This window comes from Labrus mixtus, chromosome 5 (genome assembly GCF_963584025.1).
Source record: "Labrus mixtus chromosome 5, fLabMix1.1, whole genome shotgun sequence".
In the NCBI taxonomy this organism is placed as follows: Eukaryota; Metazoa; Chordata; class Actinopteri; order Labriformes; family Labridae; genus Labrus; species Labrus mixtus.
The window spans coordinates 16,225,294-16,365,500 of NC_083616.1; the positions used below are offsets into that span (position 1 = coordinate 16,225,294).

Here is a 140,207-nt window from a genome sequence, read left to right on the forward strand (position 1 = left end):
CTCTCTCCTCCTCATTTATAACTGTCTCTCTGTTTGGAGCTGACGCCCATCCTGATGATCTCGTCTTCTCCTTCTCTTCTCTGTCTCCACAAGGCTTGACATCTGACCTCACTGTTTCCTCTACAACAAAATGGATCTGCATCATTTTGGAGGTGATATCTTCAGGATCCCTGACACCTAAACACTCTGACCTCTGGCTGGGCAGGACCATCTCCACCTTGCCGCCAGATAGTCTGAACCCTAAGTCACTTCCTGTCCTGTCCTCTTCGCCACTATCCACCATGTCGGAGGGGCTGCTGCAGGTGGAGATCCCAGACTTTGGCAGCAGCGTGCTTGGCAGCTTGAACGAGCAGCGGCTGCTGGGTCACTACTGTGACGTCTCTATTCTGGTGCAGGGTCAGGCCTTCAAGGCACACCGGGCCGTCCTCGCCGCTTCATCGCTCTACTTCAGAGACCTGTTCAGCTCTGCAGCAGATTCCTCTTCTTCATCCTCTTCATCATCATCCTCGTCCCAGGCAGTGTTTGAGCTGCCGTCTTCAGTCACGCCAGCATGTTTCCAGCAGATTCTATCGTTCTGCTACACTGGGCGTCTCAGTATGGCTGCAAGTGAGCAGCTGGTGCTCATGTATACCGCCGGGTACCTGCAGATCCAGAACATCGTGGAGCGAGGCATGGAGCTTATGATGATGAAGGCATCCTCCTCTTCCTCACCTCTCTGCTGTGATTCACAGGTGGGTTATGCCACGCCCACAGTGGTATATAAAAATATATAGAACACATAATGCAAGTTGAGATGTTACTTAAACACAGTAATGCATTGCAGACCACGTCAGCAGACGAGCTTGGGGGCTTCGACACACAGATGGTTCAACAGCAGAACAGCGCCCCCCAGTTGCAGGAGGCCAGTCCAGACCAGCCAGCTCTGAGCCCAGAGGAACTGCTGCTGGCTGTCAGCAGGATCAAACAGGAGAGAGCTGACACTCCTCCTGCTGAGGACAATGGGAGAAGAGCAGCAGCAGGAGGTGGAGGAGGAGAGGAGGGCAGGTGAGGACAAAACAACCTGATATATGCAAATATACAGTATGATAAAGAAATGTATTACAGAGAACAATATTGTTGAACCACAACATGTATAATTGAATTCTAATTGTACTGCCCTCAGAGTGGACAATGCTGGGGACCTCCAGTCCTCCAGGAGCAGTGCTCTGTGTTACTTGGGTGCAGGTGCAGGTTTAGTTCCAGGGCTGCAGTCTTATCTACTGGCAGGAGGGGGGCGATCCAGTCCAGGAGGCTCCAGCCTTCCCACAGACTCCCCACCCTCTCACCCAGCCACCGAGGAGGAGCTGGAGGAGGATTACTATGGGAGCAGTGTCCATCCTGGACTATACCAACACATCTACGGACATCCTGGAAACCCCTACAGTAAGTTACATCATGGTACAATCCAATCAATTTGTGTTTGCATAATGGGGCTTAATTTACAACAAACTACAAATTAAGTAACTAAGTTATCTCAGTGATAAGAACTCTTTACATCCAGGTCCAACACAGGATGGATTCATCTATTCGGAGAACTTTCTAAAAACCTTTTCGCATACAAACTCCTGAAAATTTCAAGATAATTGCAGGCAGACTGCCCCTGAAATCTTCCTGATTTGCTTGTCCACACATGAACTTCACAGCGGGAGACTATCCCTGTCGGCAGGAGTTGGAGGACTCAGGTCTCAGGAGGCGGTATATGACGTAAAAAGAACAATGTGGATGAAACAACACAGTCTGACACTAGGATGACAAATTTTGCCTTTATATCCAAGTTCAACATTTTCACTGCAAAAAGGACAAAGAAGAAAATACTGAAAAACAGAAAACATAATGTGCAGAAAATTCAGCTGTTGGCGTTCACGTTCACAAAGTTTTATGATTTTTGTGCATGTGTGAAAGCGCAATATAATAATATTTTCTCCACCCACTGAGGTCTTTTTGAAAATATAATGTCAGGAACTGTGGTATCAGAGCAACTAAAATTAAAACCAAGCTGTGTGTTAAGTCCACTACAGGCATTTCCATCTGTAGAACCACAAAGATTAATCGAATAAATCAAATGTTGTGCTTAAAAATCAAACAAGAAAAATAAGGAATATTTCAGTCTATTTTATTTGTAGGATGAAATAAACACTTGCTTGTATAGCTGACTTTTCTTTTTTTTTTAGACCTTTTCATATTCGCTCTGGTACAAATAATCTCACAGCTGAAGCAGAAACTGACTTCATGAATAAAAAATGTGGGAAAACCTCGGCACTCAGGACCTATCGTAAACTTTTCTGTGACTGTCGAGATCTGTGTGCAGGTGTGGGTAGATCACCAGAGTTTTCTTTGAGCAGTGTGAAGTCTATAACAATTCCTGAAATCACACTACTTTGTTCAATAGCTTTGTTATTATTGCTACCTGGTAATGGCAAACTTGTTACTGTTTTTTATTGATCCAGTCCAAGAGAAGATGGAGATGCTGTCCCTCCCATTGGCTAATGAGCGTCGGCCCTGCGTACTGGTTGGTCGAGACAACATGGCCCTCCCTGCCAGTCTGATTAGTCAGATTGGGTATCGCTGTCACCCATCGCTTTACACTGAAGGAGACCCAGGGGAGAAGGTGGAGCTGGTGGCTGGTAGGCACAGATGATCTGTGAATGTGTATTGATTAGTAAACAACATAAACAATTCAAGGTTAAACAACACATTTATTATTCAGTTAGCTTCAGTTAGACAACAGCTAATATAAGTATTTAGCCACTTCTCAGCCAACATTAAGAAACAACCTCCTTTCTACATCTACAGTTTACATCTTTTGTATAGTTTGATGCAGCCATTGACTGTAAATCGAAGCTTGAATTATGTCACCCATTGGTTTCTTTGTGGCTGTTTTGGAAGTCTATCCATGGCATTTGCCAAATTGGAAATGCTGACTCTATCAAACTTTTGGTCAACCTAATGAGGCTCAAAAAGCTGAACATGGCCCCATGCAGTCAGATCCGTCACACTCTTAATTATGCATAACTCATATCCTTCATAAAATCAAAACTAGTGAGTTATTTAAAAAATTCAACCCCCTGTACAGTGTGTGTCGATAAAGCCATTAAATATATTTTACTATTCACAGTTGCCAATGACAAACTCACAGTGTAAACTCCGTCATCAGTGACGCGCTTTGAGTGTGGGCTAGTGCACGCAAGGGGTAGAGAACGAGCAGGGAGACAGGGATTGGATGATTGGTTCATCAAATTGTCACGTCGTGGCAGACATTGGTCGAAATATTTACAGGCTTACTGCTGCTACAGATTAGTAATTTTCTTTGTTTCTTAAACAAAAGACAATTTCAACCAAAATCTTAAAAAGTGTATCTGGAGAAAATTACCAACCCTGCCTTAAATGTTTCACAACCAGGGTTGCTGCTTCAATGTAACGCTACCTTAATGAAATAGTAGCTTTCAGGCACTTCCTAGCTAACAGTAATTTTAACTAGAGCAGTAAGTGGCTAAATGCTAACTTTAGCTGTTATCTGAACACAGCAATAAAAATAGCATCATATGATGTGTTTTATTTTGCACATTGTGAAAGTGGTGAAATAATAATAATTTGTCATTAACATAAATGTATTGTTTGTTTTATGTATTAAATAGTAACTCATAGTGGTAATATTCCTGTGTTCGGTGTGTGTTTTTGTGTGTAGGTTCAGGTGTGTTCATGACACGAGGTCAGCTGATGAATTGTCACCTGTGTGCTGGAGTAAAACACAAGGTGCTGCTCAGGAGACTGCTGGCTACCTTCTTTGACAGGTGAGCTGTGTAACTGTACTGAAATGTTTTTCATTAGCTTGGGCAATTGCCTGACTCTCTTTAAAAAAACACACCTACCAACACCTGATAACTTGGGTTATGTTTGTGATTAAATAAAAAAACGTTATTCCTTTAATACAAAATAAATGATGAAATAAATACATCTCAGTTTTGAATACTTCTATGGAACGTATTTTCCAGTTAATGTATATCGCTTCCCCTTTCTTTTACCTTGACAATAAATATGAGTAACTTTTTTGAACTACTAAACATATAGCTTATAAATACCTCCAGAAAAGAGAGCTTCAGTGTTTGTTGACCTTTAATATACTTTTTCTTTACTTAGTTCTTGAAAGCATTTACCTCAGTTTTGCAGGTTTTTGTAAACTGCTAGGTAAGTTGTAACTCTTGGATACCTCAGCAATGACTTAAACCAACAATATGTAATTTTTCCAGTTTAAAATAGTAGTTTCAGGGGTCGATTTAATATCACAATAACTTTAAACAGCCCACAGCGCATATGGCTTTACATATCCGTTCACACAAGCCTTCAGATATTAAAAGAAGCCAGTTAGCCCATCTGCGTACTGTTCGATACAATGGCTGAGGCCTTTTTAAGTAATAATCAGAAGGTGGTGACATCATCGACCGTGTGTCAAACTCAGACAGTCTGACATCCTCAGACGTCATGTGCCATCATCATATGTCATGTGACATCATCAGACTGTGGTGGGATTGTTGAAATTTGGGAACATTCTGACACTGAGCCTCCTTCAGGATCCAGCTGCTGCTTTACATAACAGCTCTGTCACATTGTCTAAGGGTGGGGGTGAGCGAGGTAATCTAAAGCTTGGTATAGGTGCTGATTGGATTGTTATGGTATCCATAGAAACACTCTGGCCAATAGCTGTGGGACAGGAATCCGCTCCTCAACCAATGATCCGAGCCGAAAGCCCCTGGACAACCGAGTGTTAAACACTGTCAAACGTGAGACACACACACACACGCACACACACACACGCACACACACACACACACACGCACACACACACACACACACACACACACACACACACACACATATATTGTCTGACTCATTGATTTATGTCTTTTTACTTTATTTTGGAAATACTGAGATATTTTTTTCTCTCATTGTTCTTCCTCCCCCTCCTCCTCTTGGTCCTCCTACTCACTTTCCCGCACTTTCCTTTAACTTCTTCTAATCTTCCTCTTTCTCCTCCTCCTCTTCTTCTCTTTTTACCTCTTCTTCCTCCCCTACCTTTCCTTTCTTATCTTCCCCCATTTTTGGTCTCATTCTATTTTCTCCCTTCTTCCACCTATCATCTTCCTCCTTACCACTCCTTCTTATCCTTGTCTCCTTACTCACTTATATCCTTATCCTTATTTTTCCCTATCTTTGTGTTTTCATTTCCCTCCATCCCCTCCTCCTCTACCTCCTTTTCCTCATTTCTTTCCCTTCTCTTCCTTTTACCTTTCCTCCTCCTTTTCCTTCTTTGTCAATTCGGCACATCCACTATCTTGCTTACTTTTCTCCTCCTGTTCCGCCACACCACTTCTCTCCTACCTATTCATCCTTTGTTTGTCATGTTCCACCTCTGATTACCTGTCTCTTCTTTCCTCCTGTTATGCCTTCTCTTTTTCCTCCTAATTGTCTTCCTCCTACTCCTCCTCCTCAGTCTACTGTCAGAACTTTGCTCCTAACTTTAAGGAGAGCGAGATGAACGTCATCGCGGCGGACATGTGCACCAATGCCCGCAGGGTCCGTAAACGTTGGCTTCCGAAGATCCAGTCTCTGCTGCCTGATAGCCTCCCTGCCACCAACTCCTCACACCCACGCAGGGGTAAGAGGGGGGGAGGAGGTCAGGGTGGTGAAGCAGCAGTGCATCCCAGTGGCAGCCCCTTCGAGATGGACCTGCGGCAGCTCAGCGCCTCCTACCTCGGCTTGGAGGCTCCGCTGTATGCTGAGCGACGTGAGAGAGAGGCGGCAGGGGAGAGAGAAAGGGAGAAGGAGGCCCCAGCAGCCCTCCTGCCTCACCTGCAGTTCGCTGGGTCTCGTGGGGGAGGTGGAGGAGGCGCAGGTGGGGCGCAGGCAGAGGAGGGGCTTATGGGAGGCGAGGTAGATGGGGGAGGGAGATCACAGACTGAACAACCCCCAGACCTTCCCCTCCCCCTGTCCTCCTCCTCCTCTTCTTCCTCCTCCTCCTCACACCCTTCCCCCCAGCCTGCAGAGCCTGCCCCTCCACAAAGGGGATTGGCCGACACAGATGAGAGAGGGACGGAGCCTCTGGAAGACAGCCAATAAGCTTTTTATCGCATCTGCCTACCTGTATGTAAATAACACAAAAGCTACCTGTCCCCCCACCTACCTGGCTCTACCTGTCTGTCTCCAACTACCTGTCTTTCCCCACATACATTGTCTCCTATGCCTAACTGATTGTCTGTATCTGTCTTTCCACCTGTCTGTCTCACCTTACCTACCTGTCTCTACCTGTCTTTCCTCTACTTGCCTGTCCCCAACCTGTCTTTACCTGACTATCCTCCTGTATGCATCAGACTTTTCTCCTGACTGTCTCTCTCCATATACCAGTCTCTACTTTTTTGTCTGTCCTTCTCTCTGTCTGTCCCTTCCTATATGTCTCTACCTGTCTTTTCCCCTTTCTATCTCTGTCTATCTCTCTTTCTATCTCTCAGTTTGTCTTCACCTGTCTGTCCTCTGCTCTACCTGCCTCTCTGTATTTGGCTTCCTTCCTGTCTGCATATCTGTCTTTTCCCTGTCTGTCTGACTGCCACCACCTGTCTGCCTCTTTTTGTCTGTCCACCTGTCTTCCTCACTGCCTGCCCCAACCTGTATGTCCCCCTCTTCCAGTCAGTCTGTTCACTTACCTCACTACCTGACCACCCATCTACCTCTATCCCCTCAGTCTGTCTACCTATCTGTCTGACCTACCTCTGTCTGTCTACTCCTCTACCTGCTGTCCTCCAATCTGTCTGTCTGCTCGGCTCTGCTGCATGTTAACAGCCTCCTGCAGTCCGGCACACAGGCCCATAGCAACAGGACAAATGATGATGATTATAATACTCACTCTGATGACAACAATAAAGCTTCTTGATAATCAGACTGATGTGTGTCTTTTTTGTTTGAACTAAACTTCTATATTGAAAATATAAATAAAAAATAATAGTATTTTTTAATCATGTGGACCGCAATCTTTCCTGCAGCGCCCCCCTCAGGTCAAACCCTTAATGTTCAGCTCCAGTTCAGACTAGTTTTCTTCTGACTACAAAGGAAGATTTAGCAGTGGTGTGACTTTAAGTTTAACACAACCTCCGTAGGATGCCAGCTACCTTTCTCCTTACACAACTGCTGAGTGTCATAATCTGTGTCTGGTAAGTGGCAATTCGCTTTAGCTAGTAACATGTCAAATAGGAAATTTACGAGATATTTCTAAATTAATTGTGATACATTTTCATGCCAACATAACATCATAACATGTAAATTTCATATTGATTAAAAATCCTAATTCATGCTTTTTCAGGTATACAGTATATAGCCTATATATATATATATAAATATATATACAGTATATAGCCTATATATATATATATATATACAGTATATGTGTATATATATATATATATATATATAAATATATATATATATACTGTACATATACAGTATTTTATTTCCTTTTTAAAATTTTGTTATTTCCTTTTGGAAATTAAAGTTCAGTACAGTGTATCAATAGATATAGACATTTATATATAGATACTTTATTGCTTTAAATGTCTTAATCAAACAAACGTTCAGAGCACAGCAATCATTTTTGGCTCTCTGGTTCAGCTCTGCATGCTGGGAAATGTAGTTCAAATTGTTACGCTATTCTGTAAACTTAAACCTCTTCAGCCAATCATAGCAGCCCAGTCATTATATCAGCCAATCACTGAACTTTAACTAACTGACCGGCAAATCCCAGCGGTTCATATACCCCGGCAACAAATCATGGCCACGCAAATCCTAAGCAGCCAATCAAAGCGCCACAGCCAGCCAATCAGCCAATCCAATCACAACAACATCCATGACGCTGCTCGCTACTGCGCCTGCGCTAAAGGTAGACAGCTGATAACTCATCTATTATGCTACTTCGCTAAATAAAAATCTTCCTGAAAACTGAGCGGAGCTCGCCGTTGGAGGCACCGGAGGACCGAAAAACAAAGTAAACACCTTTCTGTGCACGGTAGCGTTGGGATGATGAGTTTAAAGGAGCGTAGTGTTGTAGTTGGAGGGTGCAGAATGTGTCGGAGCCTGGCTGGCCGCTCGGCGCCTTCAGACAAAGCTCAGCTAACAGGCTAACGGCTTATTAGCTAGCCTAACACCGAGCGGTAACATCTGCAAATATAGGATGTCTAACTGTGTTAGTATGATAGTTATTCGTGTCATTAATAAACAAATTTACAGATATAATCTCAAAAAATATGCTCAGATATCTCCACAACCGCCGTTAGTCGTGTAAATTATACTTTACGTCCTCGGTAAGTAGCCTAGCTCTGCTAGCTTGAAACCTAGCTCATATTTTGCATTTGCCTGCCCGCCATCTTTTTAAAGCAAGATAAATGGGATGTTTCGTTAGTCTGCAAAACACTCACACCTCTGCTGTATCAGTAGCTAGCTCGGGTTTGAGGCTGTAATTACGCAGTGTATATTAGTCCCTGTGTGTCTGACTGTGGATGGAGAGTCTGTTGACTGTATTTGTGAAGTTTGTTGGTCGCTGCGATGTCTGTTAACAGTTAGCTCGCCTGTTAGCCGCAGCATGCCGCCGGACTCCACATCTGTTGATCCGTGCGGGACTTGATTGTGATGCGGACTGTATAGAGAGGGATTAAGGTGTGTTTGCTGTTTGACAGGCTGGTTGGAAGCTCCGCTGTCTGTTACTGACTGTAAGTTAACATTGAACTGGGCTGTGTGTTTTTAGATAAACTTAGTGTCCTGTGTTTCAGTGTGGTTTGTAGTCCCAGTGTTCAGAGAGAACTAACACACATTAACTCTAGATTAAATCTTACTTTGAAAGAAGTTGTTTTCTGGGGAGAATAGATCAGTTACAATGAAAGCAGTGGAGACTGAGTAGGGTTCACTTTGTTTGGGTTGTGTTAAAGTAAATGTCATTATGATGTTCAAAAGTCTGCGGTAATAAGTCATACTTGTAAACCTTTATTAATGTAAATCTTAAAGTCCTAGACACGCGTTGTTTTAACAACCTTAGGACTTAGACTTTCTCATGTCATTCAAATTTGTACTTTAAAGTGCAGATAAGAACGAGATTTCGTTGCATTTGGCTTGTTGTAGTGCAGGATAAGTATTTACATAGAAAAATAAAGTGCAGATATAAGAAGAAAAGCTATGAGTAAAATTACTATACAGATAAATATATTGCACGTTTGTGATGTATGTTATATTGTATTTTACAGTCCTGTGAGGTAGTCCTGTGTGGGGGTTTGAGGGGGAATGGAGGGATTATCTTTTACCTGTTTACATTCCTAACATAACTTTATCTTTATCCAAAACTGTTACGTGTAGAAAGTACCTGTTGAATGTGGAGCTGAAAGAAGTGGATCAATCACTTAAATATTATTATTTATAAAATCAGGCGTGTTGTATTAATTGTTTGAGAAGTCGTGAAGGTCTAAGCTGAATCTAATATTTAATATGTTATTAATTTGAACACATTAAATTATGATACAACGAACCAAACTGCAGGCTGTGAGGAACTGCCTCAGAAAATAGTTGTTTCTTGTCTTTTAAAAATGTTTCAGTAAAGTTTCTGCAGAAAAAAAATCAACTGCGACATAAAAGAGAAAATGAAACAGGTGAAAACAAAGCTTCTGTACAGGTAGGTAGTTTTGAATGTGTTTACAGAAACTGATACTTAACCACAGGTTCTATAATTATTTGTTTTTACCTTTATTTAAACACTTGGATTAAAGGATTAAACAAACTGAATGACATACACATGTGGCAGTACTTTTAAACAATAATAATATTTTCATTGTCTTGCCTTCAATGTAATTTTATGGATTTGAGACTTTTAGAAAGTTACAACCACTTTAATAACATCTGGCGACTTGTATGCTTTAAATGCTGGGTGTTCAAAAAGTCCTTTAAAATGTCATGAAACAGTGACACATGTTCATTTCAGAGTCAGACATTTGAAAGTCTTTTGGCAGAGATAGTGAAGGCATTTTTTTCAGTTGCTGAAACTAAAGTTTATCAACAAAGTTGGCTAATTTGTGCTGAGATAAAAATCAAACAACCCCTAACTCTTAAAAAAAGAAAAATACTTGCCGGACAGCAGTTTGAGTTTGAAAGTTTAAAGACCTCCCGTGAAGGTTTATACTCCCTGAGTTGTGATAATACAGACAAGTCAGATTTATTAAAAAAGCACAGTATAGAATGGGATCAGGTTGTGTCTGAGGCTGGACCTTAGTTCTGATCCTAGAAGTTGATATTACATTCGTGTCTTGCTGTATGAAGAAGTCCACAACCACCATGGGATCTTTTAATAGTGCTCAGAAGAATTGAGTGCCACTGCCGATAAGATTTTGATTAAGTTTGTATTCTGCCATGAATCACACAACTGATATGTGACAATTTGTATCATTACACACGTTCCATACTGGTCTTAAATGTCGTTATTTTTGGGTTAAACTACTTGGTGAACTACATCTGCATCTTGGGTATAAGACACATCACCAACCCCAACATGGCCATATCCAGGTACATTTGACCTTCTTATTCAGGAGGATACAATCACAGCCAGTCTGGCTGAGTTTAGGGCTGCAGCTCAGTAAAGGTGCATTCAGATAGGTGATTTGACGATGATTGGCAGGTGACCCTGAGATGTTGGTAAAAACCAGAGAAACTTGTTAAACCAGGATGATTGTTCACATATTAGTTAACATGTGAGTAAGTTACTTGGAGAGAATACTAGTATGTGTCATTGTTGTAATTTGGATTACTCAGTTTACTGAAGGACATTTCTCCGTTTTGGCATTAGGTTCTTTGTGGTGTCCCAAAGGGAAATATTAAATACCAAATAAATACAAATGACAACAACATCTTAAGCATACACTGTATATTTGCACTAGTAACTTGTACACACATTAAATGCGAAAATAATAAAATGAATACTAATAATAAAAGCAATAACCCAAACTCGAGTTTGTAATATAAATAGCTGCATAATTTCAATGATGGTATTTGTTGTTTGACAAAATTTGCAGCTACAGACTACAGCAGGCTGTTACATTTCTGGTTGTTGTCACCCGTAAGCACTAGCTGATACCTGTATGACACAGACAAGGTGAGATGAAACAGAGAAAAGTCACATTTCTGCTAATGTGTTGGATCTCATACAAGACGCAGGAGAATTTTAATCAAATGTGTTCTTAAGGCCGAGATAGTGTAGGAATTTTTTTTTTTAAATTGCTGAAACTAATGTGTATCTATGTTTTTATTGTCAATGACTGAACAATTAAGAGATGTTAACAGCAAAAGCTAAGTAATGTTTTGTTTATCAACCAATAGATTAGGGCCGCTTGATTATAACAAAAATCCTAATCACGATTGATATTGAGATCACGATTATTAAAGATTCATTTTACAACTTCTGCATCAAATGCGCTAAACAAATTTAAACAGTCTTAACAACATTCCGAACTAGTGTTGTAGTCAAGACCAAGACATACCCGAGACAGAAACAAGACCATAAATATCACTGAAAAAATCCTCATCTTGTGTGTAGAGGGAGTTTCACTTACTTATACCGTAACACAAGGGAAGTGGGAATGAATTATAGTTATTTTTTCTTGAAATGGTCATTTTCCTTCCAAATAAAGTAATGTAGTGGAAAAATAGCCTTTCAGTGATGGTCTTGAATTAAAATTTGGAGCCCTCCCAGTCCAAGACCGAGACAAGACCCTAACTTCAAAAAGTGGTCTTCAGACCAAGACTGATTGCACTATTCTGAAGATTTTGAAAAACAAGCTGCAAATGAAACTAATAATGTAAAAAATATAATATGTGTAATAATAATAATAAATACAAATAAATTATGTTTTTGAGATAGTGGTGATGAACTCCTGTGGCCAGGATGCAATAACAAACACTTTGAAACATTTACCAAATATGGCAAAACCTATTATCAAAACCAGCGCAACATTGAGCCACAGAACTTTAATCACGATTTTCTTGTTTTCATGATTGTGGGAAGCCAATAATTGTGACTGAAATTGAAACTCAATTAATTTCCCAGCCCTACAATAGGAAGATCTATATGTTGCTTCTTTAATATATATTTCACGGTATCAGAATTTTAATTATTAGCTTGTATAGTTTGTGCTACACTTACATTTGTGTTGTGTATACTGAAGATTTTTGTACAAACATTTTATAGAGCTAAAATAATTAGTTGATAGATTGATGATGAGCCGATAACCTCCACTTTCAAGAATTGTCAGCTTTAAAGTTTGCTTTCAATGTTTCATTTTTCAGGTTGTTAGCAGCAAAGAGCGATAATGATGCTCATAGTTCTTCTGATCTATTTCTCTCTCCCAGGTCGTGCGATGGGAGTTTGTCTTATTGAAGGAAACATTGAGCTCCAGAATCAACATCAACAACTGAACTGATCACACACCAACCCACACCGTGTGCCCTCACACACACACACACACACACCCTCAGACCACAGGGGGAGTTGTTTTTTCACCTTAGGGTCAGACACTGCCGTCCCACAGTGTATTGCTGTGTCCCCGTCGTCCACCATGTCGGACGCCCCTGAGGCTGCACCCCCCAGCCCCCCTACCCCCACCAACCCGCCCCCACCTGAAGTCACAAATCCCACCAAACCTGGCAGGTAAGAACAGCTGGAGTAATGGCTTTACTGCTAAAAATCTAAGTTTTTTTCCCTCCATTTTTCCACATTTGAATTCATCACCTACTTAATTTAAACCTCCTTCTACACCTCTGAAATTTTCAAAACACTACAACTCCTATGTCCTCCACTCCTCATTCTTGTTTTACAACTTTTAAATACTCTATATTTTCATCATCCTGCGTTTCCACTATTTAAACCTATAACATCCTCTACCCCTTTTCATCCATCCTTACATCTCCTACTATATTCTAAGCTACATCTTCTAAAAATTTAGAAAAAAATCCCTGATGTTAACAGGAGACGGCAAGCATTAGAGTGCTAATGTTGTCTGGGTTTTTGTCCATCAGGAAGACCAACCAGCTGCAGTACATGCAGAACGTGGTGGTGAAGACTCTGTGGAAGCATCAGTTCGCCTGGCCTTTCTACCAACCTGTCGATGCCATCAAACTCTGCCTGGCGGTGAGTGGCCCTGCTCGTCACCCCAGTTTTTGAACACATTAAAACAAACTGGGGCAAAGCTAGATTTTTTTCCCCCTATCTTCTCTATTCCAAGCTAAGTTATTTTGTCCATGTTTCCAGGACTACCACAAGGTCATCAAGAACCCGATGGACATGGGAACCATCAAGAAACGTCTGGAGAACAATTATTATTGGAGCGCCAGTGAGGCCATGACAGACTTCAACACCATGTTCACCAACTGTTACATCTACAACAAGGTACATTTATGCAGTTACTGTTATGTAGTTTTTACTTTTTAAGATGCCCTCAGTTATATTTTACGGATACTTTGCCGTCTAACATGCAGCCTCCGGTGTGATCTCTGATCAGTTCACAGCTTAGCTCTCTATCAACTTGTGGACAAGTGTCATAACACTAGATGTTGTATCATTAAGATATCATTACAGTTACAAAAAGCATCTCAGGAAACATTGTATTTGTGTGTGCAGCCCACAGATGACATCGTCTTGATGGCACAGGCCTTGGAGAAAATCTTCCTGCAGAAAGTTGCTCAGATGCCTCAAGAAGAAGTCGCTCTGCTGCCTCCAGCTCCCAAAGGAAAGAACAAGAGCAAACAGCCTGCTGCTGCCACTACAGGTACTTCACTGCAGGACTAGATCTTATTCTTTAAGGTGCAATACTGTCATAATGTTAGGTTAAGTCACAAACGAGTCTGTTTTAGAGGGATACATTAAGCCTGGCCCAGACTGCTGGATAATTGGGCCGATTTGAGGTCAGATTCCTCTTTCCCGACAATCGAAAGGTCTTTTCCGACTCAAGGCTGCTCGAAACCTGTCATTTTACCAGACTATCCTGTTGTATCTAGTTGTGTGAGCGGCAGTGTTAAAGATCCAGTCTTTACGTCCCCAATCTGCTCTGCGATTGCAAGGGACGCCCCGATTTATTACAAACATGTTTGATATTTAGGATTTAAAATCTTTACGATTATGTCAAGAAAGGGTCTGGCAGAAGTTGTGTGTGACTACAATAACCGCGAGAGACAAAGGAGGACAGTGATAAGTGGACAGTAGTAGCGGCAGGATGCAACCCACACAGGTGCACCAGACAACTGTAATGCATATGACAGTTACAATTACCTCCACCTCTCACTGAAGACAACCCATGTTGTCTGCGCCTCCCCAGACATTTCTTCAATTAAAACTTGTTTGTTTTTTCCTCTCTGCAAAGAGCATTATAAATGCCAATTTAACTGATGCTCCATTGTTTACGTTAGGTCACTTGTGTGGTGCGTTCCTCTGTCGGGCACAATAGTCTTAATGAAATCCTGTGGTATGTGATGTGCCAGGATTTTCATATCTTGTAGTGTCAGCATGTTTGATTTTATGGAGAAGAATATCTTAGGATTCTAGTAAAGTGTGTGATGCTATCCGATTTAAAAATCGGGACGGATTTTAAAACTGCAGTGTGAGCCAGGCTTAACCCATGTAATGAAGTTAAAGTTCCACAAAGGTCTTGGTATGTCATTTTTTACACATTCTTATAGTTGTTTTCATTTTTGTCATATTCATGAAAAGAAAAATATGATGATTCATGTATTAACAATTTTCTCTTGATGTCTCAGTGAGTCAGCAGGCGGAATCTTCAGCCTCCCCTCCCCCCTCATATCCGTCCCCATCTCCCTCTCAGACTCCTGTCATCTCGACCACGCCCACACCTGTCCAGACAACGCCCCCTGTTTCTGCACCACAGCCCCCGACAACCATGATGCCATCTGCACAGCCTGTTGTCAAGGTAACAGTGTGTTCAGCGTAGGACAGCTTCATGTGGCCTATAATATATACATATATCAGAAAACACTAACTCATATGAACTTCTCGTCCATCTCTTCTCTTTGTATTGCTTTACCTCTCTGTCCCCACCTGGGTCTCTCTGTCGCTCTATCTCTCTGTCTCTGGTAACTTTACTCTAAACCGGTCTGTCTCTGTGTGCTTCTGACTGTCCACTCCTCTCTGCCTTTTTGGCTCTCTCTTTTTCTGTATGTTTCTGTCTTTTCACCTGTCTGTTGCTCTTATAGAAGAAAGGTGTGAAAAGGAAAGCCGACACCACCACTCCTACCACGTCGGCCATATCTGCTGGGCGTGCAGACTCTCCGTCCGCCCAGGACAACAAACCAGCCAAACTAGGCTCATCAAGACGCGAGGCTGCCGCCCGTCCAGCAAAGACCCGCAGAGAGACGGTTGAGGAGCTAGCAGGTGGTGAGGTGGGAGCTGGTGCAGGGGCAGTCGGGGGGAGGAAAGGCAGTAAGCTGGGTGAGCAGATGAAGCACTGCGACGCCATCCTGAAGGAGATGCTTTCTAAGAAACATGCAGCATACGCCTGGCCTTTCTACAAGCCAGTGGATGCAGAGGCGCTGGAGCTGCATGACTACCATGACATCATCAAACACCCCATGGACCTCAGCACTGTTCGGGTAACTAATGCATGACATCATTACTTATACCACACTTCAATCCTACATTGTTTACATCCATTATTGCTTATTTGTTGTCTTTACATTGCTAGGTGAGTAACTTTAAACAACTTTGAGGAGTTTGAGCAACAGCAAAAATGTGTATCATATCCCTACCATCTGGTGTCAGATCTATAACCCCCCAAAAAATAAACTGATAAGAACAGCGCAAAACATTGTTGCATTGATAAAAATCTCCAAAGGGCTCTTTTACGTTGAAGTAACTTGAGCCCTTTTTAGAGTGTGATACAGCAACAGGACGACTATTATTATGTCTTTATAGTGATTCTGCAATGGCGTAGTATTGTTTTCCCAGTCTGAATTCACATGGCCTTAAAGCGATGCTGTATCACTACATTTAGAGAAAAAGTGTGAGCGCCACATGCAAACACACACTCAGGCGTGTACATAAACTAAGTTCTGTTCTCCTGGCTGACACCGCCAATCTTGCCTCATCACTGTAATGCCTCTGCTACTACCTCAAAAGGCGGTACAGAAGAGGGAACATTTTGTCCCACAATTACGCCTCCTTCTCTAATTTATTTTGAACCGACATTGGTGCAAGTTACACTTTTTTCTTGTTTTTTTTATCTAGTGTTGTGTACTATTAATAGTTGCTCCAGCATGTCGTGTGTTAAATATTAAACAAAAAAGAGAGGAAAAGAAAACGATGCAAGATGAAAAGCAGCACAGTTTTTTAACCCATCTCTCCCCTCTCCCCCATCAGAAAAAAATGGACAAAGGAGAGTACAGTGACCCTCAAAGTTTTGCAACTGACGTCAGGTTAATGTTCTCCAACTGTTACAAGTACAACCCTCCAGATCACGAGGTGGTGGCAATGGCCCGCAAGCTGCAGGTATGTGTTGACTCGAGAATCCCTCAAAAATGATCAGAACCTCTTAGAACATACTTCTCGTAGATAACTTCTGTCCCATCATAATCAGTCCCTCTCTTGCTCCTCAGGATGTATTCGAGATGCGTTTTGCCAAGATCCCAGATGAAGGCTTGGAGGCATCAGTCCCATCTACAACCCCATTGGTCAGTAAAAGCACCGCCTCCTCTGACAGCAGCAACAACTCCTCCTCCGACGAATCATCAGACTCAGAGGAGGAGAGAGCCACGCGATTGGCTGAGCTACAGGAGCAGGTTGGTGCTGCCGACCAATCACAGGTCAAGAACATCCTGGTTTTCTTCTTTTTAATATGATTGTACATTTACTTAATGTGAAAATTCTGTTGATGTATTGAATTTCTATTCAAGGGTAATGTTGATACAATATATTTGATTTTTAGATATCAGTTTCTAGCATAATTCTCTTGCTGAAGGAGTTCCCCAATATTTTTAAGAGGTAAAGGTATTGATAATTAGTATATTTCATCAGTTGAAGGCAGTGCACGAGCAGCTGGCCGTCCTGTCCCAGGCTCCAGTCAGCAAGCCAAAGAAGAAGAAAGAGAAGAAAGACAAGGAGAAGAAGAAGGAGAAGGAAAAAGATAAAGGGAACAAAGGCAAGATGGAGGAAGAGAAGAAGCCCAAGGCTGCTGCTCAGCAGCCTAAACCAGCCAATCAGAAGAAAGCGCCAGCCAGGAAAGCAAACAGCACGGTGACCGCCACTAGGTACAAAAAACTAATTGGTTCCTTGTAGAATCTTAAGATAAAAAAAAGACCTATACATGAATACAACATTTCTCATAACTGTCTTTGGGACTGAATTTGAAGTAAGAGTTTGATCAGAGCAAATCACTGTGTTTCCAGGCAACCTAAGAAAGGTAGTAAAGCCTCTGGCTCGGCCAATGGAGACGATGGTGAGGAGTCATCCCTGCCGATGTCATATGACGAGAAACGCCAGCTGAGTTTGGATATAAACAGGTTGCCAGGGGAGAAGCTGGGCCGCGTCGTCCACATCATCCAGTCAAGAGAACCATCGCTGAGGGATTCCAACCCCGATGAGATCGAGATTGACTTTGAAACCCTAAAACCCTCCACACTCAGAGAGCTAGAGCGCTATGTCAAATCCTGCCTGCAGAAGAAGCAGAGGAAACTACTGCGTAAGTACTACTTGACTACTACATAAAGGCTCATCAAAACCCTTTGTGAAAACCAGTACGTCTTAGATGAATTTGAAAAGACGCAGTTCTTCATCCAGTCATATTTGAGGACTTTGGACATGAGTGTCTGCAACTTCCATCAACTTTTCTTGATTCTTGAAATGGCTTTAATTATACTTGGCAAGGGCTCAGTCTTGCCAGGATATGACCTTGGTTGCACTCTGGTATGGCCACAGTTTCATAAGCCAGTGAGTCATAACCTTTGTAGCTTGTAATATTCATGCATTTACAGCAGGGATCTTCAAACTTGGCCCTTGTTGCCTTTGTATATGACTTCTGTGGTGCTCTCATCCAGCTTGAGTTGTATATATATATGATCTTGAACTTCACGCAGTTACAGGGTTTTCCTGCATTCAAAATTGGAAACTGCCACCACAGCCTTGTTTCATACCGCCACTGGCTCTCTGTCTGTCTGACGGTTATTTTCATGGAGAACACAGATTTCCAAGTACAGCGCCTGGTGAAATTGTCATGTCTTATCCCAATTACGGCGTACACCAATATGGTGGCGCTGTTTTGAAGTCAATCCAGTGCACGCCAAACAACAATAGAGGAAGAAAAGTGAAAGTCGAGGAAGTAAATATATTTCTGCAATAGCGTTTATGTGCAATTCGCCACACTACTGTACAGACATGCCCAACACAAATATTGAGCTACTAAGAAATTGCCGCCAACGATGATTTTGTCCTAAAACACCTGCGCAGATCTTTAATTGTGCACTCAGTCTGCAGATAGTTTTGATGAGACAGCGGTAACCGTGAGAGAATCCAGACTGCAGCGTATTTAATTAACGTCACTGATAATCCTGAGAGTCACACCAAGTAACAGGGTGATTAAATGTTACGTTTTTGTTTGTATGCTCTCTTTTTCTCTACCCTTCTCTTCTCCGGCACCGTCAGAGTACAATACGTATAAATATTATTTATTTAATATTAAGTGCCATCATGTTAAAGCATTGTTGCATGTGATTAAAATGACTCGACATTCTAACATATTGTTGAAGTACCACTGTTAAAGCAAAATTGATAATAAACAAAGGAGAGAGAGTTTAAACTCATAGTTACAAATAACATTTACACTAAAGCATAAAGAGAGACAAAGAGTTCATAACCACACAGTCAGGATCAACAAGTCCTAAAAGTAGCTTGACATTTTTAAAACTGTTTTCTGCAGTAGAAATATAGAAAGTGAATTATGTTTAATTCTAGCTAATTTAAAATTCTGTAAGGTCAGAAAAGAGGTGAGGTTAAGAAGTACTCTTCCCTCTGTGTCTATCACGTTCAATATCGGACTACAGGTGAATGCCAACACTTTCAATCTTCTGAAATCGGACATTTGACATCCGTGCAGAAAGTACCACACATTTGTTATAAACATATTTTTAATTTTTCAAAAATAAAACAAACATTTGTCAAATTGAGCACAAAATCAATCTTTATTTGTAAAGTGCTAGTTTAAAACAAATGTTATCTTAACACACATTACAAAAGAGGAGCTAAAAGACCTGACATTAATCCAACATGAGCACAGCACTAAGCAATAGTTAGCAAAGTTACAGTAGCATGGAAATACTTCCTGTGTAGTAGTTAAATATTGAGCGTGTAATAGTTGGCACTTTTAAAATACATTCCTTGTCCTGCATTCTGATTAATTTTGATATAATAATTTGTGCCTACACAGATTTAAAAAAAAAAATTTTTTAAAAAGAGAGAGAAGGAAAATGCTTTGGGGCGTTCCAGGGTTTTTAAAAAAAGCATCAGAAATGTGTGTTGTGCTTGTGTAGCGGTCCTTTTAGAGCCACAACTCCTGGACGAGCCTAAACAAGAACACACAAGCTCTTTTTATTTGCTGCCCGTCTCCTCCTGAAACAAGAAAGGTTAGGGGCAGATACACTGGGCCTCATTCACTAATATGTGCGTAGAAATGTTCTTACTCTGCGCGTAAAATAAGTGCATACGCAAAATCAACGTCGGATTCATCAAACGTGCGTACCAGCCAATTTTGTTCTCACCAACACCAACGCCCCCATCTCTCCATGTAAGCACATCCGATTGGTGTATCAGGACGAGAGCGATGAAGTGGAGACACGTAGAAGTTTTTAGGAGATGGCCCCAAAAGGCAACTGACATTACATAGTTGCAGCAGTACACGCAATGGCAGTCGGAATCAGCTGATCAGTCCTCCGTCACACTCTTCAAACGTGTTTTGACGGGCTGATGCGCTCTCTGATTCACTGGCTGCTATTTGTTTCAGCAAGGCTGGATCTTTACACTTTCTTGGACGTAAATCACAATCATGAATGTTCCCTGCATGCTCTTAAATATTCTCAGATTAATCAACTGGTTTTGGTAACAGATGCGATCTTTCATGTGACTATTAGTGGGAGTGGTTGCGATTAGATTTTAGATTAAAGGATGATAAGGCGAACATTTCATGATTATTTAATACATTTAGTCAATGCATTAAGTTAATTCACGTTTTTTATGCTTGGCTTTTCAACTTTATTTATATATATATTTTTTTTTTATTGAATGTATTTTTAACATGTCATGCATTAGTGCTGGGCGATATATCGTGATGCTCGATTTGATCGATATTTAATTAATGCTCGATATGGAAAAGGGAACATCGATTTTATTTTTTAAACTACTTCAAAGTTTTCTCACAATATTTCGTTGCTCCGCGAGATTTCTGCGGCAGCGCTTGTTGAGCGGAGACGAAAGGGCGGAGGAGACTCCACTCCTGCCGCTGAGTAGCCTAGCTCTTATAAGCGACCAACACGGAGGAGAAAGATGCGAGCGAGTCCGAATTACTTTCAAAAAAAGGGCACATAACGCAGGGCTCGACATTATAACTGACCCGCTGGCCCGGATGAATGATTGACAGAGTCCGGGCCAGCTGAATCAACTGAAAAGTTGAGAGTGACAGCTGGAGGAGCTGGAACACGCTGCAGCTAAATTTCCTCTTAAAGTTAAAGACTAGATCTTGGTAAAGATGAAAGTTATTCACAAAGCATCTTAGCCCTTAAGAGAGCTCCTAAAGTAAAGATCTAAAGATGAAGAGTTTCTCACAGAGAAGAAAGAAGGAGAGATTCCAGCTCTATCACAGCCTCATATTATTATCAGATTAAGTAGACTCTTACAGTTACCATCATGGTGAATAAACATGAGCACATAAATATAAGAAAAATACACAATATTTTTTATAATTAGAGCTCAATTAATTAAATAAAAGTTGTAATTGACTTTTGCATCAGAATGGTTCAAGAGTAAATTGGTGACTGTTATTTTTCGAATCAAAAGTAATGTTCTTGGGACAGTGATATTTTTTTTATACAGTGGAGATTCAGTTTTATAGGCTACATTTATAAACTTCAATATGATAAATATCGAGTCATATCGAATATCAACATTAGACAAAAAAAAATTGTGATATCAAATTTAGCCCATATCGCCCAGCACTATCATGCATTTAGTTAAGAGTGTATGTTAACATTTTCTGAGAAAGCTGGTCAATCATTTGTGCGTACGCGTGGTCAGAGGAGGTTCCATTTTTGTTCCCAGAGTAAGAACAAATTCAAGTCAGAATATATTGATGAATCTCAGATTTGTGCTTCAAACGTTCGTACGCACAGTTTAAGTACATGTTAGTGAATGAGGCCCATTGTGAGTGGCAGAAGCTCTTCTTCCTGACTATCATTTTAGTTAGGCCTGGGCGACATGACAAAAAATGTTATCACAATGAAAAATGTCATATCAGCCAATATCGATAATTATCACGATAATTGTAAATCATTATTTCTTTCAAAGTTAAAAGCTGATTTTTGCTCCTGAGTGAATGTTGAAGAAACCAGATGGTTAATAATGGTTTAATTATTATTTTAAGAACAGGACGAACTATAATTTAACAGGAACATTTCACCATCATAAGCTCAATGCGCAGAGCTGGAAAACGCTAATATGACAATTTGCTGCTGGGCAGTCACACACTTACTGGCCCACTGCTTACTGTGGGTCCACACCACTGTTTATATTATTTACAATACAGTCTGCACTAACACTCGTTTGGGATGTTTGGTCATTTCTTTCCTTTGGTGTTTTCTAACGGGTCATATTGTTTCAAATTGGGGCTGTTTTGGCTGAAATTGTCTTCGGCACAGTTAACAGAGCACATTACTTTGTTTTTACCGGTCTGTAAACAGCCAAAATATCTCTAAACTCCGGAAGTTGAGTGGCCTTTCTTGTCGTCTTGTCGACGATGTTTTCTCTTGCCTTGAGCCCGTACACTCAGCGTTTTCTTCAGTGTCTCTATAGCTCATTTCGGCTGTGTTTCCATTCTTCTCCAAACGTCTGTAAGCCCGCCTACCCATATCCCTGCGACTTGATTGGCTGTTCGTCATCTTTTTCTTCTTCTCTTTAATATCGGATGGCTACTAGCATTCCAGGCACATTCGCGCCCCCGTTCCCCAGTGGTTGAATGGTGTAATTACAGGTTTAAATCTATCAAACTTTTATCAAACATTTTTAATATCTATATTGACAAAAATGATATCGCGATAATTATCGACCAGGCCTAATTTCGGTTACCTAGTAACTTGTGCCTTTGATTTTTGTGCTCCCCCTGCTCTGTGCCCTACCCCTGGGTAGGCCTGGGGGATATGAATAAAAATGTTGTCAAAAAAAAATTGTATATCAGTCAATATCGATAATTATCACGACAACTGTCAAATCATTATTTCTTCAAAATTTAACGTCTGATTTTTGCTCCTGAGTGAAAGTTGAAGAAACCAGATGGTTAATTGTGGTTTTACCTTTTTTATTGTCACAACATGACAAACTATACTTAAACAGAGGAACATTTCAGTATCATAAGCACAGCGCACGGTGCTGGAAGACACTGATATAACAGCTGGCTGCTTGGGCGTAACACCTACTGGTCTGGTGCTTACTGACTGTCCACTTACACTCATTTGAGATGTTTGCTCATTGCTTGCTCTCGGTGTGTTCTAACAGGTGATATTGTTTCAAACTGTGGAAAATGTCTGTGGTGTTGCCCGTTTTAGCTGCACTTGTCTTCGGCACAGTTAACAAAGCACGTTACTCAGTTTTTTGTCGTACTGTAAATTACTCCAAAGGTGACCTGTCTTGTCGACTGTCTTGTCGACTATGTTTTCTCCCAACTTTGAGCTGGCAGGCTCAGCGTTTTCTTCTGTGTCGTTATCACAAATTTTGGCAATGTTTCCATTCCGCTCTAAACATTTATAAGCCTGCCCAACTATATTCCCGCCAAATTATTGGCTGTTCATCGCCTTTTTCTTCTTCACTTTAACGTCGGGTGACAACTAGTGTATAAGGCGCATTAGCAGCACCCCCCCCCCCCTTTCCCCAGTGTTTGGGTGGTGTAATCACAGGTTTAAATCTATCAACTGTTAATATTTTTTTATATCTATATTGAGAACAATTGTAACCTGTAACCTTGTAATCTCGCAAACTCTGCGATCAATGTGTGAGTGGTTGTGAATGGGCAGGTGTGACATGCGGTGTAAAAGCGCTTTGAGTAGTCAGAGAAAACTAGAAAAGCGCTATACAAGCTCAAGTCCATTTGCCATTTACAGGTGACCCAGAAGTACATTACTGCACAATAATCTCAGTCTGCAGGTGGCAGAAAAGTTCTGCTGCAGGGCATGACCTCAGACTACTGTAAAGGAAAAATGTCTTGTTTTTATATATATATATATGAGTACATCCTCTCTGACAGTGTGTTTCTCTCTGTACTTGTCTTTCTCTTTCCAGAGAAGGCAGCAGGAGGTGGGGCCTCAGGAGGCGGGGCTAGTCGTTTGAGTGGCAGCTCTTCTTCCTCCTCTGATGACAGCTCCTCAACAGGAACCTCCTCTTCCTCCGACACGGACTGAACACGCATAAACACATACATGTTACTGAACACACACACAGAGGTTTATCCACTTGACATACACACAAACTCATCCATAGAGTTAACACATGCAGATACAGACTATCACACACATCTATGTAAACTTCCATGCTGAACAAACACCCACACAAGCAAAGACAGATTCACACTCTGAACTTCTGACAACACACCTCTACACCCATGCACACACACACACACACACACACACACACGCATACACATACACAGGCCCAGACTTGGAGACTGTATGTAAATAGGCTGACCTGTTTTTTAGCTCCTAGTGTTTTTTTTTTTCTTTTCTTTTCTTTACTTTCTCGAGAAATGCAAAATGATGGAAGAGAAGAAGAAGAAAGCAACAATTTTCCATGGAAGTGAAGAAGAATATAGGAGGAAGACATGGTAGAAAGACAGGCAACCTGTCTGTCTGGGAGAAGCTTTGATCTTTTCTGAATATATGTTGCTGTCATGAAGGCTTTCTTCTTCTCCTTTTTGTTGGACAGCTGGCTGTGACCCCATACCTCTAAAAACATTCCAGAAGCATCTAAAGAGCATCATTGGAGAGGAGTAGGTGATCTCATTGGGTTTTACTCCAAACTGTGCTTGCATATTAGTTGAACAGAAGTCGAGCATCCTCAAAGTTTTGTCTAAAGGTTGAAAACGCCTGTAAAGACCCATACTCATCATGGGACTCACAGTCAATGCTAAAACCTGGGAAGTAAAGGAAATTTCATGAACGAACCAGTTGCTTTTATATAATTTTCACCTGGTCCATAGTAAATCTGTCATGAGTAAAACTCTAAAACATCAGACTGGAAATAATACAACAATTTAAAAAATGTTAAAACATCAAGTTGTTACATGTCGTTATTTTCAGGACTCAACATATAAATTCAAAGCAAAGACGCGGATTTATGCAAAAGATACAAAAGAGACATAGATCAGTCACCTCATTGCATGGGTAGATTATTTTTAAATCTTTGTAACAATTTTAAGTTTCCTTCTTTTTTTTCATCTTTTTTTAATAGAAGAAAATCCTGGGGACTGTTTTAAGTATGATCTGCAGAGAAGGTAAAAGTTGTGTCTGTAGATTAAAAATCACCGGTTTGGGTCCTAAAGTTAGAAGGTTTAAGTATAAACCCTCTGAGAGCGAACCTGTCCTTCGCTGGTCCCACAACAAAAATTCACAACCTACTGTCTGTCCCTGGGGTCAACAGTGAGTGGGTGGGGGGGGGGGCCAGGAACCCCCCACCACCAAGCGCCAGCTCTGACAGCTTAGAGTGAGAATTTTTTTTTTTAACACTACATTTCCTTTATTTTTCAGTTTTATGATTTTTCAGGTTGTGTGCGGAACTTGTGTCTTCTAAGGTTCTCTATATAAAAATGTCTTTGTAGCGCTGTCCTGTCTTCTCCCCACCCCCAAACAAAACCACTCATACTGTGCAGCCCCCACCCAACCCCAGACCTCATTAAAACTGAGGACTAAGCAGACGTCATGTTTTTGGTGGTTTAGATGTCTTGGTTTAAATTAAAATTAAAATTGTTTGAGCCGACTTTTCTGGAAGAGTATGAAGGTTCGATCTTCAACAAAAGTTGAAACAAAAATAAAAGCTTTCAGAAATGTTTCTCCCAGAGAAGTTGCAACTGTGTGAAACGACACAAATCCATCACTGTTATATATTCTATGAGAAAAACAGCTATTTTATTTTTATAGTAACTTTACTCTTTGAAAGTCCTAAATAAAAACAAACTCTCATTACAAGAAGGCAAATTCTAGATTACATTTTTTTTCTCTGGTATGACAATGAAAAGAAATATTTCACAAAAAAAAGTGAAACAAAACTTGATGCAAACTTTTTAAAGCTGCAGAAGGTAGAAGGTTTTCAAATTAAAATATAATGTAATGAGGGAACTTTTTTTTAATGATCAAAATGTAATAAACTGTAATCCAGTTTACTGTATATTTAAGCACCAGTTCAACTTTGAGCTTTAATTTTAAGTCTTTTTACATGTTTATTGAAGCAGAAATATGTCCGCTCTGATTGAGCAATAGATTCAATTCAGTGTGACTGACGCTTTCTAAATTGGAGATGTTTGGGGTGAAATCAAACTGAACTGTCATGTGACTGCTGGATGGCAGATAGCCCATTTTTGGTTTTGACCCCTGATTTCTGGTTGTCCCTCTGATGGTATCAGACCAGCTGTAATCTCCAGAAATGGGTGATTTTTCTGACTTGTGTTGCAGTCTGTTTTCATTGGGTCTGGGGTCAAGATGTGTTAAAAATTAAATTAAAAGAAAAGTTAGTTGATAAAAAAACAAACATGACCGAAATCTACAACAACATGCCCTGCACTGATTGGTTTAGGTCTACGAGAGCTGTAGAATGACATCTTGTAAACCTTTATAATAGTGTCATAAAGCTGTGCCACTTGAAAGTTTCCTTTTGCAGGGAGTTTTATTTTTCCCACATTTTGAACCCATCATTGTCCAACTAACAGGGTGGGGGTGCTACAGTATTTTTCTTTTTCTTTCTGACCCCAGTTTCGTTTATGTGTTGATCTGGTTTTGCTGCAGTGCTGCTGATCAGATCAATCAGTCTGATCAAACCAATCAGATTAAATCATGTGACTTCTCTCAAACACACAGCTCACCTGTCAACCTGTCTGTCTCTCTGTCTGTCTGTTTACTGCTGTTTGTATCACAGCAAATTTATTAAACTCAAAAGTTTTTTTATGATCACCCTCTGTTTGACTTTGAACTCCTGCGTACAGTAACATTAGCAGTGATGTGCTGATTAACAAGACCCTTGTTGAAATAGATACAATCAAAATTCTGGATAACGCTGCTGGACAGGGACTCAGGCTTTGTTTGTTCATATTAAGTGGAGAAGATTGTTTTGCAGTCCAGGCTTCCTTCAGATCTTGCTTTCTCCTCTGAGATGAACAAAACCTCTCGTGTGCAGATTATTTGGGTTAAAGATTCACAATAATCCCACTCTTGGTTAGTGATGTATTCAGGAAAGAAAACTTTGAAGTGGAAATTTTGATTGATGGGATATTAATCTCATAATTCTAATAATAAATATGAATCCCTTTTTGTATAAAGTAAATCAATGGACTTTATTTTTTTAAATCTAATTTCAGACTGAATCTGCTTGTTTTTCTCAAAGCTTTCAACCAAATGTCATGGCCTTCCTCAGCTGATAGAACTGCTAAATTGTCATAAAGATGGTTTATTTGTTATCAAAACTAAAAAGTGTTTTCTTTTGGTGTGTGTGATTTTTTTAACTGTTGTGAGATTGAAGAAACATTTGGGAAAAGGAATGCTGAACTTTATTTTGGACATTTTAAAGGCTAATCTATAAATGATAAAAATGACAGAATCAATAATGAATGATGAGCGTACACATTTCCTCCAGGTGTGACTGACTGATGGACAGACAGACAGTCGGACAGCTTGTTGCCACGGTAACCCTCTGTTTGTTTTTAGTTGATGGTCGAGCTTTGATGCTAATAGTTAATTTTTGTATTTTAATAAGAAAAAGGAAAAAAGTGATTTTATGTATTTGCATGCACTCCGGCCGTATGTTCTTTCTTCCGTATGTTTGAGCACTGTATAGTAGCTGTATAGTAGCTGTCTGAGGTTTAGACCGAACTCCGCTCAATAGAGTAGAGACAGAGAGAGAGAGAGAGAGGACGAACCGACGAAAAACCAACAAGTGAATTATTTGATGTAATTACTGATATGGGATCCTTATTTTCTGAGTTCCTTTGTTTTCATAAATAAACATATAAACTGAAACGCTGAATGGACTCTTATTTACACACCACATCCTGTGAAATAAGTGGCACTCATCTGATTGATTGGCTTTAATATCTGACTAAAATATGAATCCATTTTGTAGATCAATTAATCTTTATTTCTATAGCGCCATAATTAATTATTTCAAGTATTAATCTTCTTCACAAGTTAATCTTCCATTGATGTTTTTCCTTGATGTAAGAAGTGGACTTAGAACCGCAGTTTAAAAAGTAAAAGTTTATGAAGAATAAGATTTGCCCCAACACGTTTTTAAAAAGCCAGCAGGAGGCGGTCAGATAGTATTTAATCAAATGGATGACATTACAAAAGCTTAGTCCACTCAATACATAGTCCATGACCTGAACCCTAGAATTTACTGACTATGGGGACCTGCGGAGTAAACCATGTGGGAGGCAGGTCCCATCAATATGAGTTTGTGAACATGTTTGAGTCCTCATAAGGACAGGTCTACCAGCACACGTGTGGTTCTCTTCGTATAGATGTAAGGAGTACTAGATAATAAATAGCTAGGATCTGCAAGAGGCTCTTAGTTTATGCTAATTTGCTCATCTATAACTCATAGACTTGTATCTAGCTATGTAGGCCTAATCCTATTTTGCCCCCTGAACTCAAGTTCTACAATTGAAGAAGATTATTCACACTGTGGCTTATGTGAAGTCTGTGTTCTAATGCATTAGCCAAAAGAGGAATCTGACAACAGATTGCCAGAAGAGTACTTTACAACGATTGTGTGAAAACTCACGTAGCATAAGGGTTCTCAAAATGTAAAAGATTTGCACTTTCAAACCAATTAATCTAAACAATCGACTTGATATCCTTCTCAACATTACATTTCTATACTGATATTAAGTGTTAATATCTGTACCAGCTAGTCAGCTAATTTCATGACAAAATGAATATCAAACTGACATGTTCTAATCACGGAGTAAAGGTGTATTTGAATGTGTAAAGAAACAGACACTCAAATCCAGTTTTTGACTCAAAACACAAAGTGGGACACTTTTGACTTGTTGATGTTCTGATGGATGTGCTGCTCCTGAGAAGGAACTTTAGAAAGTGACTTTTTGATGACTTTGGTTTATCTAGGCTACAACGTGTAAAGGACTTGCTGACTTGACATGAATTTGACTGTAATCTGAGCTCTGTAATTTAGTCCAAATTAGAATCATTCAGATATTATTATTGGGATTGTTTTGTTTGATATATTAATGATTTTTGGTTTGGACTTTTAAAAGAAAAGACCGTTTTAGACCGTGTAATTTCTTTTTTTTTGTAAGACTGCTTTTTCCTTCAAAATACTCAAGGGCCCGTGTCATTCCGTTATTCGGTTCCAACCATCGCGGCCCTCCAAGCGCCTCCCCGCTTCCGTTCGACTGGTGCGCACATTCCTGTCATTTAAGGCCCTGTTCACACTTGACTTCTTTTTTCAACTGCCAGTGTTTTTTACATACAAGCCTTTGGAAAAAGGAAAAAGGATGACGCCTTTTACAGTTGAATTATTTCAACTCTTCAGAAAAGTGCTGGGTGACGTCAAGCGCCTTTCTGACAGCTGACTAATCAGGACGAGTAGTAACCTACATCCCTAGTTACCGGAGCCAAAAAAGATGTCATGCACCCAAAAACGGCGAACTTCCACCAGATATGTGTGCATTGCGTGTCCGCTCCGGTCCGTTACGGGTCAGTGCACCCTCATCCGTCAACACCTCAGTCCGCAGCACGGAGAGCACAGCCGGACAGTTGGAGTACGGAGAAAAAGGAATTTCCGTGGTAATTTTACAGATTCACTCGCGACAGCACGAGATTATACGATGTAGGCCTACGTGGAATAAAACTCAATAAAAACCTCAAACAAACGGTGTTTTTTCTGAACCGTCAAAACGGAGGGTTTTATTCTGAAAATAATGTGTATATGTTTTAATGTTGTATCGGTGTCTGACTTCCCATCCCGTTTGTTGTTTTCTGTGCTAAATTGATGCGTCGTGCTCCGGCCGGCTCTGGCACGGTTGCACCGTAGGCTAGATCCCGTTGTTAAGGTTACAGAAAGCAGCTGCGTGCACCTGCAGCCCTTTCTGTCGGCGCACAGGTTAAAAGAAATCTGATGTGAATGAAGTTGCTCATGTGAGCCGCCTCCGTCTTTATCTTTATACTGACAGAATTTTTCATTATCCTGCGACTGCTGCCGGTATCCTGGAGGACGTTCCTCCCACCTCAGGACCATGATTGGCTGGGCAGGGCACTGTTCACCAAGGACGGCAGAGGGGTGACAGTGCTCACCAGCCAGCTGCGTCTGTGGTGGAACCCCTCAGAGGTGAGGCCCCTCTACACCCAGACGGCGTCCTCGCCCGATGGCTTCTTCCTCAGCCGGTTCTTCCTGTGGGCCCCCTACAGGATGTGGGCATACAGGCTTGTGTGTCCTAACTGTAGGCACAAGTTGACCGGCGCCGGTCTTTACAAGACCGTGAGGAGGGTGCTTGACTTGTGCAGCTGGTACTTCATGGGCACGGAGTACCTTGAATACTGCGCATGTCACAAAAAGTATGCGGCATGGGCGAAGGACATCGTGGATCAGCTGGACTTGTCCCACCAGCTGAAATTTCCAGCCGTCCTCACCTACAATTAAGCAGATAAATGACAGCCACAGACGCTTTGTTGACGGTGACTGTGAGTGTTTGACAGCTGTCGGTGCTTCTCTCCACAGGCTGTCCTGTGAAAAGTCGGTCATCTGCATGATGAAGGAGCGCACTATGGGGAACAGTGCGTCTCGCCTCCGCGCTGCCCTCCTTGAGCAGCACTCTGAGCTGTGGGCGACGTGCACTACTGACTACCTGTCAGTCCTCCGCAAGCTGAGAGTCTCGGGTGCAGCCCCGCCGCGGGATGTGACAGTCCCGCCCATGCACCCGATCCCCACCCGACACTGGCTGCTGTCGGTCCTCCCACGACTAGACGTGACAAAGGCCAGGATCACGTCAGTGTTTGGGGTTATCCTCAAGATGGACTCCACCAAGAAGGCAAGCTGCGATAATAAAAACCAGTAAAAGGAAATGTGGACACGGCAGGCGTTGTGTGACCATTTGTGTCTGTCTGTATTTTTACCGCAGATCACCAAGAAGCTTGCGGGGGAGGCCGCACGGACCGCCGCCTGGGCCACCAACGTGGGCAACGAGCACGGGCAGGTGCTGGTGTCCGTCCTCACCGACTCGGAGGGTGAGGGGCTCTTGCCCATGGCGGCCGGTCTGATGCGGCACTACAGGGAAGCAGGACAGCGCCTTCCTCGCGTCATCTACATCGACCGGGACTGCTGCGTCGCCTGTGAATAGTGGGCGACCACACTAGTTGCCTACTTACTCAGGGGACAGATCTTCTCCTTTCTCTGGGGAGATTATTTGTCATTATTGTCGAAAACCTGGTCACATAAAGTCACGTTGTCCAGCCCTACAAAGAAAGGGGCAGAACGGTTTGTGTTGTCACCCAATCACAAATGAAAATCCTTACAGATATGACTGCTAAGGTTGAGGAGGACACGGTAGCCAAAGCATCTAACCCAGAAAAAGTTTTCCCCGTTGACTTAGCAGATACAGTCTTTCCTAAATGGTGTGTGGATCAGCTGCCTGTGTTGAACAGAGAGACGTTGGTTACAGGGCAGAAACAGGACCCCACTCTGAGCTCTCTCAGGGAGACAGCTCTATCTTTGGAGGAGAGTGCAAACATGGCGGAGGGATTTTATTTACAAGATGATGTGCTGATGAGAAAGTGGAGACCCCCGAATCGACCTGCCACTGTGGAGTGGAGTGAGGTTAGGCAGGGTTATCGTAGCAGTGCTAGGTTTGGCCCATGAGACACCATTAGCTGGCCATTCAGGTATTCGAAAGACTCAGGCTAAAGTTATGAAGCATTTTTACTGGCCTAAACTCCATAAGGATGTGGTATCTTTTTGTTGTTCTTGCCACCCTTGCCAGCTGGTGGGGAAACCCAATCAGAAAGTCCATGTAGCTCCATTGACCCCTGTGCTGGTTGTCGAAGAGCCCTTTTCTAAAGTGGATATAGACTGTGTTGGCCATTTGCCTAAGACTAGGAAAGGCAATGAGTTCCTTTTGACCATAATGGATGTCACTACACGTTTCCCTGAGGCTGTCCCTTTAAGAAATATTAAAGCCAGAACCATCATAGAGGCCCTCTTAGGTTTCTTTTCCCGGTTTGGTTTGCCAAAGCAGGTGCAGCATGATCAGGGAACGAATTTTGTGTCTGGAGTTTTTCAGGATGTGATGTGTGAACTTGGTATTACACAAGCAGTTCCTCAGCTTATCATCTGCAATCTCAAGGTGCTCTTGAACAGGCTCATCAGACCCTTAAAACAATGTTGAAGACTTACGGCATTCAGTTTCCTGGGGATTTGGATGTTTCCCTTCCATTTTTGCTTTATTTCCATGAGAGATTCAGTGAGTGAGTCCACCGGATTTACGCCGTTTGAGCTAGTGTTCGGCCATGAGGTTAAAGGTCCCCTGAAGTTGTTCAAGGAGCAGTTGCTTCAACCTAAACCTGATACCACTATGCTGCAGTATGTGTCCGAATTTAAAGATTGGTTGTGGTCAGCCTGTTGGGTTGCCAGGGAGAATTTGCATCAGACTCAGATGTGTATGAAGGGTCAGTTTGACCTAAAGGCTGTTGACCGGCATTTTGCCATTGGGGACCAGGTTCTTGCGTTGGTGCTGCAGCGTGCATCTGGTCTAAGTGCATCATTTTGTGGTCCCTATACTGCTGTGAAGAGGGTAGGAGACAAAAACTATATTATCAGCACTCCTGAAGGCAGGAGAAAGACAAGACTGTGCCACATAAACCTGTTAAAGCTGTATCTGGGTCGTTCATGTGGTCCTGCTGTGGCCTGTGCAGTTATGGGGCTGGTTGCTGAAGATGACAGTGAGGAAGTGGAAACTGTTGGGTTCTGGCTGAGAAACTCTGAGGCTCTTAGGTCGCTTGATGACCAACTTGGGCATCTACCTGCAGAGTGTCAGAGTCAGATGAAAGCTCTGTTGGCCGAGTTCTCCCCCCTGTTCCAGGATGTCCCAGGGTGCACGTCTCTAGCGGTGCACGATGTGAATGTGGGCAGTGCGGCTCCAATCAAACAGCATCCGTACAGGTTAGCACCATCTAAACTGGATTGTTTGAGGGAAGAGTTGTCTTATATGATGAGCATTGGGGTGGTAGAGCATGGGCAGAGTGAGTGGAGTTCTCCAGTGGTACTTACCCAAAATCTGATAATACGTCAAGACCTTGTATTGACTACAGGAAAGTGAACCAGCAGACTAAGGCTGATGCCTTTCCAATTCCCAGACTTGAAGACTGCATAGACAGGATCGGAGGAGCAGAGGTTTAGTTAGACCTACTGAAAGGCTATTGGCAGGTGCCTCTGACTCCACAGGCTAGGGAGATTTCAGCCTTTGTGACACCGGATGGTCTGTATATTTGCAATGTTCTTCCGTTTGGCATGAAAAATGCTCCCGAGTTTGGGAAGGGACAAGTAACCTATCTTGGGCATCAGGTGGGTCAAGGGAAGGTAATGCCTCGTCGTGCAAAAGTGGAGGCGATCCTTGATCTTCCGGTAGCGAGAAACCGACGAGATGTCATGAGAGTGCTAGGCATGTGTGGGTTTTACAGAAGATTTGTTCCCAACTTTGCTGTGGTTGCTGAGCCATTGACTAACCTTTTGAAGAAAGATGTGAAGTTTGTGTGGACAGATGCCTGTGAGTGTTCCTTCGGAGGGTTGAAAGCCATCTTGGCATGTAAACCCGTGCTGCTTGCTCCGAATTTTGATGCACCTTTTAAACTTGCCATAGATGCTTGTGATATTGGGGTCGGAGCTGTGCTCCTACAAACAGATGAGGCTGGACAAGACCAACCAGTAGCTTATTTCTCTCGAAAGCTAAACAAACACCAGAATGCTTATTCAACTATTGAGAAGGAAGCTTTAGGTCTGGTTTTGGCAGTCAAGCATTTTGAAGTATATGTGTCTCATTCAGTCCGAGAGGTTGTGGTGTTCACGAACCACAATCCCCTCTCTTTTCTGGCAAAGTTCAAAACATCGAATCAGAGAGTGTTCAGGTGGGCGCTAGTGTTGCAGCCTTACAGTTTGGTTGTACGGCATGTGGCGGGTAAAGACAACATCTTGGCTGATGCGCTGTCTCGCATGCCAGTAGGAGAGCCCATTTGTCCAGTCAGTTGCCAGTTCAGTTTGTACACTAGTGTAGTGATTTCCTTCCTAAGAGGAAGATGAGGTAAACTGATAGTTCTGTTAAAATAGCTGAGGTTTGTGCCTTTTTAAAGGAAAGGAAGTGTATAAATGTGTGTGAGAGCTGAAAGGAAAATGGTTGGTGTCACAATTTAGTAGTGTTTTAAAAAAAAATTTTGGGGAGGGATGTTATGATAATGCGTTAGGAGGAGAAGCAGGGTCAGTACTGATGACACACCTGAGGGGGGTGTGGTGGCTCTGTCTCTGTAACCTTCATTAGCAGCACCTGCGGAGGAGCCGGCGGAAATTGGTTTTGAATCGAAGAGACACCACGAGGGAGACGCGAGGACGCAAGACACCTGAGAGGATGAATCTGAAGTAACGTTTCTTTTTGTTTCAACACTTCACGGGTTCTTTTTGCACATGAACTAAACTGATATGAAAGAGAGGGCTGGCGGAGGAGATTGTACCCAAGTGACTCCGTGGATTGGGCTGTCCGAGTGAGCTGGTCACGGCACGTACAAGGATCTTGGCGGTGAGTCACCTACACGCACCCCTCAAACAGACAGGACAGTTGCACACACATTCAGGTAAGGCAGGATATACCTTAACGTTTACTACGCAACACGTAAGGAGAGGCAATAAGTTACGGGCTCACTGGCCTTAGCGTCAGGCGCAAGGATAGCATTTAGCGGTGGGTTTGTGTAGCGGCGTTACACTCCTCCTCGTTGGAGTCGTTCCAACTCCACCTGTGCCACTTCATCCCTGGTGAGTGTGAAATGCCTTAACCCGTCAGCCAATGCCCTCCACCTCCAGGTGTACCTGCTGGAGGGCCTGGTGAGGTGGAACAAAAGCAGGGCCCGCGCAGGGGTGCGGGGTGCCCCTGCGCCTCTACGACGCCCGGTTGGTCAACGGTCTCAACCAGGCCGGGATCCTGAACAGCCTGATGGCACGGAGGACTTGGATGAGGAGGGGGAGGAGGAGGAGCAGCAGCAGGACGAGGGGATCCAGGAGGATGTGGGGGACATCAGGTTTGCCGAGCTTATTACCTGGCTCCTCTGGCATCCTGTGCCTGCCCCGCAGTCCCCAGCGCCGCCTCCGACCCTGTTGGGGTGGAGGCAATTTTTTTTGGAGCTGTGCCGCACACACTACAAGGGACGCACCCTCGCGGAGACCCCAGTGAACCACTGGGAGGCTGTCATGAGGGACTACAGCGTCATCCGGGACAATGTCATTAGTCACCGGAACCTCCTGGCAACCGCCCCCATCCAGCTGTACGAGGTCAACAAGCGGACGCTCATGCAGTGGTGAGACTTGTGTGTTTCTGCCTGTCGTGCTGTGATTTACCGATTGATTGATTGTGGGCTGATGATGACAACCCCTGTGTTTGAATGTGCTTCTGTCAGGTACAACCAGAGGTGCAAGGACCTGATGATGGACGCAGTGTGCGCGTCGGTGCCAGGGCCAAGCAGACCGCGGCAGCTGCCGCAAGCACGAGATCTGCTGGCGAAGCCTGTGCAGCCTGACCGGCCAAGCCCCTGGCACCCGAGCTGCACGAGCTCATCAGGTCCACCGCTGCCGCTGCCCCGTCCGCGTCCGCCGTGGCCTCGTCACCCGGGACACCCTCCACCTCCACAGCTGCTCCGCCCGCAGCCTCCTCTGTGCCCCGTACCACCGCTTGGCAGAGGAAGGTCAGGGAGGAGCAGCAGCGCCTGGCCGCGGAGACGGGAGCTCTCCTCAAGCCACTGTGACTGTGGCCAAGACCAAGGCGCATGGCCACAGTCGCTACCGGGGAGAGCACTTCTGCTCCAAGGCCGAGGGACACTCTGTGGAGGCCTGGCTGGCGGAAAAGCGGAGCAAGGACCCACTCCGGGTCATTGACCTGTTTCTTTAATCAGTAGCATCAACCTTTTATGATTGCTGCAAGTTTGTGACATGATGATGATTCTGACACAATTTCTCCTTCTTTTTTTCTTCAGCTCCAACCGCCCCAGCAGCCTGCCCAGCAACAGCAGCCTGCCGGTGTGCGGACTGCACACCAGCCTGCCCCTCACATCCTCACAAAGAGGAAGAAGTGAGAGAGTGAGGGGCCGTTTGTAAATAGAAGTTTTTTATAAATAGTGTAAATCAGGGGTGCCCAACCTTTTTTGAACCAAGATCTACTTTTAAAGTTGCCAGTCTGCCGAGATCTACCAGTCCACATAGTGAGCCATAGCCTTTATATATGCCTACAAGCGCATTTAATACGCACGCAACAAACAGAAAATAATTTCAGATATAATAAATGACAGTTCTGAGTCATAAAAAATAATACAATATCGACATACTTTTTTAAAAACTTTTATTTTAGGGTATTTTGTATTTATATCACATGTGTTTTTCCCTTAATTTAGTTTATAATAAACAACTTTAATCTGTGTGGAGATGTTCACAGACTACAGCAGGCTGCTGTGAGATGATGTTGCTTTTGTTAAATTAGCTGCAGACACGGTGAGAGTGCACGGAGTAAAGTCGAACCGACCGTTTGACCGGGTCACGTGTGTTCCCGCCTCGGTCTGTACGGATCAACTGTGTGCTGTAGCACTAAAAGTAAAAAGTAAAGTAGGTTCGCGTGGGGGCTTGCGCTCCAGTGCGTGTGTGCGTGTGCGTGTGTGTGTGTGTGTTTTGTATGTTGGTGTGTCTCGGCGTGCCCCGCGATGCTCACAGTCATGACAGCAGAGAGGAGCAGAGAAAAGTAACTGCAGCTACATCAAATGCGCTTAATACTCATAGCATTGTTTCTATATATGACTTTTTGGTAAAACTTTTACCTGCCCCGGTTTTACCTGCACGTCCTTGCGCGTGCCTGCACTCTCTTGAGCGCGCTCTCTCTCTCTCCCTTTCCCCCGCTCTCTCGCTCGCTCAATTTCATGAATAAATGAAAAATGAAATACAAACAGGTCGGAAGTATACTTGGGCTCCCCACCCAGGTATCGTCTATGTGTGGGAAACACTTCAATGAGATGAAATTGAAATCACGTTTCTATTTTACAATTGTATTTCATATTGACTAAACATCTCGCGATCGACTGAGAATCAGTCAGCGATCTACCTGTCGATCGCGATCGACTGTTTGGGAACCCCTGGTGTAAATAAAGTAAAAGTGTATTGTTTAAATAATGTAAAAAAATAAAATAAAATACCAAAAAAAATAAAAATGTAAATACTGTAAATGTGATGAATGTAAAAAGACCAGATATATAATGTACATATTGTATATAATGTATATACTGTGTATAGTTTATTTTCTCTCTTCAGTAACTGACTGTACAAAGTCTGTTTGCACTTTAAATCTGACTGTCTGTTTGCACTTCAGAGATGTGAGTAAATTGTTGAATTATAAGGGGAATCTAACCTGTAATTTGGCATTTTCTTAAATAAATTTGGTCATTAATTGATTGAAAATGTCTTTTTGTCTTTTCACTGATAATGACTTTCCTGAATATCAACATTGCTGCCTCACACTTTTATCATAAACTATGACATCTGTCGCACCCTGAGCAACCTCATGTGTCTTGACACATTGACACTTGACACATTCATGAGCTGTCAGATGCCATGACAGGTCACAACATGATAGATAGATAGATAGATAGATACTATCTAAAGACTAATTTCAAAACACGGCAGGGAGAAACCATGTTGCTGGTGACCGTGGGAAAATCCAATATAATTATAACAATTCTTAAATCTAACATGCCAAATCAAAGCTTTTTGATCTGCTGTCATGTCCTTGACCTCTGACAACCTTCAAAGGTGACCTTTGATAGGCTTGATCCCCCCCTCGAGACCAGGAAGCCTTGGAAGCTTTAGCCAATAGTAAAGTGTTGCTTTACATTTGCATCCATCTCCTGTACTTCTGACAGTAGGTGATCAATGGGGAGTGCTCACTGACGAGGCCCCCATTGTTTGCGGCACCTTCCTGTCTAGGTGAAAGAACTTGTTGAAAGCTGACCGTCCACCTCCTGCAGAGAAAGTAAGAAATAGACTTCAAATGTTCAGACATTTTAGGAAAAGCATAAATGCTGTCTTTTGTACATTTGTACTGAAATTTCAATGTCATGTTTTTTGGTAGACGTCACCGACGCCGACCAGGGTCCCAGCAAGAGGGACTCTGGAACCTCCTGGTCCGGGACCACCACTGCTGCCTCCAGCGAGGAGGAGTCCGGAGCGACCGCTGCTGCCTCCGCCACACAAAGTGCATCCACCTCTGGCTCCCGCACACCTACCCGCTGTACCCTGTATGTTATCCCAGAGGGATTATTACTAAAATTTGTGATTTTAGTGGCTATAATACGATTAGCAATTGAATAGGAGGGGAGAAAGCAAAAACCAAAATAGTTACAATCCAAATAAATAGGCTTTCTTCTCAAATTAGCTCTGAGATAAGTTGAAACTAAACCACCGCTGCCGAGCAGTTAATAAAAAACTAGATCAAAGGGCAGAACAAAGAAACTCACTAGAGCTGAGACACCAAGGCCACCAGGCCATGTTTATTGAGAAACCAAAAAGTCTGGGTCAAAAATGCCCAGCACCAACAAACTACACTTATAGAGCTGCTGGAAATAGTAAGCAAGGCAAGTGGTGCTTATGAAGAATCACAGAGTGCTGCAACTCAAGGGAATATATAAGTTTAACACACCTGGTCCAAATCAGGGCCAATCAGTCTCACACACACACACACACACACACACACACACACACACACACACACTCGACATGACACTGCACAGAGATGATTACCTCCCCACCGTCAGTGAGAGATCAGAGTGATCTCCCTCACAATAAAATTGGAACGATACAGAGAAGAACAAGCCCTCCCCTCAGTCATTAAGTTTCATAAAATTCACTCAATTTTACCTACATGTGGTCTATCATCTTATGTTAGCTTAATTGCTAATTCAGATCAAATACTAGCTTGCCACAGCTGCAAAATATTGTCCAGTTAATTATTCTGATGCCTGAGGCTGATTACCTATTTAGCTAACATTTGAAGATGGCTTTCTTGAGCTCCATAAGAGCTCTTGAACTGAATGCCATTATCCGATTATTGACTTCAACACAAGAACATTCAAACTTTAAAGAGGTCATATTATGCGTTCATATATTTAATCTATGTATCTACTAAAGTATGTTCACAATAGCTAAAGTTCGAAAAAAGTGTCTGTTTTCATGTACTGCCGCTCCATGCACCGGCTCGCTTCTGACTCTCTCTCTAAGGCTCTGAAGTGCCCACGTTCAGAGTCCCCACGTGTGCCAAGTCTGATCTAATTGGTCGGCCTGTCGGCTCTGCCGTAATTGGTCAGTCGCTCATCACGGTTCTCAGAAATGTCACACCCCTTTTACCATATTGGGAATGCAGCCACTTTGGCTCCGAGGGGAGCATAAACATTAGCACCTTAGCACTACTGTGCTACCGCAGACTGCGTCATATCGTGGGCGTGCTACAGAAGTTAACGGGCGTGCAACATGAGCTGCTGGGCTTGCCACAACGAGCCAATGGGCTTAGATCAGTGATCTCACACTGACAAGACGTCACACTGGCAAATTTTTTTTCAAGGGGGGCTAGAACCGAACGTTAGATGCAGCTAATGCTGCAGCTGACAGGAGGACGTAGGAGAAGCTGCGTTTCCGCGGACTTTGAATTTTTCCACATAGATGTGCCTAAACATGCACAGGACACATGGAAAACACACTAAAGAGCATATAAAACCAGAAAAAGCATAATATGGGACCTTTAAAGGAGACCTTTTGAAGGGATCTGTTTATTTGTTGTTTATGCTGGTTTAAAGGGAAACTGAATATTTTGTTTTCAATATATATATTTCATTTAAAGTATACTGTGGCTCCAGTTCTTATTGTGTCTGTCAAATTACTTTAAAAACCCCTCCTGAGAACCTAGACACTGGTCCATTATATATTTGAATATACTGTGATCCCAGGTTACATTTAGAACAGATTTCAACCATCATTTATGTACATGTACTATAGTACTAGGTCATAGCTCAATAACATGATGCAGTTGATAGGTCAGCAATACTTTTACATTTTCTGAAATCTCAAACATTCCTTTAATGTTCAGTAAAAACAAAGCTTAGCATCTAAAATTGAACACATGGACATTTGGCTGTGAATGAAATTATTTATTCCTAAAATAAAAGATTAATAGTTGTGCAAAATAATTGTTCTTGCCGTCAGCTCATTTTCCCAACCAAATATCAGAAAATCAATCCGACAATTGCCCATTTAGTAGTGGAGCTTTATGTTAAGGTGTGTAGGTTCCTGCAGATCAGCAGACACTCCAATAATGACTTGTTTAGGGCTCAAGAGGTAAAGTTTCAGAGTTTCATTAAGACTTGTTCATTTGGGACACTCTGCTCCTTGTATGGAACTTCCCTGTAACATGCAATTGACTTATTGGAAACTTAAACTTTAAACTTGACTCAGGACTCAGTAATAAAGACTTCACACTTTGTTCAGGCAACATTTCTCACAAGTAAATCATAATTTATTCCTACTGTTAAAAAAAGTTAAAATACTTTGACTTTGGATCCATTTGTAGGTCCTCTTTCAACCCAATTGCACAGGAACCACACAGGAACCAACCTCCCCAGGCTGTAATTTGATTTTAGTCTTAGTTTTCAGTCTGTTCAGCTTCATGTTTTCTTGTTTACATAATGCTGCAGATCTTGGACCTTCCTTCTGGGTCCTCCAGGCCCCTTTTGTCCCGAACCACCACGGCCTGGTTCCCGAAGCTGCTGTACCAGGCTGAATGGCTGCGATTCAGGTAGTTGGAGGGAGGGGCTGTCTGCAGGTCCTGTTGCTGCTGCTGCCAGATAAGCAGGGATGTGTCTCTATACCTCAGCCGGGCAAAGGCCTCGGACAGGGCTTTTTCTGCCAGAGGGGGGCGACCAGGACCAGGACACCTTTCTGCAGCTGTCTTCTCCTCTACAGCAGCTGAATCAGAGTCTGACATGATGGAGGTTTCAGGGCTCCATGAACCACCATGTTAACAGGAGAAATGTCTAAAAGACTAAGATCCAGGTCCATCTCACTCCTGATTGTACACCTCAGGTTGTCATCCTCTCCTGGGGGAGAACCTGATGGAACAAACCAGGTCAGACTTCAAAGCAGATTTATCTCAAAACATGTTTTATTCCAGACTAGTCCCTAGTAATGACAGAACAGAAACATTTAAGTCAACTCAATATCAGTGATATTGACAGGAAAATTATTATCAAGTTTTATTATGGTAAGCAGTGTTTCCCCTAGGTTTACAGCGTTGGGGGGGTGGGGACAAGCCGACATGCCGACACGGCGACACAAACACTTGAAGGAATCTTGGTGGTCATGTGTTACTTTTAATGACAGCTGTCCTTTTCTATCGGAAAGGGGGGTGGGGTGGGGGGGGGGCATTGGGGGGGCGGGCCGCCCCAACACTCACACACTCTATATCTCACTCTCTATATCTCTCTCTCTCACACTCTATATCTCACTCTATATATCTCTCTCACTCTCTCTCTCTCTGATGATGACAATATATACAGTAAACAAATATAACAAATATGAATAAAAGACATTAACAATAACATTAATTATTTTTACAGTGTATTTCTATGAAACATTAAGTGTATTTTGTCTCAGCATCTCTCTCTCTCTTTCTGTATAAACGAGGTTTGGACTATTTTTTACAGTCTGGTTTACCACCACGCTCACGTCAAGTCTTTCGTAAATTGAACAAATCTTTAAATTGGTTTCTTCTGTCGTTCTGCCCGTCACACTGTTCACTGTTGTAAGCCGCCTAGCAGCTGACAGCTAAGACTGCTGACCACCACTCAATTTAAAGACCTTACAACTTGTCCCGCTGCTAGCTCACGAAGTTGCCTAGAAAAAAAAAACGTAGCTTGTTTTTACCTCTGCGATGAGCCGCGTTAATCCATTAAAACGTCAACACGTAAAATGTCAATTTAGATAATTTGCCCTCTTTTCTCTGACGGTAAAGCACCATTAACAACTGCTGCATCCAATGGCAACGGTGTTTCTGTAAAGCGGGCCGGGTAGGAACACACAACATTATTACAAAGGTTCCTCTGAGATAGAGTTTACCGTTTTATACCTTAATATTTACAGTATATTGTTTTTTACTGAGTTGCACATTCACTGCCTTGAGTTCACATACAGTATGTGACTAAACTTTGCTTAATATTGTTTTGTATGAGGATAATTGTAGAATATCTGCTATATTAGTGAAGTGATTAGAGTGAAATAAATGTAGGCCTATCGATTAATTGTATTTTCATTATCAATCAAACCTCTGCCTTCCTGATGTCAGACTTACTGTTGAATTTTACAGTCTCAGTAAACTGAATGTTGCTTTTTAGAGAAATGTACAATCAGTTTAGCCAATATCTAGAAAAATCATTTAGCATACACAAATCTTAACTGTAGGCTACATAGTTATACATAGCCTACATTTATATTTATTTTGACATTTGTTTTGAAGTCAAACATTTTGTTGGGGGTGGTGGGGCGGGGTGCTGAATTTAGCCTGGACTGGGTCCAGTCTGGTCCCGTTTAGCAGCCAGATGATATTCCATATGACACTGAACCAGCAGACTCTCTGGACTGTTGGTAACAGAAAAAATCTGCAGAGTATTGAGGGACAAACTGGAGCCAGAAACAGATGATGGGATGCAGATGTTAAACAGCAGGTGCAGGCTACACAATTTACTACAGTGAGTGGAAAATGTCCTATTCAGAATACATTTGTACTAAAAGACTCACGGCCAACTTCCACCAGTTGCGCCCTTAAGCCTTGACCCAGGAACAGCCAGGAGCAGCTGGTCTGATGACCTGAGAGGTCTGGGAAGGGAGAGAGGGTGGAGGAGTACAGAGATGTGCAGGGTGGCCAGGCCATGTAACGCTTTAAAAAGAAATAAATGAATCTTAAACTCAATCCTGTACTTGACCGGGAGCCAGTGCTTAATGCAAGTACCGGAGATATGCTTTCTCTTTTATCGGTTCCAGTTAACATAGCTGCAGCGTTTTGTACCCTCTGCAAGCACAGGGAAGACTGACTGATGCCAAGGTAGAGGATTGACTAATAAAAACCTGAACAGCTCCACAAACATGTAATTTAACCACAACAGTTTGTGGCCGTATGCTGTTGCTTTGATTATTCACCGCCCATGCTATTTTTTTTCTATTTGTCTACTAAATCAGCATTTTTGCCATATGTGGGCAGGTCTAGCATGTCTGCAGATATATCAACATAAAGAATCTGCATCAGACACTTTTGCATAGGATGATAAGACAATGGGACAGGCAACAGCTCTCTACAGCAACATGCCTTAAAGTTTTCAAGTCCTTGAGGGTGCGACTGAGACTGGACCACTGACAGACATTTTTATATTGTTTGAAGACTGACAACTCTCTTCTTCTTGTCATAACTCTGTCTGATTGTATAGTGGTATCAATGACTTTGATGTTGCCTGAGCATGGCAAGCCCATGATACGTACACTGACCTTTGACATGTGAAACTGGAGGAGTGTTCCTTTAATATGACAGTCAGGTCTGTTGGCCTGTATTGTACGTTATGTGTGTATGTATCAGAGCAGTGTTTTTCCAGTCTCTCTCACTCTCTCTCTCTCTCTATCTGAACAGCTGACAGCAAAAGAAGAAGGCCAGCTGGTCTATTTATAGCAGAGTCCCTCAGAGTCTCCGACCTGATCCGTCACTATCCTGCAGGCAGTGCTGCACGCCGTTGCACTTCCAACACCTCTGGACAGTCCGCCATCATGCCTGGGAGTCAGACTCGAAGTCGGGCTAGAGAAAGGAACAACGTACTGAACCGGCCCGAATTTCTATCCCTGAACCAACCCCCCCGTAGGGACCAGGGGTCAGGAGAGGGACGGGGGAGCGGGGGTCCACGGAGGCCTGGGGTCAGACAGCAGAGTCAGCAGGAGGATCCAGGGCTGAGGTAAGTCGCTTGACCCGATGAAATCACATCTCACATTTAGAACCCAAACACATTGACTGATTCAAACTCTGATCCCAAATCAAAACACAGAGCTTCTTTATTTAAAACTCGCTCTGTCTGCCCCCTGAACTTCTTTTTTTGTGTTAATCTCAGTTTATCAGGACTTTAAAAAAACAAATTTCACGGGGACAGAATCATGAGTCAAGGTTAGCTATTCGTCCTCTCATTCATTTGCATGCTCTTCGTCGTAAAATTAGTCCACGTGTCGGTTTTTAAGTCACAAATTTCAAATGTGTATCCTTCATGTGTTGATTCTTGTCCAACTTTATATTGTTCAATACAACGGAAGTTATTTAGCTTTTTCTAGAGACAACACTGTCTAGAAAAAAAACTCTGTTAAACTCTTAAAAGTGAACTACAGGAGGATGTCACTTTCAGGGAGAGTTGCATTCAGGTTTTCTAACATTACTGTAGTTTAACTGCAGTTATGAATTGAAAATTAAAGGGTAATTCAATTTAAAAAAAACATTTTAATCATTAATTAAGTTTTGTAATTGCCTCAGTGCAATGTGTCAGCCAGCACTGTTAAATGGGTTGTAAATGGCTACAACCCAATCCTTGCAGGCTATAAAACAGTCAATACAATTAACTGAATGTGCTTATTTCTACACATTAAAGACTCTGATTCTGAGTCTGAGTCTGAAAATGCTACAAAAAGGATACTTACTGATTTATATTTTTTAGGTTAGATGTTTTTTTAAATTGAAACCAGAAAACAGCTGCAATATTTCATCTTTCAAAGCCACCAGACTGAACTGATAAAAAAATGTCCTTGTAGGAAATAGGAGTTGCTGGAATACTGCTTTATTGATCAGTTGGCTTGTGTTTTAGGTTTATTTGTATCCAACACAGTTTTTTGTGAAGCACACAATAAAACAAAAGAAGAAACTAATCATGGCTGAGGTTGAGAGCAACTTCTGTTTTCTCCAAGGCAAAATTACTCAGTTTAACAATAGAGTATACCCTTGAAGAGAACAACTTCACTGTTTTCTTGGTTTTGAAAATAAACTTAAGCTTTGGCTAAACCCAAGTTTTTAACTAAAGCTCAACCTACAGGGGTTCTTTCTGTAATGATACAGACACTTAACAAGGGTCTCTCCGTCCTCAGGGGATCGAGGGACTCCTCAGAGGGGGGCTCAGCAGCTGATGGGGCGGTGAAGGAGGACTGTATACAGCTCAATCCTTCATTTCGAGGAATCGCCATCAACTCTCTGCTTGCCATTGACATCAGCCTGTCAAAGCGTATGGGTGTGTATGCAGGGGTCCATGGCTCCAGAGCCCCGCTGCGCTCCATGATTTCACTGCTGGCCCTCACCGGACACGCTCTCCCCTGGCTCTTAGGAACTCTGATCTGTCTGTGGAGTAGCAACACAATGGCCGGACAGGAAGTCCTCGTCAACCTGCTGCTGGGTAAGAAACAAAACATTGCAGGTTTTCAAACATACGTTCCTCATGGGGGTTAAATCTTTATATGTGACCCACTTTACACTCCCTTGACTCAGATCAGGACAAAAAAAACAAGGAAGCTTTGCATGATGTACAGTAGTAGATGGCCCTTGAACTATCAGCTGTCTCTTTCTCCAACAGCTCTGATCTTGGATCTGATGACGGTTGCTGGGATGCAGAAGCTGGTCAAACGCAGAGGACCATGGGATTCCCCCCCAGGGTTTTTGGACTACATTGCCATGGACATATACTCTTTCCCAGCTGCCCACGCCAGCCGAGCCGTCATGGTTTCCAAGTTCCTGCTAAACCACCTGGTGCTGGCGGTCAGTTTGGAACAACTTCTTATCAATAAAGTTGATGGTGACCAGGCATCATTAGACATAATTAACACAGTTTAATTGTCCTCTAGGTGCCCCTCAGGATCCTGCTCTACCTGTGGGCCCTCCTGGTAGGCGTGTCTCGGGTGCTGCTGGGTAAACATCACCTGTCAGATGTTGGTTGTGGATTTGCCCTCGGCTTCCTGCATTTCAATCTGGTGGAGTCTGTTTGGTTGGACTCTGCCACCTGCCAAACCCTCATCTCCATAGGCACTCTGCGCTGGACTCCACTTGTATGAACTGGTTTGGACTGGTTCAGCTAGGTGTATAACTGTTCTGTCTGGACTCTGATGTCCACCAGATGCTTGTGTGAAATGGTGCACATGGGACATATTTTTTAAAGTGGCTGGAATTTTAGTTCTTAAAGAATTTGGACTGGTCTGATTGGATTCTCCAGTTTCAAATGCTGGATACTTTTTGCGAAGACCAGTTTTGGCTGGTTTCATCTGGTCCAGCTTGATTCTTTACCTGCCAGAAACCCTCTAACTTTAGAAGGTTGCATTAGTAATTGCTACAACTGCTTTAATTTGTACAACCACCTGAATATTTACAAGACTTACAAGTTGCTCTATCTCAACATCAATGCTATAAGAGTTAGCTCAAATGTAGCAGACTGCTGTGACAAATAACAAACAGTAGTTATAGTTAGCTAACAGCTTTAACGATTAGCTGACTTTACTGCTATGGACTGATGCAATGCTTAGCTACTGCTTAGCTCAAAGCTCTCACAGTATCAGACTAAAACTATGAGTTGGCTAAATGACAGTCATCACACCCATTAAAAGTTCACTAACAGTTTGCCCGCTGCAGTTACCTTAAAGCTCTAGCCTACTTAGCGTTTTGGATCGGTGCAGAAATCTTTTTAAGGAGTCAGGGGGACCAGGACCTGCCTGGTTTCATTGGTTGTTTACAGACCTGTTGCAGGAACCTTTGAGACATTTCGAGGTTTACCCAAAGGACTAGCTTTGATTATAAAAAATAAAAAAACACACACACTGTGTTATTCGGTGTGCAGCTGTTGTCTTTGTGTCTCAGGGATTTTAAGCTTTCTAACTCTGAGCAACTGCAGAAAACGAAGCGCTCAGTATTTCTCAGACCCAGTGTACAGTTTAGCCTACTCAGTAGGTTCTGTAGCATGCTGTTGGGACATAATGGATAAAAATGTATGCCCACTGCTGTTTTTTTTATTGTGGTTTTTTCCATTGGTACTTTACAAAGAGTTGCAACCTGTAACTTCTCACAGAAGAATTGTCGTCTGCTTTGTGTAAAATTTGCCAGTTTACATCGGACAGGGTATAATTTTACTTCACTCTTTACTTCACATTTGAATGTCAACATTATAGCACTATTGGAGCCGGATCTGTGGCATCACAAAGATATTTTACCAACATGGCACTTAAATTTAGGAACATGGATGCTGTCTTTTTTTTATTTACCCACTGGAAGAAACACGTTTAATGACTCTGTTAAGATATTGGTACGCAGTTGAAAGAATGAGATAGTGTACCTTGAGTAAAGATGTATTTTTTTTTATTGTCATCTCGTCAGTTTCAAACTGTATTTTGCCAAGATACATTTTGTGTTCGGCTGTTTAGTATAAAAATGTAAACCTTATCTTCAGGTTTAAAACTCAGGAATGGTTTGGGTGACTTGGAAGCACATAAAATGCCAACTCGTGAAACTGTCAGGAACAAAGATCATCTCCTCTGGTTCAGTCCGTTGTTAATGTTGTGTTCAGTTCAAGGTCAAATCAAAGTGTAGTGGATGGACTGATGGGCGTTTTACGAGACTAATTAGGACAACAGTCATGGTTTTCTGTTTCAAAGTTCAAGTGAAAAAGGGGAGAGGATACTTATGTTGACGGCAGATGAAGAATCAGAGAACAAAGTTCAAACTTTGAAACAGTTTTGTTAAATTGAATAAATGTGTTTTCGTGTCTCTACTTAACCATCTCATCTATTTTTACTAATTCACTGCAAACATCTGCATCTGAATAACAACCTGTAAGCAGATATGTATATGTAAAAACGTGTGATTAAAAAAAGTTATTTTATCACACGTTTTTAAACAGCTATACTGTACATGTACTTATAATCCGTGAAATGATTTATACATCAAAATTTAATTTTGAAAAACGTAACTTATCCCTCATTTATTTGATTATGTATATTCATTTTTGCAAGTTAAATGTTTTAATCATTTAAATACAGGGAATTCTGAAAACCTCATACATAAATAAGTTGAAAAACTAAAGTAAAAGTAGAAATAACACAATGTCAAAGAACTATTTCAAGTGTCAGTCATTCAGGAGTCTTTCTCAAAATTGTGTCTTGAAATACAGTCACACACGGCTCATAGTCAAAATCTTTATTTACAAATAACAGAAAAAAAATCGTTCAGCTGAATAAAGTTTGTGGGAACAGTATGAGGAGAGTGATGATTATTTTGATGAAGAGCTAGTGCTTATTGTTCAGTCAGATGATCCCACAGGACAGATAGCCATAAACACACACATAATTACTATAGCAACAGATCAGTCAGAGGGTAGACGGTGTGTCCCAAATTTATCGGCCAATAAATTGTTAACAACACAAATTAAATATATTATCTGATGACTCAATGATGACTTTTTAATATTTCTTTTAAATAAAAGGGTTTATTTGCTATGGAAAAATCATGACTTTTTGTTTAATCAAATACAGTTTTCTGGTACTGGTTAATTATCTTCTGTCTGAAAAAACATATATAGAGACTTTTTTGTCTAGTTTTTCTGGGATGGTATCACGTTGTAATAACTTGAGTTCTTTTTTAAAATGTTATTCTATCTTTCTCTTGAAAGAAGAAAAAAAAGAAACTTACAATGACTTATAATCAGGTTTAAGGACATCAGCTCAGTTTTTGTGTTAAAATTAACTTTTAAAGATTTGCTATAAATGAACATATTGGAAAATACTCCTCTGAGGAAATAAGATTTTAACTTTTGTCTATTAGCAAACTGCCCACTTTTAGTCACTCAAATGGATTTATTCTACTCTGTGGCTTTAAAAAATATAGCTCAGTAGCTGTTTTTTTTTGTTTTTTGGATTACATCATAAAACATTAAACCACATCAAAGTTTAATCTAAAAAAACAAAAATCTTTCCGGGCATTTTTTTATAATGAATGTCTTTTAGAGATGGTAAATAATTTTGTACCCAAGAGGTACTGAAGGTCTTTTCATTTGAAAGGGAGGACGTTCTGAATGTGGGACACTGTGGGGCCTGCTCTGACTGTGTGTTCATGACTGTGTGTTCACATCAGATTAAACTAAACTGTGTTTATGTGGATTATCAGTAATAATCTGTAGAGTTAAACAGGACAGTGGAGGATAGTTCAGACTCTCTCTGCTCTCCTTGAGTCTAACAGTCACTCCTCCACAGTTTGATGGTTTTGTCGTTTTCTAAAGCCGCTGAAGCGATGATGTTTTCTGTTGGATGACAGGCGGTCGAGATCACCACGTCTGCACACAAAGAACAAAGATAAACAAGTTAGTTTCATGTTTTCATCAAGTCTCGGGCCTGATCAGACAGAGTGTGGTTTATGAAATGAATGTAAAAGACAGAAGACAGAAAACTGAAGAGGCTAGAAGACAAAGGACAGGGACTAGTAGACACTGTCTTCTAATATCTGGCTCAAAGACTAATCTAGGAACAAGTGGGTGAAGGAAGTCCAAGAATAGTAAACAAAGTCATGGACTATAGACTAAGGCTAGTAGACAAATACATTGAAAAGCAGCCAACGGTTAGAAACCTAAATTAGGGACTAGGAGACAGAAGACACAGGCTAGTAGACATGGTCAGGACTACAAGACAAATCGAACATTGTAGGGTCAAAGTCTAAGTCAAAGACTAGTTAACAATGTCATGGAATAAAGGGCAAATGGTAGAAAATAAATTCAGGGAATAGAAGAAAACTCTAGAAGGTGAAGTGGAAGTGAAGACCGAAGACAAAGTCATAGACGGAGAAAGAAACTAGTGCACAAAGCGAGGGACTAGAGGACTAGGAGACAAAGATAAGTTGACATGGTAAGGGACTAGACGAGAAGGAATAGTACAGTCAGGGCCTGGGAGACAAAAACAACAAAAAAATCAGGGACTAGGAGACATAACAAAACCAAATCTGGGCCTAGGAAACAAGATAAGTAGACAAAGTAAGGACCTAGAATGCGAGGACAAGTAGACAGAGACACTGACTATGAACAAAATGGAGTACCAGTCTATTCAAAGACTTTATGACAAGGTCAAGGACTTGAAGAAAAAGACTAGTAGATCAAAACAGGGACTCAGACCTTTAAAAACAGAGTCGTGTTGGGGAGTTAAAAGTCAAACCTGTGTGTCCTTGTAGTTTCTGAACGATCTCTTTGGTCTGAAGGTTCCAGATGTAAACCATGCTGTCCTCAGAACCTGACACGATCCACTGAAACACACAAGTCCACCGTTAAACCACCTGACACTGACCTCCATGTTTAACAGATAGCTCATTAAACTAAACATGGGAGTCAGGGAGAGGGGGAACTAGAAATGAACTCTTAGAAAAAAAATCAGCCGTCTAAAAAAATCTTTAAAAAAAAAAAGGCTTTAGACTCTCACCTTCCCTCCTGTGACAGAGAAGTTGGCAAAGATGCAGTACTTCTCGTTTTTATGGCCGGTGTATGTCTTCAAACACTAAAACCAAAAAAAAGGGGAGAGACAGTATGTTGTAGTTCAGAGGACAGACAGACTGATACACTTACAGACAGACAGGACAGACACTCAGTACCTTTCCTTTGCTGTAGTCCCAAAGCTTCAATGTGCTGTAAACCAGAGAATACAGTGTTAGCTTTATGAAAAACACCATGAAGGAACATTCATTGTGAGAAACTCATTTGTTTTTATAAATTAGTGAACACAACACTTCAAGCCCTCTCAGCAACCCTGTTTTCTTTTTTTTCTTGTCAAAGTACAGGACAGAAAGATTGGTGAAATGTTTCTCAGGGTTAGCGATAGTATTTACAGTAAAAAAATAAAGAAGTTAATAAGGCTTGATAACAGATACACTTAAAATGCAACATAGTAATATAGTAACAGGTTATCAGCCAGTATGTACAGCAAGAAAGTTAAGTTACAAAGGCTAAAATAAATTTAAGGCTAGCCAAAGTTAGTTATCACAAGGCAAGGTCAAAGTTATGTAGGCTTCAATAACCCCAGCAAAGTGGTGGTTAGTTCATTATTGCTCTAGATAAATATAAGACATGTAACAACCCCCTCCCCCTTACGTTTTGAAAGTTCACTAGCTAGCAAGCTAAATTTCAGTCATGTTAAATTAATTAACTTTATTTTTATTTTTTTACTATTAATATGTGGTTATTCAGTCATTCTAAAATAAACTCTTGCTTAACTGTAGTAAGGTTATTATGTGTTTGTCTTGCTAAATGTAATTATTTTTAAAACTACCCTAAAATGACAACAGTTACATTTGTGCGAGGTTAAAATCAGTGTTAGTTTGGTTGAGATGAAAATTGACCAGGTAAAAATAAAGCTAAGTAAGAGTCAGGTAAGCTAACATGGGGAAGCAAAGTCAGGTTGGCATGAAGATGATAAGAGTAGGAGTAAGGTAGGCTGGTTGAATGAGTAAGTTAGCTAACTGGTATTAACACAAAGTCAAGCTAAAGCTAAAGAACTTGTTTTAAAAAAAAAAAAAAACCTTTAGACAAAAAGTTTACACAATGCCAACATGATGCTCTCTACAGCTGCTTATAGTGATAACAGATTTCTGCTGTTCAGATTGTCATACTGACTTGTCCAGTGTAGCAGCGAGGATGTATTTCCCATTTGGAGAAAACTTCACAAAAGAAACTGGTGGATTGTCATCATCTGAGGACAGAGACACCGATGACAGATCACAGGTCATATCTACAGATCACAGGACTGTTTAACATGCAGGTTATTATACATGAGTAGATGTCGCACTTACAGTAGCGTCTCAGACCAAAACAATGCTTTTCTTTGGCCATACCTCCACTGTCCTTCACTGCACCACTTCCCCTCCCGCATACCCCCCTGAGTGTTCTGATTTGTAGTATTGATCTCCATTCAAATATACAACCCAAAGGGGATTTGGTTCTTAATTATTTTAAGTATTTTAGACCAAAGTCTTTTTTTTCAGTTTGAGTGTCTCCTGGTTCTCCTTAAGATTAACTTTTTATTGATCCCCGCAAGGGGAAATTTCAGTTTTTACACTCTGTAAGTCATTAACACACACATAGGCTGAAATATACACACACATGCAGAAACAGGATCCTATGGACATGCACTAATGGAGAGACGCCCACAGCGGGTGCTCCTGAGCTGATGGTGGGGAGTTTGGTGCCTTGCTCAAGGGCACCTCGGCAGTGCTCAGCAGGTGATCTGGCACCTCTCCAGCTACCAGACCAACTTCCATATTTGGTCCGCACCAGGACTTGAACTGGCGACCCTCCGGTTCCCAACCCAAGTCCCTACAGACTGAGCTACTGCCGCTCCTTGAATTGTAGGAAGGTTCAGGATGTGTCGAAACAGAGCTGAGAACAACAAACCAAAAGAGAGTCTGACTTCACTCTTGAAGTCAAATTAATTTGGTTTACTTTAATCTTTTTTTTCTATTTATCCAAAAAAAAAAAAAAACGACAGTGTCCTTGTCTCACTACAACAATGGAAAGGGTTTTTTTTCTGAAGAAAAGGATCATGACTATACTGTATATTACACAGTAAAAAAATGGAGTTCCTATTTAGCACCAAAGGGGAGGAGAGCTGGTGTACAGGGACGTCTGCAGGAAAGTTAATATGCAGCAGATTAGATATCAAACCTGAGATTACAGGTGCAAATGTCCTGAATAATGTTTGTTTGTTCCCCTGTTCAACAAAGTAAGGAGCAGGATGAGATTTATTGGGACTCACCAATCAGAGTCTTCAGACACTGTCCTGAAGCTGTGTCCCAGATACGACTACAGACAGGAAAATATAATCATTATTCACTCACCAGGTGTTTCTCTGCTGTTTTCTGTGTGAAAATGTCTATGTGTAATTTATGTGAAGACGTACCACAGACCGTCGTAACTGCTGGAGACGATGAGCGAGCCATCTCTGTTGAAGTGAACCTGAAAACAGAAACATAGGGTCAGAGGTCAGATCCTGTGTCAGTACCACTAAACTTGATTATGCAAATAACAATTAGGTCAATGAAAAATCATACTTATAAGCATGTTAGCAAGAGCCTTAATGAAGGGGCAGAGGTCAGGACTTACAGCCGAGACCGGGTCCGAGTGAGCCGGCAGGGTCTTCAGACATTTCCCCGTCTTAACGTCCCAGATTCGAACGCTCTCGTCAAACTACACGTAAACACACACATTTACGTTTACTTCATAAAACGAGCAGTGTTCAGCAGAAACTCAGTGACATCATGAAGCAGCGTACCGATCCAGACACCACCAGGTTGGACTGAGGGTTGAAGTTGCAGCAGAAGACGTAGTTACTGTGACCTTTCAGAGTCTTCAGACACTTCCCCTGAAGAGACAGACAGAGGTTTAGAGTCACACATATAGTCACTATCATGCACACTAAAAGAGTTGTTAAATAATCTGTTGTCAATTTATAATACAATTGGTTAAAGGAGCAATATTTAACTCTGACACAAGGGGCCAGATTAACGTGTCTTAAAACGTGTGCAAACTTGACACCACCCGCAAAAAAAGTGCTATCTGATCTACTAATGGCGCGCAGTGAGCAAAACAACACACATTGTCCATTTAGTATGTTTGCCTTAATGAATATGCAATATAGGGCGTTTCTGCCCTAGCGTGCAAATTACTGGGAGGAGAAAATGCAAAGAACTGAAGTTAGTACACGCATTGCGATTTACCAAGCCTGGCAAAAACTGCGGTGATTATGAAGGTGTCTGTATTTAACACTTTTGAAAAGAACGTGCTAACCCAGAAGACCAGCGTTACGCACAAAAGGCTGATGTTATTGTAGATGAGGAGGAGACATAGGCACGATCAAAGAAGGCATAAAGATCGCGTTATTCCCCACACATGTTTGGAATGACAGCAGGAAACACCATGATTAAACTATATTGTTGCCTATTTATAGCCAACAAAATTGAACATTCACAGCCTCTGCATTCTAAAGAATTTCAACATTGACATTTATTTATTCATATTTCCCTCATTTCGCCAACATTACATTTTAAACTGGGGATTTCCTCTTTCTCGGGCTGTGCGTCTCTCCCCCAGCTCGCTCCCTCTGGTGCGCTCCTCTCCTTAATGCACTCGTCTCCTCCCTCTACAGCCCGCTGCTGCTACTCTGTAGGACGCTTGGATGGGGGGACCTCACCACTGCTTTTACCCCCGTCTTCGATACCTCTTTCCAGAGCATTTATGTCCGATCAGACACAGCGCTGGCCACCTATCTGGTGCGCAACAATGACCCGAGTGTCGTGCCTGAGCACCACAGAGGAGACAGCTCGCACCTCCTGCGCAATGTCTGACAATTCATCTTCAAAAGATGGAGGGAATAAAAGAGAGGCCCTGTTTAATGCCGAGGTTTTCTTATAAGCCAAATTTTCTTTTTGTAACATTCAGTTTTATCTGCTATAACTCAAAAACATTTTGCGTTTATTTGCCTCTTCCACTGATACCTATTTTGCGCTTGCAGTCATCTGCTTTCCGTCCAAACTATCCATGACGTAAACCAGTAGAACACGCAAAAACCTAACTTAAATACTACCGCCTCCACAAGGTTTGCACCTGGTGTCATTCACACAAATTTCCTTAGTAGATCACCCGCAAAACGCCCACCAACCAAACGTGCAATTTGTTGGAACGAACACGCAATTTAGTACTCTTTAATTGGGAGCTTAGTAAATCAGGCCCATAGCGTTTAAAATGTGTACTGCAGTACAAATTTAAAAAAATTGGAGAGAGCTGTCTCCGTCCTCCTTCTCCGTAGAGTAGAAGCACACAGGCTCAGTTTGTAAGCCTACATGTTTGTTTCTCTCTTACCGAGTTGTTGTCCCAGATCTTGAGTGTTTTGTCATCTGAGGCAGAAACCAGAAGGTTGGAGTCTGAAGACCAGGAGACATCAGAGATCCCCTAAAGACAGACAGACACACAAGTCCAGGATGAGAAACCGAACCAAATCCAGACGATTTTCAGAGCAAGTTCAGGACTGAGGCGTCTCACCAGTTTGTGTCCGACGATAGATTTCTCAAACTTTCCGTCAAATGCTCCCCAAATCTTTATCAGCTTATCAGCAGCTGCACAGAGATGTTACCATTGTTACTTCACCCTCACAGCATTGAAGTCAGTCAGCATAATTTAGAGTCACAATGTGTTATAAATTACCACAAATACACCTTATTTCCCCTGTCAGCATCTTTTATTTGATCTGTTCATGTAGTGTACAACTATTGTTTCCCCTAGGTTTAGCTGGGGGGGGACTCAACTTTCACCCAGTTAAAAGTCAGACAACTTTTCAACAATGTATGTTCATCAGTGTCATCCCCAGTGACCGACACTACTGATGTTGACGGAATCAGTCTGATTTCAAAGCTTTAAAGCATTTCCTATTGAGACTGACAAATCCCAGAAACAAAGAAAAAGCACTTGTGATGAAAGTTCCTGCCTCGTCTGATCACCTCTCTATTGTTTAAAAAGAACAAACAGACTGTTTCTGTTGAACATCAACAGAACTCAGTGTGCTGCTCTCTCTCTCTCTCTCTCATTAAAAATCAATGTTGGGGTGCCAGATAGCCTGGCGGTTGTGTCGTGCGCCCCACATGCAGAGGCTGTAGTCCTCGTCGTAGTGTGTCCATGGCTTCAAACCCAACCTCGTCCCTTTGCTGCATGTCAACCCTCACTCTGTTCTCCCAACATGTATTGTCTCTCAACGGCTGTCCTTTCAATAAAGGCAAAAAATAGCCCAAAAAATATATTTAAGAAAGTCAATGTAGATCTATCACCCTCTGCTATCACTCTAGTAACTAATAATCCATCCAGATATGCAAAAAAGAGGGGATTTTTTAACAGTTTTAATAACACATTTTTGTGAAATAAATGAAGTATTGGTCTACACACCATCCATAATATTGTTGAGCTATAAGACGATACTTGTTTTAAGAGTAGCATGCTTTACTCACGACGGTTAATTACAACATGCATGGTGAACCAATGCTGTAGTGGTATCATAAATGTTTCATGGCTTCTTTAAAAGATAGAATATTGTATAAGAAAAGGTTGGAACTTCTTCAGGTGAGAGGCTCAGTTAAAACGAATGTCCTGGCTCTCGACTGAGACAACCCATAAAGGAGATGTGTCAGTCAGTATGCTTTGCGCTCAAGACGAAAAAGTCGCCCTCAGCTGGAACACTTAAGCAGAGCGGAGACATTGCTCAGGGCAGTGAAACGCACAGAACCCATGCTCTGCTGAAATAAAACAAGGGCACATAAATGATGTAAATTCCATAACAAATTATTTCATTACTTTCTTTCGGAGTGGCCGGGGGTTGTGTTGGGAGGGTAGGCATCCCCTTCAAAATGAAAGGTATACGGGAAACACTGGTACAACCATACCTTCAGTTTTTAACTCTCTGATTGTTCCTGATGAAAACACCAAAATACTATTCTAGCAGTGTCTGGGTTTGCTTATATTACATTTTACATGTTTAGTCTCTGCAAAGTATATTTGTCTTGCTGCTGAACTCGCTTTTTTTTTTTTGATGAATCAAGTTTGATTAAGATCATTTGAAAAATCACCATAAAGACTTTTAAAATGAAATTCTGTCAACCTTTACTTTCATTGACTAGGTAGACTGCCCTGTACAACCAACCAGTTGAATGTTTTTTTTCTATTCTTCTTTAGTTGTGATATGGGATACTGTTGTTTTCCTGATCATTTACTTTTCTGAATTCTGATATCAACTTTCCTGTCGTACAAAACACGAATCAGTATCTGCTGACAGGAGGTGACATAGGTTTAAGTGTGCAAATGCATGTTTGCCTGTGTGTGTGTGTGTGTGTGTGTGTGTGTGTGTGTGTGTGTGTGTGTGTGTGTGTGTGTACTCACAGGAGCTGGCAAGCCATTCTCCATTAGGGCTGAACTTGACAGAAGAGACGGCCTTTGTGTGTCCGGCCAGCGTGAACTTGACTGTGTAGTTTGGTTTGGCCGGATTAGACTAAAAGAACAGAACACAAACTCACACTTAACACAGCTTTAATCTTTTATATGAGAGTTACAGCTGACAAACAAGAGATGGAGAAGCTTTAATACAGCAGTCAATGATCTGAAGAGTGTGCAACACCTGTAACCAACCAGAGCCATATTTCTATCCGAAAGAAGTGAACGTGATATCCTGATTTACCGAAAATTGGTTAAAGAAAATGCACAGGAATACATATTTCCATTCACAGAGACAAAACAGAAGATGGAGCAAATGCTACAACCAATGCTGAAACACTGACATGATGGAAAATTGACTTTTGCTGTACTCAAATGACCATGGCGTCATGATACTTGTGTTTTGTGGTACTGTGTGCATTTCATAAAACACTGATTTTACATGATAGTTCACCTAAAAATATGTGCGGTAGTGATTCATGGAACATGGTGTTTTAACTTCATAGTATCTACGAGCAGCTATTTAAACGCTTTGACACCACCGCAACAAGTCAACATATTGTTTACAATCACAGATCAACTTAATTGTTGCCTAGTTTTGTGTTACATGGAAGATTTCTGCTAGTACACAGCTCTAGTTTTACCTTGTAGTGAAGTCCTTCGATCATATGTTCTAATGATTGTGGGAAATGATAAATAATAATAATAATAATAATAATAATAATAATAAGGAAAACATGTTTTTTTCAGGACCTGCTTATATACTTCTTTGGATCAACATGACTTTATCATCTTGTAAACTGACTGAAAACATAAACAATACAGTACACTGTGCAGAGGGCTCTCAGGTAGTCAGGTCAGGTATGTTACAGCCAATGAAGACCAAATCCACGAGCTAACATGATCATACTGACTGTTCCGGGGTCTAGACTCTGGACCCCCTGTTAGTCGGGCGGACTAACCTTGCTGCCCGACCCTGAAGATGAAGAAGACTGTTTTATGTTTTCTGTCTCTGGTTTCTTCTCCTCTGTCGCCATGTTGTCCAGCTCTCAGCCTGATAGCCAGCGTTGGCTCCAGCTAGCTTCTGTAAGCTCTGTTTTGGTTTTCGGTTGCTGGAGCCAAGCTTAGGCTTAGGCTTAGGCCAGCACTGACTGTAACCTCTTCAGTAAGTGCAGATTCCTTATCAAACCAGTATCCTGTCAATGGACTGGATCGGCTCTTTCAATAAATAAACCCAGTGCTGGATCTGATAGTTACAGCTGCAGACCAAGTCTAGCCTGTTAGCTTGAGCTAAACTACACAACTGAATGTGATGCAGCTTGAGAGCACGACGCTGCTACTACGCATGCGTGTCGAAAAGTTAACAGTTACATGGCAAGGGGGTAATAAATAATAAAATACACATAGAAACAGATAATTACCTTGGACTGCAAATATTATTGTTATTATAAAATAAAAATAATAATAACAATAATATTGCAGTCTATGGTAATAATAATTATTATTATTTATAATAATAATTACACAGAACGGGTTAATTTGGTTTTGAAATATATTTATAATAAGACAAATTAAAATATTAAAATACAAATATTTATAAATAGATGTAGATAAATACAAAAAAAATATATAAACGAATGCATAATTTAAACTGTTTCAATTTCTGAATAGAATTGAGTTCATGTTTTCTAGTTGAAATGAATAGAAATAAAGCAGTCACAAAAACAGTCTATTTAGGCCTACACTAGAAAAAAAAGAGTTTATCAGGATTTGAATTATAGTGAAGGAGACTAGAGAGAAAAGATAAATCATGCACAAGAAATCCAACATTTACACCATCCTGTACCACCAAGATGATTATACCTGGAGCAAAGCCTGCAACAACCACTTACGTAATACATCTTATAGATATGCCTAATATCATTGATCTGTTATGATGGATCTGTTTTTGAACATGTTAATGAAATAAACAAAGACAAATAACCAATCACAAGTGGCAATACAAAAATAAATATAGACATAAAAAATGTGAGGTGCAATATTTAACACAAACCAAACAGTATACCTGCTTGAAAAGGAGTAGGATGGAGTTTTTTTTATCCCTCATTTACTTCTCAACAACTATAGCTCCAAATCAGATAGAAATGAGTAACAATGCATTTATATCTTTTCCACATGTCACACTGGGTCACTTTCATATTGGTTCTCTAACCTGCTCTATATTACATTCCTGTAAGAGATAACCGGAATAAACACAACTATCACTGTTAGCACAGATGTTCTTCCTCAGGCCCTGTGCAGCCCAGAAACAAAACTGGTGAACTGACAATAAAATCCCTGTGAAATAAAAAAAATGCTGCAGATGATCAAATGTGTTCTATCTTCAGTCGGGGCTCCAGTAGTTACTAATGATGATGTGCCCGAAGAGACAACATGGAGCTCATGATGCAGCTGACGATGATAGCACTGAATGATCCCACCCATCGCCATCCGCCATTACATAGTGACCAATCACAGCAAGCAACCGCAACGCCAGGAAGCTCTGTCTGCTGACAGTGACGAGATGTAGCACAGCCCCGTGACAAAACCAAGTCCAGAGACTCTGCAGATACAAACAAAGAAAAGTTCTGATAGTTTACTTCATTTTGATCTACATAGAGATGCACGTAATTAAAAAACGTCTGAAACCAATTATCAGAAATCAATAGGCTAGAGTAAAGCAGGCAAACACAAAAAGGTATCCTGCTCTGTTGAGCTGAAATGCATTGGTCTGCAACACATTTTTTACTTTACCCGTGGCCATGAATTAATAAAGGCTTTTTAACTTTTGCGAGGTACCAGAATGCCTTGGATACCTTGTTGTGTGTTGTGTTTGCCTACTTTACTCTTCAGAGGACTTTTTTTAATCAAGCAATAAACACATCTAGTTTATAATTTTCATCGTTTCATTCCACCCTCCCCAAAAGAGCACCTGTTTGCTGTTCAATTTTCTTGAGGACCCACGCAGAGCTCCTATCGTTGATGTTTTTTTAAATAGTCACATTTTTGATTCTCTTCAGCCTTATTCTGGCTGTACTGAAGTTTGTACCTATAAAACACTAACTAAAGATGGCTGACCTTTTACAAACAGCTTTTACATCGGATGTAAGTAAAAAGGGGGTTATACCAACACATATCTGTTTAGCTGCTGCTCTGTCTGTCATGTTTATGTGTTGTTGCTGATGGACTGGTTTGGGGGCCGAGGCTTGTCAGGGCTGTCTCTGTGGTTCTGGTCGGTGTGAACAGCAGCGTCAGAACTGCTCTGAGCTTGTCTACGGCTTTTTGCCTGATTCAACATGTAGAGTCGGCAGCAACCAGTCGGGGAGAGAAATTACTTTGATTGGCTCTCAGTCAGCAACTCGGGTCAGGAGAAGAAAAACACAAGTGATGAAGGAAAATATAAAAGTGAAGAGGGCATGCACAGATGTTGTTTTTCATGTAACGTCAGAACTGTCTCTTTAGCTTCAGACATTTTTTCAAGTCAATTGTTGCTATCAGTTTGTTGTGAACAGAGTGACTTTTCCCCCCCGACAGCTGAGGTCAGAACATGACGCAGCAGTTGGTTTTCGTCGCAGCTTGTTCTTTGTTGTCAATTTGGTTCGACCAGCCTTTACACAAGAGAACTGCAACAGAGCTTCAGGTAATATTCAGCTAACATTAAGGAAATATTCAACTACATACAACTAACTTTCAGCTTATAGTTGGATAATAGTCATAACTGGTAAATAATTCAAGCTGGTTAGAGGTTAGTTGGTTAGAGCGTGGTGCTAATAACGCCAAGGTCGTGGGTTCGATGTTTTGGGGCGGCAGTAGCTCAGTCTGTAGGGACTTGGGTTGGGAACCGGAGGGTCGCCGGCTCAAGTCCCGGTGCAGACCAAGCATTGAAGTTGGTCTGGTAGCTGGAGAGGTGCCAGATCACCTCCTGAGCACTGCTGAGGTGCCCTTGAGCAAGGCACCAAACCCCCCTCCCCACCACCAGCTCAGGAGCGCCCACTGTGGGCCGCCCCGTCACTCTGACATCTCTGCCTTAGTGCGTGTCCATAGGATCCTGTTTGTGTGCATGTGTGCATGTGTGTATATACTTCAGCCTATGTGTGTGTTGCATGACTACAGAGTGTAAAAACTGAAATTTCCCCTTGCAGGGATCAATAAAGGTAAATCTTAATCTCTAGTGGTGAGGACATAAACCTCTTGTTTTGTCACAAACTAAACACAGAATAAAGAGAATCACTTCAAGACTCTGTTATAATGAGAATTTTAGACAGAAAGACAGATTGTTAATGACAGATGGAACCGACACACAGAAAGATACTGACTGCTGTATGTTGTGAGGCAGAATCTCAGTTTGAATCCTCTCTCTGTTTGACTGCAGTTGATGACTTCTGGTTGGCTGCAGCCCAGCTCCACATGACCCCGGCCACGCCCTCCGCCAACATTACAACCAAAACACTGGAGACAGCCTCCTGACACACACACACACACACACACACAAATCTTTATCCATTCCTCATTCACTAATTTCTGCTGTTAGAATCGAGATAATGTAAAAATAAATAAATTTAAACATGTAATAAAATACATAATAATGATGTAAAGCTGTGGTAGAGGTTTGGTGGCACACAGGTCTGTAAAGGTCAAAGGTCGATGCCAGAAGCTGAGTTATCTGCTCATGCTAACCCTGCATAAAATTAACATTTAGACTGAGAACAGCTGCAGGTCACAAAGTAAAAATAAACACTGTGAAATAACAGTCGCATATGCACTGCAGAACACAGGCTGGGTTCACAAAAGTATGATCGTTACTTTGACTTATTATTGATGAACAGAAGTAGTGCACTGTTCTTAAAATAACAAGAGTTTATGAAACGGTCACCAATGCACACATTATTTGTGTAGAGACAGAACGATTAAGCAATTTGTCTGACATTTTAAAAGATAGCAGGCAAATATGAACATAAGTATACAGTATATGGTATAGTTCAAAGGTGTGTAATAACTGTGACTGTCTTACCTTGCAGACAGATGAGAGACAAAGCAGTGAGACAGCAGACGAGCAGCTGAGAGAGCAACATAATGAGACTTAGACTGAACTGTAGCCGCTCGCTCTCATCCTCAATCTTACCACAGTGCCTGATTGGTGGAGACACTGCTCAGGGTATTGTTGCTCCTTAAACACATATCTCAAGACTGCACATCGCTAACTGGGCAATTTATAGGATTATGTGACAACATTAGACATTTTAATGAACAACATATTGCAATACCTTAACAACTACATAATTACTGTAATATGTTGTATTTTATATTGGACCAACTGTTTTTTTGTGTTTTTTTCTATGATCTCCTCATAGTGAAGTGGTTGCCGGCTTGCGGTGGAGGCTAGGTACTCTAGGTTGTTCCCTGCACCATTTGAGAGTACTAACACACAATAGTTTGCGCCTGTTTGTTGTGGTTGCCGATTGCTGAGAGGTCACGAGTAGTGGGTAAGTTGCACTCCTGAAACACTCCAGATGAATGATTGGCTGCCTCCCCTCTGCTGGCATCCACTCATTTCCCCTCCCAGTTGGTGATTTTAAGCGTCTTCATAACCAAAGAGCCTTACTTTATTGTAATAAACGTCGGAAACATCTTTCCACTTGACTGATCTCATTGCAGCCATAACTAAATCTACTCTCTCCAAAGACGCTTCCAGTCTAATTATTAACTAATTATCAATTTATTTGCAATTCCTTTTAGAACCGCGTCTCTGTGTTGCTTCAGGTTTTGACCTTTGTATGGTTGAGGTGTTTATATTTTCTGGGGTGAAACTCCCCAGGTGGCGTTGTTGAGTCAATTGGATTCTTGCTGTTGATTAGACACCAACCAATAGTGCCTTTGCCATGCAATGCTGAATCAGTTAAATGAGCAACTATTGATTAATGTCATTTCAACACCACTAATTAACATTATTGTAATTCCAGGTGTAATCTGTTTTGTAATCAGAGGTGCCCAAAACTTTTAACAACTAAATTCCGAGAAAACAGAAGTGCTTCTTATTGGCCCTGAGAATATTCGGACCAAAATCCAGCCACTACTCGGCTCACTAATCCTAAATGTTCAAAGCCACATTAGAAACTTGGGGGTCATATTTGACGGTGAACTAAGTTTTAATCACAACACCAAGAAACTGGTTCAATCTTGCTTTTATCAATTTAGGAACATCTCAAAGATGAGGTCAATTTTATCTTTTAACAACACAGAAAAAATGATTTTGAATGACAGGGACAAAGCACCCCTCTCACATCACCCTGGTTTTAGCTTCACTGCACTGGTTGCCCTACATGGTCTTGCACCTGTATATTTAAATGAGCTTTTAACTCCCTACAGCCCAAGAAGACCATCTATCTGAGATCAGCTTCCTTAGGCCTGCTCACCGTACCTGAGTCCAGGTTGAGGTCAAAGGGTGATGGAGCTTTTTCTGTGATGGCACTCTGGAACAGTCTTCCATTTTCTATCTGTTCAGCTGACTCTATTTCTGCTTTTAAATCCTGTCTTAAAATAATTGCTTACAGACTTGCCTTTTTAGCTGACAGATCATTTTATAAGAGCTCTGGTGTGCATATTTTAAATCTCCTGTTTTATTGTTTTTACCTTAATTTGTCTTTGGCTCTTTTAACATGGTTTTGTTTTAACTATATGTCTGAATTTGTTTTTTTCTGTGTGATAGTGTTAATAGTGATTGTCTCTTTTAAGTTGCTTTTGTAAAGCACTTTGTGCTCCCATCTCCAAAAGTGCTCTACAAATAAAGTATTATTATTATTTATTTGTATTATTATTATTATTATTTGTATTATTATAACGATAACTTACAGTAAGTTGTAATGTAGTGTAAAATAACAACAGTGAAGTGGTGAAATCGTCAGCTACAAATACGGCAATATACCTGCTGCTTTTGCTCTACACACTGTGGATTTGTGCGCTTGAATTGAATCGCCTAAGTTTTGAAACAATCCAGCTGCAAGATATGTCGAAGCCAGACACACTTGTAGCAAATGAGGGCCCTGTTTCGATGTGTGTCACGTTGTATGCCTGCTGCGAGCAGGTCGCTGATCCGATCTCCGCTCGTAGAAAGCAAACGCAAGAGACCAAAAGGAGTGTAGCCACACTGGGAAACCAAAATGTGTCCTTCTGTGACCTGTACGAAGGCAAGAGAGAAGAACTGTGGCTGGCCCTGCAGGCAGGAGGAGGAAGACATTTTTGTTTTGTTTATGTAAATACTCTATGTATCTATGATTTACTATTTATAGTTAAACTTACTTATAGGCCTCCCTTGAATCCTGTCAAAGTCTCGTAGCTGAGAGTCACTGCAATTCCAGAGAGAAGGACAGAAAAACGGTGTAAGCCCTCAGCTCGATAAATCCATGAGATTAATGGATACAGATATGTTTAGATTTAAAAAAAACAGTAGAAGTCACTTAATCAAATCCTTACTTTAGAGTTTGTAACTTTCTCATCAAAATGAAGTTTAAATAGTGGAGAGGGCCTATTTATAATGCAGTGCAATAGTCCCTGTGAGTTTTTTTTCTAATAGGCCTAATATTTAGCCTACCACTGCTGCATAAATGTATTTGTTAAATTTTACGAATGGAGAGGTCCTAATTTGAATTTACTTGATATACTGCTGGCAGTTTCGATGCATCAGAAAGACATTGTAACAGAGCACTGGTGGTGCAGTGGTTAGTGTGTGCGCCCTGGTCCTCCAAGCGGACCAGGTTCGAATCTAGCCTGTGGCTCCTTTTCCCACATGTCATTCCCTACTCTCTCTCCCTGATTTCCGACTCTATCCCCTGTGCTATCTCTCCATTAAAGAGATAAAGATAAAGATAAACTTTATTGAGGCACAAATAGCCCAAAAATAAATCTTTAAACCCCTAACCCAAAAGGAAAAGAAATGCATTGTAACCCAGGAAATCGTCATCTGTTTGTGTTGCTGTCCAGTGAGAACCACACACTTCTCATGAGCCCAGAAATCACAGCCAGCAAATAAAACTTGGGGTTAAGTAGTTTACTTATTTGAACTTTATCAGCTCTTTAAACTGTGATCTGTAAGATAACTAAAGCTGACAGACAAATGCTGTGGAGTCAAAAGTAGTTTCTTCCAAGATGTAGTGGAGTAGAAATATTAAGTAGGCTACCATAACATGTAAAAACTCACACCTTGATTTGTTCAGTAAGAACAGTATTTTAGTAAATTAATTTTGTATTTTACACAATGAATTTATGATGGTAATCTTGTATAGCCTACTTAAATGTTTGAAATAATTTAAGATGATGAGGACCTCAACTTGTGCATGCTGTGCGGGGGGAATGACAACATTAGCATCAAGGAACCACCAAAATGTGGAAATAATATCAAGGTTCATAATGACTGACCGACGAGCCAACTTGATAAACTCATCAGTAGGCAGCATTAAACCTGTGGTGTTTTCCACTGCACATTTTTCATGTCTCCTCCCTCCCACCTCCCCCACATTACACAGACTCTCATCCAGCCCCACAGTCAGACAGCATTACAGTAATGTGAAGGCTCAAACTGTTTTTATGCATTACATTAATGCTCACTGGACTTTTAATACTGCACCTTTTATATTTCTTATACTCTATTATACCTGTAATTAATTATTATATTTTATTGTATTTAAGTTAGATCTATTTTTGCTTTATTTCCTTTGTTAACTGTTTTTTTTGCACCAATACACCAAGACAAATTCCTTGGATGTGTAAATGTAGGCAATAAAAAATGATTCTGATTCTGATAAGGGACCTCAGCTTTAGCTAACAACATTTGATCATATCGATGAAGATCCTCTACAAGACAACTTTTAGTTTACATGAAGCAAGAAACATGAAAAAGTTTATCCGTGAACGATTAACCATCAACGTTTAGAAACACAGTTTACCTGCAAAACAACACACGGACACGATGGTCAGCAGAGAGACATGATCCCTGTGTTTTTCAAACCGAAACGTCTACAGTGGTACATGAACGCTAATGGGTGTTTTCCAGACGACAATTCGGGAAAGTAGTGGTAAAAGTTACAAGTTTGAACGACATTTAATGCGAGAAACACGAGTTTTAGGCCGACCGTGCTATTGAAAGCAGGTCTCGTCGACTCGAAAGGCTTTCAGAAGAAGGAGGAACAAAAGAAAGACAGAAAAGACCGTTTTTGTTGGTTTTGTCTCGGTTTTAAAACAGTTCATGACAGAGTGTGAAACTCAGTGTCTGCTGCTCCAGCTGCGATGCGGCGCTGCTGCCGCGGGGGGCGCTGTTTCACCACAATCACAATCATTATTTTTTATGATAAATCACAACTTTATGATAAAAGAAGGAACGCTTCACGAATTTGCGTGTCATCCTTGCGCAGGGGCCATGCTAATCTTCTCTGTATCGTTCCAATTTTAATAGATGTGTTAGAGAACTAACACAATACTTCTAAAAACCTTGTCTGAATATATAGGGCTATGTCCCATCACCTCCCTGACTCATGGTGGCTGCTACAAACAGTTAAACTGCTTATTATTAATACAGGACAACACTAGAGAGCCGCCTGGGCTGGGTGCTGTACTTTGAGTTTTGTACCTGTAGGCCTATTGGCCCAGTGTGACCCACTGTTGTACGACCCAAGGTGGTTCTTTTGGACATCATCAGTGTTACGAGGGCATGATGGGAAAATTTAGGCACATTAGGTCTACGTCACACGATAGGGATTGGATGGCTGTGCAAGCGGGAACAAAAGGCTGACTAGGCCCCTCCTCTGGCAGTCCTCCAGGACACTCTCTGGCCCCTCAGGGGTCGGTGGGGGTTGCTTGGGGTCAGAGTGTGTTGGTAGAGAGACACTATGGGAGATCAGGGAGTGGGTAGAGAGAGGGAGTGAGAGAAAGACAGAGAGCGACATGAGATACAGAGCCAGTTTGGTCTGGTTTTGCTTACGTCATTCTTCAAAACCGGAAGAGTTGAGAAACACTTCTCGCAGCAGGTCCTGGATCCTGCTTATAAAAACAACAGAAAATACAACACAACAGGAACCAAGAAGACTCATCTAAACTTCAACCGGGAGCTGTGTTCACTTGAAATCCTCCCATGTGGCTTAAAACAACCAGCAGACGTGTCTTTTTGGTCTGCTGCTAAATGCCTCTGTAACAACAGAGGATCTGGACTGAATCAAACAATCTTATTCTATTCTTTTGGTCTGCTTGCTGCTTCTGAAAATGTAACATCTGTATCTGATTATATGTCGGTTAAAATCTGCCATTAATGCCATTATTTTGTGTTTATATTATTATTTTGAGAAACCGTTTCCTTGCTCTTTTGTGTTCAAAATAGTACCTGCAGTCCCATCAAACCGCCACTAGGTGTCGCTGTCTGATCAATCTTTAGGGGGGGATTATGGGACGTCCCACTCCGGGATAGTAGCCTAACAGATAGAAAAGCAAAAAGGCAGTTAATACAGAGAAAACAACACACAAAGTGGCGTACTAAATAAACTCATAGCCGTAGCCTAGTTTGTTGTACACTAACTAACACCAGAGCAGACATGGCTCTCTGACAGCCCGCTCAGTGGTTAGGGAAAAAGCCGACCCAGCATTTTCAGTGACAGGCTAAATGAATGTGCATAATACACAGCCGAGACGCGTTTACATCGTAACATCAATCCAGTTAGGCTAAAGCTGTTGTGGTGTTTTGAAAATCTCGGCATACACTTTGACTCAGGCTATTTAAGTTTCTCCTTTTTTCGGTTCACTTTTACGGCTAGTTGTCAGGGTTACAAAACAGCCGAATTACGCTACCAAAATATTACAATAGCCTAACTTTCTGAATCTACATTTAACCTGTTTTAACTGGCACAATTGACTTTCATAAAATCTTTGCATTTTGTAGCCTAGGGGGGGGGGGAAATGCATGTAGGCTACGCCAGCGAAAATATACCAAAACACTACTAAAGTCTTCAAACTGAGTCCAATGTCAAAGGAGCGACTATGTTGCGTTGACTCACCCGCTTCCGACTCCACTGATCTGTTCTCTGTTCAAGAAAAATATAGGCTACTATTGCTAGATAGGCTGTCACACTAATCCATATATGACTCTGTAACCAACCTCACGGAGACGGAGATATAGCCTATGCAGTCGTCCTCTCCATCTAAAAAAATCAATTGCGCGTCTACACCATAGGTCTACACCCTATATTTACGGTAGAGCGTTTAGGCAACGTCAAGGATTTTGCGGTTCATTAACCCTTTCACGCATACTGGTCACTACAGTGGACAGCTATTAAAAAGCTGGTTTCTCCTAAGTGCACAGGTTTTGATGGAATGGTTTCACATCAGCCACTCCAGTGAACTTTAGCAAGTCAGCCCATACACTGTCATCCATTGGCCAGCAGTAGTAAGTGTACCAAAAAAATGTCAAGGTGGCCGATGTAACTCACAAATGCCATGTGGTTCAGGAATTTCATGCAAATCTTGTTATTCTAGAAGAGCCTTGCAGGTGATATTATTTTTAAAAACATCAAGTAACTGCAGCCAAACAGAGAGAGGATTCAAACTCTGCCTCACAACCTATGCTCACAACATACAGCAATATATGGGGCGCCGATTGTAAAGTTGCGCACACTACAAATAACAACAACATTTCTCCACATTTAGCCCTAAAAAAAACAAAACACTTTTTATTCACATTTAGAGAAATATTTGTGAACTTTGTCATATTTACTTTTGTGAATAAAAATGTAAGATAATTTCATTGGCAAATATAAATGTTAAATATTATATCTAAATGTTGAATGTTTTATCTTAATGTTAAATGTTATATATGTTAAAAAATACATGTCCTGATTCTAAATATTAGTATAGATTAATTTAGTGTAGATTGTAGAGTTGTGAGTTTATAGTATTTACAAAGTTAGTTGGAGGTTGTAGGCAGTAGATTGGTTGTTAGATCTTATCAATATTAGTTAGCTAGTGGCTTAGCTTTAATTGTAGGTTAGCTTTAGCTCGTAGTTTAGCACAGTGACTTAGAAACTTAAGTTAGTTGTTTGATTTAGCATTTAGTTTTTAAGAGTATTTGTTAGATAGTGACCAGGATGGGTCGGCAGTGTCTGCCCTGGCTGCAGTAGCAGCTCCGGGTTGCACAGCTTTACAGCGGACCTGGAAATTAGGCGCCAGTGGCTGACTGCTTTGGGGCTACCAGACCGTGATCTTCCGCCTACAGCTTGGTAGTGCAACCATCACTTCTCCAAAGATTGTTTTTCCAACATCATGGAAGTGGAACTGGGATTTTCTAAATTGGCCAACAGGAGGACAGTCGCAGCAGCTGCAGGTCCTTTGAATATTGAGGTGAGGGAATACATAGTATGTTGGTAATAGGCATTTTATTAACATCACATGTCTGCTTGGCTAATTTTATGGGGAAATAAACTGCTTAAGGTAAATGACCTTGGCGAAGATTAAAAAAAAAAGAGACATAAAGACATATTGGTGGTTATGGTTAACAGCACTAACGCTGTTGTGTCTTCATGTTCGCTCTTTTCCCGCTGCCTGACATTATCCTGCGGTCCTATAGATTCTGTCTATAAGCTGGTAAAGTGATGAATATTGCAATAATTAGGCCGTACTGTAACATTTTTCAGGAGAGCTGGTTAGTATGCTTGGCTGGTAACATTCGCCTGTATCAGGGATGCGAGCACAATGCACACATCAGCTCTTGAGAAAGTTTACACTTGTGTTTCCCTGTTTTAAGGGATACGTTCGTTTACTATCATGGTCAGTAACATGTTTATCATACTTTGTGCAGGTCGTTTTTCATCTTTGCGCACACACAGAGGGGTTTGTGAGAGGTCTAGACTTAATCAAATAAATTGAAGTTCAACTAGAGACGCGCTGCCCAGCTCCTTTGCTCACAAATTAAAACTGCTCACCACCAGGTTTATTTACTAAACTGTATATCAGGGTTTTCTTGAAATGTACTTTTAAAAATATATATATAAATATAGCTGAAGTGCTCTGATAGCGCCGCAGATCCACTCGTCACCGGTCCCTCACTGCTCTGTTTATTAAAACTCATAAAGTGGTCGTAGGAAACTTGTGAACTTTATATTTGTTGTCTATTGAAGTGTAAAAAGGGTTAATACTCTAAGTGTTAATAATCCTGTTAATAAGCATGAGTATTATCCAAACAATAGCTGGGATAAAGTAGAATGGTGATATAGCACATGTTCTGTTTCAGCCTAAACTGACCAGAGGTGATCTGTTTGCTGCTCATTTGTAAAAAGTTTAATCTAGAACCCCCTCTCTCTCTCTGTGCACAGCTCCTCAGTCTCGGACTCCTAACAGAAGTGTGTCATGTGAGACTGGCACTTTCATGGCTGTTCCTGAGGCTCTGGCAATCCCCGATGGTCCAAGGGCGAGCTCCACCCCAGTCAAAAGAGTCTCAACTCAGATACTCTTATTGTGTATCCTAAATATAAACATGGGGACTTCACTGCCCACTGAAGAGTCATCCTACTTCAGGTAATTTGTTTTTTAGAAATATGACTGGCATCATTATTAATCTATGGAAAATTGTGTTATAACTCTAATTTATCTGTACACTGAAGGCTACATTTTTTGGCAGGCAGTAAGTTCCTGTCACCCCAAGTGAATACACTTCAGACTGCTGTGTACTGCCTGGTTGCAATCTTCACATGGACGACGGCGTCTGAGACATGAACAATTTGTCCTTCAAGCTGCACAAGCTGCACAACACCAACTCCAGGCGTTTGGTGTCTCTTCCCTAATGTGCTTATTCATTTTGCTGTTTTTATTTTTGATGGTTCTTATGAAATACTCCTGATCAATCACAGACATATTCAAAATCAATTGTAGTTTATAATTTAAACTGGGAAACGGAGCGGAGTATGTTTTACATCTTAAAAAGGGTATTCATTGAAGCCCCTCCCTGATTAAAAAAAAAAGCTATCTCTGACAGTGTTGTATTTCTGTCTCGTCTGATGCGGGTGACAACACAAGACGGGATGACCACCCTGATGTGCTGGCCCAGGTATTCCCAGCACCACTGCACAAAATTTGGGTATGCCAGGTGTCTGTAGGAACTGTGAAAAATGAATATAACAAAATAATGGTAAGAATTTTTGCAGTGCTTTGTCCTAAATGAGAATAATTTGATATACTCCAAAGCAAGGATAATGAATCACACATAACAGGTGTCGCAACACTTCTGATAATACTTTCTGACTTTGTAAACTACACGTTATGAATAAAAATATTTAGAAACTATTCTCTGTATTGATTTTGTAAAACTGACCTATTGCGATCTGGTGTCTGCATTTCACTTTAGAGCTGCATGTATGTCCCATACACAGCCTGCAGCACAGAGGGGTTTATTTGTGTGTGAGGGGCAAACATTATATCATGTTGCTGCAGAAGGAGTGAGTGGGCGTGTCTTACCCCCCCTCCCTCTCGAAGTTGATACATTGACATTTTAAAGGCATTTTTTTTTTAAATTCCAGGGTAGAGCAGTACACCTGAAAATGTGGTTACCCTTTAACAGGCCGGTCAGGACATCTGCATTATCATGAGAGGCCTTTGGGGGCGCAGCAGAGCAACAGAAGCCAATAACAAACACCTGAGACAGAACTGAGGAAGAAAGTCAGCTGTTTCTCTGTTTGTTGTTGTCTCTCGTCTAGTGATTGTTTCTTCCTTTAGCCCGTGTGGAACGACTCAGTTTCCATGGCGACTCGTCGGCTTGTTGAGGTCTATTTGGACCTCGTGTCGCAGCCCTGCCGAGCGATACACATCCTGCTCAACTGCAACAACATTCCGCACACGGTCCGCAGCGTGGCGTTGAGAAAAGGTGAGCAAGGATACTAACTGTCTACTAAGTCGTCGGATAACTAGTTAACTATTAATTTGTTTAGACAAATAAACCGATATGAAAGGTGGTCAGTAAGTCGCATAAGTTTACAGTTTTGTTACTTTCTGCTTTCCGCAACAAATCACCTCTGCCCTGAAGACCTTTGACCCAGATCACATATATGGTCACTGCAAAAAAAACCTTATTTACTTAAAATGCGGGTTTCTTTTAAGATTTACAAATATGTTATGTTCTTGATAATCAAACCAGGTACAAGTTAAATGTCCTTCTGACTATTTCGGCATATAAGGAACCTAAAAAGCAGTGTTGTGATTCAATAATATTTGCCTTTAACAAATTGTATTCGTCAAACAAGTGCGTGAAGTGGCAGACATTTTTAGTCGTATGATGACCAGCGTACAGGTAGGCTATTGCTAAATCTGGTTGACGTTTATTGACGCTGTAATTTATGCAGGAGAACAGAGGACTCCAGACTTTACGAAGTTGAACCCTATGCAGAAAGTTCCTGTCATGGAGGACAACGGCTTCGTCCTTACTGAGAGGTACAGACACGCACAGGGATTTGAGTATCCTATGTTGAAGATGTTTTAGTGGTTATTTTCCAAAGATTTTCAAATACCAACACCTTGCACTTCTTGTCCTGTTGTTCTGCTGGATCTGACTTTCTGTGTGTGTGTGTGTGTGCCGAAGTGATGCTATCATGAAGTACCTGGCCACCAAGTATGACATTCCGGAGCACTGGTACCCCCGTCAACCAGAGAGACGAGCCAGAGTGGACGAATACACAGCCTGGCATCACACTAACACACGACCCCACGCTGCCAGAGTCTTTATACTGGAGGTAAATGAATATATACTGTATATACACACACACACAATACTTGAGATGATCCAGATTCATGTATTCCATAACACTGCCCTTCAGTATTTCTCCTCCTCCCATTGTTTACCTTTTGGTGATTAGGTCATAACACCTCTTAAAGTTTCACAAAGCAGATCATCCATACCTTGTGTATGATTTATAATTTGGCTCCAACACCTTGAAAGAATGAACAACATGGATTAGAGAACTGATTAGTCAGTAGGTATTCATCAAAGATCGTACTCAATCAATTCCGATTCTCGATTCTGTTCAAGTCATGTGTATCTTTGTGAAAGTGTAAGCGCCACAATTTTTTTTGGGCGTTGCTGAAAGTGTAGCATGGGGTAAGGTAAAATGTATCGGTTACAAATAAATACAGTTTATTTGCTCTAGTCTGATTGCAGTCACAGTTTTTTGTTTTGACGTTTTAACTTTGAAATTTGTATTTTAAAGGCAGGCTTGGCAGGTTTATTTGTATAGCACATTTCAGAAAAAAGGCATTTCAAAGTGCTTCACACAAGACTTTAAAAGCATCACGACAAAGGGTAAATAAACGCATTATAAGACAAGGTTTGAAAATGTTTAAAAGAAGCCAATAAAAAGTCAAGAGACGACAGACTAAACACAGCTAACACTGTAGATTAAATACAATAAGTTATCAAACACGAGGGTAAAAGTCACAGTACAGTACCATATAATCAGAGAAAGGTGATGAGATCCAGCACACAAACATACCCACACAATAAATACATTACGTATTCACAATAAAAAAAATGCATTGACCAGTTTAAGTGAGAAACTCTCCATTCATTTGTCCCAGGTGCTCCTCCCAGCTCAGACAGGCTCTCATGTTGACGAGGTGCGTTTGAATCGTGCTCTCTCTCAGCTCCAAGACACTTTGGACAAACTGGAGTCCATGTTTCTCCGCCGACAGCCTTTTCTCTGCGGTGATGACATCACTGTGGCCGACCTCCTTGCCGTCTGTGAGCTCATGCAGGTCAGAGGCTCTGATTGGTCAAGACACTGATTGATGTAGTTTGCCAGTTGTTTGTCTATCTGAGCGTGATCCGTGTGTCCCTCTGCAGCCTATGGGAGGAGGAAGAGACGTCCTGCAGCAGCGTCCTCAGCTGCAGCACTGGAGGAGCAGAGTTCAGTCCGCCGTTGGAGAGTCCTTTGACAAAGCGCACGCTGTCCTGTACGCTGTCAGAGACCGCCGCGAATCCAAGCTGTGAAATCATCACAGGGGGACGGCTAACAGAAGTGACACAGGAAAGCAGGTCCTGATGAAGTAGAGTGACAGGGTGATTCGTTTGGAAACAAAGAGAGAAGGATGATGGTAATGAAGATTACAGGTGATGTTCAGGTGTTTGATCTCTCCTGTGGACTCACTTCTTCTTGATTCAACCTTTAATCAGTAATCGGAGAGTAAACCAGAGTCACAAGCACGTTTCCTGCATAATCAGATTATCAGATGGTGTGTTTTTAATCACTGACTTATTTTATTTTAAAAACATGCCCGACTCACTTAAATCTTTGAAGCCGTTGAAGAGTAAAAGAAAATCAAATACAAGATAAAACATAGGCTAAAATACAATAAGCCATATTGAACCGAATAAAAAATAACAGTGCAGTAAGAGAAGCATAGAGACTTTTTAATTTATCGTGTGAGTTAGAAGCTTTGATTGAGCAGAACCTGCTGTTTGTTTGAAGTCTTTGAATCATAAAAAAAGGAACGCTGGTTCTCCAGGTTTTGTCTGGACTTTGGAGGCAGAGAACAAAACTGAGCCAAGACCAGCTGAGGGGTCTGTGGCCTGTTGCACAGCTCTGTTTAAGTTTTGTGTTAAGATTGGGTGCAAAGTCTACATTAAACCCTACGTTCGGTTGAAACTAAATCAGTTAGTTTGTAACTTATGTTGTGTCATTGTTTGGTTGCACCACAGAGACGTAAAGCTCATCTTAACTAGTAGAGCGTAGCACCCAAACGAACCAAAATATTGTTGCAGAAATGATAAATTCTGTTTTTGGTTCATGTGACCAATCAGTTAAAAACCTTTCTCTCAATGCAGTGCTTATTGAAGGGTAACCTTTCGTGCCTAAGTATCTCTGCACTGACAAATGTCTGAAATTAACATCCGTTAACTGCCATTAATCAACAAAATGTCCGTAGAATAAAATGGCACATAATGATTTGATGAAAACCAATTTCGAAACCCTTCAGCATTAAAAAATAAAATGATTTTTATTGAGATTTACGGGGATTGAGTTTGCCAAAAAACAAATCATGATGCAGGTATGTAAAGAAGTAAATATGCAAGCTTTGTTAGGTGTCAAGAGAAGAAGACAAACACTTTTCAAATGCTTGTTTGATGGATGGAGGTCGGTTCATTTCATGTGCCTTTCAGGTAGTCAGTGAAACTAAACGCGAATTAGCTTAAACAACACGGCGTGAAGCTGATTCATGGCTCAAGTTGAAATGTTTGATCTGTATTATGGATTGTCAGCTGCACTTTTATCCATATGTGTTTATTGAGATCAATAAATCATCATTGGATTACCAGTGATGGGAGTTGGTATGTCCCACACGGACTGTTTCTCCTGCATACACCAAAGCCTGCTAATATGTGATTGGTCAATACAGCTCAGACTACAGTACAAATGCACTACAAACGTAAACCAGAGCACTTCCATTGTGGCAATCCAGACCCTGGTCTACAGACTCTACATGTCTATGTAGAATCTTTGTGTCAGTAGGGCATAAACTCCTAAATAAAAGATTAAATCAAACTAGGCTATGTTCAAATTTGAGCATAATCTCTTGCTGGATTCATTAGGAATGTAGAAATAGGATTGGAAAAAGTAACTTCTTTATAGAATCCCGGCAGAATTGTACATTGTTGGAGTAAAGATCTGCTAACTTGACTGGTGAGGTGAGGTTTCTTCTGGTCTTAGTGAGGCAACTGGTCCCATCAATTTACTGATCTGGTATTTAGCTAACGTGTTGTTTAACATTGTGAAGCAGGTCTTAGATCTGCAGTTCATCATGATTTCAAATCATCTTTGTAATGAAGAGAAATAAAGTTTATAACATTTTATCGAAGTTTTTCTCGTCTGTTTGATTTGTTTACCGGCCCCATCACGCCTGTGCAACACCACACAACCCGAAAGTGTGAAGTTGTATCTACAGGCCATACAGGTGAGCTATTGTCATGTGACCTGAAAGAAGATGTTGCATGTGTCACAGTTTGCTCACATAAATCACATGTACTTTAAGAGACACTGCCTGGGGCCCCAGGCCAGAAGGGCCCCCTTCAGGCTTTGTGTGGGCATGTCTGATTGTGAGTGTATGTGAAGCTCCCACTGTGTCTACACCTGGACTACTCGCTGTGCCTCTCACACCTCCACTATCTATAATGCAATGTAATCCTCACGTAGGGACACCTATATTTCTCCAGATGCAATAAGTGTAAGTGCAGGGCATAATGACACTGCTGGAACAATCACAATCTGTGAGACCGGGAAAAACTCTCAAATGTGCTTCTACAAACTTCTAAAGTACATAGAACATACTAAGAAGGAGATTTAAGGAGAATATGACTTTTTTTGTGGTGTTAGAAAGTATCTGCAGAACAATCAGGGTAAAGCAAGTTAAGCACACTGCACTGACAGAAGAAGTTGGGTTAACCTTGGGGGTACCTGTGGTTTGGATTTGTTCAACCAAGAAAGTGATGTCAACCTAAAATTAAAAGCATCAATCTGGATCCTTTTTTTTTCCAAGATTTATTTTTGGGGCAGTTTATGCCTATATTTGAGAGACAGGACAGTGGATATGTTTGAAACGGAGCTCATGATATTTAGTGAATGAAATCCTCTACCTTTCAGCTTAACTTGTGTTATTTAGGCATGTCATTACACCAGAAGACATGTGAAGCTACAAAGGCAACACCACAAAACGTGTTCACCTTTTGAAACAATATCACCCGTTAGAACACGTTGAAGGACAGAAATGACTAAAGGTCCCAAACGAGTGTGAGTGTTAACCTTTAGCAAGCACCGGGCCAGTAAGGGTTACTGTCCAGAAAAAACTGTCATATCAGCATTATCCATTACCGTGCACTGATCTTATATGATTGTGATATGTTCCTCTGTTCAAGTATAGTTTGTCATGCTCAGACAATAAAGTAAGGTTCAACCATCTGGTTTCTTCAACTTTCACTGAGGAGCAAAAAAATCTGCCTTTAAGAAAGATTGACTGACATTTGTAATGTTTAATCGTGATAACATTGTTTTGTCATATATAAAAACTCAGCGAAATATATAAAAGAGTCAAAGGCAAAAAGAGTGAAAAATACAAAAACCACATGGTCTTTACTGTGACTCACTGATCAGCTGCCTGATCTGTACGACAACAGAGTTGCGACAGAAACACGTCTCACTCAACTACTTCAAGTCAGCTACAGAAAGATTGAAGTTTTTTTTTAATACTTAAAACAATCACTTGTGGATGAGGTCTGTTCAGATAGCCCACATCATATGTGATTTAAATTGGGTTATTGATCTGATCTATGCAAATTCAATTATTACAATACTCTGCTTTCATTCAACAGCACATTATCCCTGTATCTTCTGGCATATATACTGAATTAAATTAAATTGTACTTTTCTCAATTGTGATATATTTATCAATGTATTTTTCTTATTATAATGTACATCATATTATGATGAATATATTCAAACTAATTATCAAAGTAGCTTAGAGTGAGATATCTTGCTTCCCCCTTATCTCTGATTAGCAGGATCATAGATATGGATGTAAATATGAAAGAGACACCAATGAATCCTGTTACAATGGAAAACTTTCATGTGACAATGCTAACAGTTATAACCTTTTTACATGAAATATTTGAAATTACATAAGATATAATAGACATTTTTATTACAAGAAAATAAAACGTTTTGTTTCATAATAAGATGAAAAACAATAGAACAATAAACTGTTTACTTAACGACCTGAGACCGCACTATTCTTGCTCCGCTGGCAGCAAAACTGGGTTCAGAACAGAACTGATTCTGATTGGTCCATTACAGCGGGGCAGGGGGTGGGGCTTGGCATCTTTTCGCTGGGTGTTCCTCACCCTCATCATCTCCTTCATCCCTTCCCCGTTTTCTCCCCGAGTGTCCTGACTTTGATGATTCGGGGTTCTGATGAGGGGAGGAGTCAGGGTTACTTATTTAAACGCCGTGGAGCAAGTAAACATTTGTATTCTGGTCAAAAGGGAACGACTGAATGTGTGTGTGCATGTGGTTACCATTGCAGCAGCAACCTCAGCAACAGTAGCATCATCAGCATTATAGTCAACAGCTGCATCACCTGCAGCAGCATCTGCGTTGAAGTCATCAGCTGCAGCAGCTGCAGCAGGGGGGTACATGAGTGTGGAAGCCAACTCAGTCATTTTGGTATCCTAACCACAATCAGAGAAAAAAAGTCAGTCTGAGCAGCAGAGACATGCTAAGCCTGAGTCTCCTATCATGCAACTGGGCCTTTCTCCCATAACCTCCACTTTGTAGCACCAATCTAATCTCATACTTTTACCGGGTAACATTTGATTTTAGTATCTTTTTGTTTTGAAGTGTTTAATATCCATTAATGTCAATGAAATTATAATTTAAAAAACTGTTTGCCTTGAACATATGAAAAAGGGCCCCAAAAGGTTTTTCAAGTCAACTGATTATGAGCAGGACTCTTTCTTGTGCTTCTGACTTAACAATGTAAATGAAGTACAAATACTGCAGGAACTTGTATAATTAAAGAAATAAGACTTGTGATGTGTAATATACAGTATTATTAACAAGAAGTATAATAGTATAATAAGTAGGTATATGATTGCTTTTTTTAAACGCTCTGCTCAACCACTTCATTTACTTTGTGTTTGTTGTTTAAAGTATCGTTAAGCATGTGGTATGTCAAAGAGAACCACAATAATGTTTTTTAAAAGAGTAATTAAAGCTAACCAGGTTTCTTTGGTAGCTTGCCTGTAGTATAAGAAATGCCCGTGTTGTGGCCGTGCTGTCAGAGACCTAACATGCTTCAGTTGTAATTAGAAGAGTCGTAGAATATCAACAGTTTGTCCCTGGATCAAAGAAAATTTCAATTCATAGTTAACAAAATCTACATTTGTACGAGTGTTTTACTGCTGTAGTAGTGTTGCAGATGTACCTTAGCAGTGTTGTGCATGAGCTTTAGTTACCTGTAGCCAGGGGTGTTTCAGAGCCTCCTCAATAGTCATCCTCTTACAAGGATCAACCACGAGAAGCTTCCTTACTACGTCCTTCGCTGTACACACACACACACACACACACACACACACACACACACACACACACACACACACACACACACACACACACACACACACACACACACACACACACACACACACACACACACACACACACACACACACACACACACACACACACACACACACACACACACACACACACACACACACACACACACACACACACACACACACACACACACACACACACACACACACACACACACACTGAGTACCAATAGTATAGTAGTAATAGTATCATACTTTAGTAGCAGCAGTACCTTGATCCGATATGCTTCTCCACTTTGCCTGCACCATTGTGAATTCTCCTCCAATTATTTGTTCCGTAATTGTTTTTTTGCTGAAGCTCTCGTGAAATGGAGGATAGCCCCCCAGACTAGAGACAGAGAGACAGGTTGAGAGAGAACTTTAAGTATAAAGTATGAGAACCAGACAGAAATTGAAAGGTAGAGAGAGAGAGAGAGAGACACGTGTAGAGACAGGTTTGGTCATAGAAAGGTAAAGAGAGAAACTAATACTTAAGTCACAGTAAGAGAGGGAGGGGGACAGGTCTGTGAGACGAGCAAGCCTACCAGACAAAGAGCAGGACTCCGAGGCTCCACGCGTCCACAGCTAGGCTGTAACCTGTGGTTGAGGCGTGAGTGAAGACTTCAGGAGCTAGGTAATTAGGAGTTCCACATAGAGTCCTCATCAACATCGCCTCCTCCAAGATCCTAGATTGGTTAAAGTCTGTCACCTGACGCACAAAGACCACACACATGCAAAAAAGATACAGCCAGGTGTTACTGTAGCTATGAGACGGTAAAGATGAGGATGATGATTTGATGATGAAGGTGTTTGTACCTTGATGAGACAGACGTCGTCCTGTGAGGACAGCAGGATGTTTTCTGGTTTCAGGTCTCGGTGGATGATCCCCTTACTGTGGAGGTACTGCAGAAACACACACGCACACGCACGTAGGCCATGTTTACAAAAGAATGATCCTTTGAAAACTGATTCATTTTCCGTTTTGGTTTTCAAAAAACTTCTGCGTTCAGGCAACAACGTTTTGCACAAAGATACAAAAAAAAAGGACTGAAAACGCTGTAGTATACATGTCAGGCTAGTGGGCCTATAACTATTTGTATTCATGTCATGGTTCAGTGCATACAATCACACGTAGCAGTATTCACACCCCAATATTTTAACAGTGATTAAACAACAAACGAAGAAGAAATAGACACAACAGAACACACAAAGAAGGAGAAGAAGAAGATACAGCGGCAACAGTAGCAACGGTTTCTTTCAAACAGTCGTGTGGGGACAGTTTGGGTTTGTAGTGCAGTCGAACACGTTGAACGTTTTAATTAAATTTAGACGGCATCACCAAGAGGAACGCTCTGCAGGGAAAGCAAAGGTTTTTTTTAGGACATGCCTGTCTATGCAGTAGTGGACAACCCCGGTCTGAAGTATGTACTGAAAGTGTTCATACACTTGTCCCAGCCTCTGTGCCAGTCCATGACCCCTTACTGTCACACACGAGTGGTCATATCAACTATGTGACTGCACACTTCATACATATTGTGAATTTGATTGATCTTGTTTTTGTGCTTGAATGTGTTCCTGGTTTCCACAGTAACTGTTTCTGTTTCTCACCTGAACGGCTTTAAGCATCTGGAAGAAGTAAAGTTTAGCGACATGCTCTTTAAGCTGCTGCTGTGACTTGACTCTATTGAACAACTCTCCACCCTCCATCCTGATAGACAGACAGGCAGAGAAACAGACAGCGGAGGGAGGTAAAGCAGGTCAGAGAGAGACAAAAATTAACTCTCCTATCCTTACTATTGGCCATCGACCACTTCTGTTTGTTGCTCTACTGTCTCTGTCTCTAAAATTGATTTGATCAAATGAAGCTGGATGTTACACAATAAAACAATAGACAATAAGATTATTTTTAAAAAATGTGTGATGGGGAAAATGGCTTATGTTACTCACAGCTCCAACACGATGTAGTAGCAGTCATCTGTCTGATAAAAGTCCTCCGTCTTAATGAGGCAAGGCTGCATGAGAGGAGAGGAGACAAACCATAAGAGGAGACAAGGAGAAGTGAGGAGAGTAGAGGGGCGGAGGAAAGGAGGATGGAGAGGGCCAAGGAGTAGCAGAGGAGACAAGAAGGGAGGTGAAGTTAAAAAACAGTTAAGAAGAGAAGACATGAATTGAAAAAAACATGAAACAAGAGAGGAGGAGGCAAAACCAGGGGAGAAGACAAGTAAAGATAGGGGGAGTAATAAGATAAAAATAGGAGAAACCAGGAGAACAGATGAGAAAATGATGAGACAATGGGAGGAGTAGAGGAAACAAGGAGATAACGAGGGGAAATAAGGTCAGAAAATAAGGAAAGGTGAGGAGAAAGACGGGTAGATGAAGGCAGGAGTTGGTGGATGAGTGAGAGGGAGGAGGAAGAAATAAGTAATGAAGAGAGATACTAAGACAAAAAGAACCAATGAGGAGAATACAAAAGAGAAGGAGGGGAAACAGGGAAAGGAATAAAAGGAGTAAAGGAAAGAAAGAAAAGGAAACAGGGCGAGAAATCAAGGAAAAGGGAAACAATGGAGAGAGAGGAGACGAGGAGAGGAAATATATAGAAGATAGAAAAGAAACAAATGAAAGAGATGAGAAGGGTGAAGGAGATTCGAGAAGGAAAGGAGGAAGGAGGAAAGGAAACAGGGAGATGAGAATACACTTAGAACTTGATGACAAAGGTTTGCCAGTAAATATCTCTTCTTTGGTTTCGGACTCACATGGTTGATTCTCTGCAGAATCTCGATTTCTGTTTGTGCGTTTCTTATCGCGGTCTGTCATTGGAAAAAAAACAGATCACATGATCACCATTGTTGTCTGCTATTGGCACTGGAAAAGGCAGGTATTTTTTTTTTTTGGCAATTTGACCACAGCCCAAATCTAATACATCCATTAAATGAAGCACAATGTTGAATGCCATGTTTGTAGATTTCTGAAGTTTTTCTCAGTTGTACCTTTTAACTGCCACATCCGGCAAAGGAATCAAAGAAGGAAGTGAGGGAAGGTAGAGGGGATGAAAGACGGACAGTTCTCATCCAATCAGAGAGCAGTTCAGATGACTCACCCCTTCAGACTGAAAGTTCTTCTTGTTTATTATTTTGACAGCAAATTTTTTGCAGGTGGATCTCTCGAAGGCCAGTTTGACTTCGCCACACACTCCTCTGAAACACACACAGAAACAAGCGCACACATTCTGGCGTGAGAAGCAGTGGTGCGGGGCAAAGGAAGTGACATCACAGAAGTACGTCCAGAGTCAGACTCACGTGCCAATCCGCCGTGTCAGCACATATTTCTCCTGAAGCGCTTTGGGTAAACTGGACTGATCATCCGTCATCAGATCGATGTAGACAAAGACTGAAGGCAGAAAGATAGACAGACGATGAAGTGACACTTGGTTATTAGAGCTCAGTAAAGGGTTGCACCAGCTCTGCGCACGTTTAAAAGTAAATTCTAACTTATGATGGAGTTTATGCACTGCTTCCATTTTAAGTGTTGCACCAGCTAAGATAGTTTTTAGTTACTTAAATCTTACACCTAACTCCTATAGACCAATTTGGAGTAGACATCATGTTTACATCACATCAGTTGCTGGTGGCACAAAATACAGCAAAAGCAACAGGCGAGAAACACAGAGATGCAGACTACATCTCTGGTTTAAGGGATAGAATGTCTTCAGAACAGGAATGCGAAAAACAGTACCAATTTCAAATTTCATCACCTCTATAATTGATAGAGGCAAAATGTAGACGTACAGCCGCTAGCTAAGCAATAAGTCGGTCCTCAATACAGCTGAACCATCTGACGCCGATGTCATCAATGTGCACAAACGTGAAAACGGGCTTTCAGGTGGAAAGTCCACTGTAAAATATGGTGGTCAAGGACGGTGTATCGTTTTAGAAGGTGGTGATAACTTGGAGGATGAGGAGAAACAGAAGATTTTACCGGCTGTTTGGCGTCGGTAATGTGTTCTCCGTGATAGATTACATCCCTCGGAGATGTACGGTGCCTTTTATTTGTACTCCTGCTCTCATTTTTGATGTGCAAAGAAAACGTCGAACAACCAGCAACAGAGTAGCTTTAAATTACCTTGTGATTAAGTTGAAGATTTTACCACTCAATGCCACTGTTGTTATTTTACACCAGCTGTAGATTAAGGTAATAGCTGTTGTTATTACTTAATCATGACACTTTGTCATAGTTTAAATACATTTTCGTTGATTAACTGCAGTTAATGGAAGTTATTTTTTATCTGTGAATGGTAGTTATTTAGTCTGTTCAGAGACAATTAAGCATGAGAGGCATCACTGTAATGAACACTGCATTGAAAAAACATCAATTGGCAGTAGGAACTATCTGCAACAACATTTTGGTTAGTTTGGACGTTACCCTCTACAAGCTAAGATGAACCTTACCTCTCTGTGGTGCAACCATACAATGACACAAATTACGTTAGAACGTATCTAGTTTTAACGTAGGGCTAAGTGTAGACTTAAACACCATATCTTAAGGAAGAACTTACACTTAGCTGGTGCAACAGGCCACAGGTGTGTATTGAAGTTTTTCAGTCTCTCTAACCTTTGTTGCGTATTTCAGACAGTGCGAGCACTGCGTTGTTAACAAGAGGTAACCTCTTGTCTTTGCCGATCAGGATCCCGTCAATAAATGTCCCGTTGTTACTGAAATCTTCCACAAACACCTCGCTGCCCTCCTGAGACACACAGAAGACATTTTTTTCCAGTCAGACATACAACAGTAATCAGGTAGTGAGTCAGGTAATCAGGTACTAGCCAACATGAAGTTATCTCACTCTGTAGATCCTGAAGTGTTTTTTGCTGTAGATTCTGAATTTTTTGGATCCTCTTTCATCCGGATCATCCAGAACATAGTTACACTTAGAGTCCCGTCCAAACAGGTACTGATCCTCGACACAGTCTGTACACAAACAAACAATAAATAAGTTAATCATTTAAACCTGGCTTCAGATACAGAACCGATCCCCACCATGGCTTCTTCACCCCCCCTCTCCAGTAAGCACTCGCTTCAAATCGTCTTGCTTCTGCAATTGCGCCGATACTCTCGCCATCTAAACAAGATATTCATACAGACATGCTAGAGCACTTCTGATATGAAGGCTGGATTTGCAGCATTTTTCTTTTGCTGTTTTCTGAGCATGTGTGTTTTTGACTCTGCATTGTGATTACACAAGCAGAGTGAATGCAGTTGTTTTATTTTTTGCAGCACTTTTTCTTTCATTCATTTTTGTTTCCGTCTGTTTCTGAATTGGCAACATATTTCCCCTAATGTAAATCATCTGGGCTGTTGCAGGTGTATCACATTATGAGCAGTATAATTAGTAGTATTGAATCTGTGCCAATTTAGCACTAATGTAAGGACTAATAGTAGTACTAGGAACCAGTGTAAACATCACTTAATCCTCTAAGCATTTAAGGATAAAAAGAGTGGACTCACCCTGGCTTCTGAAGCCTCGGGCCATGGGCAGCAGACGACCCCAGGGTTGTACTTCCGGCTCCTCCGGGACAGATGCCAGGGTGACAGGGATGGTGTCCACACTGCTCAGCGTCCCTGAGCCACTGGATGACTGGCTTGCTGAGGTAGGCCCACTGGAGGAACTGGAACCGGTCTGGGACTGGGATTTAGACTGGGCTTGGGATGGAGACAGGGTGGACTGGGTGGCCTGGGCCTGGGACGGGGACATAGAAGCAGACTGGGGCTGCTCCCCCTCCTGAGAAATCTCTTTGGACATCCTTCAGCTCTTTAGTTAGAAACATCAGATCATACTGGTTATACTGGGTTTCTGAACACCACTGATTTTCTTTTTCATCCAGCCTTAAGTTTTACTTATTAACCGCCAGAGGCACAACACAACAGCTACTCGCCAAACCACGTTTCGAAACCGTGCAATTTAAATTAACTTCCCCAATCTACTAGTAACACACACACGGAACATTTTTTAAAAATTGTATAATAATGAGTCATTAGCGACTCATTATTTCGGGACAAATCAAAACTTGGAATTATGAGCAAATTTCAAGCGTGCTCTCATAGAGTCACTTACAGCCTCATGTCACATCCATAAGGTGATAATCTGTGCAGGTGTCCGGCTGATGAGATTATATTAAAGGATTTGTAAATGCAGTTCTCTGTGGGATATGATGTTCTCATTTAACATTGAAGACCGAATCAAAAACATGTCAGATCTTGTTCGGGGATCTTCTAGTTCAATAACCCTGCCCCCAAGGAGACTATTACAGCCGAGCAGGAATTGAATTACTTTTCACTAGTTTTTCTCGGTAACGAAAATCATAAATAATTCACTTTAGCCGACTGCGACACACATATTACAACCACTCACCGGAACTCTGCGATCACACCTCCTAGTTTCTGTGTGTAAACAACCCGTACTGCAATAAATAAACAACATGTGTGGATTTTTTTATTTATTTTTTTTACCGGGATCACAGAGGAAACGTTTGTCGAATTTCTGCCTGTAGCGTCACGTGACTAACCCGGCCAATGAAAAGTGACCAAAAGTGGTCACGTGAGTTCGGGGGCTGACGGGTACACTTCCGGGTATGTTTTCGTCTTGCACGGAGACACTCAGCGGGACCCCCCCTAAGAGGACATGATGAATGTGATCAATAACTGACTGAGGCCCCTAGGAACACCCCGTATACCTGTGTATCCACCTGCCTGACGTCATGTCCAAACAGAAAGGTTCAGCTAAAACCCTGATCATCACAGACGGTCAGTGGAGAGTTTTTCTAAGTTTTTCTATTTGTTATTTATTCAGAATGTGTGAACCCTTGTCTTAAAGCTAGAAGTAATGTCATCCCTGCTGTATAGTTATTTTCAACTCATTATTTATCTGTTTACTAATCATTTTTTAAATCTATGTCCGGTATGATCAGCATCATGTAGGCACAAAGTCAGACACATAGGACTGTTTATCCTGAGCTGAAAGAGGCTGGATGTTGAGCTGTTATGCATTAGGTGATGGTTAAATGATCAATTTGCTATTACTTTAGACTGCATCTTAAAATTACATTTATCAACCAAAGTACCTCAAACCAGAACATGATGGTCCTGTTTACAGTTAAACTCTGTCCATCACTCACAGACTGAGGCTGAATCCCTCATTCACACTTTTTTTCTCCTTTGTCTGGATTATTGTAATGGTTGTCCTGTCTGGGGGAATCAAGCAAAGCCCTGGTCAGGTCCCAGTATGTGCAGAAATCAGCTGCTGGGGTTCTCACCTGCACTAAGCCCTAGCTGGCCTAGCAGGACATCACCCCCACCCTCACCCCCACCCACACCCCCACCCACCTGCACTGCCCCCAGACCAAGTCTTGAATCACATACAAAATCCTCCTCCTCACCGAAAACAAAAAATCACTGCACAACTCCTGAGAACCAACCTGTTCTACTAAGTGTATGGACTCCCAGACCCAGACAAACACTGTTGTGTGTTACTTGTTCTTCCCTGATGTGAAGCACTCTTTGGTACCTTGAGAGGAGCTGTATAAATTCAAGCTATCATTATTATTATTATTATTATTATTATTAGTAGTAGTAGTAGTAGTATCTCAATTATGTATTTTTCTTGTTGTTGTGTCTCTTGTGAGTGTCATGCAACTGTAACAAGAAAAGTTATTTTGTATGTATTCCTAATCAAATTTGACTGGTAATTAATTCAAGTTTGATTTATGAAAAGCCCACAAATTAGATTAATTATATATCTTTTATACAGGTGTGTATATTATTTTATCATAAAATATCACATTTCATGAATTTTAATATACTTCCACCACCATGATGGGAGGTATCCGCCATGTTACAGTCCCAAGAAGCTTTTACTTTGTAGGTAAACTGGAAATATGCACAATCAAATTGCACTATGTTTTGGTTGTTTCCTAGCAAATGTCAAAACCTTTTTGCAAACAAAATAGCATCATTTACATCACAGCTATTGTGAATTGGGTGCACCTTGGTAACAAGGCTGGTGTTAGTTGATAACTTTTCTTTGCTAACCCTTTGCTTTTCTCCAGCTCCACGCTGTTGTCCAAATAAGGAAAACAATAATATGAAAAAAGGCAACAGAGAAAATGCCAAAATCTAGGCTTAAAAATTGTGGCATTTTAACCAATGGGTTTCTTAATTGCTCCTTTTTTTCTCCTCTATATAGTCCCCTTTTTTCTGCTGAAAATTGGAAATGATCAGCTACTGCAGTTCTAAAATCTACTGCATAATCTCTCTGGAATAAACACGAACTGTTTACAATTTCTTGTGGAAGAACTTCCCTGTCTTGGTACAACAGGTGAAGTTCATCTCCCCTGAAACCTCTGCCAGATTCCCCCTGGAAGCTGATGATTTTTTTCCAGGTCAAATGAGATTTCAAAAAAGGCATTAAAACAGGACAACCTGAAGGCAGTATTATCTGGAGTCTTTCTACCAGAGTGAAGTCCATTAAAAAGCTTTTAACAGATTAAACATTACTTTAAAGAATCAACACTCTTTCATATTATGGTCACTTGTGTTATTTGAAGTGTTCTATTTTTAAATGTCTGTTATGTGAACATGATGTCAGAGGAAAATATTGACAGTTTCAATAAACTGAAGGTTCTTTTCAAGATTCTTGATGCATTAAATAGTTCTTTTAGTGGTGAAATTTACAGTCAAATGAATGAAATGACAAACTGCCTGCTCTGGAACCATCGGGCATTTAATGGGAGCTATAGAGTCTATACCTGAATCAGAATCAATTCTTGTAAGAACACAAGTATACATTTTAGACACATGATTGAATTAAAATGCCGCCAGAGCCTTTCCCTGTCTGAATGTCGTCTCTATTGGTGCTGTCATCTGTGATGTGATGTTTCCCCCTTCTGATCTGATATCCATTGCATCTAAATCCTTAAGCAGATGAGGAGGTCGATGCTGAGGAGCTGAATCCGTTCTCCTTCAAAGAGTTTTTACGCTGGAAGAACCAGGATCCAGATGAGGAGCCAGACCAAAACCAAGACCAACACCAATATGTAGACAATACGCTGACACAGAGCAAGGTATTTTAACTACACCTTTTTAAACAGGTGAAAAAATACATTACATTTATTGTATCTCTCTTTTTGTCTCCGTCTGTAGTCAAGTGGTTATCAGAGGTTGTTCGATGTCGGTAACGTGACTTTTGACCCTGAGATCAGGAGCTGTTTCTTCTCTGAGCCCTCACTGGCACAACAGGTACAGTGACATTGTCAATGAAATCATCTTGTAATCCCTCATACTCTCTCCGTAATAACCAATAAAATAACTGATAACAGTCAGCGATACATGTATCTCAGTCTAACCAGGGAGAGGAGGAGGAGGAATGGGGGCGGAGCTTCCTGTCAGGTGTAGACAGCACCTCCTCCCTTTGCACAGAGGGGGAGGAGGAGGAGGAAGAGGAGGATGGGGAGGAAGAGGAGACCAGGTAAGTGAATTCTGCCGCTTACTGAGTTGTTCTGCTGTAAACTGAGCTTAATGCTTCCCTGCCTGCTCCCACAAAATGAGACCTTTAGCTGTTATTGACTACATATATATTCTCTGTTGTAGTGGACTATCTGTGTAGCCGGTTGGAAGGGAGAAAGTATATGGATGTTGTATCTGGAATTAACTCTGCGATCTGTAGTAGGGAGTTTTTCTTGATTTATCTACACAAATGAAAGTGAGGTTTATTTGCTTGTATACAGACGATACTCTGATTTACATATAAACCGGGTATAAGAAGTATTGATTTTTTTTTGGAAGCCAGAAGTGATCATATATGGACAAGAGGTTGGAGTTGGCCAAGAATTATCCTTGAAGTTTTAAATGCGTTCTCACATTGGCACACCCCGACTTTATGTGGAAAGTTTACAAGTTTAATCAGTGTGCAATTTATTAGGACCCTCATTCCCGAAAACTAAATCTAACTAATCCTTCAGTGTTTTAATAACTCATCCTTATATTGAAACACAAACTTACCATTCAGCCTTTAAAATGTATTACAGTATTGTTGTATTAGGCCGACTTTGTTTTAGCAGTTGTTTCCAAAAAAAAAAGAGGACAGAGTTTTAATCACAGCAACCTTTAACCCCTTTTTCATCTCTGAATGAAACAGGTTCTCGTCAAAACTTGAAGTCCAGCAGAAAGGAGGGGTAGAGAACTATGAAGGAGACGATGAGACCTCTATTGCTGAACCGGTCACCTCCTGCAGACGGAAGAGCGGGAGGATCAGTCAAATACAACAGGTACCGTTCAACAGGTGTACTGCTTTCAAATGTTACATGGGGAGGTAAAGCTCTACATGAAACATTGCTTGAAAGTCCGAGATAAGGGGCCCAGTAATAAACAAATCGAATGGTTTATTATTGGGCAGCAGCAGACTTACAAAAATAGTTTCAGGCCCCTCAAATAGATTGGTGCAATGCAGAGGCGAAGTTATGTAAACTGTTATCACTCCCTGTGCTGATTACAACAAAACTCCCTATGATACCCATCATAATTTTCCTCCATTCCAGTAGTCAATCAATCAATATTTGTATAGCTCCAATTCATAACAAGTGTTATCTGGAGACGCTTTACAAAAGAGTATATGGGATAATATGCAGGAAGGATTTCTCCTTTGTATTGTAGTAAGTTCCACACTAAGGATTTGGATACAATTTAGACAGGCATTTAATCTTTCTGACCTTTTTATGTTAAGTCCCATACAAACAATCAAGACAAAACAATCTAGACAAAATATGAACAAGAGCTAGTGTCAGACATATCAGAAGTCACATGGGACAGGGCTGTTACCTGGGTTAATGGAACCTCTTCTTGTGCACATCTAAATTTGATACAATTTAAAATAGTTAGGTCAGACAGGCCAAAATATAACCTGACCTAGATGAGATGTGTGATAGTTTTAGAGTTGCTAAAGCGGACTTTACTCGCATGTTTTGGTTGTGTTCCAAGTTGAGAGTTTTGGATATCAATATTTGGGGCTTTTGGGCTGAATTTACAACCGAGCCCCACATTGGCCGTATTTGGGGTGCAAGATTATGACGCTATAATACCCAGGAATAAGGAAAAAACTATTGCTTTTGCAACCCTGATAGCTCGAAGGAGAATACTTTTAGAATGAAAATCTTTATTACCACCGAGGGCATCATTGTGGCTTAGACTTTGTCTAAAAGTAATGTAAACATTGTAAAATGCTGCAATTCAGCTTAAATTGAATAAAACAATAAAGCAAATATATATACAGTAGTTTGGTTTTACTGGGTAGTAATGTTAGACGTTGTCCTCTGAAGGGATTGAAATAGAATTTTTGTGGGTTGCAGTTGAAGGATGAGAACATGTCCTTAAGGAGAACCGTCAGGGAACTTCAAAAGAAATCAGATGCTAATGACCGCAGGTGAGAACGAAGTTATAGCTCAACTGTACCAACCCCACTAGTATGAGCATTTTCCCATCATGCCTCTGTGCTTGTCCTCGCTGTCAGGGTGTTGGACCTGTCTGAGGAGCTGCTCCAGAGGAGGCGTCAGGAGGAGAGGGAGGCTCAGGATCTGGAGAGCATGGTTCACTCTGTGGAGCAAAACCTCCACCTGATGACGGTACATTTCAGTGAACATATACAGCTCACATAAGCTGGTCACAGTTTTAGAAAAACGTCTGATATGAGCTCAATGTTAAAGTGTATTTTCTTCTTGGTTTATGTGGCACTCTTATCAGTGTTTATGGTCAACGTAGTCAATAAGAGCAATCATTTTATTTGGTTTCATTGTAAGAAATTAGCTGCAGCTTTGGCATTAGCTCCCTGCATTTTTAGCAGATATAAATAAAGGTAAATACCACTGTCATCCAAACACTCTAAAATGTATCCTCATCCATAAAGATAAATATATATTGTCGCTATAAGAGCAAAAAAAAGCACTAGAGAGTCTGTTCCACCAAAATTACACATTTTACTTGTGTAATTGTTTTTAATATGAACATCCAGCCAAGCATACTACTTGCTGCTCTGCCAGGAAAAATGTTAGTACTCTACCAATCAGAGATGTGTGCAAGGTCAACCCTGATATTGATTCATTTTTTTCTTGACCGGTATCTATATTTTAAATATGTTAATAAAATAATAGAACATAGTTAAAAACAATAAACAACAATAGCTGTTAACACATTCAACACAAAGCATATTTCCTCGAGTATACCTTTTGGGGGTAAGATAAAGCAACTGGAGCTTGATTATGAACCTGATCCCTGCAGTGGCAATGCATAGAGTAGTCTCCAGTTGTCTCCTGTCTGTGGCAAAAGTAGAAATGTAGCTTTATCCATTTGGGCCTACCTGAGAGACAGTCGTGTGTTCTTTGTATCCCTAAACTGAGAGTGTTTGTGTCTTTCATAGAAGCGAGCAGTGAAAGCAGAGAGCAGTGTTTCCAAACTGAAGGTGGAGCTGCAGCAGCTGCAGGTCGGTTTTGTAAAGATGTCATTTATTTTTACTGTTTCAACAGAGGTCTGATTAAGTACAATGGAACATTTAACAGAACTGTGTTTAAAGGGGTTAGGTATGTAAAAACATTTAGTCGTCGTCTCTCAGTCGGAAGGTCGAGGGTTCGATCCCCAGCTCCTCCAGCAACATGTCCGATTTGTCCATGGGCAAGACACTTAACCCTGTATTTCTCCTGCTGCTTCGTCGTCGTCGCCGGCGTATGAATGGGATTAGTTACTTCTGATTGTCTCACTACATAGCGACCACTGCCATCAGTGTGTGAATGTGTAGGTTTGACATGCGGCATAGAAGCGCTTTGAGTAGTCTGAAGACTAGAAAAGCGCTATAGCTCAAGTCCATTTACCATTTACACTGCAAAAATAAAACAATCGTTTAAATCCTGTTTGTGATTCTGTTGATGAATAAATGTGTGTTTCAGGCGGAGGTTGAATCTTTGCGGTTGGAGAATGACAGTCTGAAGGCAGCAGAGTCGGAAGTTGTCATGACGATGAGACACAATGCTCAGATGGCGTCTAAGTACCTTAACAAATCGGCGAGCCTTGCCCACTCATCCATCCGGTCAGTACCTTGTGAACTGTCATGCTAATGCTAATGTTACATTTCTGTCATATTACTGAGCTTACATGGGGTACAGTAAGCAGAAGGGGACAAACCTGATGAGATGTGGCTCATAAAGCTGCTATTGAAGAACTGTTTTGACTGATAACACATACTGTTCTCATATTTTAGTAACTTTGGGTTTAAAAGTAAAAAGGCAGCATATTAAAACACCCTGAAACAACTACTGTAATAATGCAGTCATTTTTATTTAGAACAAAATGCTAGCAAATGAAGATTTTCTGAATTTAATAAGAAAATGTTTATGAATTTTTAGGGTCCCTTTTGTTGAAAAAAGATGGGTAATTACATTTTCATGTCTGCAGGCAGCTGTTGGGGGAAGCGGAGACACTCCATTTGGTCTCTCAGCTGCTTCAGTCCATCGACAAGATTTCCAACATTCAGTCAGATTCCTGAAGTCCCCGAGACCCGCTTCAGACGTCCACTTGAACCTCATTTTTGAGACAGGAAGGAGATGGTATTTGTCATGGAGCGGCCCTGATATGATGAACTTTGTGGTCAGCAGGTCCAAGTCATTTCATATCCTCTCATTGTCCAGTGGAAATATCCTCGATTCTTAAATTCCGCCTCCTCTCCTGGCATCTTAGGCCATCCTATCTAAGAGCAAGCAGAGGAGGAGACGCAAGGAGAGAGATGTTCGAGACCAGAGGTGTCTAACAAAATGACACACCTGCTATATATATATATATATATATATATATATATATATATATATATACAGTACTGTGCAGGCATGTATGAAAAAATGTTGTAAAGTAAGAATGCTTTCACAAATACAAATTGTTTATTTTTTATCAATTTCCAAAATGCAAAGTGAGCTTACAGAAGAAAGATCTAAATCAAATCAATATTTGGTGTGACTACCCTTTGCCTTCAAAACAGCATCTTATAGGTATACTAGTCAGGGATTTTATAGAATTATAGTAATGGGTATGATTAACCAATTATAGCAAACAGGAGCTAATGATCATCATTTTCATATGTAGGTTGAAACGCAGTCATTAAGTGGAACAGAAACAGCTGTGTAGGAGGCTTAAAACTGGGTGAGGAAAAGCCTACTACCACGGTGAGGTTATGGAAGAGTTTCATGCCACAGGACATACACTTTGGCAAGACTGAGCACAGCAGCAAGTCAGAAGGTTGTTACACTACATCAACTAGGCCTCTCCGAGGTAAAGATTTCAAAGCAGACTGGGGTTTCAAGATGTCGCTGTTCAAGCTCGTTTGAAGAAGCACAAAGAAACAGGCAACGTTGAGGACTGTAGACGCAGTGGTCGGCCAAGGAAACTTAGTGCAGCAGATGAAAGACACATCAGCTTACTTCTCTTCGAAATCGGGAGATGTCCAGCAGTGCCATCAGCTCAGAACTGGCAGAAACCAGTGGGACCCAGGTACACCCATCTACTGTCCACAGAAGTCTGGTCGGCCAAAAAGCCATACTTCTGACGTGGAAACAAGTCCAAGCGACCCAACTTTGCACAGAAATGGACGAACTGGGGTGCAGAAAATTGGCAGAAGGTGCTCTGGACTGATGAGTCAAAATTTTAAATATTTAGCTGTAACAGAAAGTAGTTTGTTCGCCGAAGGGCTGGAGAGCGTTACAATAATGAGTGTCTGCAGGCAACAGTGAAGCATGGTGGAGGTTCCTGGCAAGTTTGGGGCTGCATTTCTGCAAATGGAGTTGGGGATTTGGTCAGGATTATTGGTATCCTCAATGCTGAGAAATACAAGCAGTTACTTATCCATCATGCACTACGATCAGGGAGGCGTCTGATTGGTCCCAAATTTATTCTGCAGTACAATGATCCCAAACATACAGACAATGTCATTAAGAACGTACTTCAGCATAAAGGCAAGTTTGGCAAGGCAAGTTTATTTATATAGCACATTTCAACAACAAGGCATTCAATATTCAAAGTGCTTCACACAAGACATCAAAAGCATCAGAGTACTGATCTCAACATTATCGAGTGTGTCTGGGATTACATAAAGAGACGGAAGGATTTGAGACAGCCTACATCCACAGAAGGTCTGTGGTTAGTTCTCCAAGATGTTTGGAACAACCTACTGTCGAGATCTTTAAAAAACTGCAAGTGTATCTAGAGGAATTGATGATGTTTTGAAGGCAAAGGGTGGTCACAACAAATATTTATTTGATTTAGATATTTCTTCTGTTCATTCACTTTGCATTTTGTAAAAATAATCTCACACTTCTATTTGTGAAAGCATTCTTATTTTACAGCATTTTTTTCACACCTGCCCAAAACGTTTGCACATTACTGTGTATATGAAAACAAGTGCCATTCCTCCCTTCAGTAACATTTGCCTGTGTGTCGGCTTAAATCAGAGAGAAGGATAATGAAAAGTGTCTTGCATCATTCTTTTGTGGGGGGTGGGAGTATTGTTTGAACTTTTTAATGCCTTTACTTTAGAGGACACAGCAGTGGATAGTAGGGAATTGTTAGGAAAGAGTGGGGTATATGAATGCACAGAAGAGGCAGGAGGACAGAGGAGAAAGGGTGAGAGAGAAAACCATTGAACATTTGAATAAAAAAAATCCTCATATCTCTTTGAAGGGTCTTTTATTTTGAAACATTTTAGCTGATTTTTACCATCCAAATTCAAACTGTGTGTTTTAACAGAAAACTTTCTATCTTGCCAAGAAAATACATGCGTTGAGTAAAGAAGCTCCCCCCAAATTATTCCCTTACACAGCTGCTGAAACCAAGAAAACTAATTTATATTCGTATAGTAAATTCATATTTAAAAAAAAAAAGTATATTGATGACACAGCAAACTTGTGTAATAATTGTGGTTCTTATCACACCTTTAAGGTCTTCTTTTGGCTATGCACGTCATGGTCAAGAGACCCATATGCAGGTCTATTTTATTATAGTCGATCAGGTCTTCGTCAAATGATGTCTGACTGTTAATAAGAAAGTCAATGGGATGTTTGTTTCGAAATTAAAACACTCAGTCCCACCTCGGAAGAAATCGGGAAATAAAGCAATTGAGCTAAGCAATAAAAAAAAAGGAAGAAACCGTAAGTAAACCCCAAAAATATTTGATAAAAAGTGAAAGATCAGGTGTGGAATCATTTTCAATTTATTCATTGAATTTTAACCACCAAGTGAAGTATCAGAATGGTACAATGAACCAGACAAATAATCAACAGTATCAACAATGATAGAAACTTTAAAAATATAAAATAAAATAATGTTTTATTATTAATACGTTTCTTTTTAATTGTACAAATTGTCAATTCTTTGTTAACCAAAGTGTTTTACATTCATGGATGATTGTATATTTTAGTTAATATAATTAAGGCATATTCATGTCAAACAAATCCTTTAGTGGACTTTCTATTTTATAATTTTTGTATGGTTTTAAAACAGTTGTGTGTGCTTGTCATTATAACCTTGAACAGGTTTATGCCTGTTCATCAATATCACCTCAAACAGTTGTGAAAGACACAGCTTATTCACAATAACATGTCACAACCTTTTCTCTGAAAAGATTTCTGCTCAAAAACAGAAGCAGAATCTGTTGGCATGTGACACGGTTCCAGGTGTCCAAGTTGTTCTGTTTTTCGATAAGTCAAAATAGTAAACTTGTATTTGAACAAGGTACACAACCTGTGAACAAAACATTTCAATGTTTTCTAGAGCTTCGTTTCAATTTCCAATTGCCCCATACAACTTGTCTTTGTGAGGCTTTTTTATTTTTTCACCGCCTTAAGCTTAAGTTTTGTACGGAGGCCGGGAGGGGACATGAACGTACATTTTTAATAAAGCGCGCGTGCGACTTTTAACTCACACGCGCTCTACTAAATCGTGCGCTTTAAAGGGATACTTTACCCATTTGCATTAAGCTTTGTATCATTAGAAACCTGGTAGTATTTTTGAATGGTCGTGTATCCCGCCCTACTTTTCCCCTGAGACAGGATATCTTTGTAGTTTTAAGTCCTACAAGGAGCCTCCGATGACGCAAAAATCGTCATTTTGCGTCATCGGCGGCTTTTGTGGTTAGCAGGGTGAAACTACATCGCTAGTTCCTCATATTTTCGATCACTGAAGCTACAGACCAATCACAGATCAGTGGGTGGGATCTCACTCTCTGAATCGAAACTTAACGTCCGCCATATTGCTTGGAAGCTATGCTAACAGGCTCTATGGAGAAAGCTGATATGGATGAAGGGGATTTTGAAGGTCTTGTGCTCGAATCGGATGTTCGTGGCTATCTCTATGAGCCGCACTATAGCGGCGAGATGGCTGCTGCCAACAGGCCGGTCTTGTGTCTCTGCTGCTGCTGCGCCAGCCGAGTGAGGACGAGGAGCTGGGGCGGTCTGGTAGTGTTGGTGCTCTCACTGTTTGCCTATGGACACAGACAAAGAGTCTGTTTTCTACCAGGAATTTCCAAGATGCTAATTCCTTCTGGAAGAAATCTCGGAATCAGTTGAGGAAACGGCTTTATGTGTAATGTCTGTAAATAGAGGACCTTAGTGGGAGTGGCCTGTGGTGCTGTGCATTCTGGGAGTTGGTGTCTTTCATCCACATGAGCCTAAAAGACACTTTCTGCCTTTTCTCGGTCAAGAAGGCACCAACTTCAAAAATATATTTCACATTTCTACTACATATATGACCCAATGTCAATACAGTTCATGTTTCAACTGGTGAAGTATCCCTTATACTTACAATAAAAACATCATATAGGAACAACGTTCTCCCGGTAGTCTAAGACTACAGCAGCATTACTAGGAGCTGGTCTACACCTGTGCCAGCCCTAACTATAAGATTTATCCCCGAGTGGAAGATGATTCCAGAGGAGAGGGGGGCTGATAACTGAAGGCTCTACCTGCCATAGTACATTTAAGAGACTGTAGGTACCACGAGCAGGCCTGCATTCTGGGAGCGTAATGTTCTCGAAAGGTAGTATGGCACTATTAGCGCTTTAAGGTAAGATGGTGCCTGACCATTTAGAGCTTTGAAAGCATGAAGAAGGATTTTAAATTCTATTCTGTGCGTCAAACGTTCGTACACACAGTTTAAGCACATATTTAGGGAATGAGGCCCATTGTCATGTTCAAGAAACCAGTTTGATATATGAGCTTTGTGACATGGTGCGTTATCCTGATTGAAGTAGCCATCAGAAAATGGGTACAATGTGATCATGAAGGGTTGGACATGCTCAGATAGGCTATAGGCTGTGGCGTTTAAATGATGCTCAATTAGTACACAGGGACCTCGGTATTGATATTTAAACCCTTGAGATGGTTGTGCCTGAAAATCCTAGTAGATTAGCAGTTGCTGAAATACTTAGACCAGCCCATCTGGCACCAACAACCATGCGACGTTCAAAGTCATTTAAAAACAACTTTTTTCCCCATTCTGGTGCTTGGTTTGAACTTCAAAAGATCGTCTTGACCATAAATGCATTGAGTTGCTGCCATGTGATAGGCTGATTATATATTTGACGACAGTTTTGATATTATTGATGATGATGGTAGTGATGCAGTGTTTCCCCTACCATTATATTAGGGGGGGGCCCGCCCCCCAATTGCCCCCCCCCCCGTTTTTTTTCATTGGTGTAGAGGGAGAAGAGCAGTGGGGAGAGAACACACCCCTGGGGGGCCCCAGTGCTGATTGTCCGGGTGCTGGATGTTGTGCTCCCCAGCCTCACCTGCTGTCTCCTGTCAGTCAGGAAGTTGGTAATCCACTGACAGGTGGAGTGAGTTTCTGGTACAGGATGTCCGGGATGATGGTGTTGAAAGCCGAGCTGAAGTCCACAAACAGGATCCTAGCATAGGTCCCCGGGGAGTCGAGGTGATGCAGGATGTAGTTCAGACCCATGTTGACTGCATCCTCCACAGACCTGTTGGCCCGGTAGACAAACTGCAGGGTGTCAAGCAGGGGGCCTGTGATGTCCTTCAGGTGGCTCAAAACCAGTCTCTCAAAGGACTTCAGGAAGAAGATCATAGTCTGAGTGTCGGGGTGGTGTTAATGGGCTGGGTGATCGTTGTGAAAACCTGCAATAGAAGCTGTTCAGGTCTTCAGCCAGTCTATTGTTACCTGCAGGGTGCAGGGTGGGTCTCCTGTAGCTTGTGACTTCTCCAAGCCTCTCCAAACCACCGAAGGATCGTTAGCTGAGAATTTTTTCCTCAGCTTCTCAGTGTAGCTCCTCTTAGCTACCCTGATGCCCCTCGTCAGCTTGTTCCTGGCCTGCTTGAACAGGTCCCAGTCCCAACTCCTGTAGGCCTCCTCCTTGGCCTGACGCAGCTTCCTAAGTTGAGGTGTAAACCAGGGCTTGTTGTTGTTGTTGTATAATAATAATGATATAATTTATCCTTTATTAATCCCACGAGGGGAAATTCAATTTTACACTCTGTCTAATGAACATGAACACACACATAGGCTGAAATACACACACATGCACAAACAGGATCCTAGAGTGGTCTCAGAGTGAGGGGGCTGCCCACAACGAGCGCTCCAGAGCAGTTTTGGGATTCAGTGCCTTGCTCAAGGGCACCTCAGCAGTGCTCAGGAGGTGGACTGGCACCTCTCCAGCTACCAGACCAACTTCCGGACTTGGTCCGTGCCGGGACTTGAGCCGGTGACCCTCCGATTCCCAACCCAAGTCCCTACAGACTGAGCTACTGCCGCCCCATGTGCGGAATGGTCTGTGCAGAGGGTCCTGGTCTGCACACACGTGTCCTCACAGAAGCTGATGTAAGATGTCACAGTGTCAGTGAGTTCATTGAGGTTTGCTGATGCAGCTTCAAAAACACTCCAATCAGTCCTTAGCAGTTTTTAACTTCTGCTTGTAGGTCGGGATGAGGTGAATTAGGCAGTGGTGAGAGAGTCCTAAAGCTGCACGGGGAACAGAGTGATATGAATCTTTTATTACTGTGTAGCAGTGGTCCAGTGTGTTAGCTCCTCTGGTGGGACACTTAATATGTTGTCTGTATTTTTGGAAGTTCGTGGGTCAGATTTGCTCTGTTAAAATCACCAAGAATAATGAGCAGAGAGTCAGGAAGTTTTTTCTCCACGTCTGTAATCTGGTCAGCCAGGTGCTGTACTGCCTCTGTTACACAGGCCTGAGGTGCATAGCAGTCTATTGCCAGCTGAAATCAAACTGCTGGATCAACAGATGACCAGCAAACACACTGACATTTATTTGGAGCTATCTACTTGTGTATGACAGTGGCATCTATGCCTAATCTTTAAGTTAATGCAAAAGCATCTCCTATGCTAGCAATGTGCAGATGCACATTCAGGTGATTTCTAATAAGCTGCACAATTTTATTAATTTTGTACCCATCATTGCAGAGATACACACATGAGGGATGTTCTTGGTATTATTTACAGAAAAATAGTGTTTTAGCTGTCAAGTAGGTTGGGTGGCTAGGCTTGGGGGAGCATTAAGTGTGTATGTGTGTATGTGTGTGTGTGTGTGTGTGTGTGTGTGGTGTGGGTGTCTCTGTGTTTAAATGTTTGGTATTATGTTTTGGATTTACCTTTCATTATGATTTTGTATTACAGATGATTGTATTTATGTTTTGTAAGGACCCTCTCTAAAATGAGATGACGCATCTCAAAGGATTATCCTCCAAATAAATTACAAAAATTACAAAAGTAGCATTTACGCATATTAAATGAATGATTAAATGAGATGTGTACAGGCTTATCAGAAATATGTTAACGTTATCGTTTCTTACAGTATTGCACCTCAGAATAGAAGTCATCTCGAAGACACAAACTGAAACAGCACGCTGACAAGTTCATTTATCAAGTGGAGCCTCTTTATTTGACTTAAAAAAAGAATAAACAAATGAAAAAAACAACCTCCAACTGATGGGGTTGGGTGATGCAAATCACGTCTGTTAAGGCCAGTGGTTACCAAACAGAAAAATCTTTTACACACATTTATCATGCTGTCTGCTGTTTTCTTTCTTTAGATAGTTAATCATGTCTGCTTTTTCCATCAGTTTGTACATCTTCAACACTCTGCTGTAACATAGGAGGCAAAAGTCTGACATCACATGTTTAGAATGTGTTGAAATACAAACCATGAAGAAGAAGCAATAGAAAATTGTTGTGCACTGTTTAATTGAAATACAATTCCCTCAAGAAATTCCTTATAAATGTCTTTCCTCTACTCACTTACTACTTGACAAATAAAACCTACACGAATGGGTTAAATATTTAGGAGTTTGTGAAAAACAATGACAATACCAGCACAAAAGAGCAAAAGAGGGTAAAAAACAAAACGATAAACAAGTCCTCTGATCGTGACAGTTCCAGGCTGGGCTTTAAACTGGACCAGCAGAGCCTGATTGCCATTCCTGACACATTCAGTTACTAAATAAATACTTGACCAACCTAGCATTTGAAAAAATAACTTTGGTTGGACAAAAACAAATTGCCAGTGAACACACTGATACCATATTGAACAGATATTGACCAGCCAGTGGACACACCAACCTGCCACTGGACAAAACTGGACAAAAAACATGCCAGAAACTCTAATCTTCTGATGGCTTACAAGGCCAATGCAGTGGGTAGACAACAACTGCTATAGGATGTACACCCCCATGATGATAGATGGAATTTTTTTAAGTTTTCCTTTTTTATTTCACATGTCCGAAATAAACTTCAAATTAAAAATAAAAGAAAAAAGAAAACCTGCCAATGGACTGACACTGGTGAGCTGACACACACAGACCAACCTGGTGGACAAAATGACTTGGTGGATATACACCAACATAATGGTGGACAAACACCAACTTGTCAGTTGACAGACAATGACATGCCAGTGAACCCTTCGATAAAAAAAAAAATCCTGTCTGCTGGGCAGAAGTTCCAGTGTACAGATGATTACTGCCAGAGGACATACAAAGCTGTTGACGGACAGATAAAAAACTTTAAATGGACAGCCAAGCAAACGATTGCCTTTGGACTTAACAACCTGATGATTGATAGACACAAACCTGCATGTGGACAGACATCAACCTGATGGTGGAGAAACCAACTTGCCAGTACAGACAATCTGCCAATGGAAGCTTCCAAAGAAAGTTTGCTTGCCTGTAGACAGACAATGACTGACAGAGGAGACATTAACCTTAAGGACAGACACAAACCTGCCGTTGAACAGACAACAACAGCCATTTTCTCACTAAAGTAAAATGCACCTGCTGATATAGATACTGACAGATACATCAACCTGCTGCTGGACACAGAGACAAAGCATTTGACAAATTAACTTCCCAGTGACACACTAACAGGCGCTGACCTATTGGTGGACTAAAACCAACAGAAAACAACAACCAGACAATGTACAGACGATGACTGTCAGAAAATACACCTAACTGACAACTGACAGACACAAATCAACTGTTGGCCAAACAACAATAGCCACTGGACAGTCAACCCTGCCGTTGGATTTACCAATCTGATGATGGACGGAACCACACTTGTCTGAAAAGATATCAACATCCCAGTAACAAACAGACATACTGATGGACAAAGGAACTTGCCAGCAATAATCCGATGGACAGACATCAACCTGCCAATAGACAGACATTGACTTGCCAGTATACACACTGTCAGAGGTTGACCTATTAATGGACCAATATTGAACTGCCAGTGGACAGACAGCCACCTGCTGGAGTACAGATGTGTAGATGGAGGCTCCTGAGCTAAAGAAGTAGGATTTCAGTGGCTTCTTGGCATTGAGGACTCCTACGTCACTTTGAAACATACCAGAAAACCAAAGGATTCTGAAGTTTTGTTAAGCCACGAAAAACTGGTTTAATATGTAGTTTGTGATTAACTGTCAGGACCCCAAACAAAATTCTAATAAAACACACCAGCACACACATCCTAGTCAATGGGTTGAATGCTTATTTTGTGGCTTCAGTTCAGTGATCTGACATAATTTTCAACTTGTTGTGAGGATGTGGTAGAGGCTAATAGCGGTACTAAAAACTGAAATATTGTCGGAAAATGTAACCCTTATAAATCTTTTGTATTACTTTTAATGCACAACAGTCATAAGGAACTTATTACTATTATTAGTATTGTTATTACTATCATTACTTCAGAGTCAGAACAGTACATTTGATTTCAGTGTCAGAAAAAGTCACCCGAAGAAAATGTCTTTGTAAAAAATGTGTCGCATTCTTCTGTGCACCATCAAATACTTAAAACATTTCAGTGTCTTTTATTGTGACAGAGTTCCATTGCTGTGATTGTATCATTGTGTTGTTCACATTTGAAGTGCATTTGTGTGAACCTTTTTTAATGACCTTAAAAAAACCTACCAGTCAAAATGTAACTTTATATTTATTTCATTATAGACCACAAAGAACCAAATTGATGAAAAACTTTAGTATAGAGAGTGTCGGGACGTGTTTAGCCTAGCTTTTAAAAAAAAACACCTGTATATGCTAAAGCCTAAGTAGCAGTTAGCATTGGAGCCATCTGTTCACCAGCTACCATACTGGGCATTAGCCTTGCGCTGTATCTGTAACACTCTGAATTATAGGTTGGGTTGTATGTTTAAACTGTTGATTGAACAACCTGACTACAGACCAGCTAGTCGAGTGATAAGATTATCACAACAGTGATAAGCTAGGCTAATAAACTTCTTTTTATCCTTAAGTAACAATATAACTCTATGTTCCTCTGACATCTGTCAAGTCAAAATGAGGATTTGGTTAAGGTTTGTATTTGCTCTTTTAGTTACTGTATTTTGTTTTACATAGCAATATTATGGCACCCAACAAAGTATTATTTTTTCTCTTTTTTTATTGGAAGTTAAGACAATAAAAGTACATGGGGCTTGTCTTTTATTGTGTTATTTTATCAAGTTTTAAAGATAACCTAAATTTATTCTTAACGTTTCTGTTTAACGTCTAGCAGACTAATATTATGGAACTTCTTTGTTCTTTATGTTACTGTATGATGTGATAGAGTGTAACATTATAAAGGACTTGGTGGCCGTTGTTCCAGGCGTACAGCGCTCTGTCCCGAGGGTTGTAGTCGAGCATGGACAGATGACTGTATTTATTGGTCAGAGGAATGTCGATGTACTCATAGGTGGAGGAGTTGGTGGAGTAGGCGTAGTACACTTTGGTTCCACCAGAGTATCCATTAGTCACGTACAGTGTTCCACAGATCATGAAGGCCTCGCCAGCACTGCGTTTTGGATGGTTGGTGGTCCAGCTGCGGATGATCTGTAGAGTGTTTGGATTTAACTGGCTGAGGACGATGTTTCCAGCATTCTGATTGGTAGCATAGACAGCCCAGAGCCCTCCCTCATCCACCATAAGGTCAATGTCAGAATGCCCTCCCCAGGAGTAATGGTACATGTTGTTGTAGCCGGCGAAGTCGAGCTGTCTGGAGCGGCTGATGAGCGATGTGCTGAAGTCGAATTTGATGATTGTGTGACTCTGAAACTTGTTGAAGTAAATGGATCCGTTATAGACCACCTGGCCTGTACCAGACCAGGGGTGAGGCAGGCGATGAGAGGTGAAGTTATCCGTTGTCATAAAGTCATACATCGACTGATACTCCCTAACAAAGCGGTTGTTATGATAACCATCCATGTACCACACCTATAAGGGAAGAAATCAAATGAATGAATGATTTTTAAAAAATCTAGAGTCAAACGTTTCCATAGAATACAAAGGCAATTATTGTCAAAGGGTTGTTGTTTGGTTGATATGTAAACATTTTTATCACTAAAGGTCTGAAAACTATTGTGAGCTTTCAAGTCTGAAAGCTTTCAATTTGTTGAAATGTATTTGAACCCTGATGACTAAGTGTTACGAATTTTCTTGTTGCTTATCTTGTCACAAACGTATATAAGTTGATTTCTCTAAAGATAAATCTAGTTTACGTTATGTACCACTCATTGTAAAACTTGGCTTGAGAAGAGATGAAAAAAACTATTTTGATCACAAAAGCCCCAAAAGCTCTGCAATTAAAAGCTTCTTCAGACACATGCCTTGGTAGTAGCATTGACTGGTGTTAAAAAAGATAATATTTAGTCAACAATCTTCGCTATGGTCGGGTTTCATTTTTTGTATGAAACAAAAAGGCCTTAGTATTTTTTAGTCTGTTTCATACCCAGTTGAACTTGTAAAAGCACATTAAAGATTTAGCTGAAGTGGACTTTCATGCTAAGAGCCATGCTAATAATTTCTTCCTGTTTCTGACTGGTCTGATCACTTCGACTCATCCCAAATATCATTCCCATTAATCCTGTTTCAATCCTGAATCATTGTTGACTAATAAGATTTTTTAAACTTAATAATATAGTAGTAGTAGTAGTAGTAGTATTAGACTTTTGTTGTTTCTGCTGAGACTTAATAGACTTACTCTATTGTCTCCAGCTGGGGCAAGCGGGTCAGTCATCCATGATCCAAATCTAGATCCAGAGGTCTTGATGGTGATTGGTTCAGAGATTCCTGTCAGCTTCCCACAGGCTGAAACATTAGCAAGGCATTATGGTACAGATTAGACAAATACATATGAATGCATAAAGGCGCAGATAAGAACAAAATAACATACAGTTTTTGTTTGTTTGTTTAACTGTCGTTCAAAAACCAACCTTCCTTTTTACCTATTAATATATCTGTTTCTTCACCAATCTGTTTTTTTTGTTTCCGTTTTTTATCTTGGAGGCTACAGTTTATTTGGGCAAACTGTAAATCACATTGAATGATTGTTGATATTTAGGCTAAGAGGAAGGTACAAGTCCCTTGTTGAAAAATAAAGCTGATGCACAAGTGCAAAAAACTCCAGCTTCTCAAGTATCTATTTTTGGCTGACTCCAAAAGACCTTGAAGTCCCATACACACCCATATTAAAATTTCCATTTTAACTTAACAAACTAATATGTTGACAGCTTGGTACACAAAAAAATTGGTCTTATTAGTTATTGTCACTATTGGCTACTGCCATGGATAGGCTTCAAACAAGACCATTTAGTAACCAATGGGTGATACTCAGGCTTCATCCTGTATTATTTACAGTCTATGGTTTAACCCCAGGTGAAGGGAGATCTCTTCCACCGGAACCAATTCAAATTGTGTTCATCTGAGAAATCAAAATCCTGCCTTCTCGTGCCCTCCTTGTACTACCACAGCCAAACATCTACAAGTACAACATGTTAACGTGTTTGCTCACCCAGCCTCTGCATGCAGGCCTTCAGCCGGTCCTCCAGGCTCATAACTCTGCTGTGGAGCTCCTGGTAGTCCAGACCCCCAAGTTGTTCCTGCAGGTTTCCCAGCATATCTGTCACATTAGCTGCCTCCTCCTTAAATTGTCGCACCAGCAGAGCGTCCGCCTTGTAGGCCTCCAGTACTGGGATCAGAGGACGTAACTCCTCCATCTTTTCTTTGATGGACTGATGGACAAACAGACAGCAGACATTAAGATAAATGTCTTGGTCAGACATTTCCACATGTCCTCTGACCAACTTCATCATGGTGGATCCCCCTTAGACTCCATATTAACTTTAGCAGATTTCAACATATCTACAGCCTGGAACAAAAGGTCTGTCTCCCCTCCCAACACAAAAATATGGACACTGAACTTTTACATCGCTCACCTCATAAAATTATATTAAACCTTAAATATATATTGTTAAAGCCCACATTGTCAAAGATGAAGATTCAAACAGGCATTGGACAAACCCTAAGTCACTTCTCAGTGTCTATTATTTATACAGTTCTGAAACTAACACTCATGTCTACACAAGATATTTTGTTGCAGCACATTTGCAGAAGCTGTAGCTCTCTGCCTGTGTAATAAGGAAAGCCATAAGGCACAGTATGGAGTGTAGGTCACCAGTAATCAGATCCTGACACACAATCAATAAAGTTGCATAAGTAAAACAAAGGAAATCACAAAATCCTGTGGGGGGTACACAGTGTGACATGGCTTACCGCATCTCACTGTAACAACAATCTGTACACTTTTAAACACTGTGCCAATTTCCTTTTAAAGGCAGAATATGCAATTTTTTGATCCAGCAGATGTCGCCCTTGAGCACCAGCATGAAACCAAAACAACTTGCGCTGCGTTGTTGTGTTAGCATGCTAATGCTAGCTATCTTTATTATGATCGTATCTTCACATTGTATGTAAATTTACCCAAAATGACGGTGATCTAGAAACGCTTACGTGACATTCAATTAATGAGTTAAGTACAGTATGTTATTCTTCTTTAGTCCCTCAAGCCAACCAACTTTTATACGCAAGGTGATGAGCCGGCTGACCGTCCGGGCGATGTAAACAAAGTGAAGCTAAGTCTCAGAAAGCTCGGAAAGCATCACAGACAGTGGGACTCGAGTGTTATACCCATTGTAGACAGTCATGACTCACAGAGTTATTATCAGAGGATATACTTGATTTCTATTACATTTAAGTGTGAAAAATCGCATATTCAGCCTTTAAGGGAAATATTATAAAACTTACAATGTTTGCACACATGAGGTTTTTGGACAACAATGTGAAGTTGTGTATCTCATTGTATCTCTTTTATGAAATATAATGCTTATGTAAATGTTTAATAGATTGCAAAAAGCTTTGCAAAGTCGTTGATGGCAGTTTAAAGCATGATGTCATGATGTAGGCTTTACCCTGTACTGTCGGGCGATGTTGCTCTCATGTCCATCTTCCACCTGTTTGAATTTATTCTCTAGACCCTTCAGCTGAATTTCCATTTTCTCCACAAACTGCAGATCTCTCTGAGTCCTTTGGTCCAGAACCTCGATGGACTGACTCATATTCTGAACCTGGAACATGGAAACAGATTTTATTTATTACTGCTTTGACAATCGCTTCACTTTTAATGCACCATTATAATAACAGTGGGTTAACAGATTAAACCAGGATCAGTGGTAAAGTAAGTTTCAGTGTATATTCTGCTGTATCATTTAATTTATAACATTACGATACTTCTACTCCAAAGACATAAACACTAAATACTTGTACCTTTGAATAAATATCCCTAAGTCAGGAACACCTGATGTCGCACTGAGCTGTATGCTTGTTGCCCAAGGCTAATTTCATCTTCAGGACAATAAATTCAAAATTTCATATCAAATGTAACTATAATCAGAGATGTCAGTATGGTTCTTAAACATATCTATGAGTAGTATTTGTATGCAGTGGTATAATAATCTGCTGTAATATATCATACCCTCTCCAGCAGCTGTCTTAGCTGTTTTGTTCGAGCATCTCTGGAGCAGACTGACTGCTGAGGAGCAACCACCGTACAAACACATCGACCCTCAGCATCCTGAGCTGAACTGTACACCTGCCAGCCTTCCTCAGGGGTAGAAGGACCTACCTGTTAGACAGGAAGTATGAGGACCATGTTAGAAAGAAGATAACTCGAGTGCAAGGTTAAATTACCAATAACGCCTCTTTCTTCTGCAGGCATGACTGATTAAATAACAAAAAAATAACAGGAGAAAGATTTGTCTTGTGTTGTTTGTATTTGATGTCATCTACAGGGTAAACTTGGTACAGTATATCTGTAATCTGTCAGACTATATATATGATCAAATATATAGATCTATGTATATTAGGCATTCAGGCATCAATGTTGTTAGAGGAGGAGCCAAGGAGTGGGAGAATTGTTTAAATAACAAAATGTGATTCAAAATGTGTGAAATTGTCAAAGATGTGTGAAAACCAGAGACTGTGTTATGTATTAAAATTCATTGTTTTCACTCTGTCTTTATTATTCAGTGTCCCTGCATATAGTCAAGAATTGAAACCTAAGTATGTACATTTACATCAAAAACATAATCTCAAAAGGGGCGCAGAGGTTAGAGCGCGCGCACCATGTATGGAGGCTATAGTCCTCCAAGTGGGCGGTCCAGGTTCAAATCCAGCCTGTGGCTACTTTCCCGCATGTCATTCCCTACTCTCTTTCTCCCTGATTTCCAAGTGTATCCACTGTCCTATCTCTCTAATAAAGGCACAAATTGCCCCAAAAAAAAACCCATAATCTCAAAGACATGAGTTTCTTTCTTATGGACAAGTAATTTAAATTATCTCAATCAATTTCAATGTGCAATCAAATTTAAAGAATCGAAATGACAAAACATTAATTAACAATTTACAATAAGATTTTCGTTTTTAAACCTTAAATAAATCTCTAGGCCATTAAATCAAACAGACAAACCAATAAAGTCTAGGACACCCTTAAAATAAGTATGTCCACTGCTAAACTAGCTCAGTAAAAACTCTAAAAGCTGAAAAAAGAAAAGAAAAAGCTTTAAGCAAAGCTTGGTGCAAAGATTTGAAACAGACACTTCAGTTTTTAAGAGACTTGAGGCAAAGTAAAACCTGGGTTAATAAGCACAGAGACCGGACACAGATTGATACTGTTAGAATAGAAAAGTGCAAAGACTGAAAGCAGAAAGTTCTTAGTGTAGCTTAGCACAACAACTTAAGGCAGAAGATCATTGTTAACATCATTCATCACAGAGAAGCAGAAAGAACCCTGTTAGCATCTATGTTAGTGAAGTTTAGCACACAGACTAGAAAGAGGGGGATACTGTTGACAAAGCTTAGCACAGAGTCAAAATAGACAAATTGCTGGTGTAGCTAAGAACACAAGCTGGAACCAGAGAGAAACTATTAGCTTTGCAATGAAACATATTATTGTTTAAATATTTCAGGTTATTCAATGCACACATATTCTTAATCAATTCATCTAGTGGTCTTAATTTTTTCTGGTCTTAAGACAAATTCGAAATTTTCAGTTTTGAAAATCCTGACTTTCCACAAATACGATTTATTGATCAAATCGATTTATCGCCCAGCCATAATTAGACCTGAAAGAGGAGCTTGTTTTTTAAGGTATTCAATTAAAGTTCTGCTGTTTACTAATTGACCATTGTGACCAGCAGCTCAAATACTCAGAGATATGTTTCTTGTTAAACATACAAATATTAAGCAATTTAGGGGAGACATTGGATTTTCCTTTTGTAAATTGCCTGAGGAAATTGGGAGAGCATTAGCTTAAGCAATATTTCTAGAATGAGCACTGGGAGGGGAACATAGGAGGATAAAGTCCACTTGTTGGAGCATCTGCAACTCAGTTCTTTGTTCCTGCAGACCACTTTAGATTCTAAACAAAATGACTCAGAAGGCTGAGCCTGATCCGTGTGTGAATGAGTGTGAGAGAGTGTATGATTATGTGTGTATGAATGTGTGTGAAACGACTCAATGACATGCTGAGTAAAGCGCTTTGAGTGGTCTGATGAGAGGAAAGCAATGTAAATATTCCCACTATTCGCTCTTAATCATGACGTTTAAAGGATCACCATGTTCACATTTAGGAACGACTTTTAGAGAAAGTGGAGCCAAAGAATAAAATTAGTTTATAGATGTTTAGTGAGACAGAAAAACACAACTTTAAGTTATTGTGATTCCATAAAACACCTGCACGATATGGGGGGGGGGCGGTATCTTTGCGATATCTTTTCTATCTGCGACATATATTGCAATATTAAAAATATAAAATAATAAACATAATAAAAGTCGCCTTTGATGTGTGATTATTTTGTTGAATATTTCATTAATAAAATGAAGTGCGGTTTAAAAATGTACATTAAACAATGGATATTATCTAAAACTCGTTTTTTATACCGCTCTGCTGTTCTTCAGGTTTTGCACTTGTGTTTGCAATATGACCCTCCTGAAGCAAATAAATACAAATAACTTTTTAAAACCACAAAATTAGCACTAATGAATCTGAGGATAGCTGGTAGTTTGCTGAAGCTTCCTCTGAATGCATCAACATGTGCACACGAGTGAGACCTAATTTCTTCTTTAATTTTATACTTTGTTATTTTATTGCGATAAATTCAGCCTTTTGCTGTGTGTTTATTGCTGAAGCTCATATTGCGATAATGATGCAATGGCGATATATTGTGAAGCCCTACACGCCACTATCTTATAACATTATCATTAGCAGCAGTGAAGGTGTATTTACCTGTTCAGCTGTAACAGTTATGGTAGCTGAAATATTGCTACTAACCCTCTCTGTTTTTGATCCTGATTTGCAGTAACCCATCTGGTAATCTAGATCATGTGCACATTTATTGGCATCCATTGGCCAAATTCTTATTCAAAAAACGACTACAAATAGAAGACCTTGATGAGGTATGTATCTATGTGAGGTTCAATTTCCTCTGAACCACTGAGCAAGGCATCCATATAGAGTGTGTGATGAAGAGGTGTAGGCTGGAATAAAATAGACAGTATGGATTAAATATAACTAATAACTTAATGTAAAGACAGATTCAAAAACATAACTTTGAACAAACTGTCCTGGCATCAGTAAAATCGTGTGTATCACATAAAATCATCAAGAGATGTAATTATTTTTACTTCCAGTCTTGATTTCTGTTCCTGTGCTCTGCTTATTTCATCTTCCGCCTAAATATATAGTAGTATTTTCTGCCAAATACGTTAAACATGACCAGAGAACTTGGTTTTACTCAGGCTGTGAGTAAAATAGAGCAGAACAGAATAAAAATTGAATAAAACCAGAGTGTAGCGTTATGGTTCTATTAGAATAGAATTGAGTGTTTGAGATATAGACGAATGAAACATTAAATATTGACCACAGATAAGCAGGACTGGAACATAATAGAGCACAGTGGAATATAAATAGACACATTATATATTTACCACAGTGAAGACTGCACTGAACAGCAGCAGCAGGAAAATGTTGACCAGATTCTCCTCCGACTCCATCTGTGTCAAAAGCACATTCACCTCCTGCTGGTTAAACCTCCTTTGCCTAATTATTAACCTGGTTATCTGTTAACCTGGTTAGCTCTGTTGTTATATATCTGGTTATTTGCTATCTGCCCCTCTGCTCCTCTCTCTTGTCTCTTCTTCCCTGCTCTTCCTTCCTCCTCCCACCGCTCTCTGGTCCCTCCATCCCTGCTCTTCCGCCTCCCTCCCTTCTCTCTTCCTCTCCCTCTCTCGTCTCCTGTACCTGCTCTTCCTCCTTCCTCCCTCCTCTTCTCCCCTCCCTCCTCTCTTTCCTTTTTCTACTTATTCCATCCTCGCTCTTCCTCCTCCCTCCCTCCTCTTTACCACATCCTTCATTGCTCACTCCTCCCCCTCATTTTTTCTCTCTCATCTGATGCTAGGAAGAAGCCAAGTGGAAACAAGATCCTCCAGCTCAGTGTGTTTCTATATGTGGGTTTATGATTGTGTGTATGTGACATCCAATGATTGGCCCATTTTACCACATATCTGTCATTATGTATAAATATGCTTATATTTCTGTATGTTTGTAAATTCACATTCATTTCAAGAGATATTAATATTGATGTGATGTTTCGGTTTATAATGTTTTACTATACAAATTGGTTAATGCTGTTTTGATGTTCAGTGTGATGATGTTTGAGGCTACATCTACAAGACGACAAATTCTGGCAAGATAGCTGACATTTGATTGGCTGAGGGGGAAGGGGCTCAAGGCTTATCTAATGTACTGATTTGATATTTGACAAATGAACCGCCAGACACGGGGGTGGTTAGAGCGCGTCTGTGTGACAGCATTTTCACTAAACATGTGTTTTATTTAGTAGACATCAGAAATATGGACAACAGTGATGGAGATGGAGAGAGACAGTGTGCCATCCAACCATTATCACAAGCCCTTATCTTGTTTACAGAGATACTAGCTGTTATTGGGTGAGTGCAGGATGAACCCTCAACAGCTTGCCAGTCAATCACGGGGCTCACACTATATAGATAAACAGCCAACACACTCACATTAACACCTACAGGCAATTGACCTAACAAGCGCCCTATGGGGGCTGTATAAACATATGTATTATCCCAGCACCATACCAAGGCTCTCTGGGTAGAGAAAACATTATATGGACACAAACATTCACATTGTTTTTATAGTTGTTTTTTCGTGTTTTTTGCATGGTTTAATCAGTTTGTTTTATAAAAACTCTGTAGCCTCTCTCTACTTCCCCCTTCGCCCCCAAACCAGCCAATCAAACTCTTTTTCCTTGCTCGCTAGCTCTACCTTCAAAGTCTTCAAATTTACTGCATTGCTTCCAGCGCATCTATGAGATGCACTGGAAGTGAGATGCCTTCATGCCCCCAGCCCTCTCTGCCCACTCTCAGCTCTCCTAGACCCTGCTGTCCAAGGCCTTCTGCTGCCTCCTCCTTGCCAGAGATCGTGATCTCCTGCAGACAGAGGCTGCTTTCCTATTGTAGGACTAAACCAGATTGATATATTGATTATTGCTGAGTCACTTTCCTTAACTCTGTACCTCGTGATGATGAAGGTGAAGATGATGATGTTTGATTAAAATAGAAACAAAGTGTGAACTTGCTCTGCTACTTCAACAAAAGGCGTCAAATTATTCAAATTTAACTTATTTATGTTCAGGCTGAAGACAATTTGAAACCTTCCTCTGACTGAACACCTACAGGTAACCCACCAGCTCACTGTCCAGTAGGGACGCTCACTGAGGTCAGATGGGTGGAAATGTATCAGTCTGAGCAAGACACAAAGAAAAGAACAGGACGCAGATGGAGGAGAAAAAATGTCCTTAAATTAATCATAATTTTCCTCATTTGGTCGTCATGGAAACAACATCACCATCTGCTGGCACATCAGAGAGAGAGGAGGCGTGTGTGAGCTTGTATGTGTGTGTGTAAACCCTGCTGAGGACCATCTGACACTCACACACAAACTCACACTTACACACAGTGTTTGGAAAGAAATCAACATTTCAGTAAGAGAAGAAGAAACAGGAGAGTCAGGATTTTTTTTTACACTAAATATAATAGAAATACAGTATCTTTCAAACAGTGGACGCAGAAAGCAACAATTTAAAGCGTATACATCAGATGTAATGAGACTTATATCAGACTAAAGTTTTATGACTTCTTGCTGATTTTGTAGTGAAATATTATCTCATCTCAAACATCTTCTTGATATGTTCAATGTAATTATTTTTCCTCTTGGCTACATTAATTTATATGTTATATTTATGATATTCATGATTTGTTAATTAAAAAATAAATCTCTTCTCACAGATACCATGCAAAATGTAGAATCTCTACTCAGGGAACATTTTATTATGGGAAGTGTTTTGGTTTCTATTTTTATACCTTTGTAGTCAGAACATTAACAAATCAAGTAGCAGCAGATTCATCAGTTCAGATATGTTTATTTTAACAGCAGTACAGTTAACAGCTGTTTCATCCCTTGTTTCCATCATAGCATTGATTTACACAGCGATGGTAGTAACGGAGGTCGACTCTGTTTTTCTGGGTTGAAGTGGAAATCGTCACCCTGGCCCTGTCAAGAGACACATTGAAGGCATCATCGCGGTACATCCCGCTGTGCAGCATAGCCTCTGAAAACTGACGAGAGGTCCCTTTAAACTGAGTCTGAAACACACAGACAGAAATATCTTACGTACTGGCCCTTTAAACACATTTAAACATTCTGTTTTACGACACATTTAATAGTTTGTATTTATGAAAAATCATATTCAGCTGCTCTGAATGGAACTTTATTTCAATTCTGCATTATTAATAATAAACATAGGACATGAATACTTTTTTCAAATTTGTAAGTTTACTTGTTTGCTGTCAAATAGTTTTACATATTTCTTATCTTAAATGTACCTATTTATGTTTGCAACTTTCTTTTTAAAATATTCCTGTATCTTTGTTTAAAGTGAAATAAAAAACATTACAAAAACAAGACCAACAGAGACACAACTGATTCCATCTGTCTCACACCTGTCTGTTTTTATCACTTGTATATCTCTCACCTGCATCTCGTGCACAGTTGGTTTCTTGCTGCCATAGGTTTGGTTTGATGTTCGATAAAGTGGGTGACTCTTTTTCTGACTGAAAAAGACACACAGCAGAGTTTTAGCTACAGTGTTATTTGTATTACAAACAATTGATTCTGATTCGTCAAAAATACCACAGTCCCAGTTGAGACCTGAAGGAGGGTTACTGCCCTTTGTGATGTCACAAAGGGAAACTCTCCATTCAGCCTGTCAGAGCACATATTTTCTGAAAAGTGGAGGGCAAAAGATGCTGGAGATGATTCAAAAGAGGAGGGTCGCTGGTTGATGCCGATAGAACTATCAAGAACAGCGGTCGATGTTGTTGTTGATGACTATATTAACTACAAAAAATAAAATAAGTGCTTTTCCTCTGTTCACTGCCTGTCAGCACCTGAGTCCAATAAGACTTACAGCTGTTCATTTGCACTTACTGATGTTGTTTCCTCCTTTCTATATTTGTGTGTTGTTTACTCTCTTATGCTTTGGATAAATATGTCTGCTAAATGAATTGTAGAATAATTTTGGGAGTTGGTACAATGCTAATTTGGCTTTACTAATAATGAAAATGATGAAACTTGTAATGTTCTGTATGCGCCACAATAGTGGTTCCCAGAGGTGTAAAGTAACGAATTACATTTACTCGCGTTACTGTAATTGAGTAGTTTTTTGGTGGACTTACTACTTTTTAAGTCGTTTTTAAAATCTGTACTTTTACTTTTACTTAAGAAGGTTTTCTGTTAAGTATTGTAATTCGCTACATTTTAAATCACATCCGTTACTGAGTAAAAAAATAGGCCTGCTATGAATGATTTTCTCTCATCGCACCGGAGCGACGAGAGAGAGAGAGAGAGAGAGAGAGAGAGACAGAGAGAAGGAGACAGAGAGAGAGAGAGAGAGAGAGAGAGAGAGAGAGAGAGAGAGAGAGACAGAGAGAGAGACAGAGAGAAGGAGAGAGAGAGAGACAGAGAGAGAGAGAGAGACAGAGAGAGAGAGAGATAGAGAGAGAGAGAGAGACAGAGAGAGAGAGACAGAGAGAAGGAGAGAGAGAGAGAGAGACCCTTTTCATGGCTCGTGCCACTTCAGTTAGTGCAGCACGGATAAGCACCTCCACTACAGCGGGTCTACCTGCTGAAGGTGTTAATAAACTGATGTCTCATTGTTTTAAGTCCAAGATGATTAAAATAAGTTGGCTGTGGTTCATACTCTTATCTTTGATGTGCTTTTATTTTGAAGCAGACGTATGAGGAAGTTGGGTATTATAAGCTACTGCAACTTAACACATCTCAGATGTGTGAAAATAAATACTTCAAACCAAACAGACTCAGTTAGAAGCTTCAGTAGCCTGCTAAAACACACAGTGACTAAAACATCTAATATTTAAGCTCATACAGGCTCATCTTAAAACAATAAATGGATTGTCTTTCATCTCAGGTTTAGTTGCAGCTAAATCAGCCTTTGAGGCTGTCTTTGAGACTAACCAGCCTCAGAATAACAAAACTAAAAACACTAAAATACTCTACACTGTTTATGATTGAGACAAAGATCATTTTAGTATTTTCTTAAATAGTTTAAACATTTCCCTTCATAAAACAGCTGATTACTTACTAAACATATAAGCCTTGATTATTTATCCATCAATATTTATATTTTGTTTTTGTCAGTGGGGTAGAAAAGAAAATGTTTATCTGAAAAGATAAACTTTGCAAAGATTGGCCTTTAATTAAAAAAACTTTGAGATTAACATCCTCTCATCCTTTTTTCACGACACACGAGAGTTGCGTTGTTAAAAAAAGTAACTAAGTAACTTTTACATTTTAAACAAGTTACTTTTTACTTTTACTTGAGTACATTTTTAAACTGGTACTATTACTTGTACTTAAGTAAAATTTCATGAAAGTAACAGTACTTCTACTTGAGTAGAATATATTAGTACTCTTTACACCAACCTCTTGATGTGTCCCTAATTTACTAAAAAAATATTCATGCACTAGTTCAGTTTTGCTAGGTGTGTTGCCTTTCACTACAGGTCCCAGCCAGCAAGAAAACAGCCAAATCCTGCCAGTCCATTTTACATTAAAACAGAAATTTAGCCGAATCTCAGCCTTCACCTCTTAGCCAATCCCAAACTTATCCTTACTAATCTATTGCAAAGCAGAAAGCACAGGGAAAGAGCAAAAGGCAAGAAAAGGCCATATGAAGAGGCAAATAGTAAAGAGGACTTACAGGGAACAGGAAAACACCCTTGTAAACTCAATTCAATGTGTCCTGTGCATTTCTAGATGAATTTTTTTTTATACTTAAACATTTTTTCCTTGGGCTTTGGACTTCTTTCTTTTTTTCACTTTGGGACTTATACTTTTCACTCAACTAAATGTGTAGAATGAAATGTGTTGTGTGTTGATGAAACATCATATGAAAAGGCAGCTTTCCTTTTGCTTTGTATGAACTGTGGATGGATTTTTAAACCTCAATGTTAAAACAAGTTCAATACAATATGACATTTTTAATGTCATGTGGAATAATTTGCTATAATCCACATTTGAAATATAGGCTATATGAAGTTTTTCACAAGTAAATAATGTAAACAGGTTGGCCTTTATTAGTCAACCTAGACATAATTGTAATTGTTTTAATTAATAAAATCTCAATGGAATGTATATCTGATTTTGTCCTTATGTAAATCAAGAAAACAGTCCAATGTGTCCTTCTATTTATTCCATTTTGATCTGACTCATCAATCTCTATCTTGAGTGTCAGCAGACATATAGCCTAGATTACTCCTGACCATCATTATCAGCTGACCAGATTGTGGACAGAAAGCTTGGATCTCCTTTTATTGCCTTTTTTTTAACCCCTTAACATATGCTATTTATAATGTGGCTGACTATTGTACTTTTCCAAAATATACTTAAGTAAAAGTAAAAATGACCGATTTAAGAAATTACTAAAAAAAAAAAAAAAAAGTAGGCTACAATAGGCCTATACAAAAACAGGTTACTCAAACAGTAACATTAGTAAATGTAATTAATTACTTTCCACTCCTGCTCAACCAACCGAAGGTCCTGACTCCTCAGAAAATAAAAGTTTTAGACGAAGTATAGGCCTCTTTAGAATATGACAAAATAGTCTTTCCTCCTCGAATCTATAAAATCTTCAGTGTTCTCATGTGTTGTGTTGTTTTGTGTTTTTTAATTCATGAAAAGAATGCTAAAACAAGTCACAAAATGTTCCAATATCCCTCAATTCACACTATATTGCCATGCAACAAGCAGGATAATGTGTCGTTAGCGGGTTGTTGGGGAAAAGTGTTCTTGTCTCTCTGTCTACTATGACCTCAACCCCCGGTTTGACTAGCCTAAATAAACCATACATATGACTTGAATAAGAGTAACCTATCTGTTTAAGACTTTAAAAATAATTTACCTGTAACCACTGAAACAGTCGGGGTTGTTGAACCTAGACGGCAGGTTCGGGTCGGTTCTGTAAACATCGCACGTCTGGACTCTCTGATCCGCCATGGCTGACCCGAGCTTTAGGACCGCAACAACACAGCGGTTACTAGGATACACGTGACGTCACCACGTCACTCACTGCTACTCTATAGAGTGTAAATAATAAGTCTGCGTGCTGTTAAAAGCATACAAAAAGACAAAGAATGAACATTTAATACTATGGCCTATACCCGGAAAAAGGATAGTAGAATAAACGTCCTGTAGGCTAGAGAAGAATAACAATTTGGTTTATCTGATCTCTAATCCACATTGTTAAATTTTCCAATTCAATATGGTTTATTGTTATGAATGTAGCCTACCAGTGACAAAAGTGCCAACTAAAATAATATTCTGAGTATAAAAAAGATAAATGATAGGCTATTTCATCATAGTTCAAAAACAACCAAATTATATTTGCATTCAATAAGATTGAGGCTAAATGATAATATTGAAGTTTCATTGACTAGACATTCCTTTACATTTCAAATGTTTAAAAAAAAAAAAAAACACATTTCATCAAATTTATACTTGCAAACATTATTTATTTTAACAATATGTCTGTTGTCAACCTACTTCTTTAAATTTATATAAGTGGTGTTTCTTTATACCACTTACTATATCTATTGTAAAAGTATTTGCTCTCAAGTCTTATCTGCACTTTAAGGATTAATCATATTGAATCATAACATTTCCGTCTAACCAACCTTCCATTACACCCGATGAAGGTCGGTTAGACCAAAACGTTTTTCTATTTTCTTTAGTACCAACATTTCAGGTCCTGCATGACAGTTCAATTGTGAGAGATAAGTGAATAAAGAAAATTATTTATTACAATAGATAACATGGAAATGTGACTTGACAGAAGGTGCTTGGTCTATATGTTTGGAGAATGTCAATTTTGAGCGGCAACAGAATAAATACCCCCCAGATGCAAGCCCTAGAACGGGACAGCCCATAGACAGCCCCCCCCCCCCAAAATGATTACTTACCAAGCAGGAGTTAATTGGTCGTGATTAATTAAACAAGATGGTGTAATTTGCTAAAGAAACAAAACATTAGACTTAAGCAACAAGAACAACAGTAAATGAAATGCCCTGCTGATAAATGAATACATGATCAAAAAAATCAGTAAACATACCGTATATGAACCAAAAGAAGCACAAACACAGATTCCAGCTATGTGCCCACTGGCTTGTTGTGAGATTGGTTTAATTTATTTAGATCATTATTATTATTATTTTATTTTTTTAGGGCGGCCATGCCCTCCTTGTGAAGGGAGACACAAAGCCCCAAATGTTTAGACAATTAACAAGAAACATATTAAGAACAGCTTAGTGGAGGCGAAGATGTACAAAGATATATTTGAGCTTCAATGATGGCAGTTGTTTCTGGACACACATAGGTGTATGTGGACCAACGGGCCAATTGTTGCAGAGAAGCTGTAGACAGGCCTTGTATTGCTGCAGAGGTAGCAGCACCTATACATTTTGAAGAGTCTGCTCTACATGAGAACTCAAGTCAACATAATGGTTGAGGCAGCCAGGCCCTTCCTCATGTAAAACCTGGCAGAATTGAAATAAGACTCCAGGGAAGGCTGATTGAATAAGACAGCTAATGATTCTTGGGGAAGAACTGCTACTGGTGAGGAGCTGGCGTCTGGGCTAAGACTCTTGAATACCTGCAAATTAAACTGGGGTAAAGAATCAGCAATGGTGTTGAAGTGACCTGGCACAAGGTGGGCAGTGATAAGGAAAGTTTTCTGTACAGATAGCCATGTTATGCATCTCATGAGGGTTAGGGTTAGGGTGGGTTATTTTGGGGCAAGAAGAGCATCCTTTATTCATAATTCCTGCTACTGCTTCATTGTCACACTGAACTCTGATGCATTTGTGGCTCCAGGAATTCCCCCATGAGTGGCATTCTACTGCACTAGGATAAATCTCAAACACATCCGATGAGAAATCTAGTTTGGGGAAGGAACATTTGCCTTTGGACCACAGGCCTTGAAAGGTGGGTTCTGCGTACATGAAAAACGTAATGGTGTCACAGGAATATACCAGATTGTCGTAGAAGAACGTTACTTCCATTCCAATGGGTTAGTAAACTACACCAGAAGATGAAGTCAGATGAAGTGAATAACACCAAAAAAAGGCTTTTTTTAAATCACAATTTCCATGGAAAAGACTCTCGATGACTGATACATATGATGCTTAAAAAGCAGGATAAGGTTTTTTCGTAAACAAAGAAAAAAGAGTTTGGATAAAAGAAGCTAAAAGATTCATTATTTGATTCACTGTGTAGTTTATTTTGAAAGTTTAACATACAGGAAATTGAAAAGATCGTGATCAGCCGTCTCATGTCTTAATAAAAAATCAACTAATCATATTTCACTATAAAATAAAAAAGTTTTGACATTTCACACAATCAATCAATAGCATGATCATTGATCAACAAGCAAAGGGAGGGGCCAGGGAGGCAGGGCTAATACAGGCAGGGTAAGCTGGGGGCGGGGTTAATGTTAACAGGTATACAGGGGGCGTGGCTACACCTGTGCAGCTACAATTTATTTACACACAGTCAACTTTTCAATGACTAAACTTAAGACTGTTTTAGCTTTTAACTTCACACAGTATAAACTTAACTTTACATTTTTTTTTACAGAGTACCCTCTCAACAGTTTTTATTTGTCCTACAAAGAATTACACTTCTGATCACGCCCACAGTGATGTCAGCGTGTACTTACACACCCTAGTACATTGTAACCTCGCTGCAGTGTGAGGTGTCCAGAGAAGGTGTACCCAGACTTTTGATTAATTCTTTAAACTCTGTGGCCAACAGGAAGGATCGTCCTCTCCACCATTTCACATTTTCTTTTCAATAAACGATTCCACAACCATTAAATAACTAATAATAAATATGATAATTTCTTCAGAGAATCAAAAAACTTTCAAATGTTTTCACATGAGAACAAATTTTTAAAGGACTGATTAAAAAAAAGATACATTTTTAATTTCTAGGCCCAAACATTATGGGGATATGGGAAATGGATATGGGAAAACCAGGATTTATTGGTTTTGCATCTACCATCATAAAACTTTGCTTTATGTAAGCCCAGAAGTGGATTTTTATTCATTGACAAATAAATAGGCAAACTGTCTGACTTTTTGATGAGTAATGATTGAAGTTAACATCTGGGTCTCGAGTAAATACGGATGGTATGGATCAGAGTGGGCAGGAGCTGTCTAATGTCTGATCTTTATTTTGATGTCTGCTCTGCATTCAAGACCTGTATAATAGCTGATTGATCTCTGATTGATTTCTCAGTCACCAGTAGAAGTTTTCCTCCATCTCGTATCAACAGCAGTTAAACTGTCCAATGAAAAGCTGTCACTGGACCTCCTCAGAGCTCTTTCCTTTACATCACTTCCTGTGGAGAGACGTCCTCACTGGTCGATAACTGTGCTAGACTAGCCGACTACTCTGCACAAAGCCTACAAGATAGACACAGACAGACAGACAGACAGACAGACAGAAAGAGAGGGAGGCAGGTAGACAGATGGAGAAACAGACAAGGAGATAGACAGAGGGACAGACAGGTAGATATGTTAGAGCTGGTAGAGTGAGACAAGAGGTCAAACTGCTGCCGTCTACAGCAAAACTTCACTAGAACTACACTCATTATGATCATAATGCTGCTGCTAAATGATATTACTTACTACAAGAGTACCCCTGTGAGAGTTTAAAGGTCTTACTGAAAAAGATGGGTACGACACTAAACAGTTTTCTGGGAGAAAGATTTGTTTGAAACATTTAGAGGTCAGAGGTTCATTGCTGTGATTTCACAAGTTTGCACTTACACTGTTCATCAGGCAGAAATCAGATCTCTGTTATCAAAATGACTCCTCAACATTGTTTATCCTTTAAATCACAGTGCACTGAATGTATCTGTACTTTGGAAACACAAGACATCAGAAAACATTGCATTGGACTTGAAGAAACTGAGATGGACATTTCTGACTTCTGAGAACAGATGATCCATTGATTAATTGAGAAATGAATCAGCAGATTAATCTAAACCAATCGAATCATTAGTAGTTGTGAATTGGAGTAAGAGTTAGTACATGATGACGTGAAGATAAAGAGTGAAGTGAATCGAACATGAGGTAAAAACACCTCAAAGAAGTTTCTGATAAGAACATGATTTATAGTATCGAAAACTGATGTCATCTCTACTAAGTATGTACTCAACATGAGGTGATTTAGTTAATGAGGTGTAATAAACTCCTGTAAACACTGCATCAGGTTAGTGTTGTGAAAGACTGAAGGTTTATGTTGGTAACAGAAACAGAAGATTTAGGCATTTAATCAATTTGACTGGTTTCTGAATTCTGTGTCAAAGAAAGTTTTTTTAAAATAATTAATTGCAATCATTTATATGATAGGTGTCCACATACATATACTGGCCACGAGTTCTATTGCTGTATTGGTCATTTGTCCTTTGAGTGAAAACACTCCAATCAAAAGTTTTTTTAACATCAGAGGCATGGTGGACAAGTCGATCTGCTGCTGATTTAACATTTAGGATGTTTTGACTTCAAACACGCACACAGTTTAATATGTGCCATGTGTTTATGTTTTATATGTCTGATATGTCTGGACACTGATTGTGTAGCTGGTGACAAAGACTACAAGCCTAAATCATACACCACACAAAATAACAAGTTCATATCATGATGGAGTTCTCAGATCTCTCTTACATTTGTCATATATGAAACAAATTTCAGGTTCATGAGAAAATAAAATCTGTCCGATTGGATCTCTACGATCACTGCCATGATCTAAAATCCTTAACATCTCTATCTCTCTTATCGCTAACATACATCACATCTACAACTCACATTTTAAACACATCTTTCATCACTAACATTTCTCACATTGCTCAAGTTTCAACTGCTAAACCTCCCTCAGATTTCCGTAATCTCTAACAACTCTCACATCTCTTACCTCTGATATCTCAACAACCTCAATATTTCTCAGAGCGTCTCACATTTCTCAAATCTCACATCTCTATCATATAATTTCTCCAATCTTTAAAATCTCTCAGATTTCTAACATTCCTCATATTTCGATCATCAATCATTGTTTCTCACCTTTATGCCATCTCTCACATCTGTTGTCAGATATCTATCTCACTTATCTTTAACATCCAAATATTTCTCCCATTTCTAAAGTTTCGCTCATTTCTTAGGTCTCTCTAACATTTCAACCATCTATGAACTCTCTCATTTACTACATTTCTCAAATCTCTTTCATCTCTGTAACATTTCTTCCTCGTCTCTAAAATCTCCACATTTTCTCCAAATACCAATGACATGTCTCACATCTCTACAATTTCCAACATCACCGTTAACATTTTTTACATCTCACAGCTCTCAAATGTCTACTGTCTGACATTTCTTGAACTCTCAAATCTCTGCTTTTCGTCCATCTCTAACATTTTTTACATCTCTTCTGTGTCCTTCATCACCTAATCCCCATCTTCGCTCCCATACGTTACGTAAACGTAATAAACGTAATACGTAAACATCTGTCAAACATCTCTTTCATCTGTTACCTGTCTTTAACACTACGGTCTTTCATCCTTCACATGTCTAACATCCGTGACGGCCCTAACTTCGCTCGGATCTGTAGCCCTGGGGACATCTTCAAGTTCTCTACATGTGTAAAATCTCTAACATCCCTCATATTTATGTCTTCAATAAGACAGGTGTGTCACACAGGTGTACAATTTCCCCCAGAGGAAAATAGTAGCAGAAAAATAACAGGTAGAGTTTAAGTTCAGCACATAGACAGGCAGAGCAGAGGAGGACACAGACAGGCTGCTGCTGTAACCAGAGCAACCAATGTGTAGACATTAACAGGTAAAGGGTAAAGGTTCATAGAGGTCATCAGGTACAGAGGGAGCAGGTTAATTAAGTTTATAAAAGAAAGGTCAGATTCCTTCTAGAGGTCTGAGACCAACAGCTGAATATAAGAGGTCACTTATATGTCACACAGAGGTCATGTACAGGTCACTTTAAGGTCACATTTTGAGGTCAAATGCGGCTTGTAAAAAGTGAAATGAAGGTCTGGTAGAGGTATTGTGAAGGTCATAGGTCAAAGTCATATAAGTCAGCTGCAGGTTATTTTTCCAGGTCATGGACGTCATGTGAAGGTCGAAGGTCATGAAGATCTGGTGAAATTCTTGTAAGGTCTGTAGAGGTCATAGGTAGAGCTAAATGGAAAAATGTTGTGAAGGTCATATGTAGGCCATGTCAAGGTCATAGGTAGCTTAATTTGTTCATATGTAAGTCATACTAAGATCAGCCATAACACTATGACCACTTGTGCAATCCAATGCAACCCAATACACCAGCCTTAACCTACTACTTTTACAAAGCTTCCATGTTTAAAAAGGTGATTGTACTTTTACTTTTACATTTATTAATGAAGTTACTGAGGGTAGCGGTGTGCTGGAGGTTATTACATCTGAAGGTGTACTTATATTTCGCTACCCTCGTGTATGTTACTAGAGAGGGCAAAATATTACAAACACCTTTCAATATAATGCACTTCAGTCCATCAACTGCATCCACAATTTTTAATAATAAATATAAGGTAGAATTATCACCTTTCTGACCATGACAACAGGTAGAAGTTATGGTAGAACAGTTGTATTGGATTGCATTAGATTGCATAGATGGTCTTAATGTTGTGGTTGACTTGTGTATGTATATCATATAAAAGTCATATGTGGTTTATATGTAGGTTATATGTAGGTCATGGCACCTTTGGCACTGCTGTCTAGGAAGACTTTGATGTAGGAGGTGGGGACATATCCCTCCTCCTCAAGGTTCCTCCGTACTCTGGTCCAACCGTCACCTTTGTCCTCTTCCACCACAGAGAGTAGTTCTCCCTCCACCATGGACAAAGTGCCTTCATTCTGACCTGCAGAAGATCCACAACAACGTGTTCAGAGCTGAGAGAACCAGTGAGACATCCCTGTGCACCTGTTTGCCAGGAGGTGTAGTGGCTGTAGCACAAAATGCAGGAATATCAAATAGGAGTACCTTGGAACGGGTAAAGGGACTTGCAGGTGCCGATACTTGGTAACGGTTCTTCGTCATCAAAGTCGTCATCAAACTCAGAACTACGAGACTTGAAGTGAAGCTCTGCACTGTTGTCTTCGGTGTAGCTGCCGTCAGGACTGAGGTGAGGAAGAGACAGGTAGAGAGAGGTCAGTAGATACACAGAAGGATAAATAGTTAGAAACAGGGGTAATGTTTTTTTATGTTCTGTGTCTTAAAATGCCAGAAGAGTTTAGCTTAGTAACACGTTGAAATTGATAATAGCTTAGACACATTACAAACTGTTAACAAGGGTCAGCTATCTGTAATCAATAACCAGTTACCAATAACCAATAATTAGTCTCAGCACCTCTCTCTGCTGGCTGGACTGCGGTTATCAAGCTGTTTCAGGCTGCTGCTGCCTGGTGTTGTCGCCTGTGAATTTACTCCACAACCTCCACTCTGTCTCCTACCGCTGTGATCAGACAGTCTGCTGTCAGCCTCTGCCAGCCATGCCTACACGCATAAGAACAACAGAATACACATCATTACTACGCATGCATACAACTGTTTAAAAAAAAAATACAGTTTCAATTCTGTGGGCCTGATCCACAGAGGGATTGCAGTGATAGAGCCCAGTAAAGCTGTGTAAATAATAATCTTTCATATGAAAAGGAACCCAGTTGCAAAAAAACATCATATTCACAAACTCTGACACCAACAGCCATGCAAAGTTAGAGTGAAAAATGTATCCTCTGCTGAGAGTTGGTGGTAACTGCGCTGCAATATTTATAAGAAATGTCATGCTCAGACTTTACAGTGATGGTGAAAATAAATTCCACCTATTTTTTAAACCTAAAATTGAATTATTTCTGTCTTGAATGAAGTCTTGCTATTATTAATATAATCAGGGGGGAAATGTTTTGGGGCTGTTAACCCCTGCAAATATGAGGACACTTTGTCCATATGTATGCTGCTCTCGCTGACTAACTCCAGGACAAAGCTGGTATAAATGGTGTAACTTGTATCACATCAGTAGAGATGCAACTTCCCAATAAACTGGTAAAAGCGTCCCCTCCCCTCCCAGCTCATCATCTGTATTTGGATAGAAATAATCTTTGTCAGGAAGACCGCACACAGCTCAGCTCCACACAGCAGAGTGCTGGAGTAGATAGCTTCTCTCCACGGCAAACTTCAACGTGACTTGACAAACTGCACAGAGACAGACAACTTCATGGGCATGTTAAGGACTGAATATTATTAGAACAAATGTTTTCGTGAATTGGACCTTCAGTGTACTGTATGTAGTGTGGAAAATATTAACCTGGTTCTTCCGCAGCTCTTCCTCCAGTTTCTGAAGACTCTGTTTCACCTCCTCCAGTCGAGGCTCCAAACTGCCGGCATCGCCCATCTGGGGACTCCGTTCATAGACCTCCCTCATTTTCAACAGAGCATCTCTAAAACCACACACACACACACACACACACACACACACACACACACACACACACACACACACACACACACACACACACACACACACACACACAGCGTATTAGAAAGAATTCACACATACATACAAGAATTCAAAACATTCTATTCATAATGAAGAATAACTTTGTAAAAAGTATACACACATATTAGAAGAATAGGAAAGGCAAAACAAAAACATGCCTCAACAGGTCATGCTCGTTATCACTCTAATGTTCGTTTTTAACCACAGAAACAACAGTGAGTTTGAGCTTCAGGAATTTTTCAAGTTCAATGTCTGTTTCAATAGTCAAATTTCCATTAATGATACAATAAAATTGATTAAAAGACATTAGCTGATTGATGTGCTATACCCCTTTAGTATGGAATCTAGGTGTGGAGGCCGCTTGCCCCCTTGTGGCCACAGTATGCAACCAGTAACTGCAGTATTGTTAGAAATGTAAAGAACTAGTTATTTGTAAACATAACATGTCAGAAGAAAGTTATATTGCTTTAAATTTTACATTTGATAAGATTAGCCAACATACTTTTATATAGTCGATGTTTAAAGATAGAGTTAAATACATGTTTATTTTAAATATACTTGTATGCTTCAAGTAGTGTTGTTAGGGTTTAATTGATAGTTAAACCAATTTGTGGATAGAATGTGATAGTCTCTGTCTATATAATGTTCTTCTTTTCACAGTCAGTTATTCTAGCTGGAGTTTATCCTAATCTCTGAAACATGAAATTGTGCTTAAATGTCAAGAGTGAAATGATTGTTTTATTTATGAGCTCTAGATTTCTCTTTTTGGTTTAATAATAAAATCAATTCAATTATCTCTTCATGTGACTTCACCTTTCCCCAGCAAGGTTTTAACATGTCTATACCAAATAGAGAGCAGAATACTTGTGAAAGCCGAGGAGACTGCCAACATGATTGAAGGTGGAGAAAGTTTGTTGCAAGTGGCGTCTTCTTTGTTTTATTGCCCTTTGTCTCTACACCCTACACTGATCAAAATATAAACACCACACTGGTATGAAATCCACAAATGGAGAGAGGTTTAACTATTTGAGAACCAACCTAAAAAACCCTCCATTACATTTTTTAAGTTTAAATGAGTGTGGGTGTGTGTGTGTGTGTGTGTGTGTGTGTGTGTGTGTTTATGTTACCTCTGCTCTCTCTCTCTCTGGATCTCTTGGTTGATGTTGTTGATCCTGGTTTGAAGTTTCTTTCTTCTTTGTTCTGGAGGAAGATGACTGCAGTCTGCAGGACCTGAACCCTACAGAAAAATAATAATATTACATGATATCATTATAAACACACACACACACACTAACATACACACACACACAAAAACACACACAGACACTCACACTCATATATATATATATATATATATATATATATATACACGTATATAGTTGTGATACCTACCAGTTTAAGTGACAGCTGTCCAATCACAGAGGAGCATGAAGAAAACATCATAACATTAAAAACATAGTTGGTCATTTATGAAAGCATGTGTATTTGTGCTTCTATGCATGTGTTAACATATTACCATGTATACCAATGTAGACAGGTACGTGTTTGCACATGTTAAATAGTACATACAGTATGTTTTTTGTTGTCCTGTCACAATCTTTACTTATTGAGTCATCTCAACAAATATGAACATAAACTTGATTTTTCCATTTATATTTACATATCATATGTTTGCCAACATAAACTCCTTGGGTTTGTCAGACCACAATAAGACTTATCAGACAAATTAACCAACCTCTTACACAAGATGCACACAAAACCCGTGAACCAGGCAAAGGAGGAGAAAATGTGTTACTTGATTCTAATGTTTTGTCACGGCGACAGCATTAATCCAGACAGAAAGTTTAGAGGAGAAAAGGACTCACTTGACTTGGTTTCAGTCTAAAGGTCTGGTGTGGGAATGTTTAGACACCAAGCTGAACTAGAGAGAGCCAATATGTTGGCAGCATTAAGGTTCAAATGACATTCCCATAGAGGTAAGAGAATACAGTATTACACTCATGATTAGAAACTGGAGAGTAATTCAGCTGTGTTTAAAAAGGTGGCAATGAAAACTGATAGTAAAACTAATCAATCAGCTCACCAAGAGTTCATTTTATCATTTGCTGTGGTTTGTTGTTTTACTGTATTTCAGTTATTTTCATCTAAATTACATTTAATCTTTTTTCTCTCAGGCCTATACAGTGTATGTGTTTATAAACTATGCATAGCCCTGTTTCGACCGGATGAACTTTCCCCCAGAACTACGGTCATTTTGAAGAACTACATGCGTTTTGACCAAATCTACCAGGGTGTGAATGTAGTCTCATGTGTGTGTTTGTGTGTACCCCTCTCTTGAGGCTGCGCAGACACTGCTTCCTGGTTCTCGATCCAGAGGTCATGAGGTCATTCAGACGCTGTGTGATTGGTTCTCTAGAAGTAGGGGGCGGGGACTGGGGGCTGTCGGTGCCAGCACCAGGTGAGGGGGAGGTCGGGGGTGGAGGGGGAGGCTGCCGAGGGGAGGAGAGGAGGGTCAACAGCTGGAGAGAGAGAGGTGTGGTCAGGATAGCTGATTGACTGAATGTATTTGTTGTGTGTGTGTGTGTGTGTGTGTGTGTGTGTGTGTGTGTGTGTGTGTGTGTGTGTGTGTGTGTGTGTGTGTGTGTGTGTGTGTTTACCTGTGTTGTATGTGTATATATACTCATGTGTATTTTTGCACCTTGTTTTTTCGTATAAAGGGCCAAAGCTTCCTGCTGTGTCTCCTCCCCTCGGTGCGGTTGTCGAGGTAACTGGATTCAGAAATGCTCCTCCTCATGGAGGCGCTGTAGTCCTCAAACTCCACATCACCAGGAGGATCGAAGCCTGATTTATAAACTTCCACCACCTGTCGGGTGTCCTAAAAGCACACGTTAAAAGACACACACACACCCACAAGATAATAAAGTAAGAAATCCATTCCTGCACTATATCCGAAACGCTCCAACATTCATCTAAAATCAACTGTATTCCCAAAACTACTAAAACTCCACCCTGGACACTCACCATCCTGGGCTGGATGCCCTCAGCAGCATCCATCATGGCGTCCACACAACGACTCACAACAGGAAGAACTTTTCTTTCCGCCTCTGCTGACAAACGCATCGCTTCACAAATTCTTTCGATCCTCCGCTCCTCCATGTCCTGGATACGCTGAAAACACAGAAACATAACAAATGAATGCACCCTGGCACAATGAGCCTGGTTTATCTGATGTTAATGGTACCAGTGCCTGGCACTTCCTGGTTTACCTCTGTATGATTGGCACCAGTATGTGGTAGTGCTCTTTAACCTTGTAGTTTAATGGAACCAGTGAACTCTCTTGCTAGTTTAGCAACCAGTTTGCAATACCGGTTTTTACCTGGTAAATAACTGGCACCAGTGTGCAATACTGCTGGTAAAGGTATTTTACCAGATATATAACTGGTACCACTGTTCTGTACTTCTTGCTTATATGAATGAAACTGCTGGTTTACCTGATCTAGAAGCAATAACATCCTACGTACTGCGTTGCTGGTTTGCCTAGGATTTAACTGGTACCAGTGCATGTTACACTGGTAAAGCTCGTGTATATATCGTACAGACTTGGTGTGTGACTGGTCAGGGTGTGTGGTAAAGCCGTTTTACTCCGCTCCAGTGCAAAACACTGGTTGTTTTCCTGTTATATAATTACCACAAGTCTGTCTTTAGTTTTGCTTGACCTCATATATAACAGGTACCAGTACCAAATGAGTGGTGCAGCTTGTTTACCTGGTAGATAACTGGTACCAGCGTGTGGTAGTGCTGGTGCTGATCTTGGTTAAACTGGTTTAAATTGGTCACATAGTCTTTCCTTGCTTCTTCTGCAGCTTCTTTTTTCTGTTGAGCTGTCTGACGAGCCTGAAACCAGAAAACAGATGATAACACCCAGAGTATTCCACAAAGTATATTTACCAACAACTCTACATCTCAGGAATGTTTAATCAAGCAGTGACTATGTCTAATAACTTACATTTGTTTGGATCAAACACATGAAATTAATTATTTTTCGTCAGTTTGCATTAAAGGTCCCATATTATGCTTTTCCTGGTTTTATATGCTCTTTAGTGTGTTTTCCATGTGTCCTGTGCATGTTTAGGCACATCTATGTGCAAAAATTCAAAGTCCGCGGAAACGCAGCTTCACCCACTCCTCCTGTTAGCTGCAGCATTAGCCGCATGTAACACTCGGTTCTAGCCCCCCTCGAAAAAAATTTGCCAGTGTGACGTCTTGTCAGTGTGAGATCACTGATCTAAGTCCATTGGCTCGTTGTGGCAAACCCTGCAGCTCATGTTGAAACTTCCGAGACGCGTGCTGAGCAACTGACCAATAACGACAGAGCGGATCGGCAGACCAATCAGAGCAGACTTGGCCCACGTGGGGTCTAACAGTGTGGGCTCAGCAGAGTGCAGCTGACGGACTCAGAGCGTAGAGGGAGCAAGGAGGAGCAGTACATGAAAACAGACACTTTTTTCGGACTTTAGCTATTGTGAACGTACAAAAGTAGGTACATAGATTAAATATACGAACCCCAAAAAGGGCATAATATGGGCTCTTTAAAGGTGTTGGTTTGTGTGCTCCCCTTTGTTTCTAGTCCGAATGCTAGGCTAAGCTAACATGAACCAAAGTCTAGAGCTTTACTAAATACAAAGACATTATGATATGAATATCTCAATCCCTCCCAATAAAAAAAAAAACAAGCCCCCATCCAAACATGTTTCACCGTTCCTTTAAAAAGCAGTTATCTCAGTCGGAGCTTACTGTTGCAGTACAGTAAATAAGTATTCAAATACAGAATAGAGAAAAAAGTATTTTACCTTGAGAGAGCAGCGCTGAGAGAAAGAGAGAGAGACACACAGACAGCATAACTGTTACTTCAAATCACATAAACTTTTCTGAATGTTAGTTGACCTTTCAAAGACATGTTCTCTCAAGGAGACAAACAGACAGAAAGACTGAATATATATCAACCTTCTCTCCGTCTGTCTTGTTGTCCAGATCAATTCTGTCTGAGACTTGTTGAGCTCGCTCTGCCTCCTTACAGTCGCGCTCAAACCGACGTTTACTCTGAACAACAACAAATAAACAAGTCAATCCAAATATCATCAAAGTAAAAGGTGACATTTTGTTTTCTTGTTTTAATTACTATTTATTTGAATATGTATTGAAGTGTGTTGGTGGTCGGGGTCAGGTGTCACTCACAGACTCCAGTTGTTTCCAGGAGCTCTCAATGTGCTGCTGGGCACGGCGGCCATCTTGAAAATGCTGAAACAAACATTATGGAGGGTTTTTGCAACTTTTTCTCCATGTAAGTACATCATGAGTCAGAAGAATCCCTTCAAAATGAATGCCAATGGGTTTTTTTTGTGTGTTTTATGTTTTGTTTGTTCGTTTGTGTACTTACAGTCTTCCTTTCAGTCTTCAGTTCTTGTGTGTATCGGGCCAGCTCACAGACAATCTGTGTGCTTAGGTTATCCGCAAGTTCTTCTCTCTGAACCGAGAGTTCGTTCAGCTGACGTAGAGTCGCAGCGAATGCCAAACACCACGTGTACCTGTAACAACCAATCAAAAACCAGATGTACCATTAGCAGCGTCAATCAGAGACCATATGTGTGGAGAAATGACGCCTCGGAAACCAGATGTTTCATTTAAAACAAATCAGAATCCACATCTACCTTCAAAAACCAAGGTAGATGTGGATTCTCATCAGAGACCAGAAATGTCATTCACAACCAATAAGAAAACAGAAGAACCAATGAGACCAGAATCTACTCCTATAATTAATTAGGACCCACAGCTGCCTATAACAACCATTGAGAAACCATATAACAATAACAACCAATCATTCACCATTTAACAACCTATCCACAATCATACGTACCTGTAAAAAGCATTGATTAACCAAATCAACTTGTTATACCAGTAAGAGATCACATGTAAGTGTAACAGCAAAATTTGTTAATCCGACCAAACAGTCACTATAGTGTTATAATTTATGTCCATCACATTGTCCTTGCACAGCATTTGGACTCACTGATCACTATTTGGATCACTTCTTCCAGAGTTAAAGGCAGGAAATAAAATCTGAAGAGCATGTAGTCCAGATTGAGAGGAGATGGACCAATACGCAGAGCTGAAATCATAGTCGTGCTTTTAATGCGCTGTCAGAAAACTTAAGAGTCATTTTTTGCTAAAAAGAAGGCAAACATGATTGGTGGCTAAATGTTACACAACTGTTTGGCCCTAATAATCAAAATAAAAACAATCTAAAAATGTTTACTGACCTGCTCTCATCCTCTCTGCTTCTCTTAGGGTGATACTTCTTAGAAAGGCTCCTGCAAACAGACGGGTAAAGAGGCAGGCAGACAGGTATAGAGACAGGTATAGAGACAGGTAGTCAGAGGAAGGGGGAGAGATGGACACACAGTAAGAGACAAACAAGACAGCATTATAGGTAGACTAGGTATCGTTCAGTTTTCTGTTGCAAAAAAAATACGATATTTGTACCAGAACTTTGAATCAAATGTTATAATATTTGTTTCCAAATTTAATTGAATTAAAAAATATAAAAATATCTGATGTTGCTGAAACTCTTGGACAATGACAGTTTGATTTCTTTCAAATGAAAGTGATGGAGATCAGACAGATTTGCTGCAAATGTGACACTTGTACCTGATCTGTTTGGCGTAGCTCAGCTCAATCTCAGCTCTCTCTTTAACAAACTTGGTGTATCTTTCCAGGAAGTCGATTCCCCAGCTGGTGTGTTTCTCCAAGTTATCAAACTGATCCTGAAACACAAAACAGCAAAAAACTAAAAAACTCTGATTTATATATAAGTAGTCCCCAACACTGACTCTATCCTGTTAACTGCAGGACTGAATAACAGTAATAACACTGTTAAACTTCTAAAGTACAGTATTACTGCTTTAGTGTATTATCCCTGAGGTGGTACAAATGAGTAGTGTAGAGTAGAACTGATGCTTTTTAACAATATTTAAGTTGTAGTACAGTATAACTGTAGTGGAACAATTTACAGCAATTTCACAACAATTTTATTAATACAATACTTTCATAATAAAATGTGTCATTTCTGGAGCTCAACACAACCCAACTGCAACATATTGGGGAGGGAGTGTCTGAGTGTTTTCAGCAGCATTGAATTCTGGATTAATTCAGGCTCAGAGAAAAATGAACCGATTACAAAGTATCCTTAATGAAACCTGGTCCAGGGCAAGCAGGACCTCAGACTGAGCTAAAGCTTCATGTTCCAACAAAACCACAACACTAAGGAAAGTCCAGACAACATGAGGCTCATGGGGAACTCTGTGGAAAACTTTCCTCTAACAAAACACCTCCAGAAGGAGAGATGTGAAAGTGCGCCTGGCCACAACCAGTGGCTCATTAGTAATATTTATTTTAACAATTTAGTATACTGCTTGTTTATTTATTTCATTTGTTGGCATTTGATTATTTTTTTTGCCAGTCAGTTAGATGTGCTCAGTCAGATTTCTTTCAAATATATTCTAAACCAGAACTGTGATGTAGTTTGTAATAAACTGACAACAACAAAAACATACAGATGTCATGAGATGTCATCAATATAGATGGCACACTGATGTGCCAACTGGTACATCTGCTATCTCTAATACTATTATTATTCATATTATCTGATTGCATCCTTGGTATTAAACTAAGGTAAATATGCTGTAATAAGTAATTGTTGATAAGCATATGAACTGTTTATTATAGCTGTGCTTCAGCAGTGTAACAATGCTAGCTCACACTGGTTGTGACTCTTGACTCACATGCTTTAGATGTAACACTGGACAAGGTGTGTAGGTTTTCTTTCCTGACATATCACAAATGGGGTTGATAAAAAAATATTTGACCACGAGAGAGAGAAAAAAGGTTATGGCTCATCATGAGTCTCTTGCAGGCCCTTCTGTTACACTTATAGGAATATTCTGTCTCTCCTGAGCAGGTGCTGCATCAGTGTCCTCATGAAAACACATTTATAATCATAAAGGTAAAAGTGAGCGTGGTTAGGGTCAGGGGTTGGGTTGGAGAGGGGGTCTCTGTCTCTCTCTCTCTCAGGTCGCGCGCTGCAGCATCGTGGAGGACGCAGACCGCGAGCCGTTGTCGTCATTCACCGTGTTGCTATGGCAGAGCAGACAGAAGCACGAGGGCCTTACACGACACATACACACACATTAACCAACAGGCCGCCCGGTTACCGGCTCATCACAGATGGGTTACCGGATGAGCGATTGCAGCTTACGGTATTACCCGTTTTTTTTCGGTGTGACACAGGGTGATGTCCGGGTGTAGCAGGTGTGAACAGGTGTACGTACCCACAGCTCGGTGCCCCAATTGCAGCTCATGGTGCCCGGTTTGCTCCTCGCGCTCCGCTGCAGCTGCTCCGCCTCTTGGTACCGATCCGACAATCACCGCGAGCTGCTGCTGCTGCTGCTGCTGACCGACGCGCGCATCCTCACCGACACAACTGCTGCCTGTCTATCGTATCTGTCTGTCAACAAGTCAGCCTCACCATGAATCTGTATGTCTGCTTGTCAGTCTCTCACCCCGTATCTGTCTGTCTGTCTGTCCGTCTGTCTGGGTCTGCAGCAGCACGAAAGCATAGGACGCGGTCACGCGCGGCGCGCCTCCCCGGAGGACCCTTTGTCATCAGTGAGGAGATGCTGCGATTGTGTGTGTGTGTGTGTGTGTGTGTGTGTGTGTGTGTGTGTGTGTGTGTGTGTGTGTGTGTGTGTGTGTACTGAGCATGCTCAGTAGCTGCCCCGCCCTTCTGTCATACAGTCTAACAATAACTGTTCCGACTACCTCGTTTTAAGACTTATAATGATAAACGTCACTGTCAATTATTAAATCAATTTAATGATCGATTATTTTATTAAAGTAATTTTTCATAATTAAATGTCTGTTTTATTGTTAATAATATTCGTATCATTAACAATGCAATGACAGCGTGTTTGCAGCGTCACAGGATTAAAGTTCAGAGAAACAAGCTGCAGGTTTTTTGTTTTTTTGCCATTTGATGGCAAAAGAAACAACCTGCAATAGTTCTAACAAATACATTAAAGGAAAGTTCAATGTTGTGTTCCGTGGGAAGAGTCTGATGTTGTTTAAAGAGCTCAGTGTTTTATTTAAGAGTTTAGTGTTGTGTGGACAATTTGATATTTGTTTTTTGGTTTCTTGTAGAGTGAATAGTGTTGTCAGAACACTTTGATGATGTGCAAATAGTCGTGGAAAGAGTGGGTGTTGATTTGAGAGTTTAACAGTTAAGTGTTGTGTGAAGAGCTTGTAAGTCGCACAAAAGCACACACACAACACAGTAAACCTTCCTCACATTATTTCATAAAGGAGGAACATTCTGCTCCTTCTTGTGTGATTTCAGTCAATGACCAAGGTTTATTGATTACTGAAAGTTTTGATTATTTGGTCTATTTCAATGGGAAACAAAAACATTTTGTGATTTCAAACTTCAAAATGAATGTATAACAAAGAAACCAAACAGAGTCTCTGACCTGGCATCTTATTTCCATAGATAATCACTTCCATCAAAAAAAAAAGTCAAAAACTCTAAACTTAAGCTTTTACTTTCACAACAGATACAAATCAATATGTTGTATAACCACTCCCAAAACTTTTAATATTGCAATTTTAGCACATCGACTTCTGAAACCAATGTAAACGGCTGAACAGCAGAATAAAGTCATTGAAGATAGAAGGCTGTAAGAAAAACAGAAAAATGATAGTTACAAACTGATGTTGTATTCAGAAAAAAGGTAACTCAATACAATTATTTTAAGAGAAACCAAATCATTAATGTGTTTTGCTCTTAGTGTCCACCTGATGAATTACAGCAAATAATTACTCTCTTTTTGCTCTATTTCGGTCTCAACCAGCTCCTAAGGGAAATATTTGCATCTTTAGCTGGTAAATGCTCCAATGGGATCCCAAGCTCCTCTGTTCCTGTGTGTGTGTGTGTGTGTGTGTGTGTGTGTGTGTGTGTGTGTGTGTGTGTGTGTGTGTGTGTGTGTGTGTGTGTGTGTGTGTGTGTGTGTGTGTGTGTGTGTGTGTGTGTGTGTGTGTGTGTGTGTGTGTGTGTGTGGAGCTGTTTCTTTACGGTTGTGCATCCACAATGCTGTTATGCAAAGTTAAATCACAGACTAGGACTTGAAATCAGTATGAAATTACAACTATACAATTAGAGGTCTGTAAGGCAAAGATGAGCTGCAGATTTATCGTTCTATTTTGTCTTCCAAAGTTTAGACATTACCGTTGAATAAATGTAGATGCTGGTGCTTGTTGTTAAATAACCTTTCTATGTGCCCACCTCCTGCTTCGCTTCTGCTGCAGCAGGACGCCTCCACTCCTGTGAGAAATACTTCAGCATTAGAGTCTCATGACACAGTATCCGACTTTACTGATTTCAGACTGCCTCACCTGTTCAGTTTCTTTTCCTTCTTTTGTTCAGTGGCCATCTTGTGGCTGACCTCCTTGCTCTCTCTACTCTGCAGCAGCCAATCAGCACAGAGCTCAGCAGGAGGACAGAGCTGACATCATCATCAGCACACATGCAATGGAAATATGAGGGTTGAAGGTGAAGCATCAGCAAATCATCTTCACATACTTAAATATTTCTTTGTAAATGCCCCCCCCCCCCCAAAAAAACTATTTTTTCTACAGTTTGTTTGAATGAGCATTTTGTTCACATATAACTACTGTATGTATTTTTGTCCTCAGCAGAACCCAATTAACTTTGAGCTCAAGCTGACTAAAAGCAGCAAGTTGTCCAACAGAAAACAACTTCATAAAAAAGAGGCAGCAGCATTTTTTAAATAGTCAATAAAATATTACTCAGGACATCAACTCTAAATCTAAGATTGCTGTCAGTTGAGTAAACTTTTTTTAAACTACCATATATCTGAAAGGGATGAGAATACAATTCAGGCAATATGAACTTTATTGCCAAACATAGGCTGGGTCTATTCTGTGGTGTTATAAATGCCATTTAGCTAAGTCAATTCCATTGTATCTGTATGCTGGATTTGGTCTATTTGATGGCATAGTGCTATATGTTGGGTGGGCTTGATCTATGTTATGGTTTTGTTTGTTGGGTTCAGCTGGTTTTATAAGAATGCACCTGTACTTTGGGCTTAATATAGTTCATTGTGTGGTAGCTGTAGGTGTGCAATGTATATTTCATGGTTGGGCTTGGTGTATGTCATGATGTTATGCTATACATTTGGGTGGTCTATTTCATGGTGCAGAACATGTACATTGGGTTTAGACATTTGTGATATTATTCTTGTGTGTTGGGCTTTGTCTATTACATTTTGTTGAACCAGTACATTTGGCTTTATACCTAGCTATAGTACCTGAGTGTTATATGTGTAGGCTGAGCTTGGTCTATTTAATGGTGTAGTAATATGTGTGGTGCTTAGTATTTAAATGTGTTTACTGGTGGTTTTTGGCTGTATCTATTTCATGGTTTAGAATAGAATAGAATGACTTTATTGATCCCAAACTGGGAAATTGTGGCGTTACAGCAGCAGGTTATCCAACACACAATATGAGTAAAAACACAATGTTAGCAAATCTAAACATAATATAATATTAAATACAAAGTAAATAAGTACTAAAAATATAAAAAATAAGAATGTGAATATGTACAACCAGGATTTCACTAAGCATTACTAGTCTTAAATAGGAAGATTAAATATGGAAGATTAAATGTAAATGTGCAAGAACAGAGTCGTAAATGGACAGTATTGACATAAGTTAAAGTGCATGAGTGTAGACATATTATAAGCAGAAACTATACAATATAACGGCGAGTAGACAGCCAAATGAAGTAAACATGAGTGCAGGGATAATTTGTAAATTTAACATGTGCAGAACAAGTCCCTTTGGCTTTGGCCTGGGCACCTATGTAATGGTGTATTATCGATGGGTTAGGCTTGAGCTATGTCATGATACAGCTGCGTATCGAGGTATCAATAAGTATAATTATTTTGTGTTGGGATGGGTCTATTCCTTGGTGTATACCTGTACATTTGAGTCTTCAGCTGGAACTAATTCCTGGACCATCTCCAGGAAGGCCACTGTTTTTTCCAGAACTGTAACCATGTCAACACCACTGCCATGGATTATGGGTAACATATTTTGTAGTGTCCTGCAGCCCTGAGTGATGCGTTTCCTGTCAGGGATGACATCATCCAATTATTGTATGTCAGAAGACACCTCTCATTGTATGTGAGAGGACACCTGGGCAGGAGCCATGCTTTTCACACAGCATCCTGTTCATGTGACTGCAGCGATGACCTCAGGTTTGAAACTGTAATGTGACCAACTTCATAATAAAAGCCCAGAAGGACAGTACCTGCGTTGTCTCTCCAGTAAAACACAGCTGCTTCTGTTTTTCAGCTCGTGATGAGACTTCATCTTCATTTCACACACTCTCAGACCCTTATCCTTCTCTTCCTCAGCATCATCATCCTCCTCCCCATCCTCATCCTCTTCCCCTTCTTCCTTCTGCTCCGCCTCCTCTTCATCATCATCTGGTGAAGTTGCAGTCAGCAGAGCGCTGGTGTCAATAGTGGACAGAATTTGATCTTCAACACTCAAAACAGCCTTAAAAGGTGACTCAGGACCAGGGCTCTGTACAGGTCCAGTTCTGGTCTCTTTAAAGGGGGTGAGATGTTTTTTGTGATCCATCCTTTCAGCTTTCCCCCTTCCTGTTTCCTCTTCAGTCTGGACCGACCAAATTTCATACACAGGAGAGAAATAGATCAGATATAACACAAACAACTATGACAATCTAAACTACAACTAACTGTAAACTGCTACAGTATAAACTATTCAAGACTGCAAACTAAAAAAATACCACACTATTCAAATTATTTGGCTGACCGACAGGTGGCACTAACTTGTGAAGAATTGCAGTAATGCACTTACAAAGCCGGCAGTGAGGGAGAGGACTGACAACCACTGACAACAGGTAAATGTAAACAAATATTATTATTTTAAAAAAATTCCAGCCATTTCTTTGCAAATGAGCGCATGACTTTTATCAAAACAGTGAAATCATACATTTTCCATGGTTTTCTAAAAACTGAGCCAGTTTTAATGTTCTGGAATAACTTGTGTTTTGTCTCAAAGTTTATGGTTAGTTGATTAAAAAATACCCCAGTATCTAAAATAATTAAGCTGCTGACAGTACCTCAGTTACTGATCCAAGCATGCAGGCCTCTGGTCCAACAGTTTTTCATACACCTGTGTGTCTGCTCGACCTGAATCACTCTCAAAGTCTGCTGCTTGTTTGCTCTCAGTGAACGAGCTTCACCAGGTGGAAACACTTCTTGATAACAACATAATGCTGTCATGACGAGGACATTTCTTTTGTTTCTTTTAACAACAAAACACACAACTCCTCATCAAAGTTCAAACCACGGAATTCATTTTTGTCTATAAGAAGATTATTTTATTTAGGAGTTAATTTATTTTAAAAGCCAAAATACTTAAGAAGCTACAGATTGTTAACAATTAGACATTAGACTCTTCTGGTTTCTGGTTGTGAGGGTCTCAGGTTAAAGGGTGATCTGGAGCTCTCAGTTTATTAAATCTTAGGGTCTGAGAGTCTAAGGATAAAAAAAATCTGGGGGAATTTGAGAGTGTAAGAATCCTAGGATATGAGAACTTAGTGGGAAAGAGTAAGAACCTCAGGATATAAATATCCCTCAAATATCTGAGGGTCTAAGAATTTAAGTGTCTAACAATCATAGTTGTTGATTTATTTTTCAATCCTTATGGTCTTACATTTATAGCTTGTAATAATTATTGGTCTGAGGATTTAAAGTTCTATGGTTCCAGAATTCTAAAATTCTAA

The 140,207-nt window shown here is 40.5% G+C and overlaps 11 protein-coding genes and 1 non-coding gene across 21 annotated transcripts in view; 5 read left to right on the forward strand and 7 right to left on the reverse strand.

Annotated features, from left to right (window-relative positions):
* Positions 1–6,969, forward strand: part of LOC132974273 (nucleus accumbens-associated protein 2-like) — a 12,128-nt gene extending 5,159 nt beyond the window's left edge. For both annotated transcript variants that reach the window (XM_061038195.1, XM_061038196.1), the window contains 7 exons: positions 94–731; positions 824–1,044; positions 1,163–1,422; positions 2,487–2,663; positions 3,725–3,830; positions 4,720–4,817; positions 5,528–6,969. In XM_061038195.1, coding sequence (XP_060894178.1) covers positions 282–731; positions 824–1,044; positions 1,163–1,422; positions 2,487–2,663; positions 3,725–3,830; positions 4,720–4,817; positions 5,528–6,153 — 1,938 coding nt within the window. In that variant the 5' untranslated portion in view covers positions 94–281 and the 3' untranslated portion in view covers positions 6,154–6,969. The remainder of the gene's footprint in view (positions 1–93; positions 732–823; positions 1,045–1,162; positions 1,423–2,486; positions 2,664–3,724; positions 3,831–4,719; positions 4,818–5,527) is intronic.
* A 956-nt stretch (positions 6,970–7,925) lies between these two features.
* Positions 7,926–27,582, forward strand: LOC132974272 (bromodomain-containing protein 3-like). Of its 2 annotated transcripts, none has more exons than XM_061038192.1 (12): positions 7,926–8,065; positions 12,460–12,757; positions 13,126–13,237; positions 13,358–13,495; positions 13,727–13,874; positions 14,860–15,029; positions 15,313–15,708; positions 16,475–16,603; positions 16,711–16,917; positions 17,129–17,361; positions 17,500–17,792; positions 23,645–27,582. In XM_061038192.1, exons 2-12 carry the CDS (start codon positions 12,666–12,668, stop codon positions 23,761–23,763), a joined length of 2,037 nt encoding a protein of 678 aa, XP_060894175.1. In that variant the 5' UTR covers positions 7,926–8,065; positions 12,460–12,665; the 3' UTR covers positions 23,764–27,582. The 2 variants fall into 2 exon arrangements, with proteins under 2 accessions (XP_060894175.1, XP_060894176.1); XM_061038193.1 differs by having other exon boundaries at positions 16,711–16,893.
* Positions 27,583–42,478: 14,896 nt separating this feature from the next.
* Positions 42,479–47,186, forward strand: plpp7a (phospholipid phosphatase 7a (inactive)). The gene is made up of 5 exons (XM_061038230.1): positions 42,479–42,600; positions 43,530–43,845; positions 45,014–45,315; positions 45,493–45,674; positions 45,761–47,186. The coding sequence occupies exons 2-5, from the start codon at positions 43,664–43,666 to the stop codon at positions 45,965–45,967; spliced, it is 873 nt and encodes a 290-aa protein (XP_060894213.1). The 5' UTR covers positions 42,479–42,600; positions 43,530–43,663; the 3' UTR covers positions 45,968–47,186.
* A 702-nt stretch (positions 47,187–47,888) lies between these two features.
* On the reverse strand, positions 47,889–58,241 carry LOC132974285 (WD repeat-containing protein 5-like). The gene is made up of 13 exons (XM_061038227.1): positions 57,858–58,241; positions 56,845–56,953; positions 54,964–55,037; positions 54,784–54,873; positions 53,198–53,287; positions 53,029–53,112; positions 52,826–52,881; positions 52,682–52,728; positions 51,544–51,619; positions 50,526–50,559; positions 50,357–50,431; positions 50,096–50,183; positions 47,889–49,227 (listed from the first exon to the last, which is right to left on the reverse strand). Exons 1-13 carry the CDS (start codon positions 57,930–57,932, stop codon positions 49,127–49,129), a joined length of 999 nt encoding a protein of 332 aa, XP_060894210.1. The 5' UTR covers positions 57,933–58,241; the 3' UTR covers positions 47,889–49,126.
* Positions 58,242–66,293: 8,052 nt separating this feature from the next.
* On the reverse strand, positions 66,294–66,399 carry LOC132975042 (U6 spliceosomal RNA). The gene has a single exon (XR_009673216.1). It is a non-coding gene; the product is annotated as a U6 spliceosomal RNA (small nuclear RNA).
* Positions 66,400–71,567: 5,168 nt separating this feature from the next.
* On the forward strand, positions 71,568–75,277 carry gstt2 (glutathione S-transferase theta 2). Its single transcript, XM_061038236.1, has 5 exons — positions 71,568–71,821; positions 72,297–72,384; positions 72,533–72,683; positions 73,525–73,701; positions 73,790–75,277. The coding sequence occupies exons 1-5, from the start codon at positions 71,698–71,700 to the stop codon at positions 73,934–73,936; spliced, it is 687 nt and encodes a 228-aa protein (XP_060894219.1). The 5' UTR covers positions 71,568–71,697; the 3' UTR covers positions 73,937–75,277.
* Positions 75,278–77,043: 1,766 nt separating this feature from the next.
* On the reverse strand, positions 77,044–85,623 carry chek2 (checkpoint kinase 2). Of its 4 annotated transcripts, XM_061038204.1 has the most exons (16): positions 85,497–85,607; positions 85,200–85,245; positions 84,593–84,896; positions 83,931–84,055; positions 83,699–83,831; positions 82,387–82,477; positions 82,188–82,284; positions 81,844–81,897; positions 81,038–81,102; positions 80,699–80,798; positions 79,907–79,993; positions 79,636–79,799; positions 79,324–79,439; positions 78,950–79,035; positions 78,011–78,163; positions 77,044–77,903 (listed from the first exon to the last, which is right to left on the reverse strand). In XM_061038204.1, exons 3-16 carry the CDS (start codon positions 84,885–84,887, stop codon positions 77,784–77,786), a joined length of 1,686 nt encoding a protein of 561 aa, XP_060894187.1. In that variant the 5' UTR covers positions 84,888–84,896; positions 85,200–85,245; positions 85,497–85,607; the 3' UTR covers positions 77,044–77,783. The 4 variants fall into 4 exon arrangements, 3 of the variants coding, with proteins under 3 accessions (XP_060894187.1, XP_060894185.1, XP_060894186.1); XM_061038202.1 differs by lacking the exon at positions 85,200–85,245 and having other exon boundaries at positions 85,497–85,622; XM_061038203.1 differs by lacking the exon at positions 85,497–85,607 and having other exon boundaries at positions 85,200–85,393.
* Positions 85,624–85,693: 70 nt separating this feature from the next.
* entr1 (endosome associated trafficking regulator 1) lies at positions 85,694–95,067 on the forward strand. 2 transcript variants are annotated; one of them, XM_061038225.1, is made up of 10 exons: positions 85,694–85,888; positions 88,064–88,203; positions 88,283–88,378; positions 88,459–88,607; positions 89,277–89,406; positions 90,484–90,557; positions 90,645–90,756; positions 91,548–91,610; positions 92,071–92,210; positions 92,576–95,067. In XM_061038225.1, the coding sequence occupies exons 1-10, from the start codon at positions 85,843–85,845 to the stop codon at positions 92,664–92,666; spliced, it is 1,041 nt and encodes a 346-aa protein (XP_060894208.1). In that variant the 5' UTR covers positions 85,694–85,842; the 3' UTR covers positions 92,667–95,067. The 2 variants fall into 2 exon arrangements, with proteins under 2 accessions (XP_060894208.1, XP_060894209.1); XM_061038226.1 differs by having other exon boundaries at positions 88,480–88,607.
* Positions 95,068–100,046: 4,979 nt separating this feature from the next.
* On the reverse strand, positions 100,047–111,256 carry olfm1a (olfactomedin 1a). Its single transcript, XM_061038208.1, has 7 exons — positions 110,992–111,256; positions 107,480–107,629; positions 106,917–107,072; positions 105,461–105,680; positions 104,651–104,757; positions 101,697–103,884; positions 100,047–101,437 (listed from the first exon to the last, which is right to left on the reverse strand). Exons 1-6 carry the CDS (start codon positions 111,055–111,057, stop codon positions 103,222–103,224), a joined length of 1,362 nt encoding a protein of 453 aa, XP_060894191.1. The 5' UTR covers positions 111,058–111,256; the 3' UTR covers positions 100,047–101,437; positions 101,697–103,221.
* A 2,241-nt stretch (positions 111,257–113,497) lies between these two features.
* Positions 113,498–117,701, reverse strand: pierce1 (piercer of microtubule wall 1). The gene is made up of 3 exons (XM_061038238.1): positions 117,573–117,701; positions 114,126–114,204; positions 113,498–113,736 (listed from the first exon to the last, which is right to left on the reverse strand). The coding sequence occupies exons 1-3, from the start codon at positions 117,665–117,667 to the stop codon at positions 113,545–113,547; spliced, it is 366 nt and encodes a 121-aa protein (XP_060894221.1). The 5' UTR covers positions 117,668–117,701; the 3' UTR covers positions 113,498–113,544.
* A 3,129-nt stretch (positions 117,702–120,830) lies between these two features.
* On the reverse strand, positions 120,831–134,999 carry fnbp1a (formin binding protein 1a). 2 transcript variants are annotated; one of them, XM_061038198.1, is made up of 18 exons: positions 134,647–134,999; positions 132,968–133,083; positions 132,580–132,630; positions 131,700–131,847; positions 131,498–131,560; positions 131,267–131,362; positions 131,113–131,127; positions 130,028–130,156; positions 129,284–129,430; positions 128,961–129,137; positions 128,590–128,751; positions 127,655–127,669; positions 127,390–127,499; positions 126,071–126,203; positions 125,117–125,262; positions 124,750–124,886; positions 124,469–124,627; positions 120,831–121,131 (listed from the first exon to the last, which is right to left on the reverse strand). In XM_061038198.1, exons 1-18 carry the CDS (start codon positions 134,674–134,676, stop codon positions 121,103–121,105), a joined length of 1,863 nt encoding a protein of 620 aa, XP_060894181.1. In that variant the 5' UTR covers positions 134,677–134,999; the 3' UTR covers positions 120,831–121,102. The 2 variants fall into 2 exon arrangements, with proteins under 2 accessions (XP_060894181.1, XP_060894180.1); XM_061038197.1 differs by having other exon boundaries at positions 128,590–128,781.
* Positions 135,000–135,894: 895 nt separating this feature from the next.
* Positions 135,895–139,670, reverse strand: LOC132974291 (uncharacterized). Of its 3 annotated transcripts, none has more exons than XM_061038232.1 (6): positions 139,542–139,670; positions 138,702–139,037; positions 138,368–138,518; positions 136,763–136,872; positions 136,653–136,691; positions 135,895–136,045 (listed from the first exon to the last, which is right to left on the reverse strand). In XM_061038232.1, exons 2-6 carry the CDS (start codon positions 139,034–139,036, stop codon positions 135,916–135,918), a joined length of 765 nt encoding a protein of 254 aa, XP_060894215.1. In that variant the 5' UTR covers position 139,037; positions 139,542–139,670; the 3' UTR covers positions 135,895–135,915. The 3 variants fall into 3 exon arrangements, with proteins under 3 accessions (XP_060894215.1, XP_060894217.1, XP_060894218.1); XM_061038234.1 differs by having other exon boundaries at positions 136,637–136,691; XM_061038235.1 differs by having other exon boundaries at positions 136,596–136,691; positions 139,542–139,668.
* Positions 139,671–140,207: the final 537 nt, after the last annotated feature.

What these genes read in the sequence shown, in the direction of transcription:
- LOC132974272 (XM_061038192.1), top strand. Translation starts at nt 12,666, where the DNA reads ATGTCGGACGCCCCTGAGGCTGCACCCCCCAGCCCCCCTACCCCCACC. An exon ending in GCCTGCTGCTGCCACTACAG is followed by an intron (nt 13,875 to 14,859) that starts GTACTTCACTGC and finishes TTGATGTCTCAG; the next exon opens with TGAGTCAGCAGGCGGAATCT. An exon ending in AGCACGGTGACCGCCACTAG is followed by an intron (nt 17,362 to 17,499) that starts GTACAAAAAACT and finishes CTGTGTTTCCAG; the next exon opens with GCAACCTAAGAAAGGTAGTA.
- plpp7a (XM_061038230.1), top strand. Translation starts at nt 43,664, where the DNA reads ATGCCTGGGAGTCAGACTCGAAGTCGGGCTAGAGAAAGGAACAACGTA. An exon ending in CCTCGTCAACCTGCTGCTGG is followed by an intron (nt 45,316 to 45,492) that starts GTAAGAAACAAA and finishes TTTCTCCAACAG; the next exon opens with CTCTGATCTTGGATCTGATG. An exon ending in TAAACCACCTGGTGCTGGCG is followed by an intron (nt 45,675 to 45,760) that starts GTCAGTTTGGAA and finishes ATTGTCCTCTAG; the next exon opens with GTGCCCCTCAGGATCCTGCT.
- LOC132974285 (XM_061038227.1), bottom strand. Translation starts at nt 57,932, where the DNA reads ATGGCGACAGAGGAGAAGAAACCAGAGACAGAAAACATAAAACAGTCT. An exon ending in CTATCGTCGGACACAAACTG is followed by an intron (nt 54,874 to 54,963) that starts GTGAGACGCCTC and finishes GTCTGTCTTTAG; the next exon opens with GGGATCTCTGATGTCTCCTG. An exon ending in AGATCTGGGACAACAACTCG is followed by an intron (nt 53,288 to 54,783) that starts GTAAGAGAGAAA and finishes CTGTCTCTTCAG; the next exon opens with GGGAAGTGTCTGAAGACTCT.
- gstt2 (XM_061038236.1), top strand. Translation starts at nt 71,698, where the DNA reads ATGGCGACTCGTCGGCTTGTTGAGGTCTATTTGGACCTCGTGTCGCAG. An exon ending in CAGCGTGGCGTTGAGAAAAG is followed by an intron (nt 71,822 to 72,296) that starts GTGAGCAAGGAT and finishes TAATTTATGCAG; the next exon opens with GAGAACAGAGGACTCCAGAC. An exon ending in CCAGAGTCTTTATACTGGAG is followed by an intron (nt 72,684 to 73,524) that starts GTAAATGAATAT and finishes CATTTGTCCCAG; the next exon opens with GTGCTCCTCCCAGCTCAGAC.
- chek2 (XM_061038202.1), bottom strand. Translation starts at nt 84,887, where the DNA reads ATGTCCAAAGAGATTTCTCAGGAGGGGGAGCAGCCCCAGTCTGCTTCT. An exon ending in TTCTGCAGAGAATCAACCAT is followed by an intron (nt 81,103 to 81,843) that starts GTGAGTCCGAAA and finishes CCTCTCATGCAG; the next exon opens with CCTTGCCTCATTAAGACGGA. An exon ending in TACTACATCGTGTTGGAGCT is followed by an intron (nt 80,799 to 81,037) that starts GTGAGTAACATA and finishes TCTGTCTATCAG; the next exon opens with GATGGAGGGTGGAGAGTTGT.
- entr1 (XM_061038225.1), top strand. Translation starts at nt 85,843, where the DNA reads ATGTCCAAACAGAAAGGTTCAGCTAAAACCCTGATCATCACAGACG. An exon ending in AGCCCTCACTGGCACAACAG is followed by an intron (nt 88,379 to 88,458) that starts GTACAGTGACAT and finishes AACTGATAACAG; the next exon opens with TCAGCGATACATGTATCTCA. An exon ending in GGGGAGGAAGAGGAGACCAG is followed by an intron (nt 88,608 to 89,276) that starts GTAAGTGAATTC and finishes TGAATGAAACAG; the next exon opens with GTTCTCGTCAAAACTTGAAG.
- olfm1a (XM_061038208.1), bottom strand. Translation starts at nt 111,057, where the DNA reads ATGGAGTCGGAGGAGAATCTGGTCAACATTTTCCTGCTGCTGCTGTTC. An exon ending in TCAGTGCAGTCTTCACTGTG is followed by an intron (nt 107,630 to 110,991) that starts GTAAATATATAA and finishes CCTGTCTAACAG; the next exon opens with GTAGGTCCTTCTACCCCTGA. An exon ending in GGCCTGCATGCAGAGGCTGG is followed by an intron (nt 104,758 to 105,460) that starts GTGAGCAAACAC and finishes CTAATGTTTCAG; the next exon opens with CCTGTGGGAAGCTGACAGGA.
- pierce1 (XM_061038238.1), bottom strand. Translation starts at nt 117,667, where the DNA reads ATGGCGGATCAGAGAGTCCAGACGTGCGATGTTTACAGAACCGACCCG. An exon ending in GACTGTTTCAGTGGTTACAG is followed by an intron (nt 114,205 to 117,572) that starts GTAAATTATTTT and finishes TGTCTTTTTCAG; the next exon opens with TCAGAAAAAGAGTCACCCAC. An exon ending in CAACTGTGCACGAGATGCAG is followed by an intron (nt 113,737 to 114,125) that starts GTGAGAGATATA and finishes TGTGTGTTTCAG; the next exon opens with ACTCAGTTTAAAGGGACCTC.
- fnbp1a (XM_061038197.1), bottom strand. Translation starts at nt 134,676, where the DNA reads ATGAGCTGCAATTGGGGCACCGAGCTGTGG. An exon ending in CAGAGAGAGAGAGAGCAGAG is followed by an intron (nt 126,204 to 127,389) that starts GTAACATAAACA and finishes GTGTGGTTTTAG; the next exon opens with AGATGCTCTGTTGAAAATGA. An exon ending in GTCCCTTTACCCGTTCCAAG is followed by an intron (nt 124,628 to 124,749) that starts GTACTCCTATTT and finishes GATCTTCTGCAG; the next exon opens with GTCAGAATGAAGGCACTTTG.
- LOC132974291 (XM_061038232.1), bottom strand. Translation starts at nt 139,036, where the DNA reads ATGGATCACAAAAAACATCTCACCCCCTTTAAAGAGACCAGAACTGGA. An exon ending in TTACTGGAGAGACAACGCAG is followed by an intron (nt 138,519 to 138,701) that starts GTACTGTCCTTC and finishes CATCCCTGACAG; the next exon opens with GAAACGCATCACTCAGGGCT. An exon ending in CTGAAGACTCAAATGTACAG is followed by an intron (nt 136,873 to 138,367) that starts GTATACACCAAG and finishes TGATGATGTCAG; the next exon opens with CTCTGTCCTCCTGCTGAGCT.